Source organism: Chelmon rostratus, chromosome 5 (assembly GCF_017976325.1).
Source record: "Chelmon rostratus isolate fCheRos1 chromosome 5, fCheRos1.pri, whole genome shotgun sequence".
NCBI lineage: Eukaryota > Metazoa > Chordata > Actinopteri > Chaetodontiformes > Chaetodontidae > Chelmon > Chelmon rostratus.
In genome coordinates this window covers 2,644,904-2,779,648 of record NC_055662.1, presented here as the reverse complement: position 1 = coordinate 2,779,648, position 134,745 = coordinate 2,644,904, and the positions used below count along the sequence as shown (strand labels likewise).

The following is a 134,745-nucleotide window of genomic DNA, read 5'->3' as shown; positions in this document are numbered from 1 at the left end:
GTTGTGTTTGCTGAGCAAGCATGCTGAACCTGATTCAAATCACGCCTGCAGACCGCCACATACCTCTGCTGCTGAGCCGCCACACTGAACACTAGTGGTGTAAGTGCCTTGCTCAAAGGAACATCATTGATGAGAAAAAAATACCTGCTGGGAGTCAAAGCACAAGGTCACAGACTCCTCTGGCTCGAGACCTTTATTCTCATCAGGCAAAAACGTACTGATAGCTGATTACCCCCATGAATCTGAAACAAAGCCTTTCTGTAATTAGGATGAAACTAACCTCCCTCCTGACAAGCTGTCAGCTGCACTATTTTACATTTCCATTTGCTGAGGCATTTATTCAGAGCCCCATACAGTGAGTCATGAGTCAGTATACGTTTAATATAAGTGAGTGTTTCTACAGTGACACAATTACTGTAGCTTCACACATGATCTGGTGACCCCTGCTGTTCAAATGTTGGTCTGGTCTTTGGCTTTTGGGGACAGGGCTTATATTCATGATGGAGGGTCAGTGTGATGCTCATATCTGTGGCAGTTACCTGTGTGTGTCACTAGATGGCATCACATCCCTTTAAACTAACATCATTTCTCAGTTTGTTTATGTGATGTTGTCCTCCAAGCACCGAATGATGAAATGACTCCACTGAAGACTGACTTTATAAAAATAGAAAAAAGGCAAACCCATCAATCTAAAAATATCTCACTGTTAATAACTGCTGTCCGTCATGTTCTTAAAAGTTGACTGCAGGAGAGTTTATCTGACAGCAGTGAAACACATTATCCCATCTGGTCACTCCACAAAAACAGTGATATAACAGGAGCAAAGGAATGGTTCCTTTCTGGAGCAGTGAGTCATTTAATCCTCCAGAGAGCAGATGTGAGCACAAAGTCATCACCTCAACACCTCTGGGAGCATTTTAGTGATTATTTCAAAAGACTCGAAGACTAATTGCCAATATGTCTGACCGGTGACCTGAAAACCAAAGCTCTGTGGACTTCTGGACTTTTGAGAATGTTCATCTGCCTCCTTCAGCATTCGTATTAATAAATGCTTTTAAATAAGAAAGAGAGACAGATCTATGTGCATGTCAGTAGATGACCTTGAGGAGGAGGAAAGCTTATTGTAGTGAAGTGAGACAATTAGTGAAAGATTTGTAAGTCAACACAGCAAATACTGAGTTACAGAGTATTGCACGCAAATATCTGAGTACTTCATGTGGTGACAGTGAAACCGTTATATCCCACATAGATCAGAGGCAAAATTAATGTGTGATGATAAATGATTTGTGAATAACCAATCAAAAGGCCAAATGCAAATTTTAGTGTATTTTAGTAGTGAAAATTGTTTCAGCAGGTGTAGCAATATAGTTTCATTATATAGCATTCAGTTTACTGGGTTATCTGTTATCTGGATTACTTAACAATATCAAGATTTAATAATTTTATTATTGTGAGTAATTCCAAAGGAGCCAACCTGGGATGCACCTCACGAGTTTGCATTAAAATCACTTCTGTTTTTTTTATGTCAATTAGGGGACATGTAGGTCACTGATACTAAAAATTAATCATTATTGATAATTATGTACACTTGCACATTTGCAACACTTTGGTACATCTCATGATTGAGGTTGCTCAGCTGTTCCAACACCTGTATGCCTGAGGTACACAGGTGGTAACCACCAGAGGGCGACAAAACAAAGGCATGATGTAAATACAGCTAAAAGATTGACAGGTTCGGTAAACCAAATAAGAGTATTCAAGAGAAGATATTATCAATCATCTCTTTCTGTTGCATTTACTCAGTTGGGATTTCAGACACTATGCCAGGGTGAAGACACATCCCTTGGGTATAAGTGAGTTGTCATGTGATGTTCAGAACTAACATGCTAGTTAGGTAGCTAGGTTCCTGTTAGTTTTAGCTAACGCTAAGTTAACTGTGGTGCCATGCTAGCAAGCAGTTGTTTATGTCTGTAGAAAATGAAGTGAACTAGTCGGTGAACGGATAAATAAAAGTGCTTTGATTATGGTAGGGGCAAGCTGGTGAAATAAGCTGTCATAATGTCTAGATAATTAATGTTATCTTTAAAGTCAGACAACCACATAATAGATAGCTAGCTGATATTGTGTTCGGCTAACGTCACTTCTTTAAGCATAGCTAGCTTATTAGCCATGCAGTCTCATGAACACTGTTTCTCTTTTCCTTCCCCAACACCAACATGTTTCCTCTTTAACCGCAGCTGCACATCAGTAAACTATTACAAGAATAAAACTTAGCTATGTGTTAAATATTTGGGACAGTTTGACATATAAAGTAACCAGCTTTTCATCCTAAATACAGTAGATCTGTATGTATTTTATAAGACAACATTAGGCTTGAGGTTTACATCTCTACCTCTCACCAGGGCGGTGTTAGTTTTGGCAGATGGAGTTGAATGCATTTTGAGGCCGTACTACTAATGTTATAGGTAGACAGCTCTCACTTGTCCTTTGCCTCTTTTGATCTCTGGTGGAGACCTTGAAACAATTCACTCATTTGTTGCTCCTCACTCAGGATTGAGGCAGTTCTGTGTCAAGGACTAACGTTGTGTAGTGAGCTCATTGGCAAAATGGAAAAACACTTCCACACCACTCAGGCCATTTTCTTTGCTCCATTAATTACATCATTGCTGTCGCATAATTATTGAGTGTTAGATCATTAAGATGAAGATGATGCTAAGTCTTTACATCGGTACACTGTACACGAGGACTGTCAAAATCGGCCAAAAATGATGTTCGATTATTCTTTTTGAAAAAACCAAACACATAGGTTCAGTCTATTTTTGTGCATTACGTCCAATAAGAGGGAAAAGCAATACAAGAAGACACATACTCCTTGTCTATTATTTCAATATAAATGTATTTGAAAAAAGGTTTAAAATGTTCACAGAATAAATAAAATAATGTCCTTGTCCTTGAATTATGCCCCGTTTCAGCTCGATCTACATTTCTTTTTCAGTTGATGAAAGTGAGGTTGTGCGCGCCGAGTTTCCAGTTGTTGTCGGAGTCCACACATCCTGGAAGACACATCCTGAAGTTTTTTCAGTGTTGAATGAGAGTGCAGGAGGCGGCAGCTACGGAACGTCAATGTACATCTACTAAAGGTGTGTGATTTTTTCCCATCATGGAAAGGATCCTTACAGAGATACCTTCTTGTTCTTCTTATATCATATATATATATATATATATATGTGTGTGTGTGTGTGTGTGTGTGTGTGTACAGTTCACAGTGTAAATAAATATATAAATGAAAAGCCAGACTAAAAAGACTAAAAGGTGACAATACAAACACTGGTGTGTCAGTTTACTGTATGTGATGTGAAAACAAAATTGCGGTGGCTCGGTGGTTAGTGGCGTCGCCTCACAGCTAGAAGATCCCCAGTTCAATCCCGCCTGGGATCTTTCTGTGTGGAGTTTGCATGTTCTCCCTGTGCAGCGTGGGTTTTCACCGGGTCCAAAAACATGCTGAGGTTAATTTATAATTCTAAATTGTCCGTAGGTGTGAAGCCCTGTGGTAGGCTGGCGACCTGCCCAGGGTGTCCCCTGCCTTCGCCCGAGAGATGGCTGGGGCAGCCCCCCCGTGACCCTGCAAAGGATTCAGCGGTGTATAGATAATGGATGGATGTCTACACTGAGAAGTGGCGCCGCCATGCTGCACTGAAAGCACAAGGCAGGAGTCACAAAATCCAGTTTCCATTTTTCTGTCCTCAAAACCACCAGACTTTATTGACAAAAACAGGAATCTTACTGTGCAGATCATTGTGACACTTCAAGCTTCAAGCTCCACAGAAACAAACTAAAACTCATCAAAACCACTTTAGTTATTTTTTCCACTGTTCCAACAATCAGCTGCTCAGTTTGAGCAAAATAAACCCTGAATTGATCAAGTTAGATGAGAAAATATTTTGGCTCTGATATCAGACCTCCCTCTTGGTCTTTCCCCAATATTTTCAAATCTAACTCTGTGAATTAAGGGTTTATTTCACCGCATTTAGAACACATTGCAGCTGCCAGCTGCAGCGCTCAATGCTGGACCAATTCCAAAAAAGCAAAAACATGGGAAAATAGGGTTCAGGTGAAAAATATCAAAGTCTCCCTTAAAATGCATCACTACAGTGATGAGAGCACTGAGTGATGCTCCTCATTTCACATCATGCATGCTGAGTAGTTTCAGTTTCCTGTTTTCTGTTACAAAATGCAAACGGTACTTTTTGTTTGTTCATGCAGCTTTGGCTCCCTCTTGTGGTACAAAGAAACAGATGCATTGTTCAGAACTTTTGCAGCGAAAATTCAAAGCATCATTTCCTCGAGCTCGTTTTGGAGCTATCATTGTTCCAGATGTATTACATATTTCATTAAACAAAACATTGTCACATAAAATCGCCTCCTCTGTATGAGAAAGAATATCAATCAAATGTTAATTAAAAATCAATCAATTAGATTAAGTTTCCCTCCCAAAAGGCAGTCAGTGAGTGATCCCCAGCTCGACCAAGGTCAGACGGCCATTAGCAAACCTCAGTGGGCTGACATGCGGTGATCCATTCAGGTAACTGCTGATACAGGTTTAACCCATGTTATTGTGTTGTTATACTGTTGGTATGTTACGTGCAGAAGAGCCATGACAGCAGAGATGCTCAATTGTGTCGCACGAAGAAGAGCAGCTGGTGATCTGGGAGGTGTGAAGCTGCAAGGTGCCCCATTAGGTGTCATCAGCAGAAGAGAGGACTTCAGCCAACCTGAGGAGGTCATGGGCAGTGGCAGCAGGTCGGTGAGCATCCAGTGTATTGACTGACATACAGTCAATAGTAAAAACACCTGTCAGACTGCAGTACATCCTCCAAAAATGCCACCAAAGTGGAATCAACACCTCTCTAAATCAAGTTTGAAAAGGAACTGAACATTGTAGCATTCCTGGATGCTGGAATCATTGCAGGGCTGTTGTATTTAGGGCATTCATTTGAATTGGGGTGCTTAATAAACTGGGATAAACTGGCGGCACGAGTTTCAGCCTTGTTCTTCGCTCGTCTCTCTCGTGTCCATCTGACTGAACAGATACAATTCAATTCATCAAAATCATGCTGCCGTCAACACCTACTGGATGCCTCACTGACACTAAAAGTGTGTAGCTGTGGTCAGAAGAAATGTTTTATATTCAAGTCTGTTGACTTCTGATTTCTGCTTTCCAGTACACATATTGTGTGTTGTGCTGGGCTCTGAGGTGCTGCTTTCACTCTGGAGCTGTTGTCTGCGAGGTGTTGATGGAACTGAAGTGGTGCAGTAGATTGTGGGGCACTTTGGCTTCTGTACATGTAAGAGCAGCTTTCAAACAAAGTGCACAGAGAGTAAGATTTGCATAGTTTCTCATAATGGTTAGCCTTGAGTGAATATTTGGAGCTTTTGTTTTAGGGCATCATAGGTTTCTTGTTGGTCCCAAAACTTTTTGGAATAAAATGAAAAAAGTGTGATCAGTAAAGACATGTAGGCTGTACAAAAGGATCTCTCATTGCCATAATAAAGGGTCCCCTAGTCGTTTTGGAGCTATCATTGTTACAGAATTAATTCCAACCATTATCAGTGCTGAAAAACTGAGATGCAACTCTGGCCTGTTCCAGTTTCCATGGCCGAGGTTTGTCCCCTCAGACAAAGTTGTGGCTTAGAAGAGCAGCGATGCCTCAGCTGGAGCTGGAAGAGGATGCCCTCTGCTTCCTTCCTTCTCTCCAGCCTGTGAGCAACAAGCAGCCCTGCACTCTCAGCCTTCCCACACAGGCAGCGAAACCCATGAATGATTCTGATACTTCACCAAAGATTACGACGCATAAAATGTTTCCTTCAGCTCGGTTAAAGTGGATATTTAGTTTTCATGAATGTTTGGAAAAAATATTCACCACAAAGCGACAATGACAGGTTTTAATGCAATTTGTGTTTTCTGTTGAGATTTTCTAATGAGCATTATTATTTCCACAGAGGAACCAAGCCACCCGTGCCTGCCGCTCGAGAGGTGCTGGAGCTTTCTGCTGTTGTACCAGCACAGATGGAGCTGAAAGTGGAGGCAGTCCGGTAACTACACTTCTCTACTTTGCATTTACTTGTGTGGACCTTGACCCACCAAGCTGACCTCCAGCTGCCATCATGTGTCTGTGGAAAGCTGTCATACGTTGGAGGCTTAATTTGTGTATTGCGATTGCTACTAGTTACTAGTTCTAGCTGCTCATCCACCTCGTCTTCTTCCAGACTGACCATGCCAGTGCAAAACAAAGCTTATGAAACATTTTCAATTTGTTTTGTGAGGATATGATGCATTCTTTTATTGATTATAAAGATTCACATACTTCACACTGGAACTCTTTTTCAGACAGAATTACATACTTAGTTGCTACAGATCGACAGGGAAGGAATCACTTTTTTGTTTACATTTCCTGAACCAAAAAGTCCTCCCAGCTCACTGTTCATACTTTGAACCAGCACAGATCAAAGTCATCAAACATCAACGAGCTGCAAGGAAATCTGTTCTATTGGACGCTATGATAAAACCAAGAGTGCATCTTTTATTCTATTTCCTCTGCATGTCTTCTGTACGGGTACTCAGACATGCTCATACAAGTTTAAACACTGAATATGCCAAGACTGAGCCGCACAGAGCTGTATACATAGACGACACATTCTGTGATAAAGTCATACATATTTCAATAGCAGTTTGTAAGACGTGACGCTCTGAGCGCCTCTGTCCTCTGAGGCAGAACTGTGAATATCCTCAAGCACTAGAACCGTCCCCTCTGGGAATGTGGAGGGATTAAGAGGTGAGTTGGAGGGCAGTGAATCGCCAAATGCAACAGTCTATTACAGTTTATCTGTTGCATCTATAGATGATTTCAAGACTGAAATAATCTGTTTGAACAGAAAAGAGAAAACTGACCTTTGGTCCCTGCTGTCTGTCAGGAACATGTTGCACCAATAGACCAAGGAGTCTGTTGGTCCAAGCCAGGAGGGAAGATAAAGTCTGGCTTCAGCATCAGATGTTTAAAGCATTTCTTCTAATGATAAAGTAAAGCTCTGTAGAGGGGGGCACTCAGCTGACATGACCTGAATTCTTCTTGCATCAGATTTCCACCTTGTGGCTACAATAAGAGAAACTGAGGAAGGACTTCACAGCTGTGAAGGTACATTTGATGTGTCAGCACAATGTTCTTCCTCTCAGAGGCTGCTCTCAGACCTTCACACACCGACACTAAGCAGCTGCAAAGATTAGACGCTCCTATAATACAGAACACAGTATGTATTGGTTTGATCAGAGACAAAGTTTTAGCCCCGATAATATGTGTCGTGTCAGGAGACAGAGGTCTGACAGCATTTGTACAAAAACAGGTAATAAAAGAAGTCGTGGACACAGACGCAGTGAGAATGTCTTTTTCATATATTGTAAGAGCTCGACGATGTGAGCAGTGAGCAGCACACCCACTCAATAAAACAGCTTCTGAAGAACATCAGCACCAACCCTGAGAGTCTGCAGGAGCTCAGCTGATGGAGGCCTGAGCTCCACTCTGCTGCTGTGAGTCTGATCTTATCAATCGTCAATTTAACAAAGTATAAATGTGCCAGGAACCCAAAATGTGAGAAAAATGACATGGTTTTTTATGAAATGCTCAGCAACGTGGAACACATTGTTTCACTGTTTATGCACACAAATAAAGCAGAAACTACAGTACAGTCTATTAACATGTAGTGTTTTTATCTGTCTATCTATTCACTGAAAGTTCACGTCTGCCTGTGAATCACTGACACAGTTTGAAAATGTTCCGTCTTTTCTGGTCTACAGACGTGAAAGAGATGCTGTGTGAAAGCCCCACATCTCAGCTTGTATCTTCATGATATACAAATCCAGTCAGTGTAATCTGTTAATCCGTGTTTTTGCAGATGATGTTCTGTTTGTTGCTCACACCTGTTTATATAAACTTTTCTGTCCTCTCACTTTATGAAAGACTTGTTATCATCGCACAGCAGCAGCTTCCACATCTGCGTCTCCAAGTGCGGCATTTACGCATGTGACATGAATCATTTCAATCGCGCTACGTGGCGCCAATATCAGTCAGCATCTAACTGTAGCTAAATATCAGAACTGCATGAAACCAAGCGCACATCGATGAACTTTTCCAATAAGGCAAATTTGAATTTGACAGTTTTGTTTAACTTAAATAAATATTTGCTCTAACAAAAACCCACAGATGTCAAAAATGTCTCCATGTGATTTATTGCAGATATTGGTAGTTTGGAGATGAGGACCTGAGTTGATGGTTAGAGGAGAGGATGAAGTGGAGGAAGACGGTGAAGAAGCAGCAGACGAGGATTCACGGACGCTCGTGATGAAGACGCTGGAGATGGTCACATCCACAACACGCTGACACAGCTCTGGATCCAGTTTCCTGCAGGAGGGAGGGACAATATACACATTCATTCACTGGAAACGGCTCTGAGATTCTGGCTGCAGTCGTCTCCCAAAATCTGTGGTGTAGTTGTCTAATTCGTCATCAGACATCAGTTTTCATCTGTGATGAGTGATTTCAGGTTTCATCATGTTTTCATTTCAGTGTTTCACACTTTCCACTCAGAGTGTCAGAGGTGCAGAGCATCAAAACACGTCGTGGCTCTGATTGATTGTTATTTGTTCCTTTTGTTCTTCAGCACAGTGAATTTGACTCTACTGTCTGAAATGAATTCTGCAAAGTTGATTTCATCTTCTTTTATCTTTTCCATGCAGCCCACTGTAAAAACACGTCCACAGAGATCATTGTTTTCACCTGAAATTCAGAGTTTGGTACAACTTGAGCTGGATTGAGCTGCATTTTGTTTAGCCAAAATGTATTAAAGGTGGTAACTCCAGTTTCTGATATTCTGTTGACTTTTCCACAGCTTTCATCAGAATAGTTGTTTTGTAATTACTCTGATTGCACTGATTCCACTCTATTAGCTTTTAAAACTAGATTTAGTCTGTAGGTTTAATCACCTCTTAAAACAAAGTTTAATCCACAAGAAAATGTGGCAACAAAATGCTGAGACTGTCTCACATGATCAGGAGACAGACTTCACCTATTAAAGCTGTTCATGATCCTGGTTTTCTCAGCATCTTATTTTCAGTCAAACAGCATTGTGTGCTTTATTCACTGTACTGAATGCTTTGATTGGTTTAGTTTTTGCAGTTTTTCGGATCATCTGATGACTTATTTCAGTTTTGTACTCATTAGTTTTCTTGTAGTGTATAACTGCAGCTCTGGAATAAAAACACACAAAACAAACTATTAACTATTGAAGCATTTGGAGGAAGGTGGAGGCAGCTGATCTTCTAGCATGTACGGCAGCCTAGAGGGCCTGGACTGATGCAGCTTCACAGTGAGCATCATATAACTCATTCATTCACTCATAAGTCATCCACATCCTTCATGTCAAGCCACAACTACAATGTGCACGTAAAACAACACATTTCTCTTCAGTGTATTCCAGCGATTGTGTGACACCTGATTTTTCTCTTGTGTAAATGATGTTAAACAGGAAAACACAACGACAAAGTGAAGCTCAGTCTGTGAGAGCTCACACTAAAAAACACCCAACAGACTCAGCAAAACGGTCCAAAACCTTGAGTTTCATTTGGTTTTCCGTTTGTCACCTTTGCTGGAAAACATGTTCTTTAGAAAATGCATAAAAACAGATTAAGTTTCTGAACACAGATGAAGCAGTAATGAAATTATTTTCATGCGAAACATTTAAGATTAGTTACTTGGACAAAACCTTGAAGATCAGGGAAAAAAGCCCCTTTCTAAACTTTTCATTGCACAATTTATTTGAAATTTTGTGCACAGTCACATGAGCTGAAATAAATAATGCAGATGTTTCTATAGTGCTGTGACTTGTATCTTCCTGTTGGTTTTGTGTTTGTTGGTGTTTGGGTTGTCACTGAGAGATGTCCTGTTATATCTTTTGATGTTTGGTATGTATTGGTGATACACATACATGACTGTGGCATGACATGGAAATAAAACTAAAGTATTACAAAGCTCCTACTCCAGGGTTGATATCTATCACAGGGACTGAGGAAAGCTCAGCAGATCTATATGTGGCAGCAAAATAAAGTGCTTCAGCTCTGAAGTAGCTAAATCACCACAGCTAATAACCCCAGCTGCCCCGCAGAATGAACAGCACTGATGGCCACTTGAGGGTAGTGATGTACGCTTGTGACCAGAAGGTTTCTACTTTGATTTCCAGGCCGGCAGTATAAGTTTGGGTTTGCCAAAGTGAATGGGTGTTTTTTTTTTTTTTGTTTTTAACATATTAGAATGTTGAAATAGAATGTTTGTTGGCCTCCATGACAACACTCAGCAACAGTCAGATCCACTGAGAGAGAGAGAGGTAAGTCCACTACTTCACAGCTGTGGTAGAAAGACTTTAACTTGACTTTTTCTGTTTAGTAGAACTGCTTTGTGTTGGGGAAGAAGTACATTTGTTTTCCTTCTGCTACTCTGTTCAGGAAATTGCTGTTTTCTTTTTTTAAAGCTGCATTTTAAACACCTTTACAATCAGATGTGCACCTTGTGCTGTAATCAGGACATGCAAATGTATTTTTTGTCTTGCACAACACAGTTTTAACATGTAAACTTTGCATATGTGAAAAATGGACTGTGTTTGTAGTGCTCTTTGCGCAGACGAAAGGTTTGCAGTCCTTCTGCACTTTCATCTGAGAGCAAATATGTGCACTACATCCTGTTCATCCTTAGTTTTAAAGTACACTTAGAGTGGAATATATGTAATGTACATAAAATGTTCAAAAAGTATGTAAAAATACTCTCGCAACCTGATTGTAGTGGATAACCCTAAACTTAAGGCCACTGAGGGGCCGCATGAACGGGCTAACGAGCAGAGTTGAGCTTGCTGTGACGCTGCCGTGTCTGTTTATGAAGTCCGACTTCTGTTTGTTTGCTTCGTGGCATTTGGTATTTTACTTCGTGGTATTTCATTTACTCACCCTTAAGCTTCGTTTCCATGACTGATGAGCATAACTCCAAGCGATGAACGTTAATACAATACGATACAATACAGCATGTTACCATTCCTGGCACCGCGGTCAAACCTGCTCCTCCGTCCAGCAACACCTGCTGCGATACGTCAGCGTGTCCGCCATATTGGATGAGGCAGATCTGTCCCGTAAACTAATGCAAGGAAATGAACCGAACTTTATCAAGTGGCTTTCTACAAAGTCAAATAAGTTAATTCATTTATCTACCTATTCACACGTACTAATACAGGAGAGATACATGCATCAAACACAACGTGTGTAGCTTTTAATGTGATGACTATAAATGTTATGTTATAAATGACTGCTTAGTTTAGGACATAGGTAAGCACCAAACCAACGGATGTATGTATATTTCTAATGATTTTATGAGATTTACTGCTACCAGTGTAGGTACCACTGTTATTGTGATAAATCCTGAAATATTCATATTAAACATCTGTGTTTATAATAACCAGACCGCTGAAACGTAGATGTGACAGGTCGGTTTTCTGAATAAAGAGCACGAACGTGTAGCTACATTTAACTGATTTTCATTTATCATTTTGATATTCAGTGATCGATGAACATATATACATATGTCCATCTGTAGGGGGGGGCACTGATGAACATACATACATACATCTATACGGGGGGCACTGATGAACATATATTTTTGTGTGTGTGTGTTCTCCGACCGTTCGCTTTTGCCTCACACAATATGGCGGTGACGTCAACGTATGATTCAGGGCTCTACGCGTTGTCTTCGTATGTATGTCTATGGTGACACCTACTGGATCAATTAGTGTCTTGCATTTGCTTATATTAAAATGGCTCTACACTAATTTTAGGATTATTAAGTTCCATTTAAAGTGTTCTAGGAATGCTCAAGCAATACATATGTATACTATTGTAGATGTACTTGCAATCCACTAGTAGCACATTTCAGTTGTCTTATATATGTATATTGTCATTGCAATAATTCAAAGAAATTAGTAGTACACTTCAAATTCTCACTTCTGATGCATTTTAGGAGTTTTCAAGTAAACTTACAGTGTATTGAAATGCTCAAGAAGTATGGAAAAATACACTAGTATCCCAACGTAGATGGATTTGTAATCTATTCCTCTGAGATTTTATGTACAATGTACACTCAAAGTACAAGTTACCTTACATTATAAATCTAATTCAGTTGTATTTTAAAATTAAGAATTGCATAAGCGAATATAAAATAATTAGTGCATTTGCAGTATATTAAAAATACTTAAAACAGTTCAATTTTAGCACAGTCAAGAATACTTAATACGACTTAAGTTGGACTTTTGCACAACTTAAATTCTTTTTAATTGTAACAAGTACAAAATTAGTTGTAGTTCATTTAGCACACTTGTAGTACACTAAAAGTACACAATTATTAATAGTACACTAATGCCAGACCATTAGTGTACTATTAATAATCGTGCATGCCCACTTTAGTATGCGCAGTGTACTCATATTGAAAATATTTTGGTGTATTTTTAAGGAGGGGAATTAATTTAAAATTTGAATGTCAACATTATGACTGAATCTTTTCGCTTCAAACTCTTTGGTGCAGCTCTGTTCGAAAGTCAGTTCAGTGGGAAGGACAGTTTACTGCTTGAAAAAACAATGTGATTACCAGTGAACTAACAGTTGTGTGTGTTTGTGTCTGCAGATATACAACGAGAGACAATGTTTCATTCAATTTTGGGAGAAGATTTATCTACAAGACCACAAACATCACTTTATTTCAACATCAACCCGTCTACCTCCTGGAAAGGTCGAAAGTATAGAGTGGAGGAGAGAGAAGGAGAATGGATGGAGAGCGAAAAGAACAAGAGAGAAGAGCAAGAGAGGTTGGAGAGAGAAAGAGAGAAGCTGGAGACGTTAAACAGGAAAGCAAGGGAGAAGGAGGAACGGAACAGAGAGAAGCTGGAGAGGAAGGAGTTAAAAAGGCAGGAAATGGAGGAGAAGGAGAGAGAGAAAATGGCAAGGAAGGAGAAAGAAAGACAAGAGAAGCAGGAGAGGGAAAAAGACAAAAGGGAGGAGAAAGAGGAACAGAAGAGAGAGAAGAAGGAGAGAAAAAGGCAGGAAAAGGAGGAGAAAGAGGAACATAAGAGGGAGAAGAAGGAGAGGAAAAGGCAGGAAAAGGAGGAGAAAGAAGAACATAAGAGGGAGAAGAAGGAGAGAGAAAGGCAAAAAAAGGAGGAGAAAGAGGAACAGAAGAGGGAGAAGAAGGAGAGGAAAAGGCAGGAAAAGGAGGAGAAAGAGGAACATAGGAGGGAGAAGAAGGAGAGAAAAGGACAGGAAAAGGAGGAGAAAGAGGAACATAAGAGAGAGAAGGAGAGGAAAAGGCAGGAAAAGGAGGAGAAAGAGGAACATAAGAGTGAAAAGACGGAGAGGGGAAGGCAGGAGAAGGTGGAGAAAGAGGAGCAAAAGGAGGAGGAGGGAGAAACACAGGGGAAGGAGGAAAAAGCTCAACATAAGAGGGAGAGGAAGGAGAAAAAAAGACAGGAGAAGGAAGAGAAAGAGGAACATAAGAAGGAGAAGAAGGAGATAAAAGGACAGGAGAAGGAGGAGAAAAAGGAGCATAAGAGGAAGAGGAAGGAGAGACAAGGACAGGAGAAGGAGGAGAAAGAGGAAAATAAGAAGGAGGAGGAGGGAGAAACACAGGAAAAGGAGGAGAAAGAGGAACATAAGAGGGAGAGGAAGGAGAGACAAGGACAGGAGAAGGAGGAGAAAGAGGAACATAAGAAGGAGAAGAAGGAGACAAAAGGACAGGAGAAGGAGGAGAAAGAGGAACATAAGAAGGAGAAGAAGGAGAGAAAAGGACAGGAGAAGGAGGAGAAAAAGGAACATAAGAGGGAGAGGAAGGAGAGACAAGGACAGGAGAAGGAGGAGAAAGAGGAACAGAAGAGGAAGGAGAGACAAGGACGGGAGAAGGAGGAGGAAGAGGAACATAAGAGGGAGAGGAAGGAGAGAAAAGGAAAGGAGAAGGAGGAGAAAGAGGAACATATGAGGAAGAGGAAGGAGAGAAAAGGACAGGAGAAGGAGGAAAAAGAGGAACAGAAGAGGGAGACGAAAGAGAGAAAAGGACAGGAGAAGGAGGAGAAAGAGGAACAGAAGAGGGAGACGAAAGAGAGAAAAGGACAGGAGAAGGAGGAGAAAGAAGAACATAAGAGGGAGAAGAAGAAGAGAAAAGGACAGGAGAAGGAGGAGAGAAAGGAACAGAAGAATGAGAGAAAGGAGAGACAAGGACAGGAGAAGGAGGAGAAGGAGGAACAGAAGAAAAAGAAGAAGGAGAGAAAAAGGCAGAAAAAGGAGGAGAAAGAGGAACATAAGAGGGAGAAGAAGGAGAGAGAAACAAACAAATCTTGTTCTCCTTCAGTGGAGGATGAGGACAATGGAGAAACAGATGATGAAACAGAAAGCAAAAGATTGGCCACATTGATTGTCCAGAGGTGGCGCAGGAGAATGGAGGAGAGAGAAAGAGAATGGATGGAGAGAGAGATGAAGGAGAGGGAAACGCAGGAGTGGCTGGAGAAAGAAGGGGAGAAGCTGGAGACATTAAATAGAAAAGCATGGGAGAAGGAGGAGTGGAACAGAGAAACGCTGGAGAGGAAGGAGTTAAAAAGACAGGAAATGAAGGAGAAGGAGAGAGAGAAAAGGGCAAGGAAGGACATAGAAAGACAAGAGAAACAGAAGAGGCAAAAAGACAAAAGGGAGGAGAACGAGGAACAGAAGAGGGAGAGAAACGGGCAGGAGAAGGAGGAGGAAGAGGAACATAAAAGGGAGAGGAAGGAGAGAATAGGGCAGGAGAAAGAGGAACGTAAGAGGGAGAAGAAGGAGAGAAAAGGGCAGAAAAAGGAGGAGAAAGGGGAACAGAAGAGGGAGAAGAAGGAGAGAGAAACAGAAAGATCTTGTTCTCCTTCAGTGGAGGATGAGGACAATGGAGAAACAGATGAAGAAACAGAAAGCAAGAGATTGGCCACATTGATTGTCCAGAGGTGGCGCAGGAGAATGGAGGAGAGAGAAAGAGAATGGATGGAGAGAGAGATGAAGGAGAGGGAAAAGCAGGAGTGGCTGGAGAAAGAAAGGGAGAAGTGGGAGGCAATTAACAGAAAAGCATGGGAGAAGGAGGAGCGAAAAAGAGAGAAGTTGGAGAGGAAGGAGTTAAAAAGGCAGGAAATGGAGGAGAAGGAGAGAGAGAAAAGGGCAACAAAGGACACAGAAAGACAAGAGAAACAGAAGAGGCAAAAAGTCAAAAGGGAGGAGAAAGAGGAACAGAAGAGGGAGAAGAAGGAGAGAATATGGCAGGAGAAAGAGGAACATAAGAGGGAGGGGAAGGAGAGAAAAGGACAGGAGAAGGAGGAGAAAGAAGAACATAAGCGGGAGAGGAAGGAGAGAATAGGGCAGGAGAAAGAGGAACATAAGAGGGAGAGAAAGGAGAGACAAGGACAGGAGAAAGAGGAGAAGGAGGAACAGAAGAGGAAGAAGACGGTGAGAAAAGGACATGAGAAAGAGGAGAAAGAGGAACGTAAGAGGGAGAAGAAGGAGAGAAAAGGGCAGAAAAAGGAGGAGAAAGAGGAACAGAAGAGGGAGAAGAAGGAGAGAGAAACAAACAGATCTTGTTCTCCTTCAGTGGAGGATGAGGACAATGGAGAAACAGATGAAGAAAAAGAAATCAAGATATTGGCCACATTGATTGTCCAGAGGTTCCGCAGGAGAATGGAGGAGAGAGAAAGAGAATGGATGGAGAGAGAGATGAAGGAGAGGGAAAAGCAGGAGTGGCTGGAGAAAGAAAGGGAGAAGTGGGAGGCAATAAACAGAAAAGCATCGGAGAAGGAGGAGCGAAAAAGAGAGAAGTTGGAGAGGAAGGAGTTAAAAAGGCAGGAAATGGAGGAGAAGGAGAGAGAGAAAAGGGCAAGGAAGGACAAAGAAAGACAAGAGAAGCGGGAGAGGGAAAAAGACAAAAGGGAGGAGAAAGAGGAACAGAAGAGGGAGAAGAAGGAGAGAAAAAGACAGGAAAAGGAGGAGAAAGAGGAACAGAAGAGGGAGAAGAAGGTGAGAAAAAGACAGGAGAAAGAGAATCTTAAGAGGAAGAAGAAGGAGAGGAAAAGGCAGAAAAAGGAGGAGAAAGAGGAACATAAGACAGTGAAGAAGGAGAGGAAAAGGCAGAAAAAGGAGGAGAAAGAGGAACATAAGAGGGAGAAGAAGGAGAGAAAAGGACAGGAGAAAGAGGAGCTTAAGAGGAAGAAGAAGGAGAGGAAAAGGCAGAAAAAGGAGGAGAAAGAGGAACATAAGACAGTGAAGAAGGAGAGGAAAAGACAGAAAAAGGAGGAGAAAGAGGAACATAAGAGGGTGAAGAAGGAGAGAAAAAGACAGGAGAAGGAGGAAAAAGAAGAACATAAGAGTGAAAAGAAGGAGAGGAAAAGGCAGAAAAGGGAGGAGAAAGAGGAACATAAGAGGGAGAAGAAGGAGAGGAAAAGGCAGAAAAGGGAGGAGAAAGAGGAACATAAGAGGGTGAAGAAGGAGAGAAAAAGGCACGAAAAGGAGGAAAAAGAGGAACATAAGAGAATTAAGAAGGAGAGAAAAAGACAGGAGAAAGAGGAGAATAAGAGGGAGAAGAAGGAGACAAAAAGACAGGAGAAAGATGAACATAAGAGGGAGAAGAAGGAGAGAAAAAGGCAGAAAAGGGGGGAGAAAGAGGAACATAAGAGAGAGAAGAAGGAGAGAAAAAGGCAGGAGAAAGAGGAGTATAAGAAGGAGGAGAATAAGAGTGAAAAGAAGGAGAGAAAAGACAGGAGAAAGAGGAGTATAAGAAGGAGGAGAAGGAGAGGAATAGACAGAAAAAGGAGGAGAAAGAGGAACATAAGACAGTGAAGAAGGAGAGGAAAAGGCAGAAAAAGGAGGAGAAAGAGGAACATAAGAGGGTGAAGAAGGAGAGGAAAAGGCAGAAAAAGGAGGAGAAAGAGGAACATAGGAGGGAGAAGAGGGAGAGGAAAAGACAGGAGAAAGAGGAGAAAGAGGAACATAAGAGGGAGAAGAAGGAGAGGAAAAGGCAGAAAAGGGAGGAGAAAGAGGAACATAAGAGGGTGAAGAAGGAGAGAAAAAGGCACGAAAAGGAGGAAAAAGAGGAACATAAGAGAATTAAGAAGGAGAGAAAAAGACAGGAGAAGGAAGAGAAAGAGGGCCATAAGAGGGAGATGAATGAGAGAAAAAGGCAGGAAAAGGAGGAGAGAGAGGAAAATAAGAGGGAGAGGAAGGAGAGAAAAACACAAGAGAAGGAAGAGAAAGAGGAACATAATCGAGAGAAGAAGGAGAGAAAAAGGCACGAAAAGGAGGAAAAAGAGGAGCATAAAAGAATTAAGAAGGAGAGAAAAAGACAGGAGAAGGAAGAGAAAGAGGAACAAAAGAGGGAGAAGAAGGTGAGAAAAAGACAGGAGAAAGAGGAAATTAAGAGGGAGAAGAAGGAGGGAAAAAGGCAGGAGAAAGAGGAGTATAAGAGGGAGAAGAAGGAGAGGAAAAGACAGGAAAAGGAGGAAAAAGAAGAACAGAAGAGGAAGAAGAAGGAGAGAAAAAGGCAGAAAAAGGAGGAGAAAGAAGAACATAAGAGGGAGAAGAAGGTGAGAAAAAGACAGGAGAAAGAGGAAATTAAGAGGGAGAAGAAGGAGAGAAAAATGCAGGAGAAAGAAGAGAAAGAGGAACATAAGAGAGAGAAGAAGGAGAGAAAAAGGCAGAAAAAGAAGGAGAAAGAAGAACATAAGAGAGAGAAGAAGGAGAGAAAAAGGCAGGAAAAGGAGGAGAAAGAGGAACATAAGAGAATTGAGAAGGAGAGAAAAAGACAGGAGAAGGAAGAGAAAGAGGAAATTAAGAGGGAGAAGAAGGAGGGAAAAAGGCAGGAGAAAGAGGAGTATAAGAGGGAGAAGAAGGAGAGGAAACGACAGGAAAAGGAGGAAAAAGAAGAACAGAAGAGGAAGAAGAAGGAGAGAAAAAGGCAGAAAAAGGAGGAGAAAGAAGAACATAAGAGAGAGAAGAAGGAGAGAAAAGGGCAGGAAAAGGAGGAGAAAGAGGAGCATAAGAGTGAAAAGAAGGAGAGAAAAAGGCAGGAAAAGGAGGAGAAAGAGGAACATAAGAGAATGAAGAAGGAGAGAAAAAGACAGGAGAAAGAGGAGCATAAGAGGGAGAAGAAGGAGAGGAAAAGGCAGAAAAAGGAGGAGAAAGAGGAACATAAGAGGGTGAAGAAGGAGAGAAAAAGACAGGAGAAGGAAGAGATAGAGGAAATTAAGAGGGAGAAGAAGGAGAGGAAAAGACAGGAAAAGGAGGAAAAAGAAGAACAGAAGAGGGAGAAAAAGGAGAGAAAAAGGCAGAAAAAGGAGGAGAAAGAAGAACATAAGAGAGAGAAGAAGGAGAGAAAAAGGCAGGAAAAGGAGGAGAAAGAGGAACATAAGAGAATTGAGAAGGAGAGAAAAAGACAGGAGAAGGAAGAGAAAGAGGAAATTAAGAGGGAGAAGAAGGAGATAAAAAGGCAGGAGAAAGAGGAGTATAAGAGGGAGAAGAAGGAGAGGAAAAGACAGGAAAAGGAGGAAAAAGAAGAACAGAAGAGGGTGAAGAAGGAGAGAAAAAGGCAGGAAAAGGAGGAGAAAGAGGAGCATAAGAGTGAAAAGAAGGAGAGGAAAAGGCAGAAAAAGGAGGAGAAAGAGGAACATAAGAGAATGAAGAAGGAGAGAAAAAGACAGGAGAAGGAGGAGATAGAGGAGCATAAGAGGGAGAAGAAGGAGAGAAAAAGGCAGGAAAAGGAGGAAAAAGAGGAACAGAAGAGGAAGAAGAAGGAGAGAAAAAGGCAGGAAAATGAGGAGAAAGAAGAACAGAGGAGGGAGAAGAAGGAGAGTATAAGGCAGAAAAAGGAAGAGAACGAGGAACATCAGGACCTGCTGACTCGGCTCTACATGTGGTGGCTCGAGGCTAAGAGGAGACAGATCGTGTCTGAGATCGAGGCAAGCTTCTTGAAGGAGAGATACATCAACCGCAATAGTAAGTTTCACACGTTCACATCAAGTTTCATACAAGTGTTCATTTGCTCCTATTGATACACGCTCACTTCTCATTGTTTCCATTGATGTCTGACGGCTTTCCATATATTTCTGTTTAATTAGCAAATGGATTCACATTAGTCACATGACTCCAATAAACTTCAAATCTCACAAATTTACAGAAATACTTCCCAAACACTTTGGGAAGAGGTAAATGTTCAGATGGATGCAACTCTCATGTCTGTGCTTTTAAGGATATGTCCACATTTTTCAGTGGTGGAAAGTAACTAAATACATTTACTCAAGTACTATACTTAAATGCAACTTTCAGAGGCTTGTATGTTACTTGAGTATTTCAATTTTATGCTATTTCACACTTGTACTCCTCTATAATCTGCAGGGAAATCTGGCACTTTTTCCGCCACCACATTTATTTGGCAGCTTTAGTTACTAGTTACTTTTCAGATTCAGATGATTGATATAAAGAATATTCAACAAAAAGAAAAGAAGAGTTATTATACATGAAGCTATCCAGCATTATATAAAGTAGTTCAAATCGACCCCCCTCCAACATTAATGTGATGTTTACACATGAATGACTCAGCAGTTCTAATCCAGTTATATCATGTATATTCATCAACATGATGAGGACTTTTTCTACTTGAAGTATATTTTGAGGTGAATACTTTTGAACTCTTTGGAAGGTTTTTGGTGCAGGACTTTTACTTGTTACAAAGTATTTCTGCACTGTGGTATTTCAAGCTTTACTGAAACAAAAGCTGCATGTTTTCAACGTCAATCTCAAACTGTCCTCACGGACTCACGTCGACATTGAACGAGTTATTTTCTGTACTGGCTGCAAAGACATCTCTTCTATAGTGATTTCAATGTAACAGACGAGAGACTCCACAGTCCTCATTTTGTATGAAAATGCTTTTGAGGTTGAGCAAACACTAATGTGAAGCTTCTGAAGTCTGAGGGAGACAAATCAAGTGTGTGTCTTCCAAAGTTACAGTCTGTTAGTGTGAGATTTCCTCTCTGCGCCTCCACAGGAACGCAAAGAGGGAACTTTGTATAAAAAGCTGCAACTTTGTAAGAGAGTCATTTGATGTGTGTAACACAAAGTGCTGAAGTCTCAGATCAGCTGAAGCTGGACTTTGAAATAAATTGTTAGGCAGAACGAGGACGGTGGATTTCATCCTCTATCTCTTACAGTGAAGTTACTTAAAGGAGGGATTCCTTTGTGGCAATAAGAACAGGAGAATCCGTCACAAACAATATGTGCATGTGAGCGCTGTTTTAGATTGAAAAATGTGAACCTATCCTTATTGTATGGAACTGGAGCCAAGTGTTGCTTAGCCTATCTTAGCACGTGGACTGAAAGCAGGGAAACGGCCTGTCTGGCTCTCTCCAAACTTTCAAAATCCACCTTCCAGCCTCTCTAAATTGTACTAACTGACACACTGAATGAACCAAACCAAACCAAGAAGCTGTAGAAACAGTAGAAATAACATCCAAATACATTCACCTCCTGACTCCAGCTCTGTACTTGACACACAGACATGAAAGTGATATTGATAAACACATGACAGTATATAGATATTCACAAGCTTTAATATGATTTTTCTCATTTTGTCTTAAAAGAATGAATTCTTGCAAAGTTGCTCATGTTATCTTGAACTGCAGAAAATCTTAATATGTAACAGTGTAATAATATTGAAGAAGCTACAGTATCTAAACCTACATCTACAATCAGCATTCAGGCTGCTGTAGTTTGGTAAACCCTGTTTGTTGGAAGACTTGTGTTCATCCCACAGCACCGTCAGCACATATTCCATCATTACCTCTGATCATCATCATAGAAATCAGTAATGTAGAAAAATGTCATTTTTTATTACTTGTCACTGCGTTGTAAAATTTGTAGCAATAGTGACTCCATGAGTTTTTCCAGTAAGCTGATTGGTCAGTAGGTGGGCTGTTTACAACTTTGGATGTTGATCTTCTGAACTGAAACTGCTCTGACGCATGTTAGCGGGGCAGCATAGGTCACTGTGGTGGTCTGACTAGGTGAGACAGTTTTGATACACCAGAAAACCCAGAAGACCCAGAAATAATTGGATAACCCACTAATCTCACTAAGTGTATTCTGTAACAGCATAACAAATGATACAAATAGGGTATGTTGGGATGGGGGCAGGTGTACAACTCGACTTGACTAACCTTTCATATATTCTTAGTTGCAGGAGACACAGTTGGCGAGCAAGCGATGAAGCTTCAGAGGCTGCGGTGGAGGCGCGTTAGGCTGATTTACAAGAAAGCCCAAACAGAACACCGCATGGAGGTGCTGAAGATGAGAGGGAGGAAAGTGAACAGGGTGTGTGCGATGGAGGTAGAGGCAAACAGCACAGAGGTAGGCTGCAAGCGTCCCTGCAAACCACTGGGCAAGAGGTTCCACAACCGTGTACATACAGAGAAGCCATCAAGACGCAAAATGTAAAACATTATTCATCATCATAGAGGGGGAAATAAAGAAAGAAAGATAAAAGTGCAACAAATGAAAAAGAAAAAGAAATAAAACAAAAAGAGGAAAAAGGTGGAAATAAAGAAAAACACTAAAAACTAAAAAAAGAGGTAGCAAAAGTAAAAAGGAGGGGAAAATAAGTAAAGAAACAAAAAAGTGCAAAAATAAAAAAAAATTAAATAAAATAAAAAGAGGAAGGGGGAAATAAATAAAAAGTGCATAAGTTCAAAAAAACAAGAAGAGCAAGAGGGAGAAAATAAATCAGGAGAGAAAAAAGTGGAAAATATTTAAAAAGAAAAAGACTAAAATGAAAAGAAGAAGAGTGAAAAATAACAAAAAACAATTTAAAAAACTAAAAAAGAGAGAGGGAAAAATAAAAAAGATAAGATTAAAGATTGTAAGATTAAAAAGAAAAAGAAAAAAGAGCAAAAATTGTTTCAAAACAGTTGAAAATTAAACAACACAAAGAGAAGGAGGGGGAAATAAAGAATAAAAGAAAAAAGAAAAAGGAGGAAGAGGAAAAGAAAAAAGTGCATTTAAAAAAATTGAAAAATAAACAAAACAAAAAAGAGGAATGGGGAAATAAAGAATAAAAGAAAAAAGTTCAATTTTTTCAAAAGATTGAAAAAAGAGGAGGAGAAAATACAAAAAAGAAAAAAGTGCAAATAAAAAAGAGACAAAAAGAGGATGGCGGAAAAGAAAGAAAAAGGTAAAAGAAATAAACAAATAAAACAAAAACTGGAAGAGGGGAAAAATAAATAAAAACAGAAAAAGTGCAAAGAATTTAAAAAATAAATAAAATAAAAAGAAGAAGGGGTAATGAAGAAAAAAGTGCAAAAAATGTAAAAAAAAAAAAAAAAAAGACGATGGGGAAACGCATACAATTAAAAAAAAACAAAAAGGCCAGGAGGGAGAAAGTAAATAAAGAAAGAAAAAAGTGCAAAAAATATAAAAAGAAAAAATAAAGAAAAGAGGAAGAGGGAAAAATAAAGAAAACCAATTTTAAAAAACTGAAAAAGGGGAAGGGAAAAAATGTATTTAAAAAACAATAGAAAAATTAACAAAACAAAAGGAGGAAGTATAAAGGGGGAATAAAGGGCAATAAAGAATAAAAGAATGAAGTACAAAAACTTTAAAAAAAATAAAAAGGGGGAAGAATATAAAAGTGCAAAAAAACAGGAAGAGGGGCAAAAAATAAATAAAAGAAAAAAGTGTTAAAATTTAAAACTAAAAAAAATTGGAAGCGGAGAATAAAAAGAAAAAAGTGCAAGTGTTTAAAAACAACAGAAAATTAACACCACAAAAAGAGGATGAGGGGGAAATAATGAAAGAAAAAATTGCAAAAAATGTGAAAGAAAATGAAAAAGAGAAGGGAGAACATTTTAAAAAGTGCATAAAATAAAAAAGAAAAAAGAGGAAGAGGGGGAAATAGAGAAAAAAAGAAAAAAGAAAAAGAAAAAAATAAGAAATAAAAAATAAGAAGAAAACTGGAAATAACATTAAAGGAAGAAGGAAAAACAACAAATAATTAAAACATGAAAAAACATGAAGAATAATTGCAAAAAATGACAAAACATTAATATCAAATACAGAAGAAAATCCTAAAATAAAAATGAGGGAACAGGAGGAAAATTTTACATCAAACTAAAAAGAGGAAGAAAATTAATTTAGGCCTTACTTGATCTAACCTGAATCCAACATACAGTTTGTCAGTGTTTAGGGGTGGCTGCAGTTCAGGTAGCAGTGGTGAAGTGTCCTTAAGCGAGACACTGAACCTAGTGGACTGTTTAACATTATGACAGCTGGATGACAGATATGATCCCAGAAGAACATAAATGACCAAACGTGTCTCAGCATGAAAGAAAAAGCTAAGAGTGTTTAGTTGTCTCTGATACATATTTGCCCTGAAGAAAGTAAATGAGACAAGTGAGAAGAGTCCTGAGTCCCAGAAGTATCAATTCTGCACACATCAGGTCAAGCATGTTCAGATCCTCCTCAAGCTGTACTGGTGTTGATACGTTCCCAGTGGTTCAGACAAAACTAAATAAAGTCATATCACGCAAAAGAAAGTGTCAAGTATGGAAGACTGGTTCGCCTATGACGGGTAAGATCCCCTGTGAAACCTGGGTCAACCTAAGGCAGGCACAGCCACGAGTACTTGACCTCCACGCCACTGTGAGCAGGCACAGTGTGCGTCAACACTGTGACTTGTGTTTTTGTACGATGTGCAGGAACACAGTACATGGTGTGATAGGGAATGAAAAGATGGAGAAAAAAATAGAAAACATTATCAAAAAAGGCAAGTATGGAAGACTGGTTCGCCTATGACGGGTAAGATCCCTCTGCAGAACCTGGAGTCAACCTAAGGCAGGCACAGCCACGAGTACTTGACCTCCACGCCACTGTGAGCAGGCACAGTGTGCGTCAGCACACTTATTTCATTATGAAAAAACATTAGAAAAAAAGGCAAGTATGGAAGACTGGTTCACCTATGACGGGTAAGATCCCCCTGCAGAACCTGGGGTCAACCTAAGGCAGGCACAGCCACGAGTACTTGGCCTGTTTGCCACTGTGAGCAGGCACAGTGTGCAAAACCATCTTTCATGTTCTTGTGCAAGAACATGGAAATAGTATAGTTTAAATCCTACAGAGCAGAATGATGCAGTTTGGAGGAGGTAGTAGTGTTTGCTTTGCCCTTGAATGGTGTGTGTTTATTGATACCTGGGACTGGGACCCTATCACTGATCTCTAATACACTTCCTCAGGGTCCGTTGCCCCCCTGAAAGTAAGATCTTGAAAAATGCTGATAATGACTGGACCTGAGACGGAAAAGCATGACAACTATATGAGAAATGTAGTTACAAATAATAATAATAATAATAATAATAATAATTACAATAATAATAATAGCTTTTATTTATAACACACTTTACATTTGAACACAAATCTCAAAGTGCACAGTACAGGCAACAGTAACAATAAAAGCAACAATAACGATAAAAGCAACAATGACAGTAAAAACATTATGCATGTTTGGGATGGTTTCTGAGGTACACGGTTGTTACATGGGACTGATTGCAAGTGCGTCTTGCCTCTGTGCACGACCTCAGTGACCTCTGTGGGACTGATGCCAAAGCCTCCCCTGAGTCAGCTAGCTGATCCTCACAATTTTGGAAAAGAGTCGCAGGCCGCCAGTTGATGGTCACTGCTTTACACTTTAGGATTTTACATGACACGTGATTATCTTTAACACACTGTTAATTGTCTTCCCCCCTTTGATTCATATGGCAGTTTGTTATCTTTGGATGCTGAGGAAAGAAATAAATAGAATCAGTATCAGTTGTGTAACTTCTGAGATTACTTGTCATTGAAATGCTGTTCCACAGCTACATCAGCTGCAGAGTGCATAATGACAGAGTGTGAGAGGCTTTAGATCTCACAGCTATTCTGAGGAGTATTTCCATTCTCCATGAAGTTGAGCTCAGTTACAAACAACGTGTTATTCTATTAAGTTTTTCTGTTGCTTCACAATAGTTAAAACCATTCTGGTATTCAATTTCACCTGTGCTGTTTGGATCCATCTACCATCAACCTGCTCGAAAACCCACCTATTCGTCTTCTGCTAAATGGCCTTAAGCGGGAGAAACCATAAGTCAAGACATAGGTCTCGCTTTCACTCTTAAAATATATGATCACTAACTTAAGAAATTGGTGCTTTAGTCCTTATCCAGATTGACTATTATTATTTGTCCTCTGCTTTCTGTGACACGATATCTGAGGAGCCAACTTCAAGCCAGCCCGAAGGGCAAGACATCTTCAGTGTTCAGAAAGCTATGAGTGATGTGTGATATGCTAAAGCTTTTCCAATGAATGTTACAGGTTAACCAAAAGAGCTCTTTTTATGAGTGAACATTCAAACCAGGATCAGCGTGTTTCATGTACTGATGAGCTCAGAATTACATGTTTACAAGAACTGGTTAGTGCAAACGCTCTTTGGCCGAATTTTAAATGAGACCTGCAGAATAAAGTGATCATGATCTACTTTTGCAATTGATTTGGTGATTTTTCCTGATGGAAGCACTGGTAGTAGAACAGATTTGTTTCTAATTATATACATTTACATTTATTTTGGTATTAATTTATGCTGTGCCATACATATTATTTAGTTAATTAATAAGTCAGATATTTTGTTATTTTATATTTACTCCTTGCCCTCTTGTATGTCCACGTGTTAGTTCCTACTTTTCTTGTGTTGGTACTGCACACTGGGGGGATGCACAGAGAGCGTATGAGATGAGAGCGTGGTTAGCCTTGGTTGATGAGCTGTCAATAAAGGAGCTGAACTGTTCTGCCGTGTTGGTGATGTATTAGCATGGAAAATAGCAAAACCTAACAATAACTCACAATAAAGATAACTGTAAGCCGCCAGACCCACAGCCCTGAAGACGCTCGAGCCAAACCACCTTCTTAGGGTTACAGTATCATGATCTGTCCAGTACAGTCAGAAATGTGAGTATCCAACGATAATTTCTCTTTTTACCGTTTCTGCTGATGATAAATTTCACTCTGAACAAGTAACGCTGCAGTTGTACTTTCACTGCTTCGACCAGAAGTACTTCCGGTTCGAGCGAGGACACGAGGGTTAAGAGAAATTAGATGCACCCTATGTCACCTTCTGTGTCCTCCATGGAAACCCGTGAAAATGTCAAGGCGAGTCACACGCAGGGTGACCGCTGCTCGTCAGGGTGGCTCCCACAGTTACTCCATGTAACGCTTCTGGGGTGCAGGGAATGCAGGATCTGGACGGACGGGCTCAAGACGGGCAAGCTGCAAGCTCATGAACCCGAACCCCGAAGCTCTCGGTCCGGTTGCTCGCGAAGGCTGGAGGCTAGCTGCTTGCTGGGAAGCAGGCTGAGGGCCAGCTGGCTGAAAGCTAGCAGACTGGAGAACAGCAGGCCGGGATCCAGGCTGGGAGCTAGCTTGCTGGAGGCTGGTTTGATGCCAGTAGGACCAGATGTAGATTGGACTTTGGGAGCTGGATGCTAGCAGGCAGAGAGGTGCAGACTGTAGGCTTGCAGGCTGGGAACCAAGGCTTGGACACTTTTGTTTCTTAGACTAGAGGATTATTTTAAAACTTCACTTCTCACTTCATAGTAGGGTTAATACTGAACTGTATATTTGAGAGATTTGCACTGTTACAATGATTGAAAATGGCACTTATACACTGCTGCCACTTTTCAAAGAGCTCAAACTTGTCTGCTTCAGCCAACTAAGGTGCAATTAATTCACATTAAAAGACTATATCAACAATGCAAATTAAGTTAGAGAACATATACAGCCACAGAAGAAAGGGAGACCTGCCAACATGTTGACTATATTTTAAAGCACAGGACAGTGGAAGCACAGATTAGATTGTGCTGACACCACACAACCAGTGTCTGCTCCTCTGCGCTGTGTTTGTCCGCCTACCTGTTGTTGGGAACCGATTTCATCCTACAACTTCTGGAAGAAACAAATAGTGTGTTGAGACTGTTTGAGGTATGATCTATGACAATAACCAGAATAAGTTTGTCTCATAAAATAATCACAACTACATATTCTAAAAAGATTACAAGTTATTATCTAAAAGTATAAAAAACCCCATTAAAACTGGCGGGGCAGGTGCCCCCCACCCAGCTTGAATGGGCATGACACATCAGAATGGAAACTGATGCATCAACACACCAACACTTTAGGAAAATGTCTTTTTATTCAAGAATACAAATAAAAAGACAACAATAATACAAACAGGAAATTAACAGAAGCTTGAATACAAAACAAATAGAAACTCCACAAATGAACTAGGATTAACTGACAGAGTATGAGTGAGAATGGGATGGAACGTGGTTGAAGGGAAGGACAGAGGGGTAGATTGCGACACGTGGCAGTAACTGGTGCAGCTCAAAGGAAGAAGAGCTTGTCCGATAGCTGGATGGCTGGCTCAGAGTGCAGGTACTGGCCAGACAGGTAAGCCAGTCTGTGGGCGTACTTGCACGGTGCTGGAACGCAAATTGTTCCCGGCCAGTTCCAGTACAGATGGCACATCTTGAAAGTCAGCCTTGAAAGGGACCAAAGCAACAATGTTAAATGTGTTTTGAAATAACCAAACAAGCAGCAGCATTAACTCTCTGAACCCTGTAACCTGCCCCAGGTTTGAAAAGCATGTTTTCTTTACAAAAATCACCAGAATTACACCATTTATCATCAGCAGAAACTGTAAAAACAGAAATTATCATTGGATTCTCACAATTCTGACTGTACTCGAACAGATCGTGTGCTACCAATTCTTCTGTCACGAAAAATGACTAAATCTAATGCAAAAATAGATCGAGATCACTTCATTCTACAGGTCTTTTTTTGGTAAAATATATAATCAAAGAAACAGAACTTGCATTTGTTTCTTTGTGTATGATTTATGGCATTAAAACTGTGATATCATGTCTGTGGTGAAGACATTTCTGAATTTTGCCTCCTACTAGTTCTGACTGTACTGAGGTGCAGGACTTAGGTGTTGCAGTGAAAAATGAGCCCAAAGTAAATAGAAATGAACAGGAGCAAAATATGCCCCAAAACTGCTTGGGGTTCAGGGGGTTAAAGCCACATTTACATTCTCACTGCACCTGAGTACAGGTGGATACAGTGAGGGTCAGATGTTTGGGAAATGCTAAAGTATACAGTTCTCTGAATGGTGAAAAAAAAAAATCTCAAATTGTTGAGGAATAAAACATTTACATTATTTTAATCAAACACAGGAATGTATGCTTACAATATACAATGAGGAACCATTTTGGTCTGACTAATAGTCGGACAGCTGATGTTCACTAAATGAGTCGTCTTTTTGTGAGTGGTTTTCACCACAGCTAATGCTTTTCATCAAGGAACTTTAATAAAGACTTTCAAAAATATTGTTCAATGGAAGACACATTTAGCAGCTGCTATATAGGATGTTTTAAATGTGTACCAGTCATCAAAATGATGCTTAGTGGTTATCAGTACCTTTGCAAATGGTCTGGTGTGAGGTTTGCTGTGTTGTACAAAGAGATGTAGTGTGTGGGAAGTCCACAGCCCTGGTGACTGATGTGCAATCAGATAGAAGTCCACCCTGAACGAAAAAACAAAACAACAACAGAAAAACTGGTGTTAGAAACAGAAATACTCCAAGTCTTTGATGGCTCCTCACCAAAGTGCAGATATTTACTACTGCTGCCAGGAGATGGTGTTGCAGGCTTTTGGATGTACACAGGCAGAAAAGATAAAAACCCGTGCCCCTCCTCCTCTACTGTGCTGGGCTGCTCATACAATGCTGAGCTACTTTCTCTCTTACACCTTCCTTTAGGAAGTTCAATATTTTCTTGATATGCTCACATAAATTCTCTTCCTGTGTTACATTCAAACTGCACACAAATTAGACCACAGTCAGACTGGAGCCATCTCAGTCAAAACAGCTTTGTGTGTGTGGCCTAAAACTGTCTTTTAACAGTAAGCATCATGCTGACACATGGTGAACCCCCCTCCCCCAAATAACAATCAACTTAAGTATGGCCATTCTCACTCACCTTTTACCAAAGCTTAGTGTTTAACCTCTTAACGCTGATTGTCGTGAATTCGCATCGTACCGCTTTAATCCACATTGCAGCTGAATCGTACATGCATTCCTCTAATGCCAGTTTGTGCACATTCAACACACACCTAGGAACCTTTTGCAAGCACTGGTTTCTCGTCGGACCGGTCAAAGTGAATGAACCCCTGTTCTAATTGTTGTTACAATGTAATGCTTGTAAGCCAATTTTGTGGCTGTTTTGATGAAATAAATTAATTTTGAATACACAAAAAAGATGTTTTTACTGTATTTAAGCATTGAAAAAAAGTGGACATATACTGTTTGTCTGAACCCTATTCTAGTTGGTGAACCTACCTAAATTTATATCTATTGTATGTGCAACAGAAAAATTAACAAACTCCTCTTAATTTCGGATCAATTTGAAAGCAAAAACACAAAGAATTAATTTTCTAATATAATTCTAAATAAATTCAGGCATCAAAGGGTTAATGTCAGCTTTCAATGCATTTTGTTGGACTATCCAACACACGAAGGGCACGTTCCAAGTGGAACAATTTGTAGCGTCATGCTAATTTTACTGCTGCTGTGATCAGGATTTTAAAATTAAATTAGTTTTTGGGTAAAAATTTTAAATCATACCCAAAAACAACCAGCTGAGTAACATTTTGGCATCTGACAGGCCTTCAAATTGGAATAAAACTAAGATCTTAAAAGAGGATCAACTCAGTCACTTGCATAAACTAAGACTGACCAGTGTTTTTGAGTGAGGGTGTGATCCAGAACAGTTCCAGCTGAAGCTGTGCCAATGTTGTTTGCAGTGCAGGAGTAGAGGGTGGTGCTGATGTGCTTCTGGACCACAATGAAGACCAGCTTGGGCTCATAGCTGGGGAAATTCTCAAAGCTTTTCAACAACTGTGGGATCTCGTACTGCTCCACCATCATCAGCTGACCGTGTGACACACCATCTCGATACACCACAATCTTCTCTGGCAAGTTGTGGTTCATCTGCACAAAAGAACATACACAAAGGCCAGTGGTTCATTGAGGTTATGGTGTGCCACTCATGCTCACTGGCGAGTTCACTGAGACGCTGAACCAGCTGAGAAGACAAGGGAGGGAAGGTCCGTCCCCATCTGTGAGTCTTGGCTGAAAGGGATGGGTGTGGTTTAGAGAGAAGGGGGCATGGATTACAAGACATTTTATGTACTGTATGCTGGTAGCACTTACCTCATAGTACTTCTGCAGTGCGGCCAGAAAGCAAACTCTGTAGCCACTGATCAGCTCTTCGGTGGGTGTCTGGAAAGTTACTCTGGAGTACCAGCGGGTCAGTGAGCTGGACAAGAAAAAAACAAATGCATTTCAATTAAGATTAAATTGCCACTTTTACCACAGATCTTGCATGACAAACGTTGAAATACATGGTTACTCTGTACAGCATTTTTAGCATTCATTTGTAGACTGAATGTGTTTGTATTTCGGGATGTTTAAGTAGATTTTCTGCAGATGCAACCATAAAATCTCAAGAGACTGTATTTGGCAATAAGGTAGAAGTTGGACTAGTAGACAGGAAGTGAAATGAATACTATAACTTTGCACTTTGAGCTCCATGTGAATCCATTATGATAAACCAGTGAGAAAACACTAAACCCAAACCAGAACCGAAACAGACAGGAAGAGGTTTTGGGCATTCAATCGTTCGCAACTGGACCTCGTCAGTTTGTCTTAGAAGACGTTTCGCCTCTCATCCGAGCAGGCTTCATCATCAGTTCATGCGTACCAGACTAGATAGGACAGCTCTAGTCCAATGCAGTGGTGTTAGGTTCAAGTATGTATCCCCTGAGTGAGGCCAACCCCCAAAACCAAGAATGGTATCACTCTATTGTGAGGCAAACAATCCTCCCATTAAGGCGGGGTAGGGTGCAACCCTTGGGTGTCAACGACAGTCGTTTGCCTCGTTAGTGTCCCATTGTTGTCATAAATGTTGCAAACCTGGGATGGGATGGGATTTTTGACACAGCAGAGCTTCTTGATGGCACTGTAGAGATCGTCTCTGTTGCCGACCATGATGCACACTACAAGCTGCATTTTGGGCTGTAAACAGAGAAGAAATTAACAGACAACAAAGTCAAACTTGTGCTGCTGTTTCAACTAAACTGTGCCAAAAAATCACAGCATTCAATAGCAATTACAAAGAAAGATGGATAATGCAAAAAGAATATTGTGAATTTAGTCAGGGAGCTGCCTGGAAATCCATTAGCAGCAATGTAAATGTAATGCAGTTGGCAGTTAATGGGCTAAAAAACACAAAATCATTCAGGGCCAGCTTGGAATCACTGTCAGTCATTTTGCAGTCTTGTTTCTGCAGCAACCACTGATACACAGTTAAAAATAGAAACAGAACAAGAGTTTTTAGATGCCAGCAAATATACAGCAACTGCTTTTTAAGCAAGAGATACGAAGTCACATTTGTTGAATGCAGGGAGAAGGACATTTATACAGAGCATTTCTAATCACCAATGAATTAATATATAATTACTGAACAAATATTAGTGAAGGTGATGGTAGACACTCTTTTTTTATACCACAAAATACTATAATATGCCTCTATGTGGCTCAGACAACTTATCGAATAGCAGAAAGTCAAGCACTTCCTCAAATGTGTGCTGCTCATACTGTGAAACATCTACTTGTAATTGGCTTTAACTCCATGATCACTTCTTGACTCTACATTTTAAAGTTAACATCTGTTTATTACACATAGGTGTCACAGCAGGTGAGGCTACAATACACCATCAGCTTGTTTAAAGCATGCGAACAAAGCCTGACAAACATTTGATGTGGACACACTATATGTGATGCAAGTACTATTCAAATTTTCATTAAGTTACTAATCTAAATTCAAATTTCATGTCATACCCTACTGGTGAGCTCAGAGTGGATGCTCTTGACGTAAGTCTCAGTGCGATCATTCCTCAGCTGCACAAAAGTGGGTCGCTCCAGTCGCATCCCAATAGCCCCAGCAACATTGTTAAAGGTGGAAACCAGCTGTTCAACCTGCTCTGCACAGCGGTGGGGGTAGGAGATGGCCCACATATTCACAGGGATCTAAGAGCAAGATGGTTGAGTTGGTGAAGAAACAAATTAATGCGGCAGCCATTCCTGAGGCAAAATAACATATGAGGCTACCATCACTGCAGAGAGTTTGACAATTAAGCCCACACAGATCACAGGATGGACAATTTTGCTGCCTCGCTTCCTCAACAATCCAGTTGATAAGATTTGTTTTATGAAAAATGAGGAGGAGCACCAGAGATTTCTCTTAAACACTCACAGAGCTTATTGAAGCTTTCCTGACAATCTCTCTGGACCAGGATGCATCAGCACCAATGGCAAAGGATGAAGACTGCAGACAGATGGTTTCGGCAGGCAGAGTTCTACCGTTGATCTGGAACGTAGAGGAAATCAATACACAACATACTGTCAAAATAAAACAAAGTGTGGTACCAAGGGGAAAAAAAACAATGGACTGGGGACACATGGAGAGCAAAAAGCAAGAGCAAAATGAAAAAGGCTACCACGTATCATCACTATATTCTACTGTTGTCCTACCTACCTGCTGCACCACGGTGCACCTATCAGACAGTCGAGCTGTATTTGAATATTCTACAGATATTGCCAAATTTGATGGTTTTTAATCATGAGTGTTTCTCTTCTTTTACATTTTGCAGACTGACAAAACTGTGAAATGTGGCTTGAATCCAGTCAGAAGTGACTGTATTGTTGTTTCATTGTTTTATTTCAAAAAGCCCACAGACACTTTTGCGTTACTGTCTTGCCCTGCGAGAAACTGTGAGTTGCATTGTTTATATATGGACTTCAAAAACGTTTCTTTGAGGTAACACATAATGTTTAGTATGGACTATTCAAAGTGGAATCTGAATATAGCAGCAGAGCCTCACTGTCAGGATTTGTGAGCTGATCTCCAGTCCCCAGTGGCTGAGCTCCTTCAGACTCTCAGGGTTGGTGCTGATGTTCTTCAGAAGCTGGTTTATTGAGTGGCTGTGCTGCTCACTGCTCACATTGATGTGCCTGGTCAGGTCCTACAAAATATGAAAAAGACATTCTCACTGAGTCTGTTTCCACAAGTCCTAAGGCACATCCAGTCCTAAAGATTAGAATTGACCAATGAATTCCTCGTCTATACCAGTAAATCCAGTCCATACCAGTTTCTTTCTGGTATGTAGCAATCACATTCTAATACTGGTGTGAACGTTGCATCCTGACTCTGAGCTATCATTACAGACCTACCATGTTTGCTTGATAACAATCATTTTTACAATATAGCATTTCTTTAACTAATACATACAGAATTGATTTCTGATCTTTGCAGCTGTTTAGTGTCGGTGTGTGAAGGTCTGAGAGCAGCCTCTGAGAGGAAGAACATTGTGCTGACACATCAAATGTACCCTCATAGCTCTGGAGTCCTTCTTCATTTTCTCAGGGATTCCCGTCATGAAGGAAAGCTCTGGTACTAAAAGGATCTCTCCAGTGATGACTTGCTGCAATAAATCAATATTATACAATTACCTGTTGAGTTCAGTGTTTACTGCTCACATCGCAAAAATTTCCCACATAATTTCCACTTTGTGTCGTTATGTTTCTGATGAGATTCATGAACAACCAGAATTCACATGTATATGGAACAAGTATTACTGAAGCCTGAGTAGACTGTTCAAACAAGAGCAGAGTGCCTCTCACACAGGAAAATGTGGGACAGCCTAATTCATGATATGACAAACCTAATTCAGGCGATAGCAATTATTTTCATTTTGTGCATTTTAGTGCTTTTAAAGTCCTGACAGGCTGATACAGGAATTTAGGTCATGTCAGCTGAGTGGTCCACTGTCAAGAGCTATGTTTAATCAAAGAAATACAGCTGACTGATGCTGAAGCGAGGTTGTACCTTGCCTCCTGGCTTGGACCTCTCCTTGGCCGATGCATGAGCAGAGGCTGGTCCAACTCTTTGATCGCAATCCCATAGTTCTTGCTGTCAAAATGTGGGAGTCCATGCAATTCAGCGACAATAAATATGTTTAAATGAGAAGACAAAACACGAACAGCCACATATAAACTAGACTTCCACTGCTGCTCTGAAACTCTGATCATTTCAATACTCAAACATGCAAAAACATCTCAGTCTTGATGAGTTCATGGATGGAGCAGACTCACCTGTAGTATTCCACAAAGGTCATTTTTGTGCCATCCATCAAAGTGAAGGTGTCTTTTGGTGATTTGTTCCACTCGATGGCATCAATGCGGTAGGTGCAGTTGTTGTAGTGGGTGATAATGATGCTGCCGATGAGTTCTTTGGTGCATTCGTCTTGGAAGTTCTCATTGCTCTGTTCGTACAGCACGTTCCTGACAGACAGCAGGGAAGAAAGGTCAGTTTTCTCTTTTCTGTTTAAACAGAAAGAGAAAAACTAGGAAAAGATTATTTCAATTTATAAAGAAATCTATAGATGTAATAGCTTCATTTGGCACATTTGCGGAGGGAAGGCTTATAGTCCGGGGTACACTGGTACGCAGGTACACGTGTGACAAAAATCTGAAATGTGGAACATCCAGTTTCACAGCACGCCTTTGTGTACCTGGCAGCCACTGAACTGGGTCTGAGTTATAGAACAATTTGCACCGTGAAGCTGTTACAATCCATCAGATGGTGGCAATGTTGATGATGGCAAAGCTTTACGGGAGAAGACGACAGCAACTGTCATTGGTCATCAATAAACATTTCTCACCTACAGGTGTTTCTTGTTGACACATTTGATCCAAAGAAGTAACGTACTGTGAGAGATGTCCAAAAAACAATGACATTAGGCAGCTATGTCATAACTTCTACGTCTTGCTGTCGTTCAGCTAAGTCAACTCTCCCGTTTCCTCTGCTGCCTACGAGGACCAGCCTGCCGTTAAACCGCAGACAAAACGACACAACAGCCCCGCCACCGTCTGAGCTCAAAGAAACGCTGGACGCACTGAACGGACTGAAACGTAAGTTACTTGCTCCCGAAGCAATCTCATTTGTCTAAGCAGGTTGATGATCGTGTGTTACTGTAAGCTTCACTGATGTTGCTGTTTGAGATGCATCAATCATTGTACTTGCTGCCTGTTTCTGCGTGCTCGCCATGTTACATTGATTGTGTCCAGTCAGGTTTTTGTCTTGTGTTGGTCAGTGCGGTAAAGCCGATAAACTGAGCTTTATTAGTTGAAGTTGAGGACGCCGGGTTTCTGTGTGGTAAAGACACAGCCGTTCACACACACCTTAAAGGTGCAGATAGTGGCAGTACAACTCAGCTTTGCTCGCCGTCATCTTGTGCTCTGTCACACCGCGGTGAGGTCTGTCTTGTCATTGGGGTTTTGTCTTGTCTTTTAGTGTTTTATTTTGAAGGTCTAACTCTCCTCTCGTTTCAGAGCACCTGCCCTCCCTCGTGTGTCCTGTGCGTCCGCCCTGATTACCCATTGTTTCCACCTGTTCCTGATTACCCTCCATGTGTTAAATAGTCTGCGTCTCCCTTGTCTTGTGCCAGTGTGTCTTTGTCCGTCGGCGATTCACCCGAGCCTGTCTTCCCCGTTCGTCCTTGCCACAGCCACAGTCCTTGATTCAGTAAGCTCTTGTTTCCTCCTCGTGAGTGTTTTTTGTTTGTAGATTTGATATCATAGTTTTCTGATTTATTTTCATAGATTTGTCTTCAGCCGAATTTATTTCCTCTAGATTGAGCGATTTTCTGTTGTGTTCTTTTTAGCATAGATATTTCTGTTATTTCATATTTAGGATAGATCTTGTGAATTCATAGTTTTCTTTATTCAGTCTTGTTTTCCTTGTAGCCATAGTCTATTGTGTTTTCCTCCCTTTGGGAGCGTTTTCTGTTTCTAGTGATTTTCATTACTTAGTGTTTTCTAGTTTATCCTCATAGTGAGCGTTTTCTGTTATTTTCTTGATAGCCATAGTTATAGCCTTAGGCCTAGAGTAATTTTATAGCCCATTCATTTGACACTCATTGAAGTGGATCTCGAGTGGAATATTTCAATAAAGATCTGTGTGTTCAAACTCTCTGCATCTGAGTCCTGTTCTGAGTCCCGGCCTGACATGCTCAAAGACATGAAACACCTTCTCCAAATGGTCCAAATAGTAAATACTAGCAATAATTAAAAAAAAATCATTTATTTATTTGTTATGGTGTCCAGTAGAATAAATTTCCTCCCAGCTCATTGTTGATGTTCAGTGACTGAACGGTGCGGTTTAAAAATATCAACAGCGAGCTGGGAAGACTTTTTGGAGAACAGCTGGGCTCTATAACAACAAAGTATTTTCATGAAAATTAAGTATTAAATATTTTACAATGAAAAGTATAAGTTTACAAAAACTAAACGCTTGACTTCTGAATCTGAATTCATCTGTGAGCTTGCTCGTATTCGTTTGCTACTGTTGATATGCTGTGTGGACTCACATGACGTTCAGCACAGAGTCATTCCTCAAGACTTTGTGAGAGACATCCACACACAGGTACAGACCTCCATCTGTGCGCTTGATACAGGTTGAATAGCCTGGCCACACTTGCAGCCTGTAGAAACAGACAAATAGGATAATGAGAGGATGACAGGATAATGAATGGATGACACGTGTGATGATATTCCTGGCGACGGCCCTCTGACGTTACAACTCAGTTCTAACCGATGCTTTCCAAGAATGACGGCACTTTCAGGATCGTAATGATTTCGACCAACCAGTTTCAGTCCAATGACTGTCATTACCCTTGAAAAACAAGAACACTGGGTCACATCCCATCCTAATAGTAGCATATGATAACAGAATAACGTGGTAAATAATTAAGGCTACTTAGTGGCCACAATGCAAGATAATGAATAGGACATTCACTTATTAGTCAAAGCACAAATGACTTAGAACAACAACAAACTCAGTGAATACCAAAGAGAGAAAAAGGCCCTTAAACTTCATAAAAATCTCCAAAATTATATTAAAATCATGTCAATGTTTGAGAGTGGATGGATGGCAATCTAAACAGCCTAACTACTGACTTAAAACAACCTAAAACTAAAGTGTTCAATCTCTAACTAAACAGTGTTAAAGCCTTAAAAAAACAAAACAACCTTCTGAGGACCACATTGTAGAATGGGATGCACAGGTCCGAGTTGGGCTGCAGAATCTTTGTCATCTGGATTTTGATTTGTATTTCCTCATTATCAGTCCGTCTCAAACTCTGGACAACAACCTCCTGCATGTCATCAAAATATTATGCAAAAAACAAGCAAAAAGTTCTCCAGTGTTAAGTTTATATTGTGCACTCTACAGTTCTGCACTATGGAAATTCAAGACATTCAAACTGCCAAACAACCACTTTGCAGTCATATTAGACCTTTGTTGGAACTCAGTCAGCTACATACACAACTAAAACCAATTAGAAACCACAAAGGAAATGACACAATTAGCCACACAACTGATAGCTATGATACCAACCTCATTAAGCTTAACAGGCAGGTAGAGGACGGAGCCATCAAAAGCGACTACTTCCCCTGTGGTCGAGCGGTGATCCTTCATCATGCCAAAGCGCATTCTCATCGGTTCAACATTTGGACTGGAATAATGAAAATACACATGACTTTCATGAATATTTGTGCTACTTTCAGTCCAATTTAACAGAATCAAATGACAATGTCCATTCAACGAATGATTACTTTGGAAAAGCCTTGTGGCACAAAGCTTATCTGGGATTGTATTGACAGTAATGCTTCAGTGTAATTTTATCTTTGGTTGTCTATGTCTATTTCTGTTTCACATCATGGTCCACAAATGAATTAACTATTAACTTCACACATTCTTTTTCCATCAGCTATTTTTGTTGAGTGGTTGCTAAATAGAGCAAACACACATTAATGACACGGTACTTACGTGAATGTAACATGGTACTGATACACAGCTTCATTCCTGCAAAGAATCGGGATGTGGTTTGAGCCAATGGTTACAGGAGTTCCTTTTATTCCAGCCTTATCAGGTGGCTCACTGACAGAGGAGAATACACAAGCACAAATGATTCATTCAGCACAACACGCTGTCTGTTACGACGTCGTACTGAGTGTGACATTTATGTAAAACTTAAGTGAATAATGGTTTACAGATATGTAAACTTACCAGACGGCTTCCATTTTCAGCTCCATCTTTGCTGGTGCAACAGTGGAAAGCTCCAGCACTTCTGGAGTGGTGGGCATCGGGGGCTTGGCTCCTTCACATTACTTTCACTTTAGAATCTAGTACTTTTTCTACTTCTTCTCACTCATACTAACATAAAATACTTGTACTTTAATAATCAGGTACCACATTAGAAAATTGGAATAGCAAACACACATTGCATTGAAACTTTTTTGTCTTTACATTTTTGGGACGGATATCTTTTAGAACATTGATGAAAGCTGAGTATCCACATTTACCGAGCTAAAGGTAGGGTTGGGCAGTATCCAATTTCTGATACCGTTTAACCTTCCGCAAATATTCCCGCTGTATGCGGTATTACTAGCTGATTCCAAATCACACCGGAGGACTTCAACAGGGCCGCCAACCGCTGCTATACCATTTCCTGCGACAAGGTGGCTACAGTGCACTTCAACTGTGATTTTCCATCTACCGTTTTTAGCATGTTATGTTCATTTTATGTCTATTTTTATGTGAAGCACTAAGTGCATGTAATAATAAATATGTGTATGTATACACACACACACATAAAATATATATGTATAATGTAATAAATAATCATTCATTCATTAGTTTCCCTACCTGTGTGGGAAGTCTGAGCGTGTTGGACTGCTGGTTGCTCAGAGGCTGGAGAAAAGGACTCAACAGGACCTGGAGAAAAAGAAGGAAGGAGAGGGATTCCTCTTCCTACTCCAAGCACAGGCATCGCTGCTCTTCCAAGCCCCACCATCGTGCGAGGGGACAAACCTGGGCCATGGAAACTGTAACAGGCCAGGGTTGCATATCAGTTTCTCAATACCGATAATGGTCGGAATAATTCTGGATCAGTGATAGTTCTAAAACAATGAGGGTACTCTTTACTATGAAAATGAGAAAATCCTTATTTAATAAATATTTTTACAGGATACATGTCTTTGAAAATTGATCATGTTATATTGATTCTATTGTATTATATTGATTCTACCTGTGATGCCTCAAATGGGAGCTACAAATAATATTTAGAGTGGAAAACTCAAGGCTAACTTTTCTGAGAAACTGTGCTTAATATCTGCGCACTTTAAAATCTCCTCTTACATTTACAGAAAACTACTGCACCATCTCAGTCCCATAAAAACCTCGCTCACAATGGCCACAAAGTAAAAGCAGCACCTCACAGCCCAGCACAATGCAATAATTCCAACATTCAGAAATGTGCAATGTTCAGTTTTTGTTGAAACTAGTTTAGAGAGGTGTTGATTCCATGTCAGTACTCTGGATCTTTTTGCCCCTCTGACGCCTACCTGCTGCCTCTCCCCATCACCTCCTCAGGTTGGCTGAAGCTCTCTGGTCTGCTGACGACACCTAATGAGGCACCATGCAGCCTCACGTCTCCCATATCACCAGCTTCCAGCACCATTCCTCTTCCTGCAACAAAATCAAAAAACTTCTTCTGCATGTAACATGCCAACAGCATAACAACACAGTAACATGGGTTTGCTAACGTCCTCTCCACCTTGGCTGAGCAGGGGTCACTCACTGCCTGTCTTCAGAGATGGAAACTTAATTTAACAATATTGTTGTTTAAATGTCTTCGAAACAACTCTTCGAACAGAGAGAAAGAAATGACAAAACAAAGCACACCCATGTGGAGAGCAAGAGGTGAGAGAGAGCATGAACTACATGAAGAATGACTCTGCCATGATCACATCAACTTAATAAAAATATGTTTGAGCACACACAATATACGACATTTGATTTCATATTCCTTACCAATGAGGACCGGACTATTTTTTTAGTAAAATTATATTTGAAATGAAATATTCTATTGATACATTTATCTAGTGAATTGTGAAAATGAAAATGTATCTTTGAATCAAATATTTCAAACATTTTAGGTACAGGAATTGATGCAGTGACTCTCTGCTGTTCTTTGTACCATCAGAGGGTGTCAAAGCATTATGCATCAAAACTAATACTCACCATCGAAGGAAGATACTGCAATACTGATGTAATAAGGATGAATTATTGTCAAGAGTAATCATCATAACACAGAAAAGAAGTTGTCCAAGGATCACATACTAACTGTCCTGGTCACATCTTACAATAGTGCCTGTAACATTTTGTCTACGTTGTCGGAGCAGCATATTAAATGTTTTATATGCAAAACTACAGTATATGTGACACATTATTATCAGACATTGCTGATGTGCAGGAGCTAACAATAACAATTAATAAAACAATAATGGGTCACAGCCTCATTCAGTTCTGTCCCATAAAATCCAAGTGTTCAATACAGACCCACAGACATTGTTCCTCTTCCCCATGAGGTCACTGAGGGCTCAATGCCCATTCCTCTAAACATTGACACCAGGGTTGATGTTTGACCATGGGTAGGCATGTCAACCTGTAAGCAGACAAAAACCTTAGCAGCTCTTGTGGGGCAGTAAATTTTGTAAAATTCAAACAAATTGTATGTGCGTGTAGACACATATCTGGTTCCCCCTCTTTTGGTGCAGAGGTCTCTCCTGTTCGGGGTTTCATCGTGGTTTCACATGGAGGTGTCTTTCTGTGCTGTGGCTCCAGACCATGCGGGAGTGCACCTCTCGCCACCCCAAGCTTTGGCTCAGCTGCTGGAAAGAAAAGCCCTCTGGCTCGCCCAACTGCATCACCAGGCTGCACCAGCAGCCCTCTAGCCCGTCCAACCACAGGTTCAGCAATGGGTAGAGCTGCTCCTCGTCCTTGTGGGGTATCACCAGGAGTGGGAAAACCTCTGGCTCTTCCCACACTAGGCCCTTCTGTAGAGAGCAGCAGCCCTCTACTTCGTCCTACAGCCGGCTCCTGAGGCTGCAGTGCTCTTCCACGTCCCAACCAAGGAACTCCGGTCATACTGCTGAGATCAGGAGGCGCGTTTGGATCCATTCGGCCAACAGCTGATACAACAAATTGACAGGACATTGGGTTAACTTCAGGGAGGAACCCAGGCATAATGTCATTAATCGGATGCTACCAAATGAAATGATACATGGCAAGGTCAGTCTATATCAGGTCACATGACTGCTTAGTAGAGACAAAAATGGAAACAGACTTTGAAATGTATGATGCTGAACGCCTGCATCAGCTGCTGTTGGTCTATGCAATGTACTCTCTTTACTTACAGTGTCGATGCTAGTGAGAGCAGTGACAGAAGAGAGCAGGCTAATTTGAAATCAATAAAACATGCTTTAATCAATTTATTGTGTCAGGTTATTGAATGTTCTAGTAGTAACCCCTGTTCTAAGCGGGATAATGTAGAGTGAGCAGGTTCCTATGGAGAAATAAACCCGACAGGATGAATATAATATAATATAAAACAAGTACCAACTTAGCTATGCTTCATTCTTATGTAAGTTTACTGCTATAAACGGTCGGTTTGAACGCGCGGCCCGAGCGGACACCAGCACACGCAGCTCTTGCGGTCGGCGACGTCACGCAGCTGGACCACGGCTATGCCGACCACCCGGTCCGCCCGGCCAAAACAGTAGTCCTTCACCGTCACCTGGAGCTCATAGCAGTCTGGGGACCCCTTGCCCAGCACACTGCAGAGCAGAGGAGGAAATAAAATCTAGTACACTGCGTCTTCACACATCTGGAGCTCATTTAAAGGTATAAGAGTTCAGATTTCAAACTCACAACTGGAAGGCCTCGTTGAACTTTGCCATCCAGCTGTTGTTCTTGGACTTTGTGGTGAACTTGCCCTTCTTGTCGGCCAGGAAGGGACCAACCATGGAGAGTTCAACGAAAGGCCGGAATATCCCCGATGTCTGCCACTTCATGTCGTTCGCTGCGATGACTGGATGGAGAGAAACCAGGGGAGAGAGGGACGGAGATTCAGACGTTTTTAATATTCTCGTCGAATAGATTTTGTTTGTGCCCAATTCACACGACTCTTTGTCTGTTTTAACATTCAAAGGACCTGCAGTGACAAAGAGGAAATACTTCTTCCATTGCTTCCCTTTTTAAAGGACCATATTGGAGGTTTTACATGTTTTACAGTGTAAAACTATAAAGTGACAATCTGTTTCAGTTCATTTCAGAAAGGTATGAAAGTTAGGTTGCTAAGCCCTGAGACTAACTGAGACATTATCAACACCACATCAAGTCACCTCTATAAATCATATATTTAATATCCTTGTTGGTGCTGAATGTGAGTGAGTCGCCTCTGAGCTTGGAAAATGTTCCCTGAGGTAAGATAGTCTTGTGAATTTGTTTTGTTGCTCCTGGTGTAGTTGTTGTCAGGTATGAATTTTTAAATCTTTACTTTTTAATTCAAGAGTAAAGATTTAAAGAAGACAGAGGTTAGGTGTGCAGCAGTGTGCAGTATTTTGGAGTCTCACCTCTGACGTTGACTTTGCGTTCCTTCCCGAGCATCATGTCGATCTGCAGAACGGCCTCTCCGATGGGCTTCTCTATCCCCCAGCCTGCAGAACAGGCACATTAATATGATTGGCAACATCTTAAAGCTCACTCCCAAGTTTTTAATCTTACCTCAATGTTATGGCTGCTGCATTGATCCACTTTCTTATCTTACATTTCAGCTTTGGGCAAACTTGTTAAAAACTCCATTTACTTAGTAAAGAGGGTGATGATGCTAATTTGAAAAGTTAGCAACATTAAAGACACCCCACCATATCGCACACTTGTATAGTTGGTTTCTGATGAAATGATCATTTTCTAATTTACAGCATCATTTAAAAAGCGCACCAACACACAGCATGAAGCATGTGCTTTGCTGCACCAGGGATGACGAGGAAATGATGAGAAAATATGCACGATTTTTCACCCTTTTAAAAATGGTGGCGTACAAAGCCTTGTCACTGAAAACTCTGCAGCTGGAAACGATTAAGAAACGGTTCTACAGTATAATCAGTTACACACCTGATTTTATGAAGAAGTAAACATGCTAAATATAAAAACACAGTGCCTTGGCAGTTAAAGCTCAAAAAAGTTCTCAGAAAGCCCTTCAGTGTAATTTCATGAACCTCTAATATTTAGGTGTCTATTCTTCTATAAGGAACCCTGAGAAGAAGCTCAGTGGTTCCCAGTGGAACCCAAGAAACCCCTCATTTCCGGGTGTGGTGGACTTACCCCTGTCAGGTCGAATCTTCTCATTGCCAGTGATTCTGATGCCCATCCCATCATGCACTGAGAGGAGAGGGACGAGAACAGAGGTTTAGGAAACTTATCAAAGAATTTGAAGCACATGAGGGACATCTGGAAAACCTCTGTGCTGCATTTACTGTATACGCAGTGTGTGTGTTTGTGCTCATAAATCCATCTTGATCATAATTCCATAATAATATGAATAAATTTAACACACCAATGATCTCTCATCGATACATCTACACTGACTGTGAACTTCAGCAACAGCCTCCTTCTTTAATTGACTGAAGAAACACATTTCAGAGACTTCTACTCTGTGAGCAGCTCTAGAACAGCAGTTTGTGGTTCAGCTCAACAGTCACTGATGAGGGAGAGGAACACGTCCTGGATTTACTTTCTACCTTGAAATTTTACCCAGTCTTTAAACTGCCGGCTTTATGCAACCTCCTGCATGATGCATTAACAGGCAGCCACCAGCGACTATTGAGGCCGATGTACGAATGTTTTAAGTTGCAGTTCTTCTAACAGCCACTAATACAGATGCTGAACAACTTTGATGTCACCAGGAAAATGTAAAAGTGTAAAAGTCTTTGGTTTTGGCTACTTGACATTGGAGCAGTAGAATAAAATAACATAATAGAATAAAACAATAAGGGCATTATAATGTCAGACGTATAGTAATATAAATAATACAAATAAATAAAATAAAAATAAAGTAAAAATAAAGCACTGTTAAATGTGCAAATTCTCATATGTCAGACAGACAGGGAACAGGCCTTTAGTGTCTGTTGTTGATGAGTCTGTGTATAGATGTCTTATCAGCTGTGCTGCAATAATTTGTTCCAGTAATAAGATACAGTGGTATGAAAAAGTATCTGAACCTTTTGGAATTTCTCACATTTCTGCATAAAATCACCATCAAATGTGATCTGATCTTTGTCAAAATCACACAGATGAAAAAACAGTGTCTGCTTTAACTAAAACCACCCAAACATTCATAGGTTTTCATATTTTAATGAGGATAGCATGCAAACAATGACAGAAGGGGGAGGAATTAGTAACTGAACCATCACATTTAATAGTTTGTGCCCCCCCCCCCTTTGGCAGCAATAACTTCAACCAGACGCTTCCTGTAGCTGCAGATCAGTCTGGCACATCGATCAGGACTAATCTTGGCCCATTCTTCTTTACAAAACTGCTGTAGCTCAGTCAGATTCCTGGGATGTCTGGCATGAATCGCTGTCTTGAGGTCATGCCACAGCATCTCAATGGGGTTCAAGTCTGGACTTTCACTTGGCCACTCCAGAACGTGTATTTTGTTCTTCTGAAACCGTTCTGAAGTTGATTTACTTCTGTGTTTTGGATCATTGTCTTGTTGCAGCATCCATCCTCTTTTTAGCTTCGACTGTCTGACAGACAGCTCAGGTTTTCCTGCAAAACATCCTGATAAACTTTTGAATTCATTTTTCCATTAATGATTGCAAGTTGTCCAGGCCCTGAGGCAGCAAAACAGCCCCAAACCATGATGCACCCTCCACCATGCTTCACGGTGGGGATGAGATGTTGATGTTGGTGAGCTGTTCCATTTTTCCTCCACACATGACGTTGTGTGTTCCTCCCAAACAATTCAACTTTGGTTTCATCAGTCCACAAAATATTTTGCCAAAACTTCTGTGGAGTGTCCAAGTGCCTTTTTGCGAACATTAAACGAGCAACGATGTTTTTTTTAGACAGCTGTGGCTTCCTCTGTGGAGTCCTCCCATGAACACCATTCTTGGCCATTGTTTTACATATAGTTGATGTGTGCACAGAGATATTGGACTGTCCCAGTGATTTCTGTAAGTCTTCAGCAGACACATAGGGTTCTTTTTTACCTCTCTGAGTATTCTGCGTTGAACTCTTGGCGTCATCTTTGGTGGACAGCCACTCCTTGGGAGAGAAGAGAGATTCAAGAGTCTTTATTGTCATTGCGCATGTCAATAAAATTTTCATTGCAACCCCCATGTTAGGAACAGATGGTAAGAAAGATAAGAAGACTAGAAAGAATAAAATTAAGATACTACAATAAAATAAAATAAAATAAACCAACATGCAATAAAAAAAATTGGAAAGCAATTAAAAATATAACAGAATGAAAATATACTAAGGCAATAAAATATACTAAACAATAAAATATGGAAGTGAAATGTGCAAACAGAATAAAATATACAAGCAGAATAAAATATACACGGTGAAATGTACCAACAGAATAAAATATACCAGTGGACAATAAAATATGCCAATGAAAATGAAATGTGCCAATATACTAAAATGAATATAATTAGTTAAGTATATGTGTGGACCTAAAAGTTAAGTACACAGAAGGTGCAGGTGGAGGTAGAGGTGTAGGTGTAGGTGTAAAGTGCGGTGTGCAGTGGTTCACAGTTCTCACAGTCTCTCACTGCAGTGAGGGGCTGCTGGGGGTGATAGCTCTAACAGCTCTGGGGAAGAAGCTGTCCCTCAGTCTGTTAGTGGTGGTGCGGATGTTCCTGTACCGCTTTCCTGATGGAAGCTCTACAAACAGTCTGTGGCCTGGATGGCTGGGGTCCGTGGCGATGGATCTTGCCCTCTTCCTGACCCGGCCTTCATATGTAGAGTCTAGGTCAGGAAGGGGGCAGCCCACGATGCCCTGTGCAGTTTTAACCACCCGTGCCAGTTGTTTCCTCTCCTGTGCCGTACAGCTGCCGTACCACACTGTCACACTAAGACAGAGGATGCTTTCAATTGTGGCCCTGTAGAAGTTAACGAGCAACTGAGAGGAGAGTCCAGCTCGTTTCAGTTTCCTGAGGAAGAAGAGCCTTTGTTGTGCCTTCTTCACCAGGCGGGAGGTGTTCATGGACCAGGAGAGGTCAGATGTGATGTGGAAGCCCAGGAACCTGATGTTGTCCACACGCTCCACCACTTCTCCGTCCATGAGCAGGGGGGCGTGATCCGTCTTCCTGGACCTCCTGAATCCACAATGACCTCCTTGGTCTTCCCTGTGTTCAGCACCAGGTTGTTGGCTGAACACCACTGGGTGAGCTGGCGTATCTCCTCTCTGTAGTGGGTCTCGTTATCTGAGATGAGACCCACTACTGTAGTGTCGTCCGCAAACTTAACGACTGTGTTGGTGGGGTGTATGGCAGCACAGTCACATGGTGAAGAGGGCTGGGCTGAGCACACAACCCTGTGGCGTGCCCGTGTTGAGGACCAGAGGGGATGATGTGATGTTCCCTATTCTCACCACCTGAGGTCTGTTGGTGAGAAAGTCTCTGATCCAGTGGCACAGAGACGCAGGCAGACCCACTGCGTGTAGCTTCAGCGCCAGCTTGTCTGGGATGACGGTGTTAAAAGCTGAGCTAAAGTCTACAAATAGCATCCTGACGTAGGTGTTGGGCTGCTGCAGGTGGGTCAGGGCTGTGTGCAGGGTGATGGAGACAGCATCCTCTGTGGACCGATTCCCTCTGTAGGCGAACTGAAGGCTGTCTAGGTCCGAGGGGATGAAGTCTCTGATGTACCTGAGAATAATCCGCTCAAAGCACTTCATGATTACCGGGGTCAGAGCAACAGGCCGGTAGTCATTCAGGCAGGTGATGGATGTCTTCTTCGGTACCGGAATGATGGTGGAGGACTTGAGGCACTCAGGAACCATAGACAGCTGCAGGGACAGGTTGAAAATGTCCAGGAACACTCCTGCTAGCTGGTCAGCCCATGTCCTCAAAGTCTTGCCAAACTCTCTCCATTTGTAGACAACTTCTCTGACTGTCGAGTGATGAACATCCAGACTTTTAGAGATGGTTTTGTATCCTTTCCCAGCTTTATACAAATCAACAATTCTTGATCGCAAGTCTTCAGACAGCTCTTTTGAGCGAGCCATGGTGCACATCAGACAATGCTTCTCATCAAGACAATTCTTACCAGGTGTGTGTTTTATAGTGGGCAGGGCAGCTTTAAGCCACGCATCAGTGATTGGGCACACACCTGACTTAAATTGTTTGGTAAAAATTGGTTTCAATTGCTTTTTAAGTCTCCTTAGGCAGAGGGTTCAGTTACTTATTTCTCCCCCTTCTGTCATTCTTTGCATGCTATCCTCATTAAAATATGAAAACCTATAAATGTTTGGGTGGTTTTAGTTAAAGCAGACACTGTTTTTTCATCTGTGTGATTTTGACAAAGATCAGATCACATTTAATGGTGATTTTATGCAGAAATGTGAGAAATTCCAAAAGGTTCAGATACTTTTTCATACCACTGTACGATGGCATAAACATACAAGAGGCTTTGCCCCTCGCCCTGCGTGTTACCTTGAGATTAGACAGTCCTTTAGCTGCTGTGAGGAGCTGGGCCCCCTGCAGAGAGGAGGAGAGAGGGAGCGGTGGATAAAGAGGGATTATACTGAGACTTCATGTCATATTGTCAAGCTTACACATGCATACATACATACATCACAATTCTCTGCGCAGGAGACAAAATGCAGCATTTCAACACGATTCACATATTCACAGAAGAAAATCAAACTAGAACAAACTCATGTAAATAAAGATCAGTACGTTTTGCACAACAGAAATGCACCACGCACAACATCTACCACTAGATGGCAGCAGAGCACAGCTGCTGATCTTATTGGAGCTGAGAGACAAGTCACTGCAACAATCCAATATCCACAATCCAGTACAATGTGCACAACATATATTTGCAGATTTTCTACCATACCACCCATTCAATTCAGTGTGCTATTATAATCAACCAGCAGATTTTGTTGAGATTAATAATTTGTGACAGTAAACATTGTGCTCACTTTGTCAAAACTATGTTTTTGTACTGTGGAAGTCACAAGCTGCTTTGGTGCATTTTGGAAAAACTTGTTTGCTGCCACCACTAAATTCATGAGCTTTGCTGTTGAAAGACACGACAAACAACACGCAGACATGAATAATGACGGTGAATATGATTGTTTGAGTCACTTCATGTGCTGCAAACTGTTGCTGTTCGGCTATTTTGGCAGCTGACGTCAAAACAGTCCCTGACTCTCCATTACTACATGACAAACTCATAACTTTAAAGGAGACATTAAAGGAAATCAATATAAAAAAATTACAAGATTTAATAAAGTGGTTGGCAATAATAAGTGTAGTGTATGTCATTTGTGCTTAATGAAGAGAACGCACATCCTTTAATAACTGTGTGTTTGCTTGTGTCCTCTCTGTGAGAGTTTTCAGACATTATGATTGACAGTTTGCAGTAGGGGACATTTTGTCTGGCCCTCACTTGTCCAAAAGGTTGAACAAAGGTTAAGAATTTTCAAGTTTAAAGGGCAACTCCAGCACTTTTACACATCAAGTGAGTTTACAGGGAAAAAAAGAAACCACTCCTCATCTCTGACTGAGGTCAGAAACGTGAGGCTACATTAGCCACTACTAGCATACCACACCCAACTCTCCAACCAAACTGTCCATGGCTGGGTTGCATCCTGGGTGAAGTAGGTGCCCCTTTTTGACAAGGAAGAAGAATGTGTGAAATAATAAGGATGATATCGCTGGTTCCGCTGCATTGATTTGAACCCTTTTTTTAAAAAAGCTGTGCATATTGAGTCCGACAGTTTTACAGGAGCTTCAGATCGGTGTAGTGCTCTTTTATGGTTAGAATTAGGTGTAGCTCAGGCTCATGGTTGAGGTAAGGCAGGTAGGTGTGATGCTGAGGGTTGTACTTACCATGCTGCCGTTGCTCTGAGGCAGGACGATGGTCTTCTCCAGGCTGCTCAGGACAATCCTCCACAAATCCTTCAGGATCCTCTTCAGCACCGTCTTCTCACAGATGTCCGCAAAGATACTGAGACTGGATCACACACAAACACCAAAAATGTGATCTAAAACCTGCTGAGTCAGTGTTCCACCAGTCCTTCCATAATGCGCTTCTTCTTTTTAATTAGTCTCCTAAGTGCTGTACAAAAGAGTGAACATGATGACATTATAAGGGTTATGTACATTGAACACAATGAAATAGGCTTTTTATGCCAGATTTTAATATGTTAGAGGGATGTAAAATCTGTGTACATGTACCGTATGTATTCTGAATGTTTGATGTGTGTGTCAGATGTTATTTAATAGATGTTGTTAATTAAAGAAAAATAACATTTTTTTTATGATGTGCTTTCTCTTGGATATCACACTATAGTAGCCTCATACATTCAGATATATATTAAAAAAAAACGTTACAGCCACACTGGTACAGTCGTCCGCCGGCAGCTTACAACAGGAGCCACTGTGCCATGCTATGACTTACTTCCCATCCAGGAGCTCCATGAGGGGCCTCAGTATGGCGTCAGCATCTGCCTCTGCGGTGTTGTGGTTGGGTGGGCCATTGATCTGGTAGAGGATCTCAGCCATCTGACGCATGCAGCCGTTAATACGAGTCTGGAAACTGGAGGGAGAGGAGACAGAGACAAACTTCCGCATGGCTGGTGGAGGCTTGTTCATACATGTTGGAATACTGTATGTGTGTGCACCTGTGTGTGTATGTGTGTGTTTGTGTTACCTGCTGGCAAATATGGTGCTGAAGTATTTGAGGATGGTGTTGAGCCTCACCTGCAGCGCATTGAGGATGTCAGCTGCCTCTGTATCCAGCTACAACACATACACAAATCAACAGGAGGAGAAAACCATTCCTATTAAAACAAACACCCAAAAATATGTAAATACAGCTCAGAACGAGCACTGATTTGATTTTAATGTGGGAGCAGTCAGCCAAAATAAAACATTTACAGTTCTATTTTATCTCACATGCGAGGTCCTTCACCTATACAGCATTTGCACAATCCTGTGAATATGTCACCTTTCATATGAACAAGAAAAAGAAAGTTTGCCCATATTAATATTGAAAAAAATACTGAAAACTGTGACGTGTAGGGTGCAGAGAGACACAGGAGCGGAAACAGAGAAAGTTAACAATGATTTATTCACTCAGAAAACAGTCAATATAAGCACACGAGGCAGGAGGTCCACAAACAAAACTCAACACGGAGGTCCAGGGAGTGCTGGGCTGTGCGGGCACGGGAGGCACTGAAAAACAAGAGAGAGGAGACCCAAAATTACTCCACATGAAAATGTACAACACAGCGAACAAGCAAGTTTTAGAGCCGACTGGTACCACGATATGACGGTGGATACTCTGGCGTCGAGGAGCGTCTCAGCAGGCTAGAAATAGGCGTCCTGATTACGGAAGTGATTTCAGGTGTGTCCAATCACTCCTCAACGCCGCAGGGGGGAAGGGTGCCTCCAGAGACAAAGAAAGTTAGCCGCACACACAACAACACAGGGAGTGGACCTTAAAAATAAGTGCACCGGAAATACAAACCACAACAGCTGCCTCCCTTTAGCTGGCTTCTGTCCACTCTTTTTGTTATTTTGGAATTAGTGTTTCAAAAAGAACCCATCTTACTGTTTCATAAAATTTTAAGTTGTTCAGAGAGTAGTTATATTTTGTTCAGATATATGTATGTATATATGTTCATCATTGCCCCCCCATATGGATGTATGTATGTATAGTTAAATGTAAACGTTTGTGCTCTTTCTTCAGAAAACCCACCTGTCACATCTGGTTATTATAAACACAGATGTTTAAAATACATATTTTAATATGCATCATCACAATAACAGTGTTACCTACATTGGTAGCAGTAAATCTAATAAAATCATCAGAAAAATACATCCGTTGGTTTGGTGCTTATCTATGTCCTAAACATAAAAGGAGTAAACATTTCTACTCATCACATTAAATATGTTGTTTTTGATGCATATTTGTCTTCCAAATGCATTAGTGCGTGTGAATGGGTATATAAAGCGTATTAACTTAAATAACTTTGTAAAAAGGCACTTTATAAAGTTCGGTCCATTTCCTTGCATAAGTTTTGGGGCAGATCTGCCTTATCCAATATGGCGGACGCGCTGACGCATCGCAGCAACGGGCCAACCCGCTTGATGAGGCGTCTACATTTTATATGTCTATGGTCTCGCCTCATACCTTTCCTCTTCTTACCCTCGGCCCTCGGCTGTAATTAGTCCAGCCCAGAGTCAATCATTAATAATGGCGTGTGTGGGAAATCTGTCAGCAAAACACACCAAAGCAAGCTTTATTTTAGCCTTTGGAACAAACTCAGTTTCAATCTAAACCACCCCCAAAAAACATGTCTCCATAACATCATCATAACTCAGAGCAGTCGTGCATGCCTGTCAACACTGGGACGCCCTGGGATCACAGCCCTTACATTTAGTCAAGGGTGCACACAGTGAATACTGAAATCACCAGCAGGCAACCACTTGCATTAAAATATCAAAACAACAAGGAGTGGGTTCACGACTTCCTGCATCAAGTAAGTGACTATACAGTCAGGCGGTCAGAATCAGAGACCTGGTTAAATGAAACGCTGCCAACATCCCTGCATGATATACATGAAAACACACAAGGATAAGATGAGATGAGATAAGATAAGACTTTATTCATCCCCAGCCAGGGAAATTTGAGTGTTACAGGCAGCAGGCAATAGCTGCAGGAATAACAACTTCCTGCATCAAGTAAGTGACTACAGTCAGGCTGCACTTGGCCGCCTATGTCACCAGCTGACTTATGATATCATCAGGGAGTAAATACCATAACAAGTAGGTTCCAAAGGTTAAATGATATTTAATTTGCATCTGCACTGTTTGCCAAATTATAGCCTAACTTTGCCCAAGCTTTTAATTTTTGAATGCATGAATATGCCGCAGCTCTATGTGGTGAGACTCTGCTGGTTTGAGCGGTGCTGTACTTGGTCTTTCTCTCTCGCTCCCTCTTGTCAGCCATGGTGCCGTGGTGTTCAAGCAGACGCCGTCGACCACCGTTTGCAATTTAATAAAAGAAAATTGTAAGAGTTCTCCAGTTTGTTGCAAAGTCCAGTTCTTCAGTTCCAGGTTCAGTTAGCACACTGTCATCACAAATGACTTACGAGTTCCATAGAATACAGAGCATCTTTAACGAGCTTGCCGGGCGCCTGTGGTGGCAGCCATCTTCCTTAGCGGAAGTAGGACAACGTCTGCGCAGATTACATGTTAGTCACACGTTTGAGATGACTGTGATTGGCAGACGGATTCGACCAATCGCGGATAAGAATATATGAACATTTCATTGGTCTAAATGTGTGTCTGTAAAGCGATTTTGGCAGAATGAGGCAATAAGACATTCTATCTGTGGAGTGAAGGGCGGGTCCAATTGTAGTATAAAGCACTGAGTTCAGCCGTGTTGTGCACGCACATACAGAACAGTGAAGTCATTTTTCGGAAGGTCTATCCTACTTTCTGACAAGAAAATGAGGGAAATTGTGCATCTTCAGGCCGGTCAATGTGGAAACCAGATTGGTGCCAAGGTTAGTAAAATTATATGTGCCTTTTCAGAACTAAATCAATTCACTTTATTCAGAAACATCGTGTTTTCTGCTCTTGGAGCCGGTGCTTTGCGGCCGTAACGTTAACGTATGCGTCCCAGAAACCACACCCTGGGAATATCAATGTGTGTCCTACTTAAGAAAAATAACCCTTTAACGTTTGATCTAAATCTAATGACTTTTGGGGTTATATTTTGGACCGTAATGCGTCGAAGTATAGTTGAATAAAAACGATTAATCACATTTTGTCTTAAGATTTAACTAATGAAATAAGGCAGTCCGTCTGTAGTAGTATTAAACATGTTGAAACGATTAGGTATCAGTTTGAAGTTAACGTTGGGCGAGATTTATGTTAACGAAATACTTCACATCACCATTGTTCCTCCGGCAAACGCTACTGCAATGCGGAAAAAAAGGAAATGAAAAACGCCATTGCCATCAGGGCAAAAAAAGCCACAGTAAGCCTGTAACGTGATGTTAACGGAGCAATATGAAAGTGTTGGTTAACGAAATGTTTCAACTTTTTTTTTCCAAGGTAAATATAAACGGTTTTGTAACTGTTCCCGGTTCTCGTTGAGGCCTACTTGGCAATGGTTTCTGAACAGCCCCGGCTGTTGCCTGGAGTAGGCGGTTTTAGCCGTTAAAATTCATAACCCATGAGTCGCAGCCAATAGGGGTCAGGCCGCGTGCGCCGAAGTCACCACGGCGGGAAACTGAGATTCAAATGTTCATGAATCACTTTTTACATGAAACGGTAAATGCCTAACTACAGCTTTGTCCATGACTGGATGCATGTTGTTTAGTAATCACTAAAATGAGTTTGCATATTTTAATATTTCTAATTTCCTGCAGTTTTGGGAGGTGGTCAGCGATGAGCACGGTATTGACCCAACTGGTACATACCATGGTGACAGTGACCTGCAGCTGGACAGGATCAATGTCTACTATAATGAAGCCTCAGGTAAGTCTAAAGCTGCTGTTTTCTTTTCCATAAGCTGCTGAGTCGGTCCACCAGCTTGTAGAAAACACAGATGAGACCTTCTGCATCGACAATGAGGCCCTGTACGACATCTGTTTCCGCACCCTTAAACTCCCAACCCCAACATACGGTGACCTCAACCACTTGGTCTCTGCCACCATGAGCGGTGTCACTACCTGCCTCAGGTTCCCTGGACAGCTCAACGCTGACCTGCGGAAGCTGGCCGTAAACATGGTGCCATTTCCCCGTCTGCACTTCTTCATGCCAGGCTTTGCTCCCCTCACAAGCAGAGGCAGCCAGCAGTACAGATCCCTCACTGTGGCCGAGCTCACCCAGCAGATGTTCGATGCCAAGAACATGATGGCTGCCTGCGACCCACGTCACGGCCGCTACCTGACGGTGGTCGCCATCTTCCGTGGCCGCATGTCCATGAAGGAGGTGGACGAGCAGATGCTGAATGTGCAGAATAAGAACAGCAGCTACTTCGTTGAATGGATCCCCAACAACGTCAAGACCGCCGTCTGCGACATTCCTCCCCGTGGCCTCAAAATGGCTGCCACCTTCATCGGCAACAGCACAGCCATCCAGGAGCTGTTCAAGCGCATCTCTGAGCAGTTCACAGCTATGTTCAGGCGCAAAGCTTTCCTCCACTGGTACACCGGCGAGGGTATGGATGAGATGGAGTTCACCGAGGCAGAGAGCAACATGAACGACCTGGTGTCCGAGTACCAGCAGTACCAAGATGCCACTGCAGAGGAGGAGGGAGAGTTTGAGGAGGAGGGCGAGGAGGAGCTGGCCTAAACTGGATTTTTTTTTTTTTTTTTTTTGGTCAAAGTTCTGTCAATGAAACGTTAAATCTTTCCATTTTTCCTGTTCAGTCTGTTGATATTCATAAAAGTTCCATCACATACTGTGATTGATGCATGTAAACAACACACACATACGCACACACACAACACACAAAATACATTCTCTCTAAGTCCAATTTATGGTTCAGACAAAACACATTAGTTTATAAGACATGGATAATATTATTACTCATTTGATCACTATAGGAAATATAATTAGTGAATTTAAACCGTTTTACATTGTAAGATAAAAGGTCTGTGGAGCAAAAAAAATAAATAAATGGAAACAGTGTTTCCATGGATATGAATACATACTAAGTTAGCTATGAGGTGTAAAACAATTTTGGATGATAACTAGTGTTTTTAATAATTTTCAGGCTAAGTTAAATAACGGGTCAAGTATAGCATGAAACAAACCACAAATGTTCATGTCAGTCTGCTCTGTAATCCAGGCTGGCATGGACCTCGGCAAATTACTGTATAATCCCAGAAGTTTATATACTACAGCACAAACACTACTGCCTCATTCTTGCCAGTGTGTGACTATTGGAATGGCTGAAATACACTACATCACAGGATAGCACAAGATGGAACATCTGTTATTACCAGAACATCAGATATGATACGAATTATACTGATTTGTATGGGTTATTCACCGACACATTATACAGAAAATAGTCACTGCGTAATACCTCAACCAGCAGTTCAATATGGTTGATCAGTCGTTGAATTTCTAGTTGTGGTCACTAGGTGGCAGTGTTGGCTAAGCAGCCATTCTTTTCCACAAGAAGTAGGTGAGGATGCTCATGGCAAGAGCCAGCAGTGTCCAACAGCACACTTTCTTCACCTGGTCTTCCAAGCCCTGCTTCTCTCCAAAGCGTGACACGAAACCGCTCTGTCAGAAACAAATCAGTAGATGAAAGTTTCATTTGAAATTATACATTTCAGTACAATATAATTTGACAATAGGATGTCTTATACAAAGGGCACATCATTAAGAGCCAATGAAATGCAGGAAGAGAGCATTCATATATCATTTAGAAGAGAATAGCAACATTTGATGGCAATTTAATTGATTTGAATTATTTTTAATGTAAATTGTTATGTTTTTTTTGTTGTTGTTTGTTACAGAAATTGAAGGAGGGTTTTTTGTTTGTTTTGTTTGGAATTTCGTCAAAATAGTGTGCAGTTTTAATACAACTTAAAAGTCACTAGAGGCCAGCATTTTAATGGCATGGTGTTTGCAAAGAGGAGGTTGATGTGCAGCTTAGATTAGTAGTCATGTAACACTGGCAAGTACCTCTAAGAACCCAAAGGTTCTTTAGCTGGTGGTCATTGTATAATTGAAAATTATTTTGAGAATATTGATCATTGAAGTAGCTGCAATAAAAACTGAAATGACAGCAGCCATCATGCTTAACTCATTGGAAGGGACCTATGTCAATTATTATAAGCTTTTTTGCTTTGCTTTAATACAAATGAATACATATTCAAAACATGCACACGTGGGACTAAAAGTCAGGATATCATGGCCTCTGCTGCTTCAATTTGAACTTTTTTTTTACTCTGTAACATGTCCATGATGTTTATGCACTATTAAATCACTGCAGAGCCCCTGAAAGGAACTGGATTTCCACTGTTGGCATGATGGAGCAGGGTTTCAGGAGTATGAATTACTTTAAAATCTAGCATGTATAATGGTATTGTGGTTGTACATGTTTCAAATAGGAGAGTCAGTTTGTTTTGTCTCCTCTAGATATTCACCTGTGAACACTCACCCATCCTCCCTTGTCTCTTATCTCAGGGCAGATGACCCTCTCCACGTACCCCCACACACTCAGTGGCAGGACCACCACCATGCCCCGCTCATTGCAATGCAGTGCCATCTGACCAGCCAGCACATACACTGACAGCACTGCACTCCAGGCCAGATCCCTGCGCCGTCTCCCAGGGACAGGAGGAAAGAAGTGCTCGTCCAGGACACTCATGAGCATGGAGCAGGCAGTGTTCTCCGTCACATCCTGGAAGATGCGAGGCCAGCGCCTGAAGAAGATGGGGAATCGAGTGAGGAGCTCGTCTCCGGCGTGGCGCAGGGCTGCAGTGCAGGGTGTAGGGGCGGGACCCATGGCGCCATCTGCCCCCCCCTGTGGTTACATACTCTATGTAGTCATAGGTAAAACACCACACAATATTTTTCTGGATTATATTTGATGTCACATAAGAGTAGGAATAAATTCAGTGTTTCCTGTTTGCTATTAATCAGGTCTATTATGCTCATATGTGCAGTGTTGTCACAACACTTCATGTTGGAAAGCTTTCTGCATTGTATGCTGGTAACCATACAGGCTGTAGTGAATCTGCAGTAATGCAAAGGAGGACGTCGCAGTGATAAGAATGAATGTGTTCTGTGTCTGCTTGTTTTGCCTAATGTCCACTGTCCACGTATGAGGAGCAGGGTGGCATGCTGGGTAAACATGTCCATCGTGAAAGGGTCACAGGTTTGATCACAGCAACAGACACATGTTTGTGATTGTGATTAAACTCCAGCAATGCATGCATTGAGAGGGACCTGCAACCCTCTCAATGCATGGTCAAATCTGAATGTGATCATCATCTTAATCCTGAATACGTACAGTAAAGGTGATAATGAAGTATTCCTAAGACATTTGACTGATCCCCCATCAGTGATGTGTTTGGCTGATCTAAAGTAGACTAACTTAGCTTTTGGTTCAGATAGTAAATGATACATGATGATGGTATTTTCCTGCCAATAAACTTCTATCCGTCAAACAGGATTGTAACACTGGGAAGGGTGAATGTAACAATAAAGGGTTAAATAAATAAAGTTACATTCCCAAAGTCACAAACTCCATTAACCTTTGCTTAGTTTAAACTCAAATAATGGCAAATTTGACTGGTTCCGCTCTGTGGGGTCCAGACCTGTTGGCACCACTTCCCCACCTTTAGCCTGAGATCAATCCCAGCACATCCTGCCGGCTCTGTTTGCACAGCTTGCTGCCCAACACTCGTACTAATACAATACATTACCTCAAAGCAGAACAAACTATCACAACCTGTCATAATGCCAAGTGGCTGCAGCTGGATCATCAAATAGGTGAACCTGCTGGCTCAGTGATGCTCAGGACTGGATTTCACTTGCAGCGAAGTCATGTTTCTCATATCATTATATTAGACGCACTCCAAAGATTTATTTGGGTTCTATTGATATCTGCCTGCTGAACATGGCCACATTGACTTGCCAGTGGGCCCGGGGCAAAAATAAGCTGTTTGGCCCTTATTAACCTCCTGTTCCCTCCAATGTCTGTGCAATGTGCACAGTTTCTCTGTGCTGAATTAGTCTCTGGTGAGATAAATTGATTGAAAACAAATTAATTTAGGAATATGCTAAATGTAAGCACACAACTGAAATAATAAAGGTCCTGAAACTAGATGTAGACACAGTGACCCTCTTTGAGACTGGGTGTCAAGATCCGGTAGCAGCGGCCCACCTAAAGGTGGCATCAAGCCAGTTGTTGCCTTCTTTAGTGGTGCATATTCCCAAGCACATTTTCAATTAAATGAACAGAAACACACAGACACAGAGCTCTCACGGCCCCTTGACCTTTGGACTCCACTTGAGTCAGCCACTTGAGGCTGCCTCTAAAATCCCCATAGACCTCCATATCAAAATGTCCAACTATAAAGCAGAAATAAACATGTTCACAGCCTGGAACAAAAAAAAATTGTTGATGTCATAATGATTGAATAATGAAATTGCCTGAAGTGAGAATTGACAAGTTGATGCTGTTTGTTGTTCATGGCAGCTCATCACTGGTCGTGAAGCAGCAGAAGAAGAACACATCTATCCTTCATGCAGTCATTTGTAACAATGACTTCTGAAAATCAGAGCAAAAACTGTCATTAGTGTGTGGGGGGCTTCTTCTGAAACAGTGCTGCTGATCTGAGGCTCATTCGACTCAGCTGTCAGGGTCTTCGTTACTGAGCAGGCCTCAACACTGGAAGACAGTCAAATGACACTTTAACGATGTTCACCCAGCCACAGATAGCCGTGCACACCGCTCATCTCCAAACACACGACTCACCCGCTGTCACTGAGCTGCAGTTTGATGCGCTTACGAGGGTCGAACTGCAGCACCTCCTTCAGCAGCTTTGTCAGACTGTGCAGATCCAGTCTCTCCTCCAAGTCTCTTAACATCAGCTGAGTGCCCACCTGCTCGATGTCTTCCTGAGAGCTGAGCGTGAAGCATCTGGTGTCTTCACTGTGATACCTGGTGTCATCACTCATCAAGAGACTGCAAAGAGAGGTGGTCAAGTTAGCTCACAGACAGACAGAGAGACAGACAGACACTGTAGATGTGGTGGAGTGATGGTACCTTAAGTCTCCAGAGATTCTCACACAGTTGCTCACTGTTGTGCTTTTTGAGCCACGGTTAAGCAGATGATCTGCTGGTTGACCCTGCGTCTCAATGATAAATTTCATCAGGACACCACACAGACAACATGTCACAGCTAGAAAGCATTGTTTCCCACTTCATTTTCAGAATCAGGAGGCTTTTGGAAGTCTGTAAACACTCACCAGGTCATATTCATTCTAATCAGGTTACAAACTTTCTAACTAAGGATTTATCCAATCACACACAAATCTGGGCAGATTGAAATCCATTGAACAACAATGGAAGTTAGAGTAATGACCATTCTCCTACTAAATTCTGCCCTTTGTCAGGTTTATTAAATGATGAATATGTTGTTGGAAAAATTAAAAATGGCCAAAAAAATGCTTCATGGTGGACTTTTATTGTCCAAGAGGCATTTGAGAGCACATTGAGTTGCCACTGCTGTGGCACTTGCACATCATTTCCACTTATCACGGCCAAGTTTCTTGTTTCCAGCTCATTCCAGTTCATGGGTTTTTCAGCTGCTGCAGCAGACAGCTAATAACAATATAATAATAATAATAATAATAATAATGATGATGATGAAATAAAATGAAGTGTAGGTGTCCGTGGGACCTTGAACATCAGGGCTTTTATTTTGGAGTGTAGGTTTCCATGGGACTCTCATCATCGGGACTTTTATTTTGAAGAACATGCAGCGCATATCCTATCCTGAGTCTTGCTGATGTGCGTGATGATTTGGGATTGAATGCGCCAGTTAGCTTGACAGTGTGTTGTTTAGCTAGTTGGGAGGACGCCATGTTTCTCTGACAGGGTTCTTCTGAGAAAGTAATGTGGCGCTCCCGATGCTAATGTTAGCTTAAGTCAGTGGTGCAGCGATGTCATCTACTGACAGCAACACTGTGGGAGGGATTCACGGGCTTCTTCTGAAACTTCACGAATCACTTTCAGACGAAGACACCCGAGCGGCAGCTTTGAAATGTCACGATATAGTCGGTGACTTGGGCCATGAGTGCATGCTAACACCGACCGAGAATGAACTTGGTAAGACGAGGAAGTCCATCAACTTAGTCCTCTCTGTATCTGACAGGAACGCGTCGAGTCCGCACTGAATGAATTACTTTGCAACAAACTTCCTGTAATAGCTTGCTTTCCTGTTTTTGTTGTAGATGGAAATGAGTCGCTATGCCGTCACATTGGGTAAGACCTGCCGTTTCCATCGCAAAAAATGAAGATAAACTGCCGTGAAAACTAACATCTCTGACTGTCTCTTAAACAGCTGGGCTTCGACTGTTTGCCAGACATGCATCCCAGTTCAGTAGCTGCCTTATGGACCACTGCAGAGGTTTGTTTGAGGTCATGTCTAAACTCTGCGGACACATCAACCCTGAGATGAAGAAGACAAGTTACTATGCACTTGAGGCCTTCCTCAAACAGGTAGACACTTCAAGGCCGTCCCAGAACAACACGATGCTGACTGAAGTTAAGAGTCAGAATATTTCCAAAATAATTCCAGCATCATCTGCTGTCCAATAATTTGATGGTCATTTGTTAAAGGTTGCAGTGCACTGTCCATTGCCATACGAGGATATGGATTCTTTGCAGCCGTATGTTTATTGCCTTGTTTGCTTTATTCACAGTTTGGTTTCCTGTGTAATCCACTAGATAATCTTAAATGTATTCTTTCATCTTCTGTCGTAGACAGGTAAATAGTCAGCTAAAAGTAATGCGTGAACAGTTGAAATAGCTAAAAGTGAGGGTAAACAGTTGAAATAATTAGCTAAATGTAGCTAATGGATAGCAATTTAAGTTGTTAGCTAAAAGTAAAGGATAAACAGTTGAAATAGTTAGCTCAACATAATGAATGAATAATTAAAATACTGTAGCTAATCGTAGTGAATAAAAAGTTGAAATTGTTAGTGTTTAAAATGGATAAATGGGAGAAATGTCCTCCTTCGTAGTACTACAAATGCAAACCGACCCAAACATTGACTATTCAAGTATGGAAAAAAAATTTTAAACATCCACTATCACTTTTATATCATTATTGTTAAAGAATATCCCCTTGAGTTCATCTGATATTAAAGATTTGACTGATTTGGTAAATAATAACCAATGCTGATAGTGATTAACATTTTGTTATCGTTATATGTCAATGAATACATTTTCATGCCATATACATCAAGATTTTCTTACTGAATTATATTCCTGACAGAAGGACAAAATAATTGTAAGAAATGGTTTTGTATTACCAAAATGCTCAGTGCAGTTGTCCGTTTGTCCCTGCAGGGAGGAGAGTTCTTTGGTGGAGCAGTTTGTCTTTGAAATTCTCGTCATATTTGTCAAAAGTCTGACTCTGGCACACTCAGATGAGCAGTCTATGGGTAATTGTTCCTCAACTTCAGCTTTATAGACGGGACACTCACATTTTTCACATTGTTATCAATGTCTTCTTGTTATTCAATAAATAAGTGGCTCGCAGTGGCAATTTACAGCTCAGAAGCAGGTTGATGGTTATATATCGCCTTATGTCGCCTGTTTTTACTTTCATGTTGCAAAACAACAATAGCTTTAAGCCACTTGATGATAATTGCTTTGAGAAAGGTATTTGTTTTTTATTTTTGAAGTCGTCATGTTAAAGGTTCCATTGCACATTGACAGAAATAATAATAGAAAGGTATGAAGCTGCTCACGCCACTCTTCCATCCTCAGGTACATTGCAGCAGTGCCATTGATCATCTGAAAAGAATCGTCAAACAAAAGGCCCCCAGCCTCAATCAGCACAGTACTGAGAGACGCGTCCCAAGGTTGGTACACAGTATGACCCTGATCCAGCAGGGCGGCGTGCTGATGAGCTCCATGCTGCAGGCCATGGTGGAGAGGGTCCTGCTGCCCCTTGCCTCTAACTGTAGCCCCAAGGCCCTGAATGACTTCTTTGTGGCAAATGTCTCCGACATGACAGCTTTGCTGCTCAGCCGCTTCACTAAGGTTTGCTTCTTAACATTGTTACATGGTACTAGTCAGCCAGTACTATATAACGTAGATCAGTTGAGCGTGTTAGAAATCGATTTATGGCTAATTTGTTTATTGATTTAGTCAAATGAAACAGAATTTGAGATCCAGTTGCTGAAGAAGAACGGCGGCTACAAGCTGATGGAGCTCCTGTATTCTCGGCTTCCCAAAGAAGAGGTTTACTCCAAGGAATCCCGCATTAATCAAGCCTACTGTCCATCAGACAAAACAGAGGGGAACGAGTTGTCCAAGACCTTGATCAAGTAGGACTCCCCTGTACTTTTAAAAGTCAAGAAGTGACATGACAGAGATGTGAAATGCGTAAATGATGGCTATTGCTGTTATTTCCATTAGGTCGTGTTTTGAAGCGTTCACTGAGAACATGGCGGGTGAGACTCAGCTCCTTGAACTTAGGAGACACTATCACTGCATATCAGTAGGATGTTTGCAAGCTACGAGACCTCCAGTAGTGTTTGCAGTAAATGTTCATGCAATGATGAGATATTATGATTTATGTGCAGAAATGTATGTGAAATTCCTCTTCTTGCAGGGGCTTTCCACCTGATGGGAAGCTGTGCCTCTCCGATGTGGTTTTATGGCTTCTGGAGCAATGTGGCCGGCCTCGGACGAAGTGTCGCCACAAATGCATGGAACTCTTCTATGAGTTCATACCCCTCCTCCCAGGTGAGCAATCCCACCCAGAGCTTCATCTTCCAAGGTTAGCGTCGGCCTCATGAACATTAAACACAACAGAGCAAATTCATAAAAAGACCTTTGACAATTTAGTAGTCGCATTACTTTTAGTTCATTTTCAGTCATTTACTTTTCTCTGTGGTGTGTGACTGACCGTAGGAAAGAAGTCTCCACCTCAGTGGCTGGATGGCATGCTGAAGGATCATGGCATAGGTTTCGTGATCTCACGGTTTGAGGGTGGAGGTCTCCTCTCCCAGCCCACTCTCAGGGACCTGAAGGGTCCTTTCAGTGTCAGAGCCACCCTGCAGTGGATGGACCTACTGCTGGCGGCCCTGGACTGCTACAACCCCTTCATCAACTTGCATGTAATCAAGCCTCAGCACATGCTTAGTAAGTCTGATTTGTGCAGTTCTATTTTATTGTACCAGTTCTTATGATGGGATAGTTGGTGCATACTTGTGTTACGTTGCGACGTGCATTTTATTCATATTGTACCTGCTGTGATACAATTTTTTCAGAAACGCGTTTTCTGTCTGCATTAAATGTATTTGAATAGTGTGTAAAGCTTCCTCTCAAAACCCCAGCATGGTAGCTCTTTCTCCTTTCCTTTTAAGTTAGTTTCAGAAAAGGTTCATTTAAAGGCATTCCCAAAACAAATGTACTTCTAAGAGAATAATGATCAGTGGCATAACATTTTATAGGTTTACTGTAACATGTTAAAAACCTGACAGCTGCTTAGAGTTTTGTGGTCTTTTGTTCTGCTCATGTGATGAGTGAAGTGATCGATGGGACAATCTCCCCAAATGCAACAAATCAAATGACCCACTAAGATAAAAGATGAGCAGCAGCTGGCAAATTGACATGTGCTGCATAGAAATATGAGAAGTAGATTGTAAATTTAGGTTTGATTGATTGATTGACATTCGATAGTGCAGTAGCATTATTAGACTGGGTGCAGTCACGCTTCAGAGAATCATGGTCAGCACAGATCTATTTTTTATGGACAGATATAGATATTTGCAAGCCTGGCTAGCAGTGATCTCGATTCTTTTGTGCACAGTGCATTGCATTCGTGCACCTGTCAAGGAACAGTGTTGTTCTGCGCGTGAGGTTTTCTGTTGAAATTTTCGTCAGGTGAGTGTGTTGCTGAATGGCATGCTGGACCACAGCTTTAGGGAGCGCTCTGTGAGGAAGACTCGGGGAAAACAGCTGGTCGAAGAGGTGCCGAGACGATGGAAAAGCCTGCAGTCGTGGTGGGAAGGACACTCGTCAACTCCAGAGAGCAAAACTGCCACTCTTCTGCTGCTCTCCAAGCTCCTACAGGTATGATGCTGAAGTTACTGCTTCATGTCCCCGAGCAAAAAAAACCCTTCGTCTCATTCAGTAGAAACTGTAATTGCCAGGTTTGAGAATAAATGAGTACATTAACACCACTACTACTAATAATAATGATCATCGTTTATGTGCCCAGGCCTGAAAAACTTGACCCCCTTTCTTTCCTGATTTCCTCTCATGTGAATTTACATCATGAATACTTTTCCCTCTCTCATCAGATCGACTCCTCTGTCTGCTCTGATATCAACCATGAAGCATTCAGGCCGGTGTTTTCCACTTTCACTATGCTGCTGGTTGACATGAATCTGCCTCTGACCTCAAGGTATGGAGAGGATATACGGCAGATTACTTCAAATGACTTTTTTGATGAAGTAATAACGACTTTTACTTTTTTTTTGTTCGAGTTGCTTAACAAAGTAAACAAAGCTGAAATGTAAGTTTCTTTTGTTGAATTCTCTCAACTCTTCAGAGTCAGGCCCTGTTGGTGTTGCCCTTCTTCACAATTCTCCCAGAGGAGCCACTGGCTGAGCTGCAGAGAGCTCTGGACGCCCTGGTAGCTTCCCACTTCCCCATGCAGTCAGATGAGTTTGCTAAGGGCTCGCTTCAGCGCAACAACTACATGGACTGTGTCCGAAAGGTAAAGTGTTTTGGAGATGAGACAGATTAAAGTGGAAAAGTTTATTTGATACAGTTTTGAGAACATGCAGATGCCAAACACTGAGCAACGACTCTTGTGGTGAGTAAGTAAGTTTTACTTGCAGCTGGTGTTTGGGAGGCACCAACCCAACATTTCTTTGTGTCTTTTAGTTGCTGGATGCCCTAGAGCTTTCTCAGAGCCCCCTCCTGCTCAAACTGATGGCAGGGATTCTGTGTCGAGATAGAAAACACATCATGGAGGAGCACTTCCAAACCTGTTTCCAAAGAATTGCAAAGCGGTTAGTAAAGGCTTCAAAACCATTCTTCAGTCAGAAGTCATGAGGTAACGCAAGGTTTCCTTCTTTCTTACTTAAATGGAGTTGCATTTGTTTTAATAGGTTAAAATTAAATAAATGTTTTAAATGGTATTATCAAGTGTAGTTTTAGATACGCATTTAGTTTAGAATATGAACCCAATCCCCAAGTATCACGTCTCAGCTTTTCACATGAATCAAACAAACCTCAGTTGGAAAGAAAACACACTCCCGGTTCAGGACACCCTTTTGAGAGGCGATGCACATCATGGCTGGGAGCTGTCAAGTTCCATCGCAGGTTCATTATGTTGCTGTATTGCATTAGATCTTACAGGAGTTGCTTATTTTGTGTCCACTCCCTGTGTTGATGTCTGACTAGGTCAAGCAGCGAGCGGCAGCTGCAGCTAATGTGTGCAGTGTATGGAGTGATCCAGCGGGGCGACGTGCTGATGAGCTCCACTCAGCTGACATGACCTGAATTCTTCTTGCATCAGATTTCCACCTTGTGGCTACAATAAGAGAAACTGAGGAAGGACTTCACAGCTGTGAAGGTACATTTGATGTGTCAGCACAATGTTCTTCCTCTCAGAGGCTGCTCTCAGACCTTCACACACCGACACTAAGCAGCTGCAAAGATTAGACGCTCCTATAATACAGAACACAGTATGTATTGGTTTAAGAAATGCTGTATTCACTGTTATCAAGCAGTCATGGCAGGTTTGTAGTGACTGCTCACCAGAGGGAAACTGGTCTGGACTGGTTTTACTGGTATGGACTGTGAATCATTTGTCAAATCTGATCTCTGACAGGATGTGCACGAGGCCTGAGCAATTAAGTCTGATCAAAACTACTATTGATCAGAGCCCCAATAATATGTGTCGTGTCAGGAGACAGAGGTCTGACAGCATTTGTACAAAAACAGGTAATAAAAGAAGTCGTGGACACGGACGCAGTGAGAATGTCTTTTTCATATATTGTAGGAGCTCGACGATGTGAGCAGTGAGCAGCACACCCACTCAATAAACCAGCTTCTGAAGAACATCAGCACCAACCCTGAGAGTCTGCAGGAGCTCAGCTGGATGAAGGATGAACTGATTAGATGTTGGTGGTCAAAGGTCACTGTGATCACACACAACACATTTTTGACCATATAATGTAGCTGGAATGCAGCATATCAAAGTTTTGAACTGGAACATTGAGGAAACGAGGCAGCAGCATTGTCCAGTGACAGTTTTCACAGTTGATGTATTCCTGATGTGTGTAGGTTTAATTCCTAAACACATGTTAATTTGCCTTGGCCTCAGGAACGGCTTCTGTATTCATTTGTTTCTTCACCATCTTGACCTCTCCTAATCTTAGATCCCTGTGAATATCTGGGTCATCTTCTACCCTCGCAGCTGTGCAGAGCAGGCTGAGGAGCTGTCGCCACTTTCAACAAGGTGGCCAGGCCTGTTGGGATGCGTCTGGAGCGGCCCATTTGTGTGGAGCTTTGTGTGGGAAGCACCTTCATCATGACTCCCATCGGCCATTTGTTCCTTCTTGTCTGGATGTCCTTCATTAGTATAACATCGCCTTCCTTAAGGTTTGCTCTCTTGTGTCACCATTTCTGCTGCATCTGGAGTGCACTCAGGATTTCCTTTCGTCATCTTGCCCAGAATGTCTCTGCCAGGAACTGCACTCTCTTCCACTGGTGCTTGAAGAGGTCTTTGTTGGTCTATTGAACTAGTCATTAGGACTGTAAATGTGTGGTCTAGTGACAGTACAGAGGAGCTGAGAAGATGCATTCTGTCTATAGACTTGAACATTGTCTTCCAGGATAAAGATATTGACCTGGTCACAGACTCGAACTCTGTATTTTTTCTGTGTGGATCTAATCATTCCTTAGATACCTTACTGTTGAAAGACCAAACCCAAATAATAAACACTTTGTCACTAAAGAACTGAAGGAATGTTTTCATAGGAAGAAAATGGCCTCCAGATCAGGAGACACTGCAGAACAAGATTTGTTTCAATCTGATACAAAGAAATGCTGAGTTTCAGTTTGAGAGTGAATTGTGGACAGAAGTCCGGGTTCCCTTCATGTTCTATGGTCATAAACATTGATCTGTCCCTCTGTCAGTTAAATGTATGAATGGGCAGCTCCTGGCACACAGACGGACAAAGCTTAGCAGAGGTAGCACAGGCAGGTGCTGTGATATGTCTGTGATAAATGTCATTCTTCAGTATTTTAACCGCTGATAAAGCTAAAATAGTTGAAGTGGCATTTGACTTGCAGTGAAACATGAAACGCTCTACGATAAATACAGCCACTGGAGGATTTTGCTGTTTTATTTTGTATTAATTCAAAATGAGCATCAGGTGGTTCCTGAAATCACAAACAGTCTGTCTTCAGCCCGTTGACCCTGGTGTTGTCCTCTGTAACAGGAGGAATCTGAAGGTTCTGCTGATCTGACAAAATAAAAACGATGAGATCCTGGTACAGATGAAAGAAAGTTACATGTATCTCTTCTGCCATGATCCAGAGTGTTAATCAACACAAACCATGTTAAGATATCAGTCAGATGATTTCCAGGTGACAAACTATCACAGCTGGGAACTTGAAAGTGCTCTGTGTTATATCTAACTCAGGCTGCTGAAGCCTCACATTAACTTCAGAATAACTGTGGAATATATTTGTGCACAGAATGAGCACTGTGGATTTTGTCCCCATCACTTACATTGGACACTGACTGGGGGGCTCTCACTGATAAATATGAACAGGAAGAATGTTTACAGCAGGTAAAAACTGCAGCTGACTATTACTTAAAGACAGACTGTCTTAAAGCAGAGATTCACAATTTTTCCAGAGACCCAAATCTCAGCAGTGTTTTCAGATTGGTCAAGGCTTGTCCGTCTCCACAATTCTACAGGTGGAGACAGCAGTGTAGGCTGATGGCAAAGGATGGTGGTGGACTAGACCAGTAAGTCCAGGTGACCTTTACATTTCAGATCCACTTTGTTAAAGGAAATAAATGCAAATTGGAAAGTAGGACTGCAGTCACTGATGACTTGTGACACATGAAGCTTCTGTTTCATCCCAACTGGAAATACAACTCAGGATGCTTTCCTGATGGAAGCGGTACAAACAGTCTGTGACCCGGATGGCTGGGGTCCGTGGCGATGGATCCTGACCCGGCCTTCATATGTAGAGTCTAGGTCAGGAAGGGGGCGGCCCACGATGCCCTGTGCAGTTTTAACCATCGGTGCCAGTTGTTTTCTCTCCTGTGCCATACAGCTGCCATACCACACTGTCACACTAAGGCAGAGGATGCTTTCATTTGTGGCCCTGTAGAAGTTGACGAGCAACCGAGAGGAGAGTCCAGCCCGTTTCAGTTTCCTGAGGAAGAAGAGCCTTTGTTGTGCCTTCTTCACCAGGCACGTGTCATGTAAAATCTTAAAGTGTAAAGCAGTGACCATCAACTGGCGGCCTGCGAATCTATTCCAAAATTGTGAGGATCAGGTAGCTGACTCAGGGGAGGCTTTGGCATCAGTCCCACAGAGGTCACTGAGGTCGTGCACAGAGGCAAGACGCCCTTGCAATCAGTCCCATGTAACAACCGTGTACCTCAGAAACCATCCCAAACATGCAGAATGTTTTACTGTTATTGTTGCTTTTATCGTTATTGTTGCTTTTATTGTTACTGTTGCCTGTACTGTGCACTTTGAGATTTGTGTTCAAATGTAAAGTGTGTTATAAATAAAAGCTATTATTATTATTATTATAATGATTTGTAACAACATTTCTCATATAGTTGTCATGCTTTTCCGTCTCAGGTCCAGTCATTATCAGCATTTTTCAAGATCTTACTTTCAGGGGGGCATCGGACCCTGAGGAAGTGTATTAGAGATCAGTGATAGGGTCCCAGTCCCAGGTATCAATAAACACACACCATTCAAGGGCAAAGCAAACACTACTACCTCCTCCAAACTGCATCATTCTGCTCTGTAGGATTTAAACTATACTATTTCCATGTTAAAAACTCATGAAAGCTTTTATTTTGGAAAAAGAAGGAAGTGGCTCCTCGGCTCCGCGCATGTACTCGAACTTTTTTTCGACGTGATGCTCAAAGGTGCACCGAGCTAAGGTAAGAACAGAACACTACAGGTTCTTAAAAACAGTGTTTTTCCAACTTCTGTTCCACTTGGTTGAATTGGCATGGGAAATTGTTCACTGTGTTTTACTTTAGTTCACTCTCCATCTGGATAAATGTAGGCTAAACATCTCTCCACTGTTTCAGTAGCGTTAGCATCCTTCGTGTGTTGAGCGTTTTGCTACATGAATTAATAGTCAACAACAGAGTATCATGTTGTCACTGTGATGTGACGGTACAAATAACATGTTGCTTTTCGTTGTGTTTGTGGACACGTTTTTCAATGTACACGATAGTATGAAACGGAGGCAGGGAGATATCTCCAGCTTCTTCACTAAGAAGAAAATTAGGGAGAGTGACCTGGAGGAGTGTGAGACTCAGGGTGAATGCAGCCAAGCTAACATTGACCAAAGTTCCAGGGCCAGAACAGCGCTCATGGACTTCCAGGTGAAAATGCAGGAAATAGGGAAATGCTTTAAAATGTGTAATGTGTGGTGCTCTCTGCACAATTACAGTTATTTAGTGAATTAAGGAATTTAAATAGGCTACCTCCTTTTAATCATGGTACTAAACCAGCACGCACTTAAAATTGTGTAGTTGTTAAACAGTTCATATATTCATGCTATATATTATTTAAAAAATAATCATGTACACTTTATAATGTATGTTCAATTAAAAAATGAGTTAATTAAGTGCTGACTTTGTCAATCAATACTTTCAGATGCACAAAGGGAGAGGACTGACAATGGTGATGAGTCTGACCATGCTGAGTCAGATGACAGCTGCAGCTACAGCAGTTGCAGCAGCTCCAGCAGCAACAGGAACCCCCCAGTTCATCCGGCCTTTGCTACGCCTAAAGGTCCCCAAGGTATAATATTTATTAAAAATTATATTAACCTATCACCAGCAACATGAATTACTCTTTTGTATTCATTTTCTGCTGAAATGCAGTTGTCCCTTTATATATTATAAAGGGCTTGACAATCAAAATGTTACTTTCGAGTTGTTGTTGCTTAATGATCCAACTCAACTTTTATTAGTTTAATAAAATTCTCATTTAAAAATTCCAGAATCTTTGCATATATTTTTCAAACATTTGCCATAGGAACAATAACAAAAGCATATTTCTGTCTTTAATTGTCAGTGTTGATCATGAGTATTAATTTCCACAGACTTATTTTGGATTTATTTATAATACTTCCAGACATTTCTCAAACCAGAGCTGCAGGTCCTGCACAACCTGTCCTGAAGACCTTCCCTCGCACCCAGCACGGACAGGGTAGGACCAGAGCGTTCAGGGCTTAGTGGTACAAAACCTATACCTGGGTGGAATACTCCCAGTGCCAGGACTGTGCTTTTTGTTTTGCATGTAGGCATTTTTCACTGCCCTGTGTTCCAGAGACAACGTTCACCTCAGCTACTGGCTTTTCTGGACTGTTCTTTGCTGAGCCTTTTTTCCTCTGCTTGAAAATTGCATATAATTAATAAAATGAGTACATCTGGAACCACAAGGTCTGTTTGAATAATTTTGGTGTCATAGGGAACACTTTGAGGATTTGTTGAGATGGGTAATTATTAGTGTATGTGTTAGTGGTGAATAGTAAATGAAGATGACACACAATAAAAATTAAATAAATGTAATCCCCCCCCCAAAAAAAGCACCAACTTCTGACTAACTGTAGGCTACAGCAAACATCACAGTGTTCTGTGTGTTAGCCACTTGGTAAAAGTATACCTAGCAGATTTAATGTGGCCAAGAAAAGCAAGATGAAAACATGCACAAAACAGCAATGGAATATTGAAGTGGGCCCTGTGCCCCCCACCAGAAAATTCTCTGGACCTGCCCCTGAGTATTAGAACATAATTACAACTTACTATTTCATGTTCAATTCCTGGGGGGGTGGGGGGGTTGGACAGGCCAATCAATATTTGTGATTGTACATATACACTTTCATGTAAATGCAAGTTCAGTTTTAGATTTCTAAGTATGTTCACAGTTGTGTAAAACTTGTGTCTCCACACATTCACTCAGATTAATTGAATTGCCGCATTTTTGTTTGGTGCCTTAAAAAAGCCTTTTGTGGTTGCACTTCTTCAAGTGCACACAGGCCTTCCACAGTCACACTGCAGCTACAGAACGGACCTTTAACCTTTGTGCAAATGGTTTTTTTTTTGCGATTTGGAAATGTTTTTCTTTTTTGTAATTTCATACCAGTTTATTTCATAAAAGCACCACAGACACGGTATATATAGCACGTGGCAGGTTGGCTATGCTTGTTTGACTACACCTCAGATGGTCTATTAATAAGGTGTAATGTAATTTGTCTCAATTTATTACAGGGTGAGACACCAGACATCCCACAAGAAAGTAGAGAAAAAACAAATCTGAGTTTACTTACAAAAAAAAGGAAATCACTCATCTGTGCAGTTTTCATTACAAATGGACCAAGACATGTTCATCATTTGATATTAAAAAAGTGCTTCAATTTCATTTGTGCATGGTCGATTTAACTGTTCATTAAGTTGTTTACCTGCAAGCCAATACTACAAATAATATGCAGTGAGTTAAGATATTTTCTAAGGAACAGTTTTGGTTGAACAGGTTAATGCTCGAGCGAATCCAACGCCTGATTAATTTGGTGAGAAATTAAGTGCACATTGTATCGCGCATAAAACAGTCTTTAATGCTGCAGCACGTGTAGTCCATTGTTATACACGCCAATTTCACTGGATTGATAGCATTATATACCTTGCATGTTTATCACTGCAATAAAAATAAGCCCTTGAAGACTACACCAATGATCCTCCTTAGTGCAGAGAGAATTGTCCACCCTCAGACATTCAGCAGGACTTCAGATCTCAACAAGGTGTACAGTTCAGCAGCAGAAAATGCATCTCCAGGAACATCCCATCCTCTTTCCTGCATCAGAAGACAGCAGGGATCAAACACAGTGTCAGCACATGGGTATTGGCTTTTGGAGGTGTGCTCTTCCTTACAAAGGGGCAACTCCTCCACGTCAGTGGTCTTGAGATTGTCCTCAGCACTACACATCTCTGGAAGTGTGTCCATCAAAATAAGGTGACATCTGATCACGCCTTTGCTCTTGTGGGAATCCCTAGTTTTCACGAGAGGTGAGTTACTGTCAGCTGCACTGACTGCTGCTCTCGGCACGTGCCAGTGAGGCATATACTAATATATAAAAAGTCTGTTTTGTCTGGTAATAAACATTGTAATAAAGCAGACTGTGACCTTTCCTATTATTCATTACATGGTGCAGTGACCGGGGGCTTCACAGGCTGATCATTTCAAGTACAAGTCAAGATGTCTGGTGTAAATAATTCACAAAACATGGCTGGTTAAGGCACATGATGATACAATGTCATTGTTCTTTAACCAAAAATGCTGAACTATTATAATCATCATCATTGACTTCAGTTATCATAATAAATAATACAAGTGTGTATAACATATTTTAATATATGTTCTTATTGATGTACAGTATTTTCTATGAACACACAGCTGTGTTTTGATGCCAGTCATTATCTGTTTATGCACCAGCATTCAGTTACAGATACTTCACAAGAGAAGTTTAAGTTGTTGACAGCTACATTCATAGACACTTAAAAAGACCTCATATTTAATCATATCTGTCAGATATATGACAGTACAACAAAAGTTAAGGGATCACCAGAGTTATTAAATTTAATCCTTTAGGAGACACAAATGTCTGTGGCAAATTTAATGGCGATCCATCCAATAGCTGTTGAGCTACTTCTCTCAAAACCACACATGTCAAACTCATGGTGACTCCTGGCTCCTGAAAATAATTAATGAGCATTTAATTAAAATGTATTTTATTTTAGTTCGTTCATTTTGAAACAAGCATCGTGCACGCCTCACAGATGACAGTTTATAATCCTCTGTGCAGATGCAGGTGACGGCGCACAGCCCTGAGCTGCAGACGCTGTGCCCTGAGGTTCAGGAGCAGAAATCACATTAACCACGTTTGATTAATATTTTAATTGCCTATTATTTAACAAATATAATTTTTTTTTTCATTGTCCAGTGAAATAGTCCTTTTATTATTCAGGTTGACAGCTGACTGCACGCGCCAGTGAAAGGATGACGGCACGCAGAGAGTGGACGGCATTTTTGGTTTGTGGCTGGTGGAGAGTTTTTTTCATAAATACAAGGACTCAAATAGACATTGAGTATTTTACTTGAAAGTAACCTTCAACCCAACGTCTTTAATTCTGAGTTCAAAATGTTTTTGTTGCATGAAGAAATGTCATTTCATTTTCTCTGCAGTCGTTCATTGATTTCATAAATGCAACACATGATAGTTTGTTTATTCATAGCATAAAGGCAAAGAAACGTTACATGCAGTGTTTTTTCATTTTAAATGTCAAAGGGTTTTGTGGCTCCGTGTTTTCTTTACTGTGGGAAACGGGAGTGGTAAAGGTTGCCGACCCCTGGTCTATGGCTTCGACCCCACGACTGTGTCAATTAATTGCGCATGCGCGGTTCTCCGCCAACGTGACCGTGATGCATTCATAGAGCTAGAAAATGATACACACGCTATTCACCAGTAACCTCGTTTTTTCATACTTAAATTCATTCAGCCAAGGCTTCAAACCAGAAATCAGATTTCTTTTCAACGTATTATGGTCGTTTTTCCCGATGTCTCCCTCTCTGCTGTTTATTTTGTCCCGTCTAATTGAGTGGCAGTATGACGTTAGCTTACTGACAAAAGGCAGCTAATCATGTTGCAAAACTGAGACAAAACTGAGTTAAATGTGATTAATAAATCATTGAAACTTGACAGTGGAGTGTGTCGGTGTAAAAGCGCCTCTCGGGTGGAAGCCTGTCAGTATGTGTCGCCCCCCAGTGGCTGCCCCTGCTCTCTGCACCCACTCGCCTCATTTACATTTTTGAGGGACATAAACACAGAACAGACTTCTTTCTGCTGCCAGAGGCCGTTCAAATACCTGCAGCAGGAGGGAGCGTCATCACAACACGTCTGAGAAGTTTGTCAGTCCTTCATTTTCTATTTGTTCCATGAACATCTTATCGTCTCTCCTTTCTGACCACAAAGAGGGAACAGTATTTGATAACAGCACTGTATGTTTAGTGCGTATAGTTTACCTTTATTTATTGACTAAATAGTCATTAAACCCAGTGACAGTTATACAGTGCACAAGTACCTCCAACTCTTACTTCACAGCGGTACTTGAGTCAATGCTCTTAGTTACATTCCACCACTGACCAGTACAGAAGCAGCTGCTGTTACTGAGCGTTTGGAAACATATTTAATGAGCTGAAGTTCATCGTGTTCAAACAGGATTTTAGTGTCGTTTCAGTATTTGATGACAGACAGCAGCACATCTTCTTTATAACCACCATAATGTCTTACAGTTGTTTTTCTATCGTATATCTTTATTCACAGACGCAGACACATGCCTTTTAATCGAATTCATTGATTTTTATTAGATTTTTAATGATTGAATTTAATTTGATTCCCTTTGATTTATTGTTGATTTTAATGATTGATTTTAATACGATTTTGATTGATTTGTATTTCATTGATTTTTTATTTGTTTGGCACTTGATGCCGAATTGTAAACCATCCTGCTGTCCGGAAATTTGGAGGACAGACGGATGGGGGGATGGGTGGGTGGGAGGAAGGGGGGAAGGAGGTAGGGGTGATGGTGGAGTTTAGGGGCGTGAAATGGAGCGGCGGGGACGGGAGGACGGGAAAGGGGTGTCGGTGGATCTGACGTCAAAATATAAGTGAGGTCCGAACATGCGGGTGGGAGGAAGGGAGGGGGGAGAGGGAATTGTGGTTGAGCAACCGGCAGCTTTCTTCTCCTTCTCCTCTTTTTCTTTCTTTTTCCTGTCCTCCTTCTCCTCTTTTTCTTTCTTTGTCCTTTCCTTCCTCTCTTCTTTTTCTTTCTTTTTCCTTTCCTTCCTCACTTCTTCTTCTTTCCTTTTCCTTCGCTCCTTCTCCTCCTTTTCTTCTTTTTCCTTCTTTTTCCTTTCCTCCTTTTCTTCTTTTTCCTTCTTTTTCCTTTCCTCCTTTTCTTCCTTTTCTTTCTTCTTCCTTTCCTCCTTTTCTTCTTTGTCTTTCTTTTCCCTTTCCTTCCTCTCCTCTTTTTCTTTCTTCTTCCTTTCCTTCATCTGCTCTTTCTCTTCCTTTTCCTGTCCAGTCTTACAACTTTCCGTTGTTGTCTCTGTCTCCTTCCTTTTCTGGCAGAGCTCTTCCTGTTTCTCCACCTGTTGGACGATGGTCTGCCAGCGCTGTGCGTTGTCAGCCAGCTGTTTGTTTCTGGCCTCCAGCTGTCTGAGTCTGGTCTCCCAGCTCTGTTCCCTCTCGGACAGCTGTTTGTTTCTGGCCTCAAGCTCTCTGAGTCTGGTCTCCCAGCTCTGTTCCCTCTCAGACAGCTGTTTGTTTCTGGCCCCCAGCTCTTTGAGTCTGGTCTCCCAGCTCTGTTCCCTCTCGGCCAGCTCCTTCGTGAAATTGGTCTTGAGAACTTCAGCGCCATCTGTGGCCGCTGCGAGCATTTCAGAGAGATGCTCTTTCTCCTCTGTGAGGTCCAGGATCTGGGCGTCCCTCTCCTGCAGCTGCTGCTCCAGCTGCTTCACCTGCATCTGCAGTCTCTTCTGAGTCTCTGCCATCTCGCTGTTCTCCAGGTGCTGGATGTTTTCCACCTGGGACTCCATGCTCGTCTCTTTGGGGGAGACGTCAGATTCACCTGATGCGCTGCTCTCACTGCTGTTTTTCTCTTCCAGACGCCGCTCCAGTCTACGTATTTCCTCTTCCAAGTTGGACACAGCGTAGACGTGTCTGCGCTTCGCATTCAGGAGCTGATCCCTTTCAAACCAGGCGCGGTTCAACTGGACTCTCAGAAAGTTGTTCTGGTGGCGACTTTGCTCAAGAGCAGAGTGCAGACGGAGAAATTCTCCGGGATGGATCGGATTGCCCTGAGAAACAGGGCCAACAAAGTGATCCCTGTTTCTTGGGTTCGGGTTTGTGGGGTTGCGTCGGTAAGCCATTGGACTGTCTGTAGCGGACTGTACTGGTCTCTAGTGGACTGTATTTGTCTGTTGTAGACTGTAATTGTGTACGCAGATCGTAGTAGGACACTTAAGAAAACGCGCTTGTGTGTGTAGCTGATGCAAGTCAGTACTACTGTGTTGGGGCGGCAGGTGTAATCATAGATCAGCGCGCTTGCAACTCTGACGTTTTGATCAAGGCAAAGATTGGTGGGCGGGGCTATTCCAGGATCACGTGGTTCCAGATTAAAAAAAAAAAAAGAAATTTCATACTATTTTTAGGGACACGGGGCAACGCACGAGTCACTGGCTCCTACAGCTAATTCTGAAGTATTATAATATAATTACAACTTACTATTTCATGTTCAATTCCTGGGGGGGTGGGGGGGTTGGACAGGCCAATCAATATTTATGATTGTACATATACATTTTAATGTAAATGCAAGTTCAGTTTTTAGATTTCTAAGTATTTTCACGGTTGTGTAAAACTTGTGTCTCCACACATTCACTCAGATTAATTGAATTGCTGCATTTTTGTTTGGTGCCTTAAAAAAGCCTTTTGTGGTTGCACTTCTTCAAGTGCACACAGGCCTTCCACAGTCACACAGCTACAGAACGGACCTTTAACCTTTGTGCAAATTTGTTTTTTTTTATTTTTGCCATTTGGAAATGTTTTTCTTTTTTGTAATTTCATTCCAGTTTATTTCATAAAAGCACCACAGACACGGTATATGTAGCACGTGGCAGGTTGGCTATGCTTGTTTGACTACACCTCAGATGGTCTATTAATAAGGTGATGTAATTTGTCTCAATTTATTACAGGGTGAGACACCAGACATCCCACAAGAAAGTAGAGAAAAAACACATCTGAGTTTACTTACAAAAAAAAGGAAATCACTCATCTGTGCAGTTTTCATTACAAATGGACCAAGACATGTTCATCATTTGATATTAAAAAAGTGCTTCAATTTCATTTGTGCATGGTCGATTTAACTGTTCATTAAGTAGTTTACCTGCAAGCCAATACTACAAATAGTATGCAGTGAGTTAAGATATTTTCTAAGGAACAGTTTTGGTTGAACAGGTTAATGCTCGAGCGAATCCAACGCCTGATTAATTTGGTGAGAAATTAAGTGCACATTGTATCGCGCATAAAACAGTCTTTAATGCTGCAGCACGTGTAGTCCATTGTTATACACGCCAATTTCACTGGATTGATAGCATTATATACCTTGCATGTTTATCACTGCAATAAAAATAAGCCCTTGAAGACTACACCAATGATCCTCCTTAGTGCAGAGAGAATTGTCCACCCTCAGACATTCAGCAGGACTTCAGATCTCAACAAGGTGTACAGTTCAGCAGCAGAAAATGCATCTCCAGGAACATCCCATCCTCTTTCCTGCATCAGAAGACAGCAGGGATCAAACACAGTGTCAGCACATGGGTATTGGCTTTTGGAGGTGTGCTCTTCCTTACAAAGGGGCAACTCCTCCACGTCAGTGGTCTTGAGATTGTCCTCAGCACTACACATCTCTGGAGCCAAAAATGCTGAACTATTATAATCATCATCATTGAATTCAGTTATCACAATAAATAATACAAGTGTGTATAACATATTTTAATATATGTTCTTATTGATGTACAGTATTTTCTATGAACACACAGCTGTGTTTTGATGCCATTCATTATCTGTTTATGCACCAGCATTCAGTTACAGATACTTCACAAGAGAAGTTTAAGTTGCTGACAGCTACATTCATAGACACTTAAAAAGACCTCATATTTAATCATATCTGTCAGATATATGACAGTACAACAAAAGTTAAGGGATCACCAGAGTTATTAAATTTAATCCTTAAGGAGACACAAATGTCTGTGGCAAATTTAATGGCGATCCATCCAATAGCTGTTGAGCTACTTCTCTCAAAACCACACATGTCAACCTCATGGTGGTGCTACAGGAAAAGTTAGGGGATCACCAAACACGTTAGAATTCATCCTCTGGGCACCATGAAAGTCAGATGTTATTGGCAATCCATCTTCTGGATGTTCAGATGTTTCAGTGTGTGGTGGACAGACCAACAGACTGATGCACAGATGGTTCACCTGCCAGGTATTTTATGAAAGCATATGCCCCTTTCCAAACATTTTCCAAGGACGACTTCCCAGATGGTAGTCATATAGTAATCACTGCAAAATTAAATCTTATAGTTTACTATCTCAACAGGCTGTATAAGGGCCTATAACATGCGGCTCTTTCATCCGTCTGATGAGGCTCCTGAAAATAATTAATGAGCATTTAAATAAAATGTATTTTATTTTAGTTAGTTCATTTTGAAACAAACATCGTGCACGCCTCACAGATGACAGTTTATGATCCTCTGTGCAGATGCAGGTGACGGCGCACAGCCCTGAGGTGCAGACGCTCTGCGCTGAGGTTCAGGAGCAGAAATCACATTAACCACGTTTGATTAATATTTTTATTTAACATATGTTCAGAATTTTTTTTTATTGTTCAGTGAAATAGTCCTTTTATTATTCAGGTTGACAGCTGACTGCACGCGCCAGTGAAAGGATGACAGCACGCAGAGAGTGGACGGCATTTTTGGTTTGTGGCCAGTGGAGAGTTTTTTTCATAAATACAAGGACTCAAATAGACATTGAGTATTTTACTTGAAAGTAACCTTCAACCCAACGTCTTTAATTCTGAATTCAAAATGTTTTTGTTGCATGAAGAAATGTCATTTCATTTTCTCTGCAGTCGTTCATTGATTTCATAAATGCAACACATGATAGTTTGTTTATTCATAGCATAAAGGCAAAGAAACGTTACATGCAGTGTTTTTTCATTTTAAATGTCAAAGGGTTTTGTGGCTCCGTGTTTTCTTTACTGTGGGAAACGGGAGTGGTAAAGGTTGCCGACCCCTGGTCTATGGCTTCGACCCCACGACTGTGTCAATTAATTGCGCATGCGCGGTTCTCCGCCAACGTGACCGTGATGCATTCATAGAGCTAGAAAATGATACACACGCTATTCACCAGTAACCTCGTTTTTTCATACTTAAATTCATTCAGCCAAGGCTTCAAACCAGAAATCAGATTTCTTTTCAACGTATTATGGTCGTTTTTCCCGATGTCTCCCTCTCTGCTGTTTATTTTGTCCCGTCTAATTGAGTGGCAGTATGACGTTAGCTTACTGACAAAAGGCAGCTAATCATGTTGCAAAACTGAGACAAAACTGAGTTAAATGTGATTAATAAATCATTGAAACTTGACAGTGGAGTGTGTCGGTGTAAAAGCGCCTCTCGGGTGGAAGCCTGTCAGTATGTGTCGCCCCCCAGTGGCTGCCCCTGCTCTCTGCACCCACTCGCCTCATTTTTCATTTTTGAGGGACATAAACACAGAACAGACTTCTTTCTGCTGCCAGAGGCCGTTCAAATACCTGCAGCAGGAGGGAGCGTCATCACAACACGTCTGAGAAGTTTATCAGTCCTTCATTTTCTATTTGTTCCATGAACATCTTATCGTCTCTCCTTTCTGACCACAAAGAGGGAACAGTATTTGATAACAGCACTGTATGTTTAGTGCGTATAGTTCACAAAACCCAGTGACAGTTTTGTGAACTATTTTTAAAAAGAGTTTAAAAAGAGTAGGTCTCTCTGGAGAGGAGATGACATCACCTCTGTTTGCATCATCATAATGTTCCCACAGGCATTGAGAACTCGTTATAGGATAGTTAGAGTCTGGCCTGTATTAATCTCTTATCTCCTATTTTATAGTACAGCCCCCTCCTGTGCTTCAATATGAGCATGAGATTGGTCATGATGCCTGCTCATGCAAGGACAGGACCTGGAAAGTTTAGAATGATTCATTTTTCAAGCTATTTCCCAAAAATGTAATTCAATACATTTTACAGTTTCTTTCTCCAGATAAATTCTAATTTAGCTAAATTACTACTCAATTAAACAATTCAGTTTTTAATTCAAGCTTTTCATTCATACAAAGTTAATGTGAGCATGGGGAAATGAGGATAGAATATGGATTTAGTGGCATTACAGAGCAATGTACATTTACTTTACCTCACATAATTCAAAGATTATGACACAATATTTGTGGGTTTTGCTTTCATTGTACTAAATTTGAAGCACTTCTTTAAAATTATCATTTAATCGTTTTCATGATTAGTCCGACCAAACAAAAACACACAAAGTGAACTGAAAACAGAATTGTCACAGGCCGGATACGAATGATGATTTTGGTTTCATATACATATAGAGGGAGACATGTGTGCAGTCATGGCATCACACCTAGGATCCTGAAGACCTGTGCTCGCCAGCTGTCTCCTGTACTGGAACATCTGTTCAACCTGAGCCTGAGTCAGGAGAAAGTCCCGAAGCTGTGGAAGACGTCCTGCCTGGTTCCAGTCCCCAAGAAGCCGAGGCCATCTGACCCAGTCGCCCTCACATCCCATGAGATGAAAGTCCTGGAGAGATTGGTCCTAGCCCAGCTGAGTCCACAGGTGAAGACATTCCTGGACCCCCTGCAGTTTGCCCCATTTAGTTGTCGATGACACAATGAACGTGGCACGGCTCACGGACAAAGACAGCATTAGGAAAATACTAACAAGAAACGTAATATGACAAAGACAACTCTGGAATTACACATACATGAAATGTAGCGTGGCTGAAGACAAAGACAAGACTAGAAAACACACGAAATGAGGCTAAAGAGTCTGGGAAAAACAACAGATATTCAAACCACATGAAACACACCAGGGACTAAGAGACAAGGCATGGGAAGGGAACTAAGATAACACAAGAAAATAGTGGACAAACATTTACATGACACGTGGCAAGGATAAGGACAATGACAAAACGAGAATCACACTTTGGGCTGTGGCTTGGCTGAGGACAAAGACAACACTAAGAAACAATGGACAACACTCACTCGGATTGTGGCATGGTTAGAGACAAGGACAAGACAAGCAAACACTCACATGAAACATGGCACAGACATGAACAAGACAACACAAGGAAAAACACCGTGATCTCCGGGTCTCGCAGTACTCCCTCAAAATGACTCCCTCAAGATGACTCCCTCCACCTGCGAGCCGACAACAGACACCTGGCGCTTCTCTATCCTCACCATCACCGGGGCTCACGTCTTCTTTGGGGCAGTGTGAAGGTTGTGCTCACGACAGCCACTATATTAAAAGGTGGCCCCCGGACCTCAAATCCAGTGAAACCTTTTCTAACACAGTAAACCGTCGTAGTGAAACACACCTGTAAACACGACCCAGAGAGTCCAGCAAAACCTCACGGTCACAAGTGAACACGGAAAAGCCTCCGACTGAATCCGGTAACACATCTCACATTCATAAGTTCTGGACCCGCACCAGTCCGTTGATGCGTCACTCGTGGCGCAGAAAAGGGCTTTGATCGTTGACGTCACGGTCACGGTTGTCGCTTGAGTCATTTAGTCCGTTTCCATAGCATATCATATTGTCAAGGGATCCCTTAGTTAGGGTTATTTTCTCACCCTTGACGAATCTCCTCTATGAGCAGTACACACAAACAAAACACTTTTGTTATTTTATTTAGGGAGAAAATGGTCCTGATTGACGTCCCGAATTTCAGTCTGTTGCTCTTCAACCACAAGATGGCAGTATTAATCCACACTGAGAGCAGAGCAAATCCAGCTCATATGGTACCTGAATGCAATGCAATACCTGAAAGTACAGCCAAGTACACTTAAGGAGAAAATGGTGTACAGCATAACATCAAGAAATACAAGTTCTGATGCTGAGAGGCCAATAACATCAGGATGTTTTACAAACTATCAGCACTGTGTGTTAATGAATACAGTTTACAGACTGAGTCATTAGATATAGTTCAGAGGTTGTGGGCGAGGTGTGAAAAAAAGAGAAGTCAAACGAGGTGATTCCTCTGAATGACACCTAAGTTGTTGTTTCTTTAATAAATGCATGAAGACATTCAAGTGAATAATCCATCCATCCATCCATTATCTATACACCGCTGAATCCTTTGCAGGGTCACAGGGTGGGGGGCTGGAGCCTATCCCAGCCGTCTCTCGGGCGAAGGCAGGGGACACCCTGGGCAGGTCGCCAGCCTACCACAGGGCTACACATATAGACAGACAACCATGCACACCACTCATTCACACCTAAGGACAATTTAGAATGATCAATTAACCTCAGCATGTTTTTGGACTGTGGGAGGAAGCCGGAGAACCTGGTGAAAACCCACGCTGCACAGGGAGAACATGCAAACTCCACACAGAAAGATCCCAGGCGGGATGAAAACAATCACCTATCACTACGTGATTATACAGCATCTAACTCTACATACAAAATATTAGTGGACTGCTGAGCCTTGGAGATCAAGACTGCCTTTATTGACATTGAGCATGGATATGTCAACCAAACCCCCGTGTTAGAAACAAGATAATAAAAAAGGTAAGAAAGAATAAAAAATATTATAATAAATAACATAATAAATAAAATAATAGAATAAAATAAACTAACACGCAGTCAAATAAAAATCTGTGTAAATACAATAAAAATATAATCAGAAATAAAAATATATTAAGACAATAAACATACACTACAACAATAAAATACCAACAACAGCTGAAATATACTAAAATGTATACTCAACGCAGCTGACAATTTAGGTAAGCATGTGTGTTGTTAAATGTTAGGTTTAGGTTTGAAAATGGACATCAAAGGGCCCCGGGTCTTTGATGTGGATCATTTCAAACAGACATCAAGGGCCCCGGGTCTTTGATGTCAGGGGTTACCATGGCAACCACTATGTTTTGTACCTGTGGCAACCCCCCCATCAAAGACCCGGGGCCCTTTGATGTCCATTTCAAACCTACATAACATAGTGGTTGGCATGGCAACCAACATGTTTCTGTCACAGGAACGCACCATAGTGGTTGCCATAGCAACCACAGAATTTCTTATTCCCACTATAGCCACAAAAGTTTCATTTAAACTTCATTTACCAAATTGTCAGATTTAATAAAATGAAATTGGTTCACTTTAATTAAGCTTGCAGAGGACAAAACAAATCATGTTGGTTGTAATGAAACAAACTGAGTTAGTGTAACAGTAAAAGTCTCATGTGATTTATTCAATAATGGCCGAGTTAGAGTTACTTCAAAAGATCCACGCACATTGTTACCTCAGTGTTTTTTAAGTTGAGTCTGTGTATTCTGAGTATACGTACCTGAGGGGTTTTTGGGGGGCTCTCGCTCCGATGCAGCTCTCTGAGTGATCTTCAGAGGATGATCTGGTGGCACAAGTGTCCACTGTTCTGTCTCTCTGCCTGAAGTGGAAGAAGTGGAGTAGGCTGAAAAAATAAAATAAAACATTGGTTCAACTTTAAATAAATGAAGCAATCAATCAAATGAAATATTTGACCTTGACTGGATGTCAACAATTCATTGAGTTGAAATTGTATTTTTGATCTCTATGCAAGCTACTTTCTGAAGGTGGAGCTAACCAAACACGACACAAAACATCATGTACAATCAGAACATGTAATAAAATGGAGAATGGTTTTTGCATATTTTTTAATGACAGTTGCACTACAGTTAAGGTCGTAAATTGCAAATAATAATCCTCTGGATCGCGTAATTTTTTGTCAAGCCATCAGATTCATTTTGAGGAATAAAATGTAGTAATTTATAATTGCATAACAGTCAAGGAAAGGTCACAAAACAGTCACCAACCACGAGTGTACCGTGGGGACAATGAAAACACTCACTAAAAGTACTGTAATGAAATGCTGAGTATAAGACAAAGACACTGACTAGAAAAGCCATGTATAGGTCACATTACAAATATTCTTAGTTTGGTATGATGGTGGCACAAGAACAGGCAATAAGTTCACCTGAATTAAAATACCAATGGCTATGAATGTTCTTTTTTTTTGTTATGTTTATTTTTAAATCACCAAAGGGATGTTACCATCCAGACTAACCTGTGATTTAATTCTATAAACAACTAGAAAAACTGCTGTTGGTGACTGACAACCAGGTATATTCCCAAACGTGTCAATCTACTTTTTGGTCATGCTCACTATGGCGAATTTGTTGTGTATGAGAGGAGAGGTCATAGGGTTATCAATATCAATAGCGTTCACCATCACCATCATCCAGAAAATATGTCCAGAAAATTTGAAAAGATTAAGAAGAAAGCTGTTTAAGATACATTAATTCTAAGTGGAGACTTTGACCTGGTGGTGGCACTAGAGGAAAAGTCATACCAAGAATTGCATTGATTTTCAAGGTGTCATAAATCTGTCCATATAATTTGAAAATGTACAGATGCAAGCTTTTAAAGAGACTAAGTGTAACTGGAGCAAAGGGAATAGACTTCAAAATCCTCAACCTATTCTACAACAAGTTAAGGACCACAGCGCTAGAGGACAGGCCATTAGGTCACCAAAACGAACACTTATTTTGCTGTAGGGGACATGAATGTGGACTGTGAATTTGAAACAAAAAAACGTGGTTCGGAGAGCCACTGCTACAACAAGACAAAAAGAAAACTGCCTTCTTACCACTGCCATGGGATATTTCTGACATGTCTGTCCTGAGGCCCCCAGCCAGCCTACTGAGATAGGTGCAGTGCTGTTGCATCTCCCTCATCACAATGATCATCTTCTCTTGAAGTAGATAGTGAGGGTATTTCTGGTCTCTGGAATCACATGAATAACACTGCTTCAACACAAGTCTGACCTGTAGATTCTTAACAGCCATATCTAAATAAACAAAAAGATAAGCAGTATTTGCGTATCCCATAACCAGGTGCAGGCTGCAAACATTTTGATTAACAGAAAGACACTTGCACACCGAAGATTTGCTCTGTTTTTGTTCTTTTTCTATGGGCTTCTACTCAGCTGCTTGTAAGCCCTTAAATGAATACATAGATTAATTAATATTTAATTTAAGTAATAAAACTTAAAAAACAAAACTTCCCGATCTCTGTGAACATACGACTAACTTATATCCATTCTTACACAACAATGCTGATTTAATGACTGAAACAACCCCCTTGTTAAGTGTAACAGCCATTTCTGGAGCAAACTTATGTTGCGTTGGCTGCAGGCTCTCATCTTTTTTACATGCTGCAGTGCAACAGAAGAAGCAAGCAGCACATAACACTGCACCGTGGTTACAGTGCTGATTTTGTAGTTTCCTGTGTACCAACTGAATTCAAATAGTTTCGTCATTACCACTACCTACCTCTAAGTTTAAAAGTGACCTAATGAGAAAGCAGATCCTCAGTGTGTAGGTGTTTTTCTGTGCTGTTTTAAGTTGATAAGCCAAAAGTTTACATTTGGTATTATCTGTAATACAAAATGAATTAAGATAAACTGTGTAGCATACAGCATGTATGCAGTAACATATATATCATAACTTTGGTTAAGCATGCACACAGATACACACAAGAGCATTAAAGATTTGTTCCATACCACCACTGTTCAATTCCCATGGCCATATGAGAGTGTCTGTCCCACTCTCTTCTCCCACCACAGAGCGTCTGCTCTCCACCTTGTCCTCATCGATGTGTTCCTCCTCTGGCACCCGCTCATTGTAGGTCTTGATAGTTTGAAAGAGTTTTCTCTTTTCTTCCCCAAGTTTCCTTTGTCGGAGGTGACGGATTTTGTTGCTGTTTAAAATTCAGTTAAAATGATGCACAAACATATGTATGCAGGTATCAGACATTTAAATGCCATCCATCCATTTTCTTTCGCTTATCTGGGGCCGGGTCGCGGGGGCAGCAGTCTAAGCAGGGAAGCCCAGACTTCCCTCTCCCCAGACACTTTCCCAGCTCTTCCGGGGGGACCCCGAGGCGTTCCCAGGCCAGCCAAGCGACATAGTCCCTCCAGCGTGTCCTGGATTTTCCCCGGGGCCTCTTCCCGGTGGGGCATGCCCGGAACACCCTCCCAGGAAGGCGTCCAGGAGGCCACCTCAGCTGGCTCCTCTCGACGTGGAGGAGCAGCGGCTCTACTCTGAGCTCCTCCCGAGAGACAGAGCTCCTCACCCTATCTCTCTATCCCTAAGGGAGCGCCCCGCCACTGTGCGGAGGAAACTCATTTCAGCCGCTTGTATCCGAGATCTCGTTCTTTCGGTCGTGACCCAAAGTTCATGACCATAGGTGAGGGTAGGAATGTAGATTGACTGGTAAATCGAGAGCTTTGGCTTTCGGCTCAGCTCCTTCTTCACCACGACAGACCGGTACAACGACCGCAGTACTGCTGCCGTCGCGCCGATCCGCCTGTCAATCTCCCATCCTCCATCCATCACTTGAGGCAGGAGCTCCCTTCCAACCCAGAGGGGACAAGCCACCCTTTTCCTTGGAGGTGCTGATTCTCATCCCAGCCGCTTCGCACTCAAACCACCCCAACACATGCTGGAGGTCCTGGTTCGAAGAAACCAACAGGACAACATCATGCGCAAAAAGCAGAGATGAGATCCTGTGGACCCAAAACCAGACTCCCTCCGGCCCTTGGCTGCGCCTCGAAAGCACCTCCCACAGAATGCCACGAGGGACACGGTCAAATGGCTTCTCCAAGTCCACAAAACACATGTGGACTGGTTGGGCAAACTCCCACGAACCCTCGAACACCCTGCGGAGGGTGTAGAGCTGGTCCAGTGTTCCACGACCAGGACGAAAACCGCATTGTTCCTCCTGAATCCGAGGTTCGACTATTGGCCAAATTCTCCTCCCCAGTACCCTGGAATAGACTTTACCAGGGAGGCTGATAAGTATGATCCCCCTGTAGTTGGAGTACACCCTCTGGTCCCCCTTCTTGAATAGAGGGACCACCACCCCGGTCTGCAGTCCAGGGGCACTGTCCCCAACTGCCACACGATGTTGCAGAGGCGTGTCAACCAAGACCGCCCGACAACATCCAGAGACTTGAGGTACTCAGGGCGGATCTCATCCACCCCCAGTGCCTTGCCACCAAGGAGCTTCCGAACTACCTCGGTGACCTCAGCCTGAGTGATGGATGAGCCAACCTCTGGGTCCCCAGCCCCTGCTTCCTCTACGGAAGGCGTGGCAATGGGATTGAGGAGATCCTCAAAGTACTCTTTCCACCGCCCGACAATATCCCCAGTCGAAGTCAACAGCTCCCCACCTCCACTGTAAACAGTGTTGGTGGGGTACTGCTTCCCCCCTCTGAGGCGCTGGACGGTTTGCCAGAATATCCTTGTGGCCGACTGATAATCCTCCTCCATGGCCTCCCCGAACTTTTCCCATACCCGAGTTTTTGCTTCCACAATTGCCCGTGCCGCAGCACGCTTGGCCTGCCAAACCAACCACGCTCGATAGGACTTATCTATCTATGTCGCTCGGCTGGCCATCACCTAGGACCTGTTTGCCTTGGGAGACCCTACCAGGGGCAATAAGCCCCAGACAACATAGCTCCTAGGATCATTTGAGTACTCAAACCCCTCCACCACAATAAGGTGGCGGTTCAAGGAGGGGACATTTAGATGCATTAGTGTTAAAGATTAAACCTTGTAAATTATCAATTAGATAAAAATGGCAGAACAGAAGACATTACAAAAGAAAAAACATCTTAAAAATGCAAAGGAACACATTAAGTCTGAGCACTGAGTCAGGTTTCCAAAACAATCCAGATAAGGCATCTGCAAGAAAGATAAATAAGGAAAAAATCTAAAGGAGTTATCGACATATTGGCCTGACTACAAAGGCTGGCTTTGTTTTGATGAACACCAAGAAACATGCTTGGACTGCTGAAGGTCTGCTGTTAGCACATATTTTTCTTATACAATCTCATACAAGGATTGAAAGAATAAAAACAGGTTTTACAAAAGGAAATTGATGCAAGGCAGCCACTAATAACCAAACATCCTTAATTACTTAATCCTCATGTAAATACAGGTTTCAGAAAAATGATTTAAAACTTACCAGACTTGGTCATGTATTTGGTCGTGAGGGCACAGATAGGTAACTGTTGACCATGTCTACCTCCTCCCCAGCTGTGTGCCTGCACAATTCTGGTTCCTGCCACTCCAAATGATCAGACAACACCAAGAAAGAAAAATGAATGCCCAATCTCAAATGTTATGATGAAGAATATGTAGTATCTCACGCTTGGTTGAATGGGCCTTGGCATGCATAATGGAAAGGAATGGCTTCATCTGCAGTAATGGCCTCAGGTCGAGCATGGACACTGCCACCTTCTCTAAATAGGGCCAGTACTTGCAGGCAATGTCTGTGCAGTAAAACTGGCCCTTTGTGGCTGCCTGGAGCTCCGACTGCAGGTAGAGGGGATATGCAAAAATTTCTCCCCTTAAGTAGCACCCCATGCCTGCAAACAGCCACCTCAAGGCCTTCCTCGTCCAATTTGTTTGCCCTCCTGGCAGTCTCCCGTGCTGCAGACCACTGACTGGCTCCGCACACTCCTTTGCCTGCTGTCTGCATGACAATATATTCTGGTTAAAACCATAAGCAGTGATTTTCCTCTCTACCTACTTATTTTGTCCATCAGGAGTTAGGTTGCATCACACCAAATGACACCTCTAATAAATATAGACACTAAAGGTTTACTTTCAAACTACTCCTAAAGGTTTTGCTGGGGCTAAAGGAACTTCAGAAAATGCATCTTCCATTCCCATTACAGCCACACAAAACCATAAAACCAAACACAAATTTGCTTGGGAGAGGTGCACCATGATGCTACATGTGATTCTGGCATGCTAGGATACTAGCCTGCGTTATATAAGATGATACCAACTGGTCTAGAGGGATACAATAACTATTAACCAATGGAAAATCATACATTTTTAATTATTGGCCACATATTTTGTCTTAAAAAAGGGTGCAAACACTATAACACAATATATTTTACTAACACTTTTCAGGGTACTCCTCAACAAAGTGGTTAACATCAGCATCCTTGGCAATAAAGGTGCCATCAAAATATGGTTCCTCTGTCCTTAAAGAAAATAATGAGGAAAAGATTATGCTCAGCATCAAACATTATTTGCTCAGTTTGTTTTTCAAAGTAGGAAAAAAAGAAAAAAAATCTAACCCTTTTGACTGAAATCGGTACCATTTCAGGTTGCCATCTGCACAAACAGCAAGCATGTTTGGAGTACATGCTGGGCAGGTGAAGTGCTGTACCCCTGCCATTGTTTCACACTGATGGAGGCAGAAAGTGTACTTCAAGTAGCTCTGTTGGAACACATCTCCATGTCTTCTTGAATTTCACCATCAGAGCCACTGAAAAGATTTTGTCTGCATTCACAGATGCTGGCCAATACCCACTTTTTAATCAGATCACCCCTGTCAGGGGTCCACTGTGCAATGCATGACGTACATGCCAACCATGGCAAGTGCCAAATTATATCGACCTAAAAACCAAAAGTAGTAAATTAAATGCATTGTTATTTTTTGACACAAATGAACAGAAAAAAGATACAAATAGAAAGGCATAGGCATACCACTCATGCAAATCAAAATAACGGCTTTTCCTCCAGGTTCTGTGAGGTTTGCAGGGTCGCAGGTGCATATTTTGATGGGTCTCACTGTGGACAACAAGCAGAGTGCGAGGTTTTTGTGGGTGTGTATGTCACAATCCATACACAGCCACTCCTCAGGCATGCTGTCTCTGCAGCGAATAATGGCAGGAGAAGCACAGCGGCTGCAGGTCCTCTCCGGAACAATATTGCAGGAGAGCAAACAGTTCAGGTGATCAGACCTTGCTTTCCGCCACTCATCTTGGGCTGTAGACTGGCACAAGCACTATGATGTGGATGTTGAAGGATGGTCATCAACTTTAACACTGGCTGAGGACAGGATATCCTGAAGTTTCTGCATCTCAATGTCTGAGTGACAGATAAAATTAAATGAACATCCATTTCACACGTTTTGCTTATTCGTTTAATTAGAGCTATGCCATGAAGGTGGTGACAGAAATTAGCTAGGGTCACTGTGGAAACTTCCTCAGATGACTCAACACTGGCAAATGCAGAATCTAAAACAATAAATAGGAATTATAGAGAAAAAATGTTTCATCTGTTACAGCCATAAGAAATGTTCATTTACTGACAATAAAATTGAAATATTACATATAAACGATGGCAAATAATGGCCAATAAGTTCAGACAATGATTGTAAAGCCTATCACCAACTGACAGAAGTCCCTTAGTTTTCCACTGTGGACAGTGCAAAGCTGGTTGTCTGTCATGACATTCATATGCTAGAGCCTTTGTCCCCTGCATAGTCCTTGCATCCCTCACATCCTCTTCATGATCACCCATTTCTTTTGTGGCAGTTTAGAGGCTGGACTACCTGTAGCTGAAGAACGTCTTCGTGTCTCGCTGGATCGACTTCTTTTTAATGCTGGACGTCCATCAGCATCTCTCTCCAACCATCGGTTTTGAAACTTATTGGGAGGCTTGCCCTTGGGTTTCTTCACCTTGCATAAAAACAAAATGAACAATGATTAATCTGAAATCTCCAATAATCCTTTATTGTTTCAATAATGATACTCACTTTGTTTTGAGCCAGAAGCAGGTCTGCAAGGAAAATTTCATCCTCTGCTCTCCCTCTGTCTTGAGCAGCCATTGCACCAATACTAATTTAAAAAGAAAAGACAAAAGAAAAAAAAGTCAGGCCAAAATAAAAGCTGAGAATGTGGGAGACAGCAGGACACCACTATGGCTGACTGGTAAACTGAATTTTCACTTTTATTACGACAAATGCATGTGCAATGGCAAGATTAGTTTTTTTTTTGCTTCTGATTTAAATAATGTTATGATCAATTCATTGGGTATTGATGTTTGTTCAATGAATGGATGTTAGAAATAATTGTAATTCATTTTTTTGCTCACTCGTCAGAGGCTATTAAATGTTTGCCTCTATGTAGCAGCGTACTGATTAAAGCAGAAAGACAGAAGAGAATGCACACTTCAATATTTATATGTCAAAATTCATACTGTCATCACTGAAATGAACTTATTCTGACATCATATTTTTTTCTCATATTGCCAGACTTAGTGGCTTTTAGTTACCTTCATAACAAGAAGAAAATGGCAGGCACTCAGTGTTTTGGACAGAGATTAATGTGGCACATATAAATATACCATAGAATAACAAAACTCACATCAAGACAGCAGGTCCTCAGCAGAGAGAGAAAGAGAAAGTGAGACAGACAGACAGACAGACAGACAGACAATGTATGTGTGTGGAGGGTGTGTGTGTGTGTGTGCGCGCGCGCGCGCGCGTCAGGTATGAGGCTTTTTAAAGAAACGGGAATAGGTGGAGGTGCACGGAGAAAGCTGGGCGGGAGCTGTTGGACAAAGGAAAAGGAAAACAGAACAAACAAATGTTTAGCTATGTCTCTTACAGCGTAAACGTTGCTTGTACTGATTATCCGTATCCTAGCAACCAAAGCCTCTCTGGTCTTTGCGCTTCTTCTCCCGCCTCTCCTCCACTGTGATTGGACGGCTGAGTAAAAGCTGACATTGACAAGCGTGAAACAGTTGAACACCTTCAGCTATCGGCGACCAGAAAATAAGCTTATATTATTATACAGCTCCTTTCACTGAAGCTAGCTCTCAGCTTTCAGCTAGTTGTAAACCTAAATGCTAATGGACCTAAGTTAAGTTTCAAATTTCATTTCATCAAACGTCTCGACCGACAAGTGAAATGTAATGAACATGATTACACCCCAAGCTGTTTAACAAACGCCATTCTTAGTTTTAAAAATACTTTTCATCAGTCATGCAGCTCCCAGGTGTGGGAGTGAACTCAATGCTTCTTGTTGTCCGCGGGTGCTGAGAAAATTGTCTCCCCCTGCTGGCAGTGCACTTTCATGCAGGCGTGACACGCCTGGGATCATCAAACAGTCTGAATTCAACTAAATAGTTCATACATACACTACATTGAGATGGGGAATTGTTTAGACCCAAATGATCTTTGCAATGGATCGTACAGTCTTGTTTCTCAGCGCAGCGTAATAAGCTGCTTTTATTATATATATATATAAAAAAGGAACATGGCTTGGAGGAAGCTGTTGTCCCAGACAAGTTGGCAGAGTGGCTGTCAGTGTGATGTGTCACACTCAGTGGGGCAACAAAATGACAAAGCTAATTGTCGTCTTGCGTCTCAACAATCAAAAAAACTCCTGAGACCTCTGAAGAGCTTTTTCTATTCCATTATTTTTCCTAAACTGACTTGGATGTTAAACTTCTGACTGCAATGCAATGCCAAGAGGAGAACATGGAGAAGAGCCCGCTCAGCCAGCTCATCCTGAGGCTCAGCTCCTCTCAGGACAGCCCTCACACAATCTGGACCCCCAAAATCATAGAACAACAAAAACAACATTACATAAACTATTGGACATCTACCACAACAACACAAAGCAAACTTCAGTGTTATTTGGCTCTAAACAGAAAGTACACGGTGGCAGAATATCTGAGCACCGTGACTGATGAGACACTGAGGAAGATTCTGACCATGTACAGACTCAGTGACCACAGCTTGGCCATAGAGACGGGCAGACACAGGCAGACCTGGCTGCCCAGAGAGGACAGGTTTTGTCAGCTCTGTCCACACAGACAGGTGGAGACGGAGACACACTTCCTGCTGCACTGCAGCAAATACGAACAGGCGAGAGCAGAGTTCCTCTCAAAAATCAAAGTTTCAGTCACTGACTTTGATTCTCTGCCTGATCAAATTAAAATGCAGCACATCCTTGGAGAGAACAGAGTCAGCAGCTTAGCAGCAGCTAAATATGTCAAACTGTGTCACAGCCTGAGAGACAACCAACACAACACCTGACACACCTGACACACCTGTATATACTTACAATCTGTTTTTGTTTTTGTTTTTTTTTCTTTTATTTAATTCATGTGTTGCAGAAAAATCGTTCTGTGACACATGAATATAAATTCATTATTTTCATTATATATATAGTTATTATTGTTAATTATCCACTTAATGTACATATCTAATTGTATGTTTAAATATCTAATCTAGCTAATCTAATTCTGTGTGAATTATCTGTTGTGTTTACTTTTGTTTTTTTTACGGTTACTTTTGTTGTTGTACTTTGTGTTTGTAATGGCTTTGGCAATATTGTTGATCTTCAGTCATGCCAATAAAGCTTATTGAAATTGAAAAATTGAAAATTGAGTGAGAGTGAGAGAGAGAGAGAGAGAGAGAGAGGGCGAGAGAGAAAGAGATATAGAGAGAGGTTCGGGGTTGGACAGAAATCACAGCTTTGACAGCTGTAATAGATTTATAGGTATACAAAGTACATATGGCATGGTATTTGCCTATGTGATATATTTATGTATGTGATGTATTAACATATTAATAGCAGATAGTATATGAACACTAATGATCTAATAAGCAGCAAAGTAGCATAGCTAATAACAATAAAGGTTGTAGTGGATGTCCGGCAGGTGAACTCAGTAGTTCAGGTTCAGCCGCTCTCCATTCGGACCTGAGATAGCACAAAGACTTGGGGGACAGATGGAGAGGGAGAGGGTCAATAGATGATCCAATGACCACTTTGTTTGAAGCATAATGTGGCCTGTAGAGGAAACTGTGAAAAAATCATTAACAGCAGAGATTTTGAAATCTTTTATTCAGTGGACAAGCACTGAAACATCTGAAACTTGTCCATAGAGCAGCTGTTTGGCTTTTAACTCAGGGTACAAGAGACTGTATCATTGTCATGGCAGCTACACTATACAATATTACTTTGCCATTGATCTGGGGTTTTTTGTCATCTCCCTTTTTTGTCATGAATTGAATATCTCCTCTGTGGTTAGAACAAATGAAACTTGCTTATTTCGTTTCTCGTACTTCCACTTTTTCATAGGGCACACAGCCAGCACAACCAACCACTTCTAATTTCTTTCTGTGGTGTGTACTTCCTCACTGTTTACCATAACGAGATGGCTGACTGACTTAAATGTTCTCCAATGTAGACACTGTCACTGTATGGTATTTCACATTTGCATGTGTCTCAATCAGAGCACCCCACTGACCTGAAAGCATGAGGAGATCAACATTTTAGCTGTCAACCCAGCTCTGCAGGTCGTGATAGACTCTGTTGGCTGGTAAACTGGGATACTTAACACATATTTGACACAGCCTTTCTCTCCAGTCAGTGTAGACTTTTATTCTGTGAGTTCGGTGCCACTGGAAGTACTTCTCATAAGCCTGCTTGTCTGCAGCCACATGCTTCAGATAGGCAGCCAGATCTGCTGTGCTCTTGAAATCATCCACGTGGATAAAGGAACCGGGGGGAGCCAGGGCCTCGTAGGTGGCCCTGCCGGGGCCGAGAACCACGGGCACGGCTCCTGCTTGAAGAGCGTTCCTCCAGAGCTTCTCACTGATGTAGTCCTTCGCCTCTGAGTTCTCAAAAGACAGGTAAAAAATACAGTTTGCAATAGTGGGCAACAGCTTCTTCCTTGACAGGGGTCTCTTGTTCCACTGACCGTACACCTCTATGCGAATATATTTCTTTAGACTTTGATAAACACTAGCCCGAGTCTGTTGAGGCTGGTATTTGCTGACCACCCAGCTGGCGAGGCAGGAACGGTTTGGAACAGCCTGGAAGCCTCTCTCATCACCTCCTAACATGGTCATTCCATAAGGGATGTAGATGTCTGCATCACGTCTGTAGCTCATTGTCCAGTTGAAGAAGCCATTGAGCTGTGTGAGGTTTGCATTGTTGACAGGGGGCTCCAGGGACAGCCACACCCAGTGCTGGGAGGCTGGCCGATCCTGGTGCAGGGGCAGCGAGGACAGACCTCTGCTCAGCTCCTGATGGTGGAAGACAACCACATCTGCAGTGGAGAAAGCAGCTTTGTTATCAGTGAGGAAACAGTGGCTGATATTGTACATCTCGAGGCATTTGTCTCCATGGAGCCCGTAGGAGTGGCCAAACGGCCAGTGCCACAAGAGGATTCTGATGTTTCTCTGAGAAACAGCTGGATGATATTTCTGTTGATAAAGCTTCTGGCCAGAGAAGCTATAATAAACCAGGGATGAGAGGGAGCTGAGGAGGAGGAGCAAGAGGAAGGCTCGGGATCCAGATGTTGTCATGGTTGACAGGTGGATTCCAGGTCAAAAGGGCACCGATCACTGGTATGGAACTCCTTAAGAGGAAGGAAGGGCAGATCAGAGATCTTACATTGTTTATTCTCGCCAGTGCAGAAGGCAAAGCGCTAAAAACAAAAACATCTTTTATTGCAGAAGCATCTGTCTGAATGCTGAAAATGTTTCACATTTTTCTTCAGACAACTGTTAGACAACATTCATCAGCTGGCTAATTATGTTATAGGTTAATTACAAATGAGGTTACATAAGATATGCCACAGACATAAAGAAATATAAAAGTCATAAAACACTTTATGAAAAGTACAGTAACCATTGTGTATTTTTGGTGGGTCAAACCTTTGGAAAATTCTTGAGAAACAGTCAATAAATAGACTATTTGTTATTACAGAGGAGTAACACAGAGCATATGGTGAAATTTATGTCTTCCTGTCAGTGTTCAGAGTTTTCAATAAGAAAAGATCTGCTCAGAATTTCTTCATCAGTTTTGCACCGCTCAAAAATACATGTTAAAGGTGTAGACTTATTTGTACATAGCTAAAAAAAACAGCAACATCCAAATTGAACAGTATGGGAATCATCAATAATTCAAACAGATGACTGATCACAGTCTTTTCTGTCAATAGTAGAACAATTACATCAGCATGTTTTTGTAAAAAGCCACTTTCTGATAAGCATAGTATCTAAATTCTGGCTACACCACAAAGTCAACATCATTTTAAGAACAGAACATTTTATGAAAAAAAAACAAACATTCAGAATAAAATCCCCGTAAGACCTAATTCTTCTACAGTTTCCATCACCCTGAGGACACATACAGTGGCATTCTGCAACTATGAACACGCAGCAAAAACTCTGACACCAGCTGAGCAGGTGGATTTAATGAAATAAAAATGTTGGCAGAGTTGCTGGCTCTTACCTGCTGACATGAGATCAGAATGCTGCCCGTCGAGCTTTTTCCTACTCAACAAATCCTCAGTTATAAACGAAATTGTGCCCCCTCAACTTTCGACTCATGTCTTGCTTCACACACACACACACACACACACACACACACACACACACACACACACACACACAGAGCGTCTCAGTGGCAGGGTGTGACAGTTGATTGACACCCTCAACAACTTTTTAAGTGTATTTTCATGTAAACTGGCTTGAAGTAATGAGTGAATATCAGGAATATCATTCAAATTCATTTCACCTGCTTGGTGGGTATATTAGGTTAGGGCATGTTTACTCTCAACTTTTGCAGGGTTGGAGTCAGAGCTGGAGGTGGTAAAACCCACGCATATGACCACGGACAGCTGCCACTCTGTTGCACACTCATTTATTTACCTGTTAAACTGCTCATGCATCTGCTGCTTGCAGAATTAGAACAGCATGGCAGCAAAAAACATTTTTGCTGATTTTAGATTTGTAAACCACAAGCTGGTCTTCCTGTTCCTGTTCTTGCAGCTCTAGAGGAAATGGGCACAGGGTTACACAGCTCCTGTTGGCACATATCATAACCGTCTCAACAAGCTGACATGAAAACACAGTATGAATGTGCAGCAAAAACTCTAATACCAGCTGAGCAGGTGGACTTTATGAAATAAAAATGAGGTTGGCAGAGATGCTGGCACCTGGGTGACATGAGATCAGAATGTCTGCTGCCCGTAGAGCTTTTTACTACTCAACAAATCATAAATTATGAAGGAATAGAAGGCCCCCCTCTAGTTTCTGACTCGTCTCGCTTGACACTTCATTTTCACACACACACACACACACACACACACACACACACACACACACACACACACACAGCATCTCAGTGGCGGGGTGTAGCAGAAAGAAACAAGCTGCAACAAAAACAGATATTGAAGTAATTTATCGTTCAGTAATTTCACATCAACAAGTTTTTAAGTGTATTGCCTTGCAAACTGACTTGAATTAATGAGTGAGTATCATTCAAATTCACCCTCCTGGTGGGTATATTAGGTTGTTGATTTTCATGTTTAGCTGGGTTGGAGTCAGGGCTAGAGGTGGTAAAACCCATGCCTGTGACCACAAACATGTTTCAGCAGGCTGCCTCACCCTCGGTCACGTTGGGTGTTTTGATGCAGAAACTGATGCAAAACCTGCTCCCACTCCATACACCTACTCTTTAACAGTTGGTTTACCTCACTGCACTACTTTAACACAGTTTTCATTTCATTTCCTTTTAATTTGTCCAAGCTGACACTTGTGAAGACACAGTGAAATGTGCCAAAAGTTGGATTTATGTTAAACGAATGACTTATCATGAGGCCCTGCAATGTGCAGGCTGCCTCCTCTGTACCCGTTTGTCATCTTGATGACTTGCCATGCGGCCCAGTGGGAGGAAAGGTGTGGTGGAGGATGTGGCATTGCCAGCGCCGGGCGCTGTCAAGAACGGTTGGAGCAGGTCGACGGCAAAAAAGCGCACTTGTGTCATTTATGTGAAGGGACACCAGATCAATTAAAACCTCTCTGCCCTCCACCCACGGTGTCTCCAGACACAGCGCTGGGGAGTGGGAAAGACTGAGCATCTTCTTTCTAACAGCCGTCGCCTGGAGGTTGACGTGTTGGCGCGATGAGCACCATCATGTGATCGAGATTCTTGGGCTTTAGTGTTAGAGCGCCGTTCCCTGAAACTAAAGTGTCAGTTTAAAAGTGATGAGATCATGAGCAGGATGACTTTCATGTCGCAGTATGAAAGTACAACAGGCAATTATTTTGTTCCCTGAGTGTCAGCAATTATTTTCACTTATGAAACATGTGGTTGGTTGTGTGGTTGTTGTACAGTCACTGACAGGTTGTAGAACAACACTGTTCAGATTAACACTGTTCTACAACAGGAGTAACTACAGCTGTCCCAATTTCCCCTTGATATTAATAAGTATTCTGATTGTGATTAAGTTTATTTACTTTATTGATCCCAAGACTGGGAAATCATTCTCTGCATTTAACTCATCACTGGGGAAACACACACACATGCAAACATGTGCCATGCAGTGAAACACACACAGGAGCAGTGGGCTGCAATCAAGCGCCCAGGGAGCATATTGGGGGTTAAGTGCCTTGCTCAAGGGCACATCAGCCGGCTAATGGAGGGGGAGGGAATGCTCCACCACACCCACATTTTTCTGCCGGTCCGGTGGGGGAATCGAATCGGCGATCTTCCGATCTCCAACCTCTAGGCCACGGCTGTTATGTTGATATTTGTGACATTAAGTCACATTCTGCAACAATTCTCATATCTGTTGCTCATCCTCTCACAACTTTCACAGCTGTTAGTTTGTGAAAAAGCTCTTGGTAAATCCCTTAATACCATTTTTCATCATGTATTACTTAAAAAATATGAACTTTTCAAGGTTGTAATTTCAATATCTTGCTCATTTCTCAATATATCGACATGAAACCAGCTCTCATGACTTTTGCACAATGGTGGTAGGAGTTCACTGATCATGGTGTTAAAGATTTTTTCAAAACTTTACAGCTTTGAAAGTTGTGAGAAGATGAGCAAGAGAACTGAGAAGTGGGTTGATGTCAATGAATTCCTAAATGAGCAAGCCATTGAATTAAAAAGCTCGAAATGTGCATGATAAAGGATTGTTTCATTATAAATCTAAGCCAGTTGTGTCTGAAAAAGAGATCATGTATCAGGTTCCCCTTGAAACCTCTTGGTCATAATCCAGATGTCAGTAAAATACACTTTTGCAGGTTTGGGATGAAGGACTTCACACTGCAAGAAGTGAAATCTGGCTGCACTACATTTAATAGAACTGTGGGTCTTTAAGACCCTTTACATATTTCTTACTTGTTTTTAGAAATCTTGGTAAGAGAAATTTTCCTGCACTGCCCGGCACACAATTGTTTATATTTTATCAGTGGCACAAGGCAATGCACAAGCCACTCGCCTCTATAGCTCAAATAGCTATAGAAAGCGAGTGGCTCGAGCCACTATTGTAATCTCTCATGTTTTTTCTTCTTATTTTTCATCTTCCACCAATTTTGAACCTCAATTAACCAAAACCTCGTGTGAACCTTGGCTCACTTTTTGATATCTCTCACGGTTTTCGATCCCTGACCATCTGAAGACCATAAATGCACAGAATTTCTGGGTGATGTCATCAGCTAGAGTGGGTGAGGCAGTGAGAAATCGCCTGAATTTTTTTAAAAAATTGCCATAAACTCCAAACGATGAATAGGAGACACATAATTTTTGGATCCTTTTGTAGACAAACGTCTCTTCTCGCCTCTGATTTCAATTTTAAAGGGTTAGCCCCCACCAAATTTAAATAAAGAGGGATCCTGCACCAGCTGCCCTGCTCTGCTGCTCTATGTAAGGTGTGTTCCAACACACCTGATTCAAATGCTCAGCTCGTTACTGGGCTCTGCTGAGGCCTGATAACGAGCCATTCATTTGAATCAGGTGTGCTGGAGCAGGGGTACATCTAAAACATGCAGGGCAGTGGTACTCCAGGACCAGGCTTGAGAAACAGTGGTATAGATAACACCAGCAGCCCCCTCGTGCCACTGTCAAAATTTCGGCGGCGCCAGAATTGGCTAGTTTCTTCCATGTTATTGTTTTTTTGTTTTTGAGAGCTGAGTTTTTGCAATGCAGTTCCAGATTGCTTTAATGCTTCAAAGATGCTAAACACGCAATATTTCCCAAGCACTAAACACAAACTGCGATTGAGCAGTTGTCGCAGGTATTTGGTCATAAACCAAACTACTGAACAAATTAAAATCATAAAGATGATGGCACTAGATAGAAAATTCAGAAAGTCAATATTTTTTTTCAGTTCCTTTGGAGATGATGAATAACTGTATCAAATTTCACACTAATCCATTCATTAGTTGTAAAGATATTTCTATATATATATATATATATATATATATATATATATATATATATATATATATATATTATCCATATAGGAGGAACAGGGCCTTGATTGTCAGCTTCAACTAGTAGCTTTTTGTTTATCAGTTTAGTTTTTTGCAGAATGGATACATTTTGCTACTTAAGTGTTGGAAAAATTTAGCTCAGTTGTGGGGAAATAGTTTATAGCATTAATCAGAATTATTACACAAACCACTTTAAGGATTTATCCGGTGATATCATTTCATAGTCAGCATAATAACACCAATAAACCATTTCTCTTGCATCACATGGATCTGACAGGCACGGACACATCTCATATTCCTCAGCACTGGGGAGATGAGTCCCGCATTGGAGACAGTTCTGGTGACTTTGCATGATGCAGAAGTGATATGAGGAGTTTTGAAGTATGTTTCCACAATGTACGAGCTACATTTAGGGGTGGTTGCAGGGACATCTTAGTACATGTTAAGTTGGCTGTGGAAAGCAGCAGCTGCCCTACATGGTAATGCACACATTCACAGAGCCAACATGACTTGTTCCTTACCTGCCATGCAGATAGAACTGACCACAGCACTCAGCTATCTGCATGCTTTACTTTTGCCTTCATTGACACTGTCAAATTTTGTAATACATATAAATACATATTTATAATACACTCAAAACATGTAGTAATATTGTAAAATGTTAGTCAGGACATACATATATACATTATACATTCATAAAAAATAAGAATCTGGATTTAAATCTGTTTAATTTTAAGATACTGTGCTCTGACATCTTTCTGCCGTCTTCCAAGCCACGTTACCAAGCAACAGCTGTCCTGGGTCGCCACCCAGTGGCAGAATGACTAAAGTGCTACAGGGACACAAAGGGAAAGAAGTGCAGAGAAAGAAAAGCAAACTTTGTTATTGTACATTTCAGAATACAGATGTGACACAGTTCTTGCACCACCCAACAACTTTTTAATTCAGTTACATGTTATATAATAGTTAGATATTAAAAAATGAGTTGATCTGTAAGTATATATTTTTAAGGGATGTAAAGGAAATTTTTTATCCATCCCCACCTCCTCCTGTCCGCACAAGTGTTGCTGGGCGAGACACTTATCCCAAAATCGCTGCTGATGGTCAGGCCAGCACTCTGCCTGGCGGCTCGCTGCTATTGCTGTGCTTATGGATAAAAGTGAATATGAATGTAGTCATTTACCATTTATGAACAAAGCCAATTCAATAGGAACATATTTTTTTCCCTTAAGTCTTCTCAACAATTTCACCAGAAAAAAAAAAGTATTTTAATTAAGATCCACACACTGGATAAAAAATAAATAAATGAATAAAAAAAATGAAGATTTTTTTTTTAATGCTCGGGCCTGAAATGGCACAAAAATGTGTACATATTTTTTCTTATTTTGGCACAGAACTGTTCAGATTGTGTCAACAGGTAAAAGCTGGCAGCTGTTTACTTCCAACTTCTACAACATGCAGAAGAAATCTGCACACAGACACAGATACATTAATAAAAGTTATTTAAAAAATATATTTATGTGGGCTTCTCTAATAAGTGTTCTTCCAAAACACGATTTAGGATCAGTATAGTGGTCTATGAAGCAGAATATGGAGTTATAGCCAATTAAAAAGAACAAATAAGCATGAAGCCCACATGACTCCCACAGCCAAGTACTTAAGATGAGTGGGTCGGCTCTCACTTCATTAACTGAGTAGTGTGTTCATGTGTGTGATTATGGGCCAAAAAGGTCTGGAAAAGACAATCATATGCCTTCAATCCCTCGAGTAGTATCTACAAAGACCATGAAGACAAATTTAATAATTAATCAATAATGATTTATTATCAATTATAGTCACTTGTATCACATGAGAGTAAAATAAATGTAAAAGTACACTGGTCAAAAAAGAGAATGAAAATAATAAATAAAACAGGTGTGGAGAGATCAGCTCAAGCACCGATCAAGTGATATAAAATTATGTAAAATGACAGTTTGGTAATTCATTGGTCCGTACAAGTATTTATACACAATATACACAAACTTTCTTTATTAAGGGATGAACTCGTAAAATAGTGTTATTCCCACCAAGAAAAACGAAATCCTCAAGTCTTGAGACATCACTGTGTACAATCCACGAGTTACGTAATAATGTTTGAGATGGAAAAAAAAGAGACTTTTCCACATTCTGGAAAGTATTTTCTGTTGGTCAATTAGGTCAATAAAAAAACAAGTGAGTTTCCAATAGCACAAAATGCATTTACACCAACAAATATCATAAATAAATCAAATTGCTGAAGTTTATTGATGGCCACACAGTAATAAGATTTGAGAGCTAAATCAATTTACATGTATTACACCAAAGGCACCTCAACTGGGGTGTTCTTCAACTTGTTTATTACCCACCATCGGGAACTGAAGGTCGTCCACTGTGCTCACTTTTATACCAGGTGAAAAGAAAATAAGATGTGGAACTGTGTGCATTTGTCTGTCAGATGTAAAGTTGTGAAAATCATACAGAGAAAACAATGTTTATAAAAATGCTGACAGCACCTGAGCCCTGCTCAGTGAAAATAATCTGCTGACTGATTCTGAGGCCTGACAGCGATGTGGAAACTGCTGAAGACTGATGTGGGTAAAACAGCAGCACGAAGGCTCGTTCAATCTTTGTCAAAAAACAAAACAAACAAAGAGAGAAAAAGGCAGGATTCAGTTTAGGTCGACAAGAGGAAATCTTTTTATCACTGGTCTTTGGTCTCAGAGTCACTGGTTTTGGTCTCTGCTTCTGGTGCCGTGGCAACACTCTTCTCCCTCGCCTCAGGGTGCTCCTCCGTGGGCTGTGGGGCCACTGTGCTGGAGGCCTCCTCCTCCTCCTCCTCCTCTGCCTCCGCCCCTTCGCTGATGGGAGACTGGAAGCCGCTGTCATCATGTGGAGGTGGGGGGAAGTCAGATGTAGCCTCTGGAGGGGTTTCTGGAGCCACTTCTGTGGCCGCAGATGGGATTTCCTCAGAAGGAGGTGGTGGTGGTGGCAACACCTCCTCTGACACCTGGTCGCAGAGTGGTTGTGTCTCCACCATCGGCTGGCCGTCCTCTCCCCCTCCCTTCTCCTCTGTGTCAGAAGCACTTTCTGCAGCAGTTTCAACCTTCAGAGGGGCTTCTTCTTTACCCTGCTCCTCTGCTTTGGCTTCCTCCTCCTTCGATACGGAACCGTTTGACAGGTCTAGACTGTTCTCTAAAGATTTGGGACTTGCAGATCCATTCTGGTCAGGAGAAGCTTTACCATCTGGGTTTTCATACCCATCTCCGTCCTCCTCCTCGTCGTTGTCGTCATCATCGTCCTCCTCCTCTCCATTCTCTTCTGGGATATCGTTGACGCTGGGCACCTCTACGCATGACTCGTTGGGCAGGACTGGGGAGCCTTCCACCTGAATCATGGACACCACCTGCTTCATCCTCCTCCTCTTATAGGACTCCCCACCTTGACCTTCAGCGTCACCCTCGGCATCCTCGCCTGCACCATCCGCCTCCTCCTGGGCTCCTCCGTACTCCCCGGCCCAGTCAATGGAGGGGTTTTCTCCCAGTAGGTGCAGGCTGGGGTCGCTGTTGCTCAGGACAATGCTGTCCCTGTACAGGTTGTGCCTCCTCTGGACTGCCGCCTCCTTCACAGCTACAGACAGAGTGTAGAGGTTAAAATATGATATGATGAGCAATCAAGAGAGCTAATTAAATAGATCTCAGATGGATTGTTTGTCAGAAGGTCTCAGAAGGTTTCAACTATTGCTTATAAACTTAATAACTACTGCAGCTATGTAACAACTGCATATTATTGGAAATAATAATCCCTTGGGATGTACCATCTCGTTTTCAGGGAGCTCCTCAATGACAAAAATATAATATAAACACGATTAGACAAAACATTTAACAAAAAACTGAAACAACAATAACAAGGTAATTAAACAATGCCAAATGTGACAAAAAAAAACTATAAATATCAAAAAATAAAAATATAAGGAAATCATATTCCACAAACAGAGCATGAAATTGGATTATTCATTCATATGATCCAATTCCAAAAAAGTTGGGATGCTGTGTAAAACATAAATCAAACACAATGATGTGATAATTTGCTAATCCTTTTTGACATGTACTCAATCCAAAATAGCACAAAGACAATATATTCAATGCTTTACCTGATCAAATTCATTGATTTTGTAAACATATGTTTTCACAAAGAGGTTCAGCACACTTAGAAAATACTAGGAATCAATTACAGGATCCATAAAATGCAGCAGTTACATTATTGGGAAGAAGTGGACAAGCAAAAACTGCTTTTTGTTCCACCTCAAAGCATCGGCCAGTTTTAACGAGGTTTGAGGTGAAATGAGTCTTATTTGTCATATCTAGTAATGTGTCCAGAGATTAAGACTTGAATCTCTGAAATATTCTACTGAAACTTCCTCAACGCTTTCATAAAAGGACACAATGTTTATAGTTATAGACGAGTTAGTTTAATACCAAACTAAGGGAAGAGAAAGAGAAATGTCTCTCATCAGAGAAATATTTAGCCAATCGTAAACAATCCTTTTTGTACGTCTAACAGTGAGATTCTCCTTTCAGTCGAGACGCATCCTCATCTACTCTATGACGAACAATGTGCATGTAGAGACAGATAGGGTGAGTAACCCTGTAGAAGACTGACCCATCATGATGTCCTTCATGACAGAGTGCAGCACCACCTCCTCAAAGATGTTCCCCACCAGGATGAAACGGGAAAAGTCCTCAAAGATGAGCTCCTGGAAGCGCGGCAGCTCCTGGTGTTCACAACAACAACAGTCAAAACCTTTCAGCACCTCAATGATACATCTCTGTACTACTCAGAAACATCCGCATTTCAGGATGTGATTGTCATTTATAGTGACAGTTTTTTTATTACTCCGATGCAGATCAAGACGGTGACAGTATTTTATGTAGACAAGTACATAAAAGACATGGCAACACATTTTGGATATTTTCCCCATGACTTTCAAAGGCTGGGACACAAACACGAACAGATATACAGCTTTCTTATTTATCTTGCAGGTTTCTGGTGAGACTCACCGAGGCACAGGAAGGGCTGAGCTGCTTCAGCATGTAGGGGATGAAGATCTGGAGGAGAGCCTCGCGAAAGAAACGCTTCCTCACTGTGCTGCTGTCATAGTCAAATTTCTGAAAACAACCACAAACAATCAAAAATCCTTTTAACAAACAACTGTTGACACCAGCGCAAGATTTAGTGGTGGAAATAATTACATTTACTCCAGGACTGTACTCAAAGCAACATTATGCAAATATCTTACTTTAAAATAACAGCTTCAGCATCATTTTGGTGGTACGCTGACTCGTCGCAGTGAGAACGGGGGCTCTGTCATTCCCACTCTGCACCCTGAACACTAACCTGGGTGAGCGGGTTCAATCTCCCTCGAGAAAAGAAGAACTAGGCAACTATTTCAAAAACCTATTAGTTGCTTTTTTGCGGTCCAAAATGCATCATTTGTTCGTTCACACTCCTCAGCTGTGAGGATTTTCTGCTTTTCAATTTCTTATGTGACAGTAAACTGCAGGACTTTTACTTGTAATGGACTATTTTTATGCTGCTATTGATACTTCTTCACAGTATATGCACAGCTTATCACAAAATGAGACCACCCCCACTTTCACTGCTCTCTATATAACAGACACTCTATACTGAGCAGTAAATTAAGAGTATTGCATTGTGGGATCATAAGCTGTGGCAAACATGCTGTGGTCACCATGTTTTTTGTTCCATTGTGGACATTTTTGAGGGAACTATACAGTGAAAACTACAACTACCTAAAACTATATCTTCCTGCTTCCTTCCCCTGTGTGTTCTGATTTGGGAGTAGAGTGATGACCCACTGGCCTGCTGTGTGTGTGAGTCGTACCTTAATGACTCTGTCCTGGCAGCGCTGGATGGTCTTACAGAGCTCCTCTGTACCCTGAGACTCCAGACTCTGGTGTAGGATCTGCTCAAACGTATACACTGCATTGTCCATTTGCTGTGGACATGCACACATGCAGAGAGAGAGATATGCAAATGTGTTACATTACAGACACTGTGTTCAAATATATCAGCAAGTTTGATCATAATTTGGCTTTTATAAGTAATAGCAAAAAATAATAACTGACAAAAAGATGTTGTTTGAGTGTACTCCAAGAAGTCTTCAAGTAATATTATAGTTTGTAGCTCAAACTCTGCAACATAACTGGTTATTTTCTAACTAATGTATGTCGGAATATCATGCAAAATATCCATGTGTTCAAAGTTTAAAATATAATAATGCTGTCTCTGTCCCATGATGTGCCGTACACAAACACCTCTATTCAAACTTCCACTTCATTCTGCTCTCCACCAGCAGATGGCGCTCACCTTCCTACAGTTCAACTGTGCAACTTGGCAGCTGTTAGCACAAGCTGAACCACGTCAACCTCTCCACAAACTCTGAGCTAAAGGAAGCCACAACATCTCTGTCCCGTTTCATGACAAACAAACTAAATTATCTCACACCACTGGAAATTCTTCTTCTGTTCACCGTCCTGACTAGAACTGGACTCAAACATCATTACACCGCACAGTGCGTGTCTGTCGTAGAACAGGGGACTGTGAACATGTTCTTCCTGAGTTCACACAAATGTATTAAAATCCACAGAGTTGTAGCAGCGTCATCAAGTGTCAACTGTCAACCACAGTCATCAGCTGCTCAGTTCTCTGAAAGATCCTGATTCCAAGAAACCACAAATACAGAACATAACGTCTGTAGTGAGAATTATATAGAAGTGAAACCTTTTGGGACTAACTTAAAGAGGGCATCTCAGGCATTTTTCACATTGCCTCTGGTGTTGTAAACATATTAGACATGCATGTTTGAATAATCAAACTGTAATGATACAGCATCTATTCAGCACAATTACAACAGAAGTCAGAAAAACACGGCCGTGGACACATCTGTTATTCTGACGAGGACCTTCATGGAGATACACGAGCTAATTCATTTTACATCATTTTGACAAACAACCTTCACTTGTTTTCAAATGATCATTTTGTTACTTTATTTTCTTGTGCTAAACGGCTGCATTTTGAAGTTCACTCTTGGCCTCAGAAACAGGACTCTGTGCTTGATGATGAAGCCTTAAAGAACAGATACTTCGTGTGGAAAGTGCTCAGAAAAATGGAAATCTGAACATCTACAATTCCATGACAACTGCGTACACTGAATCAGCTGATGAAGATCATGAGAGCTACCAAAATAGGGTTTGTCGTGAGAATTTTAAGGAGTTGGAAGGACAGGCTTCACAACTTGAATGTATGTACTGCCGTTCTAATCAGTACTTGAACTCTGAATGACCTTGTGTTAAAGAGCAGCCCCCCCACCCTCACTGGCCCCTGAGCCCCACTGAGGAGGTCATGATAAGTGATTTCTCCATGGGGGGGGTTGAATGCCAGAATTCCTGCCTCTTGGATCTCTTCCCTGAGTTGTTGTGCATGTTTGGACACATGGGAGATTAATGCAATTATTTCAAGGCCCTGAGCTTTAGAGAAGAAGAATTACTGGAGGGGTGGGGGTGGGGGGGTACCTTTAATGGTATCTGCCCATGCAGATTGTGGTTCTGCCCTGACTCCAACACAATGGTAGTACAAAAAAAAAAAAAAAAAAAAAAAAAAAAAACACTTTCCAGAGACAGTGTCCTTGTTATAATCCACTGAACACAAATGTTTTTAAGGGACTGTTGGTAGAAAACAGTTCAGCTGAAAACTGTTGAGTGACAAATCTACTTGACTAAACAAGAGAAGAAAAGCTCTTTGAATAGACGTGTTCAGCAGTGAATAATGACTGTGACCGTACAAATCAGCAAGTGTTTAGACTTCCAGCCGCAACAGACAAGAACTCTCTTATTCTGAAGGACTGCAGTCAAAACAGTGGAGACACACACCGCAGGACTGTCCTGAGGGCAGCTTCTGGCATTAGTTCACTTCATGCTTTTATTCTCAGATTGTTGCGAAATGAAACTCAATTCCTGTTTTGTCTTACTGGAAAGGCTTAGTAGAGAGCTTAACAGAGGTTTAGTCTGCACCACCTTCACATTCACACAGTCTGACAGGAGGCTTCTGAGCAGTCCACAGCAGCTGGGGTAAATGCCTTGCTCAAAGGCCCCACAGCAGAAGCAGGTGGATAAATGCAGATACTAAATGGGAATATCGTTGTGAAATCTGAGAGGTGAACGTGTATAACAGGTCGAAGAGTATAATACGATAATTCCAGTTTTAACAAAGCAGACTGTTTGCTTAGCGCTGTGCCCTCTAGTGGCCAGCTCGAGCTTCTTCACCTGTCACATTGTCCTGCATGTTATCATAACTGATTGAAATGATGGATAAAAGTACGTGAATAAAACCCAAGTTGCAATAACCAGAATTATGCTTTAATATTAGAAATTACAACTGTGGATCAACACAGTTCCCAATTTAAAAGCCATACTGTGAACTGGACTGAACCCAGTCAAAGTGAGGCAGAGCGTCACCTCTCTCATGAGAATCTGGGCCCTCTGGACGAACACTGAGGGGCTGGAGACGTCAAACCTCTGCTGCAGACCCTCCAGGCTCAGCTGCTCCACCTTCTCATAGCAGCTCTGCATCTTCACCGGATGGAAGGCCAGCATGGAGATCTTTTCCATGTGCTGAGGAGCAGGAGGCAGGGATGGGGGGGGGGGGGGAGTTATTTGTACCAAATATTTTTTTTTTTTATAGAACTTGTGTTTCACAACCTTACTGGACTACTGAATGGTTCTGATTTCATAATTACACAGACTGAAGACGACTGCACAGTGTACTTGCACCGTCACACCACACTAGATGCTAATCCTCACCTGTGCCACAGCCTCCTTGGTGCCGTCATTGAGGGTGTTCTTGCTCATGTCTACCAACTCTCTGAAGAACACATCACGGACCTCAGAGAAGCCACGGCTGGTCGGCTCCATCAGGGCGTCCAGGATGGAGCTGATGTAGGGCTGGATGCTCACCTTCAGCAGCTTCTCTGCCTTGTGGAGAACCACACCTGAGGGGCAATGAGGAACACAAGAAAGGGGAGATGGAGGTAAACATGTTGGGTCATTGCTTCAGACAAACCTCTCCTTCATTGATGTCACTTTGAAAATGCTGCTAATCAAAGCAACTATTGAGGAAGAAATAGAACATACAGTAATTTACAAATGAATTGTTGAATACCTGAGCATGAAATGCATAGAAAACGCACTGCAGCCAATTACATGTGTAGTAATTTGACTCTTGACTGGAGAACAATATAATTTTTCAAAGCAAGTATGGACCATAATACTACAAAATATACATTTCATAGGTCAGATTATACATCAGATATCATTGTACAATTTGAAAATAGCCAATACTACTGTTGACTAGTCTCAGGTACTCCTTCCATACTGTCACTGCAACACAGAAGCAGCTGAAACCTCCCTTCATGCGGAAACAGTGTGAGGAATGCCGGCGGGCTGCCTCGTCTGCGCTGTGTGACAATGATGAGAAGCTGTCAGACTGCTAGTAAATACTTGCACAAATGCAGAAAACTGAGGTTAGATTGGGTGTTAAGTGTCAACGGCTCACAGGAAGATGTAAAAGAATTCTGTGCATAAGTGTTCCTCCGTGAGTGCCTGCAGGTAGGCGACCATGTCGGAACTGCACTTCTGAAGTGACATTATTTGCTAGAATTTGCAGCGGTGACGCATGATGCAGTAATGTTGTCAGAAGTTATTTTTAACAAGACCATTACGGAACAGGGAAATATCAGTCTGCAGTGGTACACACAGTTCTTCATGAAAGGCTCATCAAAATGTGGTCCATTTCTATGAGTCTGAAAAGTGCCACTGTTGTCCTTTACATTTCGAATTGTATTTAATAATACGATCCATTTAAAGATGCAATTGTTAATTGGCTAATTCGTTTAAACAATGCATTAACAAACTCAATGTAAAACAACCCAGTTTATTAAATGTCCTTATTGTGACATTAAATTATGAATGAATGTGTAATCGCTATGGTGGCACACTCCATGTGCTTCATCAGACCATCAGAGAAATGTTTAAAAAAATAAATAAATAAAAACAGGGATAGAAGAAAAGGGTTGCTGAATTACAGCCCTTCTGTACAGAATCATGGCTGCTCTTTGCTAACCTTTGATCTTGCTGGTGACATGCTCCTTGGAGGTGATGATCTGGTCCATGTCCGTTCGTATGGAGGCCTCTAGAGACGAGCGGGCTGCCTCACACTTCTGCAGCATCGCTTCATACTGGGCCTGGCACTGCCCCTGCACCAGGCTGTATACCGCATCACTAATCTACACATTAGGAAACACAGTTTGAACCTCCTGTTCGTCTCAGCTGCACTACTTGGTCTTTATGTTTTCAGACGGACATACTTGTCCTCTGATATCAGTGACGACCCAGTTATTTGATTAAAAGCATAAAGGTGATCTTTTGATATGACGACACACAAAGGATGCATGGCATTTTTTAAAATTACTATTATGACAAATATTATTTTCTTTCCAGTGACCTAATTGGCAATTCATTAGGATTCATATTTCATATTTTTTGGCATTAACATGAGTAGCACATTGAAAATATGAAGCATCAGCTGCTGAGGGTCAAGTGGAATGTGTGTAGCCGCTCACCAGCATCCAGTTCCTCTGCCTCTCGTGTAGTTTGCCTTTGAGACGGGGGGAGATGAGGTCCCTCAGCACAGGGAGGAGGCCCTCCATCACCAGGTTAGAGAGGATCTACAAGGAAAACAACACAATCATCTCACTCAGCACATACAGACATTCAACTAGATTCATTGATACAGGAGTCATTCTAATTTTTCCAGTCAGTAGCTGGAGCACCATGGTTCATAGATAGGTTTATGTCTGACCTCTTTCTAAGCTTCAGTCTAATGCTACTTATCCCAAAAGATAATGAATTACAATTGATGCAGCAGGACCAGAGACAGCATCTGTTATTCCATGCATTCCTCTTCTTCTCAAAATGTGGCATGTGGCCTACATCACCCACAATGCAACTCAACTGCCAACAGTTTGGTCAGAGATTCGTGTGTGTTATGCTAATAGCAGCAAATATAGCCTGGAGGGTCTGGTAGGCTCAATTCTTACTAACTTCACACCCCAATTTTTTCATTTCGAACTTGTAGCCTTCAGACGGCATCATTGAGGTAATGCATCAGACTCCACACACCTCCCTCTGGAGCCATAAAAAAAGTTTTATACAACTTTTTTCGCATACGCAGTAATACTCGACAACACCTGGAAACAGATTTTGAGGTGTTAAATTTGCACATTTCCCTATAAAGTTGTGTATATGTTTTTGTTATGGTGCACACACTGTTCTGTAAAAGGATTGAGCAATATGACAACCTAAAGAGGTTTTGTTAAACATGTTTTTGTGGAGTAGTATATAAATAAAAGTATATATGCATATTTCCTGTGCAGCATGCAGAAAGCCCCTTTTAATGAACTTTTCCAGATTTTTTAAAAATTGCTGTAGTCCTGCTGATTCTTTCAAGAGCTACATAAATAAATGCATCAGCTAACTATAAGACTGTCCTTAGGCACCTCCAAACAGAAGGTGGAGACCGCACTTTGTTTACCTCAGAGACTTTTGAACCTGTATATGATCAGAAGGTCATTAACCACAGTGGTGGGAAATTCACACCAGCCAGCAGCCACTAAATACTTGGATTGACCTAAGTTGTTAAATAGATAATCTGCAAAAAGAAATCAGATTACTGGGAGGAATTTGGAGAATGTGTTGATGTGCTGATATAACCTGATTAAAGTTCATGAAGCATGTCGGGGGTCAGATTTCTGCAACATGGAACCAAGTCCGGTTTACCTTAGCAGTGACACATTAAATGATGTCATTCCGGCTCGGAAAAAAAGGGCAGCGATAGATGTTACTATTGCCATGCTTACCTGTGATGGTACACCGCACATCATCTCCCAGGTGCCATAGTGCCCTTGAGCTTGCCGGTAGAGTCGTACTGCATCAGTAAAGGCCGGTGTTTGGACTTTATTCTCTTCTGACAAACCTAGGAAAGGTTTGTTAGCAGTTAGCATTTAAGCACACTATGAACCTGGCAGTTTTGAAGACACTTTCTTTAACATTACATTTAGTCATAACACGCAAATCCTGAATATTGATACATGTGTATGCCTGTGTAGGTCAGGGTACTTGGTGGGTTTGTGCCCAGGATCCATGTTCATGATAACTGGTCCATGTGTGCAGCCGGGCTGTATTTTCTCAGATGGTAGTGTACATGATATTAGCTGCCTCCCCTTTAAAGTCTCACCCTTTTCACAAAGGTTACACTGTCATTCATATTTCAACACAACTTGATGAGTAATTGTGTTGCATTGTTCCCACAGTCTACATTTCTTTGTTGTATCCTCATGTCTGTTTCTATAGCAACATGGCTACAACTAAGCAGATTCTGAATATTTTCCTTTTAGTTTCAAGGCCGGCTATTCACAGCCTGAATACATGGAAAAAGCATGTTCATCTTAACTTCAATTAATGTGTGTGTGTGTGTGTGTGTGTGTGTGTGTGTGTGAGACTGACAGTAGTTGACACCAGAGTCAAATGGTGCGTGTGAAAGACGGAGCCTCTACAAAAATTTTCAACATTCCTCAAGTTGTCTGGCTTCCAAAGAAAATGAAAATCTGCTCAAAACCAGAAGAGCACGACAACGCCAAGTGCTGTGATTAAAGGAAACTGACATGCTGTTCAGCCTTACTGGACAGTGCATGAGAACTCCCAGCTACGACGCTTATGAGGGGATTTCAAACACACTAAAAACTGGGATTTCCAGTCTCTTCCTCCATCTTAACGACCGGATCAGTCACACGTTCTAGATTAGCTGATGCTTCTTTCAAGAGTGACTCAGGCTACTCAAACTACTGTTCAATGCAGCTCATACCAAATGACAAAAATGTCATGTCTTCCTGCAGCTCACCCTACAAGCCTACAATCCACCAGAAAAGAAAGAGGGGTAAAAATGAGAGGGTACAGACACAAGACCTCCCCAGTTGGAATCCAGATTGAGGCCCTTGCTGCATGCCACCCCCCTCTCGATCACTGTGGCAACTGATAAAAACACCAGAGGGATCAAGAGATAATTCCTTCAATTCCTGCTTCCCACACAGGTGAGAATCAGGAATTAACTGTCGTAATGTATCAGAGTTACTGGCGATCAACTGATGATGGAAACTTTTCATGTTTTCAAGAGCACACTGAAATTTTCAAAAGGCTTGTTTTGTGCAGCCAACAGTCCAAAAGCCGAAGATATTTAATTTAGAAAATTTGAAAGAGACAAAAGCAGCAAACCTTCACATTTGATGAGCTTGAGCCTGTGAATTATTGAAATTCTAGCTTTGATTAATGACCCTAATGATTAAATGATTATCTAATAGGTTGAGAAATACATATTGCAAAATAATTTTAAGTTTAATCTGTTTCTTTAAGGATGAAACAGCTAGTTTTTGCCACATTTAAGCTGGACCTGCATCACACCACTTCTTCCTGACAGAACGCCCTGTGTGAAGAATAACAACTCATTGACCCGAGGTGAGACCGCTACACCCACACCTTGACTTTTTAACAGAGCTGTTGAAACGTCAGTGCAGATCTCTGTGTGGCACACAGAGCGACATATGTAGTCATTCAGCCACTCATGTGTCGTGCAGCTGGCCTGTGTCACAGCTCAGGCATGTTAACTATTGCTGCCATTTCCTCTTTCAGGTCCCTCACAGCTCCAGCCCTCTCAACTCACACAGGTTTCCAGTCAATGCTTTGCAATGTTGTTAAGCAGCAAATAAAAACTGCTTCTAAAGTGAGAAAATCTGAAAATCCACCTCTCTATTTTGCTTTACTCAGCGGTACAAACTTGTGTTTTTCTGGTATTTATATTTGCATGTTATGACTGAAATTGCGGCTAATAAAACTGAAGAAGTTTAAAGGTCGAGGCTTTTTGTCCCTATGATATTTGAAAGATCATAGAATGATTGTTTGAGAGACATGCAGAGAAACACACTGAAACAAACAGAGAGAGAAACAGTCAGAGCTAGACAGACTCCATGAGTTGAAACAAATGAAATACTGATAGTGAGCAGACTGGGACACGGTGCAGTCTAAACAATGTGCTTTTGTTAAGCTCACTGCCTCCAGCACTGCCATCAAATCTCTCAATGACTACATAAGATATACACTTCACTGTATAACACTGAGTGGTACATCAGAGGAAGTGCCGCTCTGACTCACAGCCCTGTTACATTCGTGTAAACTGCACACTGATTCATGGCATGACCATGACAAAGTCTTGTTTCAAGCTGCCAGAGCACTAAGCTGGTCTGGAGACTGACTGTGGGGGCACTCAAATCCAATGCATACATTTCAGTGAACAGGGGGAAAACCAAGCAGAAGCTTGGGGAGCTGTGTGTCACTGAAAACACAACCAAACTTTTACAGTGTGACCCTGCTCACCATGCTGTACCACACTCTATGCTCCCGTTTCTTCAAACAGGTAAGGATAAAGACTGTGAATGGTGTTGTGCTAACAACTTACAAATGTATATTGTGTACTTTGTTGGCTGTCTAGAGCTAACTGCTATTGTAATATTAGACACGTTCTTTTGTTTCAGCACAAACATTTCTTGCTCTCTGAAGCAGGATGATGGTGCCAATAACAGGTCACTTGATTTATACCGCAGCGTCTCCCCTACAGGTGCAGCAGTGTGTTTGACAGCTCTGGGGAAAGTCATGCTGGAGAACATTGCTCCTTCTTTTCACTTTTAATTTCCAAGTTGTTGCACAATATATTCGGACCAAGCAGCTCATCTGTCATGGTTATTTATTTGACAGATGCATTTGAAGCAGGATTGTATAAGAGACAGGCTTTTATTTCCCTCCCTCTCTTAAATGTATGTTTGGTCAAATTTAAGTATGAAGCCTGTTAAATGTTTCTGCATTATGTCAGTTCAACCTCAAAACTTCCTGGCTCCACTTGAGTCCCATCATTTCTTAACTAGACGTTTATTGTGAAACATTTGCATGTGCTTGCTGTGAAAAAATTTTTGAATTGGTGATTGGTTGACTTCATGGTACGCTACTGCCATCTTGTGGCCCTTGTACATTACTACAAAAGACAGTTTTGCCGAGACATTGACACACATACACCTACAGTGACGGAAATCAGACAATAACACTTAAGATGACTAATCCAGAACAACAAAATGTCCTGAATTTATTCAATGAAAGCAAAGGAAATGCACATTATGCTTAGTTGGCATACACATTACATATTAGTCACCAGGAGTTCATCCACCCTTGTTTTTGTTTTTTTATCCCACCCTGTATTTGGGACTGACCTTAACTTGTTGATGGCTATTTGAACCCTGGATTTTATTTGACTAGAAAATGGCAATTAAAGGTCCAGTGTGTAGGACTAAGTGAAATCTAGGTGTGAGGTTGCACATTGCAACCAATTGAATACAACTCCTGACTGTCGTCGGTCAGAGATTCTATATTGCATACCTTGTGTACCTTGCATGCTGGATGTGTAAACTTCCTGAATCACAGTCTCTAATTTAAGGAAACAGAACAGAATGCCACTTATGCAGCTCAACTGGCTTTGTCTGTATGTACCTCACATAAAAACACTCTTTGCATTGCTGCAGAGCTGTACCTGGTAATCTACATTCTGTGTTAGTTCATTCACACCCACCACACAGTCCCAAACACCTATTTGTCAGTTTTTGTTTCAACCCTACAACAACTATAAACTGTGTTTCTGAGAATGTAAGTGCAGGTCTGGTGGATAAACTGCAGCACCTGTCAGTTAATGAAGCCTCTGCTAAAGTAAACAGCAGAGGTGAAGTTCGAACAAAGATCCTCTTATAAGTGACAGGTTCCTCCTGGGTCCTACCTCTCGCACTGTGCTTAATTTGAGCTGAGCACCATGGCAACCTTGTAATTATGTCATGACGCCACAATGCTACTCTTATTTCCAGTGTCAGTCCTGTGCCAGCTTTGTTACCTCTGATTGTGCCAACTACATATACTGGTAAGAACTCAAAGGCTAGATGAAGCACATCAAAACCAAGTTGAGAAAATATCTATAGGCAGAGATTGCATTTTATTTTTTAAATTTTGAGTTGGTAGCCCGCCAACATTAGCCTGCTGCAGACATACAGCAAACCACAGTGGAAGAGGCCAAATGAGGATGCTAAAGGAACACATATGAGACACTGGTTGTATTCCACTCTGTTTGCTTCAGTGTTGACTACACCTTCATCTTTCAGCAGCCTGTCAAATACAACCAAGGTTATGTCCGATATGTTGCTTATCACTTCCTATGCTTTCATTGAGTCTAACTGACTGCTGGACAGGAGTCTTACAATGAGGATGTTGGTGGTGGGATGATCTAAAATGATGCCAAAGAGCACTGCGTTTATACACAGCATCGCTCCTAACACTTTTATATCCTTACTTTGTCCATACTGTGATATTCAATTATTTTTCTGAGAATTAACATCAGCTAATGTCTAAGCTAATATTATGCTGTGTACAATGGGCTCCCACTCAGTCGGAGGATGGCTGCAGAGGGTGTTCTTGCTTTCTAGCCATATTTGGGCAATAGACTCAGCTCATCAACTGTGATGCAGGATACTGACTGCAAACAAGAGTGCATCCAAAATATTGCTTTCAGGAATGTATCCCAAAATACAAGGCTTGAAGCTGAGGGCCCGGATAAAGTACTGGGATTGAGGGTAGATATGAAAAATGGAAAAGTAAAAAAAAAAAAAAATCATATAACAACTAAACATGAGCTGGGTTGGGTATATGGCCATGTGGCCAATGATTGTCCCAGAGTGGCAGAGAGGAGTGTGTGTCCAACAAGGAACATAGGTGACACCATATCTGGTCCATAAACTGGAGAAGCTCTACTAAGGGGTGGTACTTAAATTTGTAAAGAAGAGGCCTTAACTCAGAATGTGCCTGTCGGATGTGGCAGATTTTAAGAACACTTTCATACATGTAGAGCAACAAGATGCATCATGAAAAATACATCAAAAAAGCCACACCAAAACCACATCAATGAGAGATATTTAAGAACCACAACTTATGGTTTTTAGTCCACGCTTGACTTGAGCAGGTTTAATTATTAGTTTACTGGTCTGGACTTCAGAATGCTGACGTGCTCCAACAACCCCGTCCCTTATGTTTCGTCCTCTTTCAAAAGTCACCATAGGCAGATCTTTAAAGGTCTGTTGCAGAGAAGAAACTGCCCAGTTTTAAAATGATGTCCTTGATGTTCTTAGTTTTAAGGATGAATGTAGTGCAGTAAACAATGTGTGGCTTAGATTTGGAGGATTTTATAATTTGCTGATAATCCTCTCTGCTCAGTGTTTCCCCTGCCATTGCCCCTGGGTTCTCCTTGGAAGACACAAAATCTTTAATTTAAGTAATTTAAGTTATTTAACATACAGCAAGTTACAGTTTTGACCTCTTTAGCGCTTTTTTCCCGTTCTTCATGTACCTTGGACATTGCGCCACAATCCCCTGCTCTGAAAAAGTAAACAACAGCAGCAGGAAATTGCGCTGAATAAAAGTGAAACGAGTGAACCGGGGAGTTCAAGGAAGCGGCTGCATCATCAGGTGTTATTTTACCTACTGAGATAAAGTTGTGAGTTAAAGTCTGGAAAAGCTTGTAAAGGTGATACTTGCACCTCCATGTAGCTCTTTCCAGAGCTCGTCAACACAAAACTGCTGCTGTGCTAAAAACAGATCCATGAAGGAACTGATGCAGGATGAGAACATACATTCTCTCACAGCAATCTTCATTTCTCCACAAAATGTCTCTGTAGCAAGTAAGGCAAGTGAACAGAGAGCAAATTGCCCAACATGTTTAAGTCACAGAAGTTGAGTCTCACAGAGGCCACTTGTGGGGAGGCTTTGATCCACTCCCTTCAGCTTGCAACCCCGCAGCCACAGACTAAATCAAAGGACCGTCCCATAAACCTGCCTCAGAGCATGAGAGTAGGCTGATGCGTCTCGGTGTGTTGTATCTTTATTTGTTTTAACAAATTCTACCATTGTTTACCTTCTCATTTAAAAATGTGCTATGCACCAATACATTTTCAACTAACTGAGAGCTTTAGTATAATGACCGATATAAGAACATCGACTGCCACTAGTCATATAAACTGTTGAGATCATGGTGTTCAGTGCATTTATAAGCATGTGTGGTGCAGGAATTTGTCCTAATTATTAGTGGGTAGGACTCACCATCATTAGTGTGTCTGACACAGTCCTGGAGGACAGCGTGCCACTTCTGCTGCTCTTTCTCCGTCACCACACAGAAGTAGTAGTGACGGGCGTAAGGGTGCCACAGGATCAGAGGGAACTGGGTGGCACATTTTAGGAAGGGTGAACTTCCTGACTTGGCTTTCACACCTGGAGAAAATTGACGAAACATAAACACGCTGAGCAATTAGTCTGAACTTTCTGCATGACTGCTGAAACACACATATTACAGTTCCTCAAAATGCAGAATGTCTTCACATGCATTTGAAGAGGTTAGGTCCAACATTACTAATGCATGTTGTGCAGTCAAGCATTAATCACACTATTTCAAATTGTGGTCAAGAGCCAATCATTCACAGTATGTCATGCTAAAGTCTACTCTATGGATATAAAATATTGCACAAGACATCTTCAGTTGTCTATTTAGAAATGTGACCACTGTGACATTTTTAATGAAAATGCATAAAATAACATCTTTAAACCCAAAGGCAATGTTCTGTCGGCAGTAAATGTGCAAGCTAGCACGGTGAACCCCATCGGCCACATGACTCTGGCCCTGCACGTCACAGCAGCCCTTCAAGAGTCTCCTTAAGTCTTACATTTGATGTAAAGGTGCAGCCATAAAAAGGTTTAAGTGATGCTGATAATAATCTGATATCAAATCATATTACATGCCATCCCTTGTCCCATTCCACTAACCTGCTGACAGCGTGCTTGGCTAATGCTTAAGGCCTCAGCCAAATTGATTTCCACAAAGAACATTAAGTTAGTTTAACTCAGCAGCCTGCTTAGCAGCCTCTGGCGGGTTCAAACACAACCCGTCTGTTCTCACATTTAAAGGATTAAATATGACATTTAGATAGCAGCAGCCTCGCCGTGGGCTCCACTGCAGCTCTATTCCTCTTCCATCTATCCTTTCTCCCAATGATATGAATTCAAACTCCAAACTCCCAAACTTCAGATCTTCATTCTAATCAATGTGTATTATTGATTGGTGATATGATTAGAAGCTTTTCCACGAGAACAACAATTATTTGAAAAATGTATGCAAACATTTCATTTTTTTAGAGACCCCCGGCCATGAAATCAGTGAAATAAAAAAACCTGTGAGAAATGATCAGCATGTATTTATTGCAGCTTGAGGCTCTGCTCCCCTCTCCCACCTCCCCTCCCATCCTCCTCCTCACCAGGCAGGCTGTTGCTGATCAGATCCAGGTATTGCTCAATAGATGTCAGCACTTTGTAACCAGCACAGTTGATGGTTCCTTTGGGATTGAGGCGTCTGTCATGGGACTGGTAGGTAAGACAGGGAGCATGTTAAACAGTGCCTCGAACCAGCATCACCTGAAACGGATTGTACAGACACTCACCGCTTTGTTTTCATAATAGTTGATGTTGTAGGAGTCTGGAACAAAAAGGAAGCGGTTTCTCCACTTCTTGTTCTCCTCCAGGTACTGAAAGAGTGACCCAGAGAAGATGGACTTGTTCTCCAGAGGAATCTGTGGGTGACAACACATTTCAAGTCAAACCTTACACATCACAAAGGCAGTACAATGCACATGCTGCTAGAGGAGCAGGGAAAAGCCAGCCTGTGTTTACTTTTAATAAAAACACACATCTGAAATGAGTTCATAAGCGGCTGTGGCTTCATTCCCAGACCCCCAGTTAGCATTCCTCACCACAGTCTCAAACAAGGCCATTATCAGACACTGTGTGTGTGAGTGCCTGTGCTAGGTGTGTGTCAATGGACATATGCATGACACATGAATGTGTTCGTTACCTTGCAAGGCAGCTGGGTTCCCAAGACCACAAGATCACATGAGATCGCGTGAGCCAAGAATCCATCTGGCCAGGCCTCAACTTATGTGTCCGGACAAATCAGCGTCTTATGAGGAACTACTGACAGCTACGGGTGTGGTTTATGTGTTGTGACAGGGAGAGAAGCTACTGTTCAACAACAACAACAACAATGCTGCCCCCTAAAGAGGTTAGCGTAGATTAGATGCTGCTACAGCATCAGTTATACCAGAACTGGAGAGTATTTATTCATAGAAAGAAGAGCACTGAATGAAATGGAAAAGATGCTTTCGCTCTTCTCCTGTTGCTGTCCGTGCATGATGCTTGATTAATAATTGAGCCATAATTGATTCCGTAATTTAATGCACTCAATAAGTGAATAATTGATTTGATGTAATGTTAAAATCTAAATCTGATGTGGTTAAACAGATTTGTCCCGCACAGCAAAGGAACCTGCTGTATAACATGTAGAAAGGCTGCTTGTAAGCAGGTTCCCCAATTTTCATGTTTCTGTTGCGTTCTCTGTTTGTGTATTCAGTGAGGGACTGTATTCAATCCAGCATGAGCACATGTCCCACAAGTCTGTGTTGCATTCAAAGTTCTAATCATTGATGTCTGAAGTCAAAGAGACTTTCAAGGACTTACATGAGAGAGTTACATGGTTTGTTGATCTGATCGGTTAAAGTTAGCCCGTTATAGACAGTGATAAAGGCATGTTTTTTTAGAGTGCCCTTTCCCAAACAGTTCACAGTTCTGTGTAACAATCCATCTGGCTGGTTAAGTTATGTGTTTGGCTGGATGATTAATCAGATTTTATTTTCAAATACAATTTTGGCAACGATTGTGAAAACAAGATAATCCAGCCAAAACGATAATTGTGCTGAATTCTGTTTCGCAATGATGCTCTTGTTTTGTCTTGCTGGAAATCCAGAGCGCCCCTTTCCGTTGCTGCGGTGTGCTTTCGCCCCTCCCTGAAAGCTCAAAGCCACTCTCAGCCAGGCTGTGGCATGTTAGTTCAGCTCGAGCCAAGACAGAAAGAGAGCCTTTGGTCAACAAGAAAGAGAAAACCAACTCAGCTGTTAGACGGGAAGACAGTTTCACGTGGTGTGCAGGTGCACACAGCAAGCGCACGGAGACGCACGCTAAAGTGAACTGCTGTTGGGAGGGCAGGCAGGGACACTGTAGCGCTCTCAGAAACAGGCACAAATAAGTTAGAAGAGGGTGTGTAACGTGCCCGGAGCTGACAGCCTGGTGCTGCTCGCCAAGCATGTTCAATGCGGAACGAGTTAGAGAAAACATATGATTCAGATAAACCAATTAAAAAGACACAGTGGTGCCATGATGCCGCTGTACATAATACATCCAAGTATTAGTACACACAAGTCCTTGAAAAGACAACTTCTTAAGGTCCAATGAATGCATGATGTTTCCAGAGTCAATGAATAATCGTGTTAAATAATCTCAATCTCAATATTGACCAAAATAATTGTGACTGCGATTTCTGCCATAATCCAGCAGCCCTAATTTCAACATGAGCTCCCCCATGTGCTCCATAGCACCAGATCCCATCAAGCATTTACTGCTTTTACCAGGCAAAGAATGAACGCTCTTTGCTGTTAATGCAATGTCCAAGAATAACGGCACCCGTGACTCATATAGAAGGAGTACGGCTGCTGCAGTAGGACTAGGTATGGCTTGAGATGTTTACAAGTGCCAGTACAGTTTGGCACTCGTATCAATGACATATTAAACATCTTACTTTGATGTTTTCTCTACAAAACCCTTAAGAAAAGAAATAAAACTTTATGTGTTGAATGTCTAAACATAGAGAGCCATACAAGCACTTTTCCTAATAAAGAGTTTAAACTTTTCATGCATAGTGCACTTCAGGCCTTTCTTCACTGACATTTTTTTCTTTAGTTTTGTATGAAGGACCATTTCTACAAAAACGAGAAAAAAAAGCATGAAACGTTGAAAAAAAAAACACACAATAAATTTAAATTAAAAACACTGGCAAGTTCAAATTTAAATTTTTTTTACGATAGAGCAGCTAAGTTTTGACTTTTTAAGTAAAAAAAAAAGAAAGAAAGAAAGAAAGCACTTTAAATAGCACAAAGTTATGAACACTTTGAATAGTGAGGTCAAACTGCTGCCTCGCCATTTTAAAAAAGTGATTTACTGTGGCATAATTTTGACTTAGTAAGTCTCAATACCTCAAAATTTTAATATTTCACTTTTTACTTTTCCTGGAAGAACAGGCCTCACGTGTAGTTGTGTATCTTTAAAAAGCTTGCAAACGGGTTGTTCCACTGTTGACTAAATGCAGAGCATGGACTCAGTCATGCAGGATGATGGGAGCATATTTTACCTTACGGTGCAGTAGCTGGGGTTGAGGGCCACCTCCTCCTTCTATGTCAAAGCGAACTTTGTTAAAGAGAGCCACTGCATACTGCTGCTCATACAGATGCCTAAACTCCCCCATCACCTCCCTGGTCCGAGCTGAAACACACAAAACACACGCACACTGTTAGGACAGTCGTGGCGCTGTGGCATTTTTCACATTCACACAATGAACGTGCACTGACTGTAATGCTTGTTGCGTTTCACATTGTTTCTGAAACAATGAGCACAATGAGCATTTAGCTCCAGGGTCTCCTAACTTAGAGCAGACATGTCGACGTTCATTTTAATCTGGGTCTTATCCATCAATTCACAAAAGATCAACAAACACAGAGAATATTTCCATAGTCCAGGAAAATGTTTCACAGATGTGATACACACACGCACACACAGGCACGCACACACACAAAAAAATAAATGCGTGTGGGAAAATGTTAAGCTGAGAGTCAAACACAGACTTCTGAGTTCACACTGCTGCTTTTGTGCTGCTTCATCACTGAGTCCACATCACTGCTGTTTGCTAGCTCTGTTTGGCCTTCACATGTCTAACCTCTTACACTCGAGATCTGCACTGCTGAGCCTTTGTGTGTCCGCAGATATAGTTAATGATGAAGGTCATGTTGTGGCTACTGTAGGTGAATCCCCATCAACTGATTTTCCCTGATCCAGATATGAAAGAATATATATATACACACACACACACATACATAGTGTGATTTCAAAACTTATACAATCTCCATTAACATAAAGAAGGCTGTCATCAAACTTTGTCAGGTGATTTAGTTATGTTTGACAACCACACCTTTGCATAAGTAGATATTAGCATTAGTAACTGGCAAGAGTCACGGCACACCTCTTCTGTATTTGCTTCCCTTCAGGAGGTTTTCTTTTAACTACTGTGGAAAAAAAAAGTCTTAAAAATGGATTAAAAAGTGTCTTACAAAAACAGTGTCAGAACACCCTGCATAATTTTGATTGCAATAAATGGTTCTGGTATCATGAAGTTTATAAGACATGCAGCAGTGTAAACACACTGGTCCGAGGGCAATGCAGCAAATTATTTTTTTCTGTCATGCCAAAATGAATCTCATTTCTGAGAGGCTAAAGGTGCCCGAGAACTCACGAAACTTTGCACATGTATCAGAAGCAGTGAAAAATCATATATTTTATGGCTCTTCCACATTAATGTGCAAAAACTGCTTGATTATCACCCCTTCGTATGGTAGGCACATGTATCATGTTCACACTTACAAACACACCACTTGGAGACGTACCCTAAATCCAACAGGAGGTCAGACATTTTGAATTTACTCTGGAATTTTTGTGCAGTTTTTGCCATTTACAGGCGTTGTACTTCAACTAACCCCTCCTACAGAGTAAATCAGATTGAATTTCAAGTCAATCTGTGCAATCTTAATACATTTGAGATGAAAAGTGACTTTTCATTGAAGGGCACTGCAAATTTCAATGTTTTGCCAGAAAATAAGAAGTTGTTGTAACTCAAATACACATTGTCCAATCTGCCCCCAACTTCACAGGGTTGCTAAGAGTCCACCTCTTGTGGTCAGAGAAGACTTAAGACCTTGCTGATGCATTTTTGTGAAGCTTGTGAGTTTCCATTGAACGACATTGCGCTGGCAGCGAGTTTTGCCATAAAACAGGAAGTATCAGGAGTCAACAAGGAGTCAGGAATGCTTGAAAACTCACAAAACCTGGCACAAACTTCAGAATTGGTGTACAACGATAACTGATATGGTCTTATGATTGGGTTTCATGATTTGCTAATGTTTGCACACGTTTTACCATTTCCAGGTGTTGTCCTTTAACAAAGCACGTGTGGGGGTGCAGGAGCCCATCTATCGCTGCTTGCAGCATTAATTAGCAAAACAGAATTCCTTCTGGGTTTGATGGGAAAAATGTCCAACAGTTGCAACTGTAGCTGGGAAGCGGATGACCCGTTTGATCTAACCAGCTCAGCACCGTGGTTATGAGCGCTGTTTTTGCATTTGGGTTGATTCGGGAAGCGTATAATTAAGCTGCCTGGTAAAGCCACGAGGAAGGTAGCCACACAGCGTTATGAGTGAGTCCAGATATGAAAAGGGAAATGCTTCGGAGAATGTGTCATCATATCAGTAACTGCTCCATTAGCAATCCTGACATGTGACATGAGTCACTGCTGGACAGAACCGACAGCCTGACATCACTGTTTGAACTGTGATGATTAAGGGAAACTATCATGAATAAACATCCTGGTGACCAAAGAGAGTGAACTGCATCTCTCACACATTCTGTTGGCACAAGTCGTCACACACTCTGCTGCCTGCATCCACAAAACAATGTATGACACTTCATGGAAGAGCCAACAGAGGATGTTACGAGTGGCTTCTGTTCCAAAGAGGTCAACAAAGGAAAAGCCAATGATCAATGACATGATTTCTCCAAGATTAGAGATACTTGCTTTCAAACACTCAGGACAGGTTGCAAGATTTTATTCCCTGAAAACCAGATTGATTGATTGTAACTTAGCTCCTGCACAGGTGCATGGCCATGAGAGAGCACAAGGGAACAGGCTTTTTGGACAAGAAGTCTCAAGAAGAAAGGAACCCTTACCTAAAAAAACAAGAAATAGAGGGATGGGAGATGCAATCAGTGCCACAATGTTTAGACATTTGTGATTTTAAATTACTCTCCTGGCATGTCCTGTTTGCTTGGATAGCACAAATGCACATATATACATATACATAAAAACCTGGACACGTGTTACTTTTCCACACACCTTTCTTAACTGTCGGATCAGAAGGGTAGACATGCACTGCAACAGCACCAGTGCAGATGTCGAGTTGTCTGACCACATCAGAAATGAAATTTGTTTGTAGTTATTGCGAACCGCTACACTGGAAGGTGGAGCAACAGCCAGCCATTAAAGGCATAGAAGCAGCTGTTCAATAACTTTGTCTAAAATTGGAAATATAATGATAGAAATCGTAAAGTTTATGAATGACAAGCAAGTAAACTAAACATGGATCTGAATTTACTGCTAGGTTTCGGTTTTCTGCAGAGCTCATTGTGCTGTGTAACACTAACATGCACTGTGCACAGACACGTTTCAATCAGCAGCATCGTTTTCATGTTCGATACCAATCCACTCCAGAGAATGCTGTACATTGTCAACAGCAAATTCAATCCCAACAGTGATTTTGGTGAGTACTGTACATCTCAAACATGAGTGCACTTTCAATTCACTTCCACCTTTTAGGCGGGAGGGGCACTGCAGGATGAGTGCATCATGGGTGGCGGACCAGAAAACCGAGTCAGGGCTGACTCATTAAATACCCACAGCACACAGAAACAATGCAATCATTTGTACGTGTTTGACACTCATCTTAGTCACACAGCACTAAGCTCCATATGATTATGACAACCCATGAGAAAGCCTGTGTGAGCCTACTCCTCGCTCACCCTGATTTAAAGCTGCAGAGTGGGAGAAGAGGCCACCTGTCAAAGGTCATCCAGACAAATAGAGGGCAGCAGACCACCAGGTGACCGCTAACTGCTGCTCCCTACACGCTTTGTTGTAGCTATCTTTGGCTGCAGCTACTAGCTGCCATTAGCTAACTCAGTTAGCCATGCAGCTAGTTTTCCTGTTTACTGACTAGTATGTCCAGACTGGGAGCACGAGCACGAAGCTGTTTCTCCTTCACATTCTTTTGATAACGTTATTGTTAAATAATTTCAAATCAAAACTCCACTTTTCACATTACACCTTTAAGGAACTGTCAGAATAACCTAAATTGTTGGAGTTTAAATGTAGACCTTCAGCGTCCTGTTTCAAATACTCTTTCATACCGTTTCCTGAGCAGACTGTCTAAAAGCTGATTCAAATCAACAGATATTAATACCAGTACTAATATTTGTAACAAGTACCAGCTTTTAAACACTCATCAGCTGAACCCTGATCTTCAGTTTCATCCATCTGACAAAACCAACAGCAGCTGCCTCAAAGCGGTTGCTTTGAAACACACCACGGCTGACATGCTTCTTTTGGAAAAGCCACTCAGCGTAATCACATGACAACCAGACCGCATCAGACAGCTGAGGGGAATCAAAGACCTCATTCATTTCAAACAATTGGAGACAGCAGGAGATGCACTCAAAGAAGAAGTTGCCCTTATTTGACTGTCCTGGTTACATTATTACACACCAGCAAACTTTTCAATATTTCCACTGACCATCCACTTCCTGACTGAGAACATCCCTGATTGGCCACATTCCATGGCCAGAAGAGAGAAGCTGCAATTAAGTGCCTGCTCACAACAATGTGAGGATGTGTGACAGGGATTTGAGGTATTTCTCTCTGGGCAGCCCTGGTGGGGTCCATTCAGGAGGCCTCAAGTTAAAACCAAACATGCAGACTCCACAAATGCAATGTGATGCATCTTAGGTTAGAAAATAGCTGATTCTTTGGTTAAAGTCAAAGCTACAAGCCTGCGTACATAAAAATTCAAGGAGAGAAACATGATTCCCAAGGAGCATTTCAGTAAGAAAGAGCCAATCACCAATCTGTGGTGGAGATTTCCTGTACTTAGGTCCACGAAGGTGTTTGAATTGCAGTGGAATAGAAGTATAAAGTGGTATGAAATTGAAATATTCAAGCCAAGTACCACAAATGTTTACTCAAGTGCAGCTCTTGAGTAAATGTACTTAGTTACTTTCCACCACTGTCCATGGGTAATGTAATATTCAGAGCCAACTGCCATAGCAACCTGCAGGAAAAGACACGCTTTCTCAGGAACAGAGTGGAAACAATTCAAACGGATGGCAATAACAAAAACCTATTATGCATTTAAATTATCCAGGATGCTCCATTGTTTCCATGTTTAGGAAAAGCTAAGATATGACTAAAACTCAGTAAGTGAAATCTGAAATTGTAAATGTGTCTGGGCCGACAGCTTCCCCCAGAAAATCTTTTTTTCATGAAGTATACATCAGATTTAGAGGTTATAATCACATATCAGGGAGCTGGAGGAGCTGCTGCTGTGAGTCGAGCTGAGTCTCTGTTATGTTGCAGCCAACTACCAGACTAATTGTGCAGGGGGCTCTGCAGTGCTGAGGCCAGCCATCAGCTCTAATGATGATGACTATGGTGTTGTCTTCAATCGCTGCGGTAATCTAATCCAACCAACCAACACCGTAATTAATTTACATGGCAGCTCGTCTTTACTCGTGGCAGTTCAACAGTTTCAGCACATCTTGATCATAGAAGCCTGATAATAGCGTTGACTCAAGAGTTCAGACTTCTTTTTAATAGACCCATAAGAGGCACTAACCCCCCCCCCCACCCCCTGATTTCTCCACAGTGCCTTAACAAAAACATTCCACTGAGATAGACCCACAGTCTGACTCATAAATTTAGACTGTGTTCCCATCAGAGCTGAGGCAGAGAGCAGCGGTGACTCTCGTGCACCAAATGAGAGCAGATTTAGTTGATTTTAACATGTTTACTGAACAGGGAAACTTTAATGCTCTGGCCTTGGCTTTTTCCCGGCTCACACAGGTGGGCCTGCTGATCAGTATAGAATCCATCGAATCTACTGGAGATACTTGAATGAGCCGAACTAATAATTTGCCCTGATGACAGCAGTCCTCAGAGTCTGAGTCTCTATTGATTAGAGAATCTGAATCAGGTTTCCCTTTTCAATGAATCCACCATTGCACTTTGCTGCATAACAATAAACATAGTGAGAGAAACTAAGAAAGAAAAAAGGAAGTACTGCATTTTATTAACAAGCATGGACGTTTTGTTTTGAAAATGAAAGCTCTGGGGGTAGGAGTCTGTCAATGAGCGTCCTGGGCCTTGTTGGTGCGGCCAGATGCAAAGGAAGAAAAATGTTTTTCGTGGTTTGAGGATTCGGTCATGCAGCCTCCTGTTGGCAGGAAGAATCATAAATTATCATCATCAAAAAAAAGAAAAAAAAAAGACATGCTAGCAGGACTGTCCTCAGCACATGATATCATAACTATCCTCCTTGTTTTGGCTAATAGATGGCATCAGCCCTTGTAGGAAAGCAGGAGACATGTATGCATGGAAACAATATTGGACAGAAAGACCTGAGAGCTCTGTTCTGTCTGGTGGAAGCAGCTCCAGTTACTCATGGTGATCAACAGGTCTCTCTGAGGAACAAACACTCCAGAAGTGTACAGCCATCTGTATAAATAAGTATTCCTTGATAAGCCTTAATTATGGCAGTGCAGTTCCCTCAGTATACGTGGTCTGTTGGTCTGGACTGACTTTAGATTCCAGGCCTGAATTATTATGGCTCTGGCTCTGCAAAACTTTTTTCAGCCTTATTTCGCAAATTATTTTGGTTTTCCTGCCCACAGACTCCACCCTCATTAACCTTGTTTCCAGCGGCAGCAGCAGGCAGCTGTTTTTAGTGAAAAAAAAAAAGAAAAACCTGATAAACCCACTGTGAACATAGCAGATCAGTTAGCTGCCAAACGGACAAACATTTTCCTCAGGAGTGGAAACAAAAACAAAACTAAAAGGGGAATGAATGTTGGACATCAGGTGGACAGACACATGACTCCAAATGAAAGCTCTGTTTACTCTGTGTCTGTGTGACGTGTGAATAAGACTGGAAATAAGTGCAGCTGATGGTTTTGAGCTGTGCCTATAGGCCTACTTAGGAGCCTTATAAAATAACACTGTAAAATCCCTCGACAAATACACAGTATTTCACTAGGAGGCAACTCAAAGTAGCTTACATAATCACCTGCTTGCGACACAGTGCTGATATGAACTTTATAAGGTGATAACATGTCAGTGTTGTGTTCACATCTGATCATGTGTCTTCCACAGTGACCTAAATAATACATAAATAAATAAATAATGCAGCTACAAAGTGGGACAGTTTTGTTCAAGGAGCCCAAAACTTCCCTTCAGTGTCCACAACATTCCCTATTCAGGAAAACCCCTGCACCATTCACTCAGCTGCAGTTGCAACAACATTCAAAGACAATAACACATTGTCAAAATTCAATGTCAACTGATTTTTATCCGTCTTTTTTTAATGGCCATCTGAAATTTGCCTAAGGACCCCAACATTTCCTGTGCAGGAAACTCCTTTTTTGGCTGACTGTGCGGCAGCAGTCATGATATCTGAATAGTACGGCAGATTATGATAGAGGATGCATTAAGAATAAAGGCTAGTTTAACTAACTCACACGTTTATGATTAGTTACGGTAGCTTTTATGTGCTTCATGAAGCTAACTCATGAGATCATTCCTGCCTTCAGACCTGCTCTGTCTCCAACACAGTGTATGTATATGTGCTGTGGGGTCCAATCAACAGGTCTTTCCGCCACCAGAACCTGTTTAAAACAGGCCTCTCTGTGCCGAGCAGGGTGTGTGCTGAAGGTGAGAGCGCCACACCTCGCCAGGCCACAGAGAGCCGCCCTGTTGGCCACCTAACGCTCCCCCCTCAGCCTGAAGATAAACCAGAGCCAGGGAAAAACACTCTGTTAGGATTTCCTGCTTCCTGGCCCCTCACCCACTGACCAAGCTAGCACTGCTCTGTGTATGACTACATAAGGGAACTCTGTGTGAAAGTGGGGATTTTAGTGTTTTTGTCACGTCCGTATCGAAACTCTGACTAAAATAACTGCAGCAAATAAACCCATGCAACATTGTTTAGAAGGATACCTCTAAACTTCTAGCCCTTAATCAATGACTCCTTTTATTAATAATACTTATAATACAATGTGTATTACACTCTATTGGAAGGACGGATAATCCCCATCTGTATCTTTACGGTTTCCTAACCCATGGATGAGGACCCTCCAAGGGGACCCTTGATAAATCTGAGTGGTCACAAGATTGTTGTGACTGTGATACTTGTTACACAACACATCTATTAAAAAAGGACAACATCCAAAATGTTGCTGTTTTTCTGTAGCCAGTGAACATTTAAACCATTTCCAATCAAAATATTCAGCAAAATACATGAATTCTAAGTTCCCACAGAAACCTGACTGGAGCACACATGTGCACTCACGCCAGTTTCCAAAGAGGAAATGAGAGGTTAGCCATGTGATCTTGGTCATTTCCACCCTCAACACACCCCCACATCTCTCCCCCCAAAGCTGACCTCATGCTGGAGGTTATGAGGGAAGTCGAACATGCTGCTCTCGGATACGTATGACTCCACTCAGGGACTCCCACAGTTATTCTTATCAGAAATCCAGGCAAGGCTTATCTAACAGTGAGACGACAACAGTAAGGTGCGGCACATTCACCGGCCGGCCATAAACCATCACCTTTATACAATCGCACTGAGTAATGCAGCTACATATGAACATGATTACTTCAACTCTAATAGGGAGTCATGTCCTCAAAATGTATTTTACCAATATCATCTATGCACAGTGTTTTATCGGCTCTTAATGCATCAAGAATGAACAAAATGAGTGAATGTGTGTGGAGGGTTTTAATGACTAATCCAGGCACTTCCCTCGAAGGCAGCCAGGCACTGGGCTCGCCGTGACTGCACAGACTGTGTGGTGCTTGCTGCGCAGCTCAAGGCCTGGAGGAGGTTTCCATCCAGCCACATAGACACACATGCTTTTTCATGCATTCCTCAGATTCCACATCTGATACGTGTGTGTGTGTGTGTGTGTGTGTGTGTGTGTCACTCTGAATTGGCCACAGAGAGCATTAAAAAAAGATGACTCTTGGCCTGTAACGTAGCTTTCTCTCTGCTCTTCTTCCTGAGAAGCATTCAGCTGAATGTGCTCATAAACTTCATGAAATGGGTGGAAAGTCAATTTAACACAGAAAGGTCAGCAGCGTCTGGAGGGCCGACAGGACATCGGTGACAGTGGAATAAAGTAAGTATTTGCCCAGATGATGTTAAAATACAGAAGTCTACAGTACGTGGGCCTGGGCAGAGGCAGAACAACCCTCAAGGCGAACAAAACCGAGGCCCCCAGTTCCTCCCATTCTCTGTGCATTACGTAGGGCTGCACTTCAAGAGCCAAAAGCTGACATCTCATGTCTTGCCAAATTTGTTGTCTTCTTTATGTGTTCTTTGAACAGCTTCTAATTTGAGTCAGATTTTTGTCATTATAACATGATTTGATTTACGAAAACTTGGCTGCTTGAATTTTTTTTGAATTTTTTTTCCACTTCACACTTTTTGTGTGAAGTGGAAATGAGATGAGAACAGTTTAAAGCCAAGCGAGCAGCTAAATGCTAATGGAAACATGCTGACAGTCTTAAAATGGTGATATTTAGTACAATAGGTTCAATGTTTAATGCTCACCATCCGTTTGTTAGGCTGCTAAACTTAAACTGCTTATTAGCACCTCACACAAAGTGCAAATGAAGCTGATTCAAATGTCATTAGTTCTGCAGCTATCTGGACACACTGCAAACAAGTGTTAGACACACTAAAACTCTGACCTAACACTCCACCCAAAAGTAAGTACAGGAAACGCACAGGAGGGATTTCATAAGATGAAAGATTCAGTTTAAAATTTCAGAAACATCAGCTGATCGCAGCCTGGCTGCCTGTGTTAAACTAATGTCGAGCTGCTTTTCCCCCATTAGTTCCACACGCATCACTAATATGAAAGAGGTCGTTCTGACATATCTGGACCACCGCCTTTGATACCCATCGACGATTAGCATGTCATGTTCTCTCCTGCACACACTGTACAGTCAACTCTGCTGATGATCTGACTTCACTCAAAACTGAACAAGTTCTAACAGGCCAAATAACAAGGTCAAATGCTCATTTATAAGAGCTGAGGCTGATAAGGGCGCAGCCTCTATCTCTTTTCAGGGTTCTTAGTTTGATAAGTGAAGGAGTGAAAGTGGTTAGAAACTGCCCATCAAAGTGACACAGTTCCACGTCTCAGGTTAAAACAAGGTGATTTTCAGGTCAAGAAAAATGGAGAAATCATTTCAAACTGTGAAGGAATTTTCAAATTCCTTCACACAGACACTGAAAAGCTCTGAGAAAACAGCTTCGGACCATCATGGGACATTTAACTGCTTTAAGAGGAGGACAAACCCTGCAAAACTTGTCACAGAACAGGTGAATGAAATGAACAGGGAAATATGCTAACTGAATCAATGTTTTTGACTGTATTCAGGATCATTCAAAATGATCTGCAGAGGTGGGGAGGGGACTGATCACACTTATGAACCAGTGTTTTAAAAATGCTACCCACTGCCCTGCTGCCTCTAGACCTCGCGTTTACCGCAACAGTAGATCAATACTGATCCCACAGGCGATTCAAGGAGCCTAGAAAAGAAATCTTCAATGTGGAAAAAGTCAATGAGGAGTGCCAGAGTCACACTAAGGTCCTTGTAAAATGATCTCATTCTCGTGTAGGCTGGGTAGAATATTTTACGCTGCGTAAAAACGCACATGTACCAAAACAGCACGCACCAAACACACCTTCTCAAAACGCTCCTCACCTGTGATAATCTCCCGCTTGGCTTCATCCAGGTGACTGGAAATCACGTCCCCCATGGTGGATGAAACTCAGAGTCCCACACTGACTCCACTGGTCTACAACTGGTGTTCAAGACAAAGGCAGGAAATCCGTTCACAGAGCTGCAGACTCCAGTAGAAACCCTCTCACCGCCTCTCCAACATCAACCTGAAGCGTCTGAAGTTTAGAGAAGAGACGGCCGCTAGCGAACAGTCAGGCCGAGGAGGTAGAGGCACGAAAAAAGGCTTCAGCAGAGGAACAAACTGACGGCTGTTTCTCAGAGAGACACACCCTCTTTAAAATAGGAAAACTCCCACCTTCCAGTGCGGTGCGTTCATGTCCCGTGGGGAAAATGGCACATACGAGCGTCCCAATCGAAAACCCCTCTCCACCAGGGATGCAGCCAAAGCTGAAGGAATACTGAGGCCCTAAGTCCACGTCTCCAACAATACCGACAGCAAAAGATAAACGAATCATTTTTCAGTTTACTATTACTGCTACTGTCTGTTAACTTTAGCTGTTCCACCCTGCCAGGAATACAGGTGTGGTGGAGAATCACTGAGTCTTTTATAACAATTTATTTCTTTGGCATAAAATTTCTATTTATTCTTTCTTAAAATACTGGATTCCAAATGTATGACATACCTTAGCAGGTTCCTAAAACTTTCAAATCCTCACTTAAAATGATGAAGTTCTGCCTGATATGGGGTTTTGCTGTGACAATCATTCTTTTCTACTTTACCACTGATTCTAATGTCAACAGCAAGGAAATGGTCATTGTGAACAGTAGGACATTTGTGGCAGATAAGCTACGCCTACCTGCTGGACCATAAAAACATATATCTTTAGATATTTATTAGGTGACTAGTTCCTGCAGGACACACCTTTTCAATAACCTGTTGACTGGAGAGGTTAGTGTGGAGAAAAGTATTTGTTAGTCTAAAAAGAGGTGATTTATACACATAAACAGACACAGACATTAGAGAAACTGTCTGTAGGCCTTCTCAGGTATTTACCTTAGTTTAGAAGTTTCAGTCAAACAAAGGTTGTCAGTATCAAAAGATGAATCACTACATTTTAAAATCTTGACTCCAAAAAAGTCCTCATTTGGGAC

General features: G+C 41.6%; 6 protein-coding genes, 2 long non-coding RNA genes and 2 pseudogenes across 14 annotated transcripts; 3 read left to right on the top strand and 7 right to left on the bottom strand.

Moving 5' to 3' along the window:
- Positions 1-30,108: 30,108 nt before the first annotated feature.
- Positions 30,109-41,006, bottom strand: LOC121606131 (annotated as a pseudogene).
- A 275-nt stretch (positions 41,007-41,281) lies between these two features.
- LOC121606132 (protein unc-13 homolog B-like) lies at positions 41,282-50,678 on the bottom strand. 2 transcript variants are annotated; one of them, XM_041936302.1, is made up of 10 exons: positions 50,176-50,678; positions 49,924-50,061; positions 49,353-49,476; positions 47,946-47,990; positions 45,498-45,552; positions 43,609-43,665; positions 42,858-42,941; positions 42,154-42,313; positions 41,842-42,059; positions 41,282-41,414 (listed from the first exon to the last, which is right to left on the bottom strand). In XM_041936302.1, exons 2-9 carry the CDS (start codon positions 50,034-50,036, stop codon positions 41,879-41,881), a joined length of 819 nt encoding a protein of 272 aa, XP_041792236.1. In that variant the 5' UTR covers positions 50,037-50,061; positions 50,176-50,678; the 3' UTR covers positions 41,282-41,414; positions 41,842-41,878. The 2 variants fall into 2 exon arrangements, with proteins under 2 accessions (XP_041792236.1, XP_041792235.1); XM_041936301.1 differs by having other exon boundaries at positions 41,297-42,059.
- A 2,303-nt stretch (positions 50,679-52,981) lies between these two features.
- LOC121606336 (tubulin beta-1 chain-like) lies at positions 52,982-54,836 on the top strand. The gene is made up of 3 exons (XM_041936581.1): positions 52,982-53,038; positions 53,909-54,017; positions 54,328-54,836. Exons 1-3 carry the CDS (start codon positions 52,982-52,984, stop codon positions 54,834-54,836), a joined length of 675 nt encoding a protein of 224 aa, XP_041792515.1.
- A 656-nt stretch (positions 54,837-55,492) lies between these two features.
- Positions 55,493-59,189, bottom strand: LOC121606170 (annotated as a pseudogene).
- Positions 59,190-60,093: 904 nt separating this feature from the next.
- LOC121607293 (DNA-dependent protein kinase catalytic subunit-like) lies at positions 60,094-63,340 on the top strand. Of its 2 annotated transcripts, XM_041938031.1 has the most exons (8): positions 60,094-60,342; positions 60,468-60,498; positions 60,578-60,735; positions 62,011-62,286; positions 62,395-62,573; positions 62,665-62,699; positions 62,861-62,994; positions 63,163-63,340. In XM_041938031.1, the coding sequence occupies exons 1-8, from the start codon at positions 60,334-60,336 to the stop codon at positions 63,199-63,201; spliced, it is 861 nt and encodes a 286-aa protein (XP_041793965.1). In that variant the 5' UTR covers positions 60,094-60,333; the 3' UTR covers positions 63,202-63,340. The 2 variants fall into 2 exon arrangements, 1 of the variants encoding a protein (XP_041793965.1); XR_006006872.1 differs by having other exon boundaries at positions 62,665-62,994; positions 63,163-63,304.
- Positions 63,265-68,501, top strand: LOC121607294 (DNA-dependent protein kinase catalytic subunit-like). Of its 5 annotated transcripts, none has more exons than XM_041938033.1 (8): positions 63,265-63,393; positions 64,138-64,326; positions 64,557-64,709; positions 64,808-64,975; positions 65,146-65,273; positions 65,668-65,839; positions 66,269-66,403; positions 66,648-68,501. In XM_041938033.1, the coding sequence occupies exons 2-6, from the start codon at positions 64,159-64,161 to the stop codon at positions 65,759-65,761; spliced, it is 711 nt and encodes a 236-aa protein (XP_041793967.1). In that variant the 5' UTR covers positions 63,265-63,393; positions 64,138-64,158; the 3' UTR covers positions 65,762-65,839; positions 66,269-66,403; positions 66,648-68,501. The 5 variants fall into 5 exon arrangements, with proteins under 5 accessions (XP_041793967.1, XP_041793969.1, XP_041793968.1 ...); XM_041938035.1 differs by having other exon boundaries at positions 66,269-66,544; XM_041938034.1 differs by having other exon boundaries at positions 66,269-66,548.
- Positions 68,502-83,026: 14,525 nt separating this feature from the next.
- LOC121606763 lies at positions 83,027-89,489 on the bottom strand. Its single transcript, XR_006006846.1, has 4 exons — positions 88,450-89,489; positions 85,982-86,178; positions 85,067-85,203; positions 83,027-83,851 (listed from the first exon to the last, which is right to left on the bottom strand). It is a non-coding gene; the product is annotated as an uncharacterized LOC121606763 (long non-coding RNA).
- Positions 89,490-89,580: 91 nt separating this feature from the next.
- On the bottom strand, positions 89,581-93,377 carry LOC121606764. Its single transcript, XR_006006847.1, has 4 exons — positions 91,042-93,377; positions 90,838-90,964; positions 90,245-90,371; positions 89,581-90,071 (listed from the first exon to the last, which is right to left on the bottom strand). It is a non-coding gene; the product is annotated as an uncharacterized LOC121606764 (long non-coding RNA).
- Positions 93,378-93,954: 577 nt separating this feature from the next.
- LOC121606937 (fucosyltransferase 7) lies at positions 93,955-96,668 on the bottom strand. The gene is made up of 2 exons (XM_041937557.1): positions 96,542-96,668; positions 93,955-95,663 (listed from the first exon to the last, which is right to left on the bottom strand). Exon 2 carries the CDS (start codon positions 95,608-95,610, stop codon positions 94,573-94,575), a length of 1,038 nt encoding a protein of 345 aa, XP_041793491.1. The 5' UTR covers positions 95,611-95,663; positions 96,542-96,668; the 3' UTR covers positions 93,955-94,572.
- A 5,676-nt stretch (positions 96,669-102,344) lies between these two features.
- On the bottom strand, positions 102,345-133,886 carry niban2b (niban apoptosis regulator 2b). Its single transcript, XM_041937722.1, has 14 exons — positions 133,615-133,886; positions 123,100-123,230; positions 120,305-120,433; positions 120,122-120,227; positions 118,917-119,084; positions 112,547-112,662; positions 111,251-111,355; positions 110,752-110,914; positions 109,434-109,621; positions 109,089-109,244; positions 106,457-106,570; positions 105,612-105,719; positions 105,214-105,325; positions 102,345-104,181 (listed from the first exon to the last, which is right to left on the bottom strand). The coding sequence occupies exons 1-14, from the start codon at positions 133,667-133,669 to the stop codon at positions 103,256-103,258; spliced, it is 2,577 nt and encodes an 858-aa protein (XP_041793656.1). The 5' UTR covers positions 133,670-133,886; the 3' UTR covers positions 102,345-103,255.
- Between the last annotated feature and the right edge of the window lie 859 nt (positions 133,887-134,745).

Bases quoted from the DNA above. Each gene is read 5' to 3' on its own strand.
- LOC121607293 (XM_041938031.1), top strand. The intron at 62,287-62,394 runs GTTTGCTTCTTA...TTATTGATTTAG, and splicing joins TGCTCAGCCGCTTCACTAAG to TCAAATGAAACAGAATTTGA. The intron at 62,574-62,664 runs GTAGGACTCCCC...TATTTCCATTAG, and splicing joins TTGTCCAAGACCTTGATCAA to GTCGTGTTTTGAAGCGTTCA.
- LOC121606336 (XM_041936581.1), top strand. From the start codon at position 52,982: ATGAGGGAAATTGTGCATCTTCAGGCCGGTCAATGTGGAAACCAGATT. The intron at 53,039-53,908 runs GTTAGTAAAATT...AATTTCCTGCAG, and splicing joins GAAACCAGATTGGTGCCAAG to TTTTGGGAGGTGGTCAGCGA. The intron at 54,018-54,327 runs GTAAGTCTAAAG...TCACAAGCAGAG, and splicing joins CTACTATAATGAAGCCTCAG to GCAGCCAGCAGTACAGATCC.
- LOC121606132 (XM_041936302.1), bottom strand. From the start codon at position 50,036: ATGCGTCAGATGGCTGAGATCCTCTACCAGATCAATGGCCCACCCAAC. The intron at 45,553-47,945 runs GTAACACGCAGG...TTCTCTCCCAAG, and splicing joins AAGGACTGTCTAATCTCAAG to GAGTGGCTGTCCACCAAAGA. The intron at 42,314-42,857 runs GTGAGACTCCAA...CTCTCCATCCAG, and splicing joins ACGCAAAGTCAACGTCAGAG to TCATCGCAGCGAACGACATG.
- niban2b (XM_041937722.1), bottom strand. From the start codon at position 133,669: ATGGGGGACGTGATTTCCAGTCACCTGGATGAAGCCAAGCGGGAGATT. The intron at 120,434-123,099 runs GTAAAATATGCT...TGTCACCCACAG, and splicing joins CCCAGCTACTGCACCGTAAG to ATTCCTCTGGAGAACAAGTC. The intron at 105,720-106,456 runs GTACGACTCACA...GGTTGTTTTCAG, and splicing joins GCCAGGACAGAGTCATTAAG to AAATTTGACTATGACAGCAG.
- LOC121606937 (XM_041937557.1), bottom strand. From the start codon at position 95,610: ATGACAACATCTGGATCCCGAGCCTTCCTCTTGCTCCTCCTCCTCAGC.
- LOC121607294 (XM_041938033.1), top strand. From the start codon at position 64,159: ATGCTGGACCACAGCTTTAGGGAGCGCTCTGTGAGGAAGACTCGGGGA. The intron at 64,327-64,556 runs GTATGATGCTGA...CTCTCTCATCAG, and splicing joins TGCTCTCCAAGCTCCTACAG to ATCGACTCCTCTGTCTGCTC. The intron at 64,976-65,145 runs GTAAAGTGTTTT...TGTGTCTTTTAG, and splicing joins ACATGGACTGTGTCCGAAAG to TTGCTGGATGCCCTAGAGCT.